The following is a 124,945-nucleotide window of genomic DNA, read 5'->3' as shown; positions in this document are numbered from 1 at the left end:
CACACACACACACACACACACACACACACACACACACACACACACACACATAGCAGAGCTATAAAGTGATTCGATAGGTCAGTAATTGCTCTTCTGCGCTTGATGGCGAATGCCAGACAAGCGTGGTGAATATTTCTCCAACAGTGGCTGACATTGTCATTGTGATTAGCCGACGCGTTTTGCAGTGCACCTGTGCAGCATGCCCTGCACACACATGCACTCGCTGAGGGACACACACACACACACACACACACACACACACACAGACACACACACACACACACAAACTTGCAAGGTAAACACATCCAGGATCAAGCAGTGATTGGCCAATAAAAATCCTGTTGCTTTGGGCTACCATTTTAATTTCCCAGTGGTGTCACTCTAAGCCCATCTGTGTGTGTGTGTGTGTGTGTGTGTGTGTGTGTGTACACGTGTGTGTCCTGTATCCACGGCAACATCAGGTCCACAGCACTCACGGGCTTGGCCACGCCTCTCATTGTAATGATGGTGAGCTCATGTCTGTTGGGGCTGCTTCCAGTCCTTAGGACAACAAGAGCTTGACTATCGCTAGCACATTCCACCTGCAGCGCCACACGGGCATATAATTACACCGCTTGTTTGTTGAACAGGAGGTCTCCACAGGTCACATGGTGCGTCCCTGTGTGTGTGTGTGTGTGTGTGTGTGTGTGTGTGTCCTACAGTCGGTACAGTATGACATTGCCTCTTATTTACGCAGCCCTAAAATAGCCACTTCCTTGTCAGCAGCATTTACTCTATAAGCCAGAGCCCTCCCTTTGTCATCCTTGTATTTGTTTTCCCTCAACTGTAACCTGTATTTTCAGAGATGGGGTAGCCTATGACTCACCCATATTCCCTTCCCCTCCCTCTCTCCCTTCCCCCCCCCCCCCCCCCCCCCCCCCATCCCCTTCCCTACTTTCTCTGGCAGCCACAGCTAAACACTTTAACCTCACTGCAGCTAAAAATTTAAGTAAAACCCTGCACAGCATTAGCTTTATAAAAAAATAAAAAATCCTCTGCTCGTTGTACTCTGTTTGAGAAGCCTGTGTTTGACTAACTAAAAGCCTTTCACCAAATACAGAGTGTTTGCACGGTGAAATTACATCAATTTTGGGCCCCGCTCACAGAAAGGATGAGTTTGTTGTTGTTTTTTACGATGATGGGGCGCATCAGTGAAACACAACCGCTCCATTATCTTTTGCATTTATTTCCCCGTTGCACCAACGCTCGACCCGAGCAAGGTAGCTACCAACGGGCCCTGACCTAATTCCTCCGGAGCACGCTGGGAGGATGTGAAGGCGCTCATCGTTTGGATTGCAGGTGAACAGTGGGAAATAGGAAATGTTAGAAGGAGCGGTTTGCTTGCGACATGTTCATCAGATTCAAGCGTCCGCTCTGCGCTTCTCGGTGGAAATAAAACGTAAAAACAACCCGCGCTATAAATACTTTGGTGAAATGAATGATTACAGTGAATCTTTGTGTTGGTAAACGCTGATCTTTGTCTTATTGATTTAAACTGTGGCACAGAAAACTCGTCCAGTCACGACTCGGTTCGTACCAAAGTCCACGTACGTTTCTGTCGGCTGACACCGCCGCACGATGTTTGACATCGGATCAACGGTGTGAAAAGCTTCCTGAAGCCACGGAAATCACAAACAGTAAAGTGACGTCAGCGCCGTTGTTGTTTTTTGCAGGACGAAAAGGTCAAAACTACAAAGTCAAACATGATTCTCGACCTTGGAAACGGTTGAGAAGATAACAGGAAGGTCCAGAGAAGCGTCACAAAGCAGCGACTGAACGAGGAGGACTCGTTTCCCCGCCGTCTGCTGTTTTATCAGCCATTTGGGTCACACGGCAGCTGGAAACAGTTTTGCATTTGTTTTACCCTCGTTTGTATCTTGCGAAAGGACACTAAACTGGGTCGACAGTCTGTCACGGTGTTTGTCTGATGCATGAGCTGAATCATCGAATGGGGTAAAAAAAAAAAATACTTATTAAATTGAAAAAACAACAAAAAGTATAAAAAAAAAAAGAAAGGAAAAAAAAGATTAGAGAAGAAGTGAATTTGTCTTCAGCACTGTCACCTCTCCACTTTCCCTTTTCTAAAGCAACTTAAGTCGGTATAAATTGGGAAGTTCTTAGCAGATTTTTGTCGAGGGGATTATGCAGGATGAACACCAGTTACCCGAGTTTAGCGCAAAGATAGAAAACGGGGGGGGGGGGGGGGGTTTGATTTAAATCTGCTCTAAAGTAAAAAGTAAAAAAAACAAATTGAAGTGTAAGCAGGATAAGTTGGTTTTGTCGGAGGTTGTCTGCAGGACTCTGTTCCCTCAATTTCCAGTCTTCATGCCAAGTTAAGCTAACTGTTTTATGCGTCTACCTTTAATAAATATGCATATTTTCTCTTCGTCAGCATAAATATTGTCAGCAGAGGGGAATAAGTCATTCTGGCTCCATTTCGTAGCCGTTATCAATCTCTATGCAAAAAAAAACCCATCAATAAGCCTATTACACAAAATTTAGCTCGTTTTGTTTTTGAACTTTTGGCCACTCTCATTCCTCTATTTTAAAGTTTCATTCCTCCCAAGAGCTTTGCTGTAAAAAGAAAAATGGAAAAGAAAAACAAAACAAAAGGAAGAAGCAGCCGAGTGAAAACAGCATCTACGCGGCACCACCGGCCGTATCTCTGAAAAGGTCTGGGAGGACTTCTGCTTTGCATCTGATGTGTCACTGTTGTCATGTTTTTGTTCCAGGATGTTAGACGTCATCCCGTCAACTGCAGCCGCGGCGCAAAAAACATCTCCGGTGGAGTTTAAATTATATTCTGAGAATATTTCTTTACAGAAAAGCCCAAACACAAAAAAAAATAACCCGCTCAAGACCTTCACACACATGAATAAAAGTGTGTGTGTGTGTGTGTGTGCGTGTGTGTGTGTGTGTGTGTGTGTGTGTGTGTGTGTGCGTGTGTGTGTGTGCGTGTGTGTGTGTGTGTGTGTGTGTGTGTGTGTAAGGTTGTTAGTCCTATTTCACAGTGAGAGGATGATCTAAGTTTGTGCACATGTAAACACTGAACCGGTTTTTCAGTCGTGTCATCCTCAGGGGAGTAATTTGTTTATCAAGTGACACAAAACCGTCCCGTCTGCACCACTGACAGTAATACAGTCACTCAATTTCATATCTTTTAGCAGATTAATGGAGTAAAGTTTCTTTGTTGCAATAAAAAGAACATATTGCACATATTTAACTGTTATTTTAATAGTTTATTTTTTTGTCTTTTGATGCATGATTTATTTTTTTTATTTTTTTAAATTGCATTAGATTACAACATAATAACTTTGGGGTTTCTCTAACAATCCTGAGATGAAATTATTCTCCAACTCTTAACATTTAGGTCAAACTCACTCCAGGAAGTTTCAGCATCTCTTCACTTTTCTTTCTTCTCTGGACTGATGCCAGTTTTTTTTTTTTTTTTTTTTTGGTGGAGTGCCAGTGTTAAAGGGGTTATTTCACCCTAATCACATCCCAGTCATATGATCAACCATGGTAACCGTGAGGAGGGAGGCCAGGTTAAGCTGTGTCAAGCTGCACACAGGTGAGGAGGTCAAGACAGGAAGTCACGAATATTAAAGCCTCTTAAGGTCTGGCACGGACTCAAAGATATTCAAATGATAAATATCAGCGGGAGCGGAGACTAGATATGAATTAAAAATGAATCAGCAGAAACCAAAATGTATTCATAATCTCTTAATTTTAAACTGTATCATGTTTATGAGTGATTAGCAGGCCTTTTTGTTTAAATAAAATATTCCCTCTTCTCAGTTTATGGTGTACAAGTATAAATATTATGAGTATGATTTTTATTCTTCTCGTAGCAGATTTCCAGATGTCTGAATGAAATAAAGGTATTCAGCGTTTCAACAGGTAAAAGTAACAAAAAAAAGTCAGTCGGTACGCCTACATTTAAAAAAGAAGACAAAGAAAGTGGAAAAGAAATTAGTTGGCATATCGGAAATATGTTTGTTTTTTACCCTTCATCTAGGAAACTCATTTTAATAAGATTTAATTCATGTATATTCAGATTTATGTCAACCATGAGGTTCTTGACATTTTTTCTACAAAATAAAGACAGTTTTACACTATAAATGTATAATAGGATTATAAGATTGTTATAATTATTTGCATTTCTGTATTTTAACATCTTTAATATATAAACCTTGAGTTATGCTTTTTGCAAAGAACTTTGAATTTTGGAGTTTTGTTTGGGGGGAAAAAATGAAATTTAAAGACATCACGATGTGTTCTGGGAATTTATGGCAAAAACAAGCTTAAAGAATAATAATAAAAAAAAATATATATGATATATATTTGAGACTAAAACGTTGCTGCTATGCGATAACTTTTAGTTTTATTGTGAAAGTTGGAACCGGAAGCAGCTGCGGTGTGCAGCTCCTCGTGCTCCAGCAGCGTGCCTGACTAACTGGCGACCCATCAGCAGACCGCTGTTCACACAGGAGACATGGGACTGTGGAGTCACCGAGGGGGGGGGACTCTTCTCAGCGACTCGCCACAACAACTCCTGCCGAAGGAAGTCGCTTCAAACCGAACATGTTGACCGGAACCGCGACCTTTTTCACCCGAAGTTCTCATTTTTACTCACTTCAATAAAAACGCACCGGATGTGGAACAAGTGTAAATGACATTCGTGCATTTTTGATACCTGGGGGCAAAGTGCCACACCTTCGCTCAGCACGACAGGTAGGTTCAAACACTACTTTATCATGATTGAATCTTTAATGCTGATCTCTGCGTGTGGCTCACAAGAAAGAAGAAGAAGAAGAAAAAAAAAAAAAAAGCATCTCTAAATCAAACATTATAATTTATTTTATTTTATTTTTTTAAAGTGTAATTAAACGTGTTCACGCAGCTTTTGGCGGTTGTTGTGAGCAGCAGGTGGGTCAGCCATATGTCCGCCTCAAAGCAAAGCAAAAGTACAAAAACAAAGTTCAGGTCGGCTAAAGTATATTAAAGACTATGAATAAATAATAAAGGTAATATTTTGAGGAATTGGAGGCAGTTGAAGTGTGTACACCTGTTGTGCACATACGGCAAAGGTTGTTAAAACATTTCTAAAATATTATATGTTTATATATGAATGACTTATTTCTTTCTTTTTTTTTAAACTTCCCTTTAATGTGCTTCACCTCAGAGCTATAAACACCAACACATATAAAATTCAAAACGGGAAGCAAAGAATCTTCTTTATATATTATTATTATTATCGTCATTATTGTAGTTATATTTGTTTGGTTGACATCCGGTGAGTATAAAAACATCAATAAAAACATCCTTTAATACACCTGGAAACTGAACATTTTTCATTTAAAATGCTAAAATTCTCATAGTTGGGACTAAAAACATTTCAGGCTTGGCTTCGGATATTTAAAAAAAGAAAAGAAGATCAAACAGCTGATCGATTAGTTCAGAAAAAAAACAAAAACAATGCAATCAATAGAGAAAATGACGAGTCAAGCTAAAACTTTCCGTCACATCCTTGAGCGCAAGTTAATGAGTGAATGCAGAGCTGTTATTGGGGGAGGGGGGGTGTTTGTTCTTTGTTGGGGTGGAGGTGGAGGTGAAGGAGTGGTCATGATTGAGTTAACTAGGAGTCACGTACACGCCGGCCTTGGGCTGTGTTTGCACATCGAACCTCGGTGACCCGGCCGTCTGGTCCCAAACCGGTCGTTCGTCATCCGCGACCGCTCGCCGCTGATATCGGTGCGCGAGCAGCTGTTGGACACCAGCTCGTCTCTCCTACCTGCTGCGTAGCTGCAGGCAGGTGAGGGTTTTTTTGTTTTGGTTTTTTTGCCACATCATGACAGGTGATTTACACATAACGCTCAGATAAATAGCTAACCCCATTTAAATGATTTTGTTTTGCCTCACGTGGTAGGCCCCGCCCACCGGCAGCTTATTAAGACAAACCGAGGCATTAAAAGTGGATGCAAATACCGTTTGCCAAACGTCTGGTTCGCTTCGTGCCCGTCGCTGCACCTGCAGGACTCCACCTCAAACGGGATAGAAACACGGGAGCAGAGCTCTTGTTTACGCTGGAAAAGAGACGCGCAGGTAGCGTCGGTCAAGTTGGAATAACAGGAAAACCGGTTTCCTTTTAAAACCCGGCGAGCGTAACTGAAATAAAGAGCTTTTTACTGACACATTTATGGAAGTTAATGTCAGGAGGGAAGACGTCATCTATTTTTCCACCCTTGATTACATTTGCTGAGGCCCCGAATTTCTTATTTGTGATCATTTAACCATTTCATAAGGAAAAGAACTCAAGTTTTTTTTTTTACAAAGTTTATAAATATTGAAAAATGATATCGTAGTTTTTCGGCTGTAGGTCAGATGAACGAATTCATTTGAAGTCATTATTTTGGTCAATTAATCGACTGTACGGTCGATTCGATAACAAAACGCTGATTCAGCCAAACGGAAAAACCGCAACAGCTTTTTCAATCAGTAAAATCATGTTTGTTATTGAGCTAAAAAAACCAACAACTTAAATTAGAGGATTTGCTGCTTTTAATCACTTATGAAACAAATACTAGAGATGTTTTTCAAACTTTTCTGACGGGAATTCAGCGCAGACACGAAAGATGGAGAAATAATGGGTCAATTAATTCAACATTCAATCAACAGGAACTATTTTGTTTAATTTGTCTCATGAAGGGTTGCTGTGGTTAAATCAAGAAAACATGACAAATATTCTCCGACTCAAGCCGAAGTTTTTTGCTTTTTTTTTTTTTTAAAACATTTCTAGTAGTAAATAGATGAATTTAAGGTCAGTAGCAGTCCCAGTTTGGCCATTCATGACTTCAAACTCATAATATGCGAGGAGATCATCTTTAGAAATGCGTTTGAAAGCGTACCCTTCTTTTTTCTTTTTCTTTTTTTCCCCCTCTGCATCATTTATGGCTGCACTCTTCTCGGGCTCTTCGCAGGCTTGTTTACCTGCTAAAGTAGAATTCAGGGCTCCTGGGTCAGGAGGATCCACGGGAGGGAAAACAGCAGCACGTCTGTTTGCAGTGGGAGAGACGGGGGGAGGGAGGGGGAGGGAGGGGGAGGGATTATTGATAAGTGTGGGCTGCCGGGTAAGAGAGAGGAGACAGGACTTGTTTTCATCAAACTGCTGCCCAAGGCCGTCTGGGAAAGGGTGTTTGGACGCAGCGCATCGTGTTAAAGGCACAGAAACAGACTCTGAGCTTCATGTGACATGGAAATCTAAATGTTTCTCGATGAGACTTGAACGACTGATGACATGATAATTATACCGACTGTACACCGGCTCGGTTTAAACAGCGGCTGCGGGTGCATTCGCAAAATCAAATCGCCCGTTAACGAGGGCTGATGTTATACCATTTGGTTGCCGTGACAACTCGCCACGGACACACTCGCCTAATCTCACCTGGCTCATTCAAATCAGCTCCCTCGGCGTCCGCCTGTTAAAACGCTCAAACCGGAAGTTGTAGAGTTCTCTTAGTTTGGAGGAACGACTTCTTTCATCCAAGTCGATCAGTTTCTCGGGACTCTTCGGGACACACGTTAACTGCTCTACCCACAATATATGATATCATGATATATTATGGTACAATTGGCAGCTACCAGAATGAAACTTCCTCAGCGTGATTATTTTAAAATATCAAAGCTTGAAAGTTAAGGTGGTAAAATGGCCCTTTGTTCTCTCACTTTCTCACCCACATGGTGAAACTGCCAAACAGCGGATGACACCGCTGTCATAGTCGTCACTTCTTCTGCCGGCGAGGCAACATCACACTCATCCCGTCTCGATCTGGATCTCATGCAAAAAAAAAAAAAAAGAAAAGAAAATGCCTGCTCATGTTTTGGTTGTGAGTCAGTCTGTATCAGGACACGGGACACGTTCAGGCTCAGGACGCTGTGTAGGAAGCTCGCAATTTGGCAGCACTCTCTACACAAACACTTGTAAAACCTCATTTTGAAAAAAAAAAAAAAATACCGCAATTATAAAGGGAGTCCTTTTGGTCGAGGCGAGTCAGTGAAGTCTGTAAATGCAGCTGATTCAAATCTGTGTTGTTTTATCAGACAGTTGGAAAAAAAAAAATGCATTTCCTCCCAGAGGAGACGTAGAAAACTGTGATGCATCCATTAAATATGAATTAGGAACAAGACAGTTTCTAGTTTAGAAGATAGGCAGTGATGGTGAATTGGTCCACAGCTGCAGCTGATGGTTCAGAAATGGTTAAAAAAAAAAAAAAAATTTAAAATGTTAATATTTCCCAGAAACCAAAGTGACATCTTCAAAGGGTTTGTTTTGCCCAACTAATAATGCAAATTCATTTTACATCCATACCACAAAAAAAAAAAAAAAAAAAAAAAAAAGAGAAAAGCTGCAAATTCCCAAATTTTTTTGTCCGTTAAATTTAATAGAATTAAACTGAATGTCTCGTCAGGTTTAGACCGACTCTTTAAAAGCAGTTCCACTTCCTCTACTCTACGAATTAAAAAAACAAAAACAACTGTAATTAACTAAGATCCAGATCAAACATTGAAATTCAGTGCAGACGGAGAAAGAAAAAGGAAGAAGGATGAAGAACAAGAAACTGACGGATGTCAGACCTGTTAGCCCACTTCACCACCGCACCTTCCCCATGTCTACACATGAACATGATCTCCCTTCTCACTGTGTACACACACACACACACACAGCTGACCGACCCAGAGTAGGTGTCGAGATTGAAATTTAGACTTTCTAAATGTGACCCACAGCTTACATAAGCTGAGCTTCCCAGATGTCTGTCAGGTGACCGATCAGCGGCGTTGTTACGTCTGTGAGAGACTCTGCTTCTTTGTTGGAAAGTTCACCGGAGATCCTCCTTAGAAATGTTCCTCTCGGCGCCTCGGGCGACGGCTCCGGTACCGTCGGCAGACTGAGCCTTCGGCGAGCAGATGATGTTATTCAAGCTCTCCGTTTTTGTCTGGGAACCCTTCGTCCGCCTGTATTTGGTTTTATGTGGAATATTTGCACCCACGGTTGGACAGAGACGGTCGAGGATGGATTTCATCTTCCAGGAGCGCAACAAAAAAACAAACGGTATCAGATATGCAAGACTGAGGGAAGGTTATCTGAAGGAGGTTGTTGTTTGTTTGGAGGCCGTGTTCAAGGCTGCAGATCAAATCACTGCAGTGAATATCTCCGTTTCAAATGGCTGTTTTTGTTTTTTGTATATTTGCAGTTGAAGCTTAAATCTCTACAAATATGAAACACATTGGTGTTTATGTGGAAGTATTCAGAGTTATGGTTCACCAGATCTATTGGATCGTACCTTTTATTATACAGGTAAGAACCTTTATGATAAGACAGGACAAACATAAACTATCTGACAACAATTTAACTGGAAACAACCAGTTGTTCAAACTTGAAAATAATCCACCCAGTAGCACCTCACATCTTGTTAATTTAACAAATAATAAATAAGTAAATGATAAAAGTCCTCCGACCTGAACGACCACCTGGACAGTTAGCTCGGACAGCCTTCGCCTCCGTTCGGTTACTGTTCGACAGAAAGATCAGGGCTTCGCTTCAAATTAGAGCAGCCGTGTTGTCGACGTTTCCAGTAACTAGACGAGGTTGGCTCGTGCTCAGCGGTGATGCCGTCAGTGTAAAGCCAACAGCAGCGTTCGTCTGAGAGTCATGTTTTGTTGACCCGTCCGTCCACCCAGACCTCCTCCCCAAGAAGCAACGGCAACAAAACCAACCGAGCGGCGACCGTTCTGTCCAGAAGTCTTCGCTCTCGCGTCGAGAACAATCCCCCGGCCACGCGTATCGTTTTTAAACATTTAATTATCAATTTACTAATTCTACAGAGTTGCCATCGTTTCTTTTTGATAAAGTAGCTTGAGGAAAATAAATCGTATCTCATGTTGAGGTTGCCATCTGAAGGATGTGAACATTAGTCGTGGCTGAAAACTGCTGAACTGTTTCTTCCTTCTCAGAGCGTCTTCCGCTCGGGGACAAATATTTAATGACCGAAGCGAATGTTTAAAAAGTCATATAGCGACAACATTAAGACGAGACATCCTCCACCAACAACTTACAGGATCTTCATCGGTTATTTATAACTTCCTTTTCTAAATGTTTAAATTGAATAAGGATTTGTTTTGAGGGTTGGAAAGGATTCAGATTAGATTAGTTGCCATCAAACCATAATACCTGAAATAAATTGTATAGACGTTTAATTAAACCATCATTCAGTTTGGCTAAAGATAGAAGTGAAACCGTCTTTAATAATGTATTAATCACATTCCCACGAGTAGTTCAGGTTCCCAGATTCCTCTAAAATATGGCCTCATGCATATTTATTCTCAATTTAATGAGAAGGAGTCACTTTTTCAATTCTGGTAATAAAAACCCTTCATTCAGTATTATGATGAAAATAACCCTTCCACTCACACACACACACACACACACAATAACTCCTGTTTCCAAACAAAGCTCTTAGCAGGTGAAAATCACCTCCAACTGGACTCCCTCCAGAGGGCAAATTATTTTAAGCCTTATCCTTCCGGAAGACATTTTCCGCCTGCAGCAATCGCTCACGAACGTCCCCGACCGGCAGATCTGCGGGTATCCCCCAGATTTCAATCCATTCCACATTTAGGGGACATTTACTCTACAGCGACCTGACTTTTATTGCACCTGTTTCTCCGAAATGAAATGTTTCAATTTCCTCCGAAGAAAACTCAGAAAGCGAAAAAGAACGGGAACCCGGCCAAGCTGCCAGCACTGAAATATCTCTCCCCTTCAGTAATCGTCCCGCCATCTTCTCCATCATAAAAAAACAGGGGCAATATATAATATATTGAATGGCACAGGGAGCAGATAAAGCACGATTATTGCCAGCCAACAATGGCCAATTTCTGAATGAATGATAGTCATTTGATGCACAGATTGAATCCTTGATCTCATTACGAGTTTGGAAAGTCTCCAGGCGAACGACGTGATTGGTCATTTGGATGCTCCGATGTGAATCTCAGTCGGCTGCCGTCGGCTACGGTGAAGTCTGCGGGAGGTTTTGGAGGCGGACGGAAAAGCCTGACGACTGACGGGTCTGCAGCTCGGCTCAGACGCCGTCATGAATCCTCCGATCTACGTTGATCCGAGTTATGATGTGACGTTCTGGGTTGCAGTCACAGAAAATTCAATTACAAGAACTAAAGAAGACATTTTATTCGTCGTTATCTTCCCGTCTTGCGCTGCTCAACTTCTTTGATTTAACGTTAAAATACATCAAAATGAGGAATAGGAATAAGAAAAAGGACATCACAGTATTAAAAGTGTTACATGGAATAGTTCCTTTTATAGAAAATGTATTCTATAATTCATATTATTAAATAGTTACTAATGTATTCATTTGGAAACAGGATTATAATGTTGGAACCAATTAAGATGTCGCTAATTATAACCGATAACTTTTGTATTTAAATTTTTAACACCACGTGTTTTGTACTTACTACTCATCACGTGTTTTGGAATCAAAAATGTAATCTGAAAATGCGCCTTGAATTTGTAGATTAACAGGTACAATAATTATTTCGTAAATATCGATAAAAATCCATTTATAAAATAGAAGTAATTAAACCCGCAGTAAACAACGTGGACATATTACTTGTTACGGCAAAACAGTTTTTCTGGAGGAGCAGCTGAACATTTTTGCACCTTTTAGCTTTTTTTTTTGCTTCGATGCTTTTATGGTGGCACAATTTAATACCAAAAAATTGGTACCAAATGTTGATACCTCGGCTAACTGGCATCTACCGATAGCATGCGAGGCATTTGGGGAACATCTGTAAATTTGAGTGCCTGCTGATGGCGTCTATTTTTTGGCGTTAAGGTAATGTTGGCGTTGGATTGTAGCATGATTGTACCATCATGTAATGAATAATTGAAATTGGAATAAAAAATAAAAGAAGCATCGATCAGGAACTGGTGTCAAAGTCAAGTCTCGCTTGCAGAACTCGTAACTCCACGAAGAGGTGTTTCAGTTTCAGATTAATCCTAAAACACACAGTGGACGAGGGGACTTCACTGCACTCGTAGTCAACTCCCTTGTTGTTCCACTTCTTCACGCGCGTCTTTTGTTATTTACTCTGCAAACACAGCGAGGCAAGTAGACACACCGGAGGCAGAGCATCCATCAGGCTGCCGTGTCAGCGAGGGTTCGTCTTGTCATTTCCTTCAAGCGGCGTCGTCTTTGACTTTTAACGCTGGTAACGCTGACCAGCAGCAGAGTGGTGAGCCCGAGGCAGGTAACGCTGCCATCACATCGGCAGCGCTCACGCAAACCCCACAACCGGGTTGTTGTTGTTGGTTTTTTGCCTTGCAAATCTGCAGCCTAATTCCATCCCGATGCAAACCAGCTTTTTCCGACCCAGTCAGCCAGCCATTAGTCAGCCTGTGTGACGGAGTGTCCTCGCTGCATTAGATGTCCAGCGTACGCCCGACTATAAATTATACATTTCTGCTCGCAAGACAGAAATAGTTTTTGTGAAGCTTTTGATTAAACCAGTTTTTAAATTTCTTTACCAGCTATTTCACCAGAGATTATTTATTTGAAACTTTAAACTTCGCATCACTGACACTTAAAGTTTAGTGTGGCCTGTTATAAAACTCAAACATAAACAGTCAAGAACCCAGTAAACATTCAGCGGTGAAGAAAAAGCTACAAAATTAAGATTTTCAAAATAAAATGCATGTAATTTTCCGTTCTCTGAAGTTTCCCCGATTCATATCTGGAACAGCGAGTGAACCGAAGTCCTCCACATGTGAAAATGTTTGCTATTCATTCCAGTGCCGCCATAGATTAACCGCTCGTGTTCAGTTTTATTGAACACAACTTTGTTTTGCAGCTTTTCCAGAGGTTCGTGAATTCTCAGGATTTCACACACGAGTGGAAATCACGAGATTGACTTCAGGGGCCAAATCTTCTCCAAAAGGTCATCTTGTGCCGTCTTTTCGACGGCGCACTTTCATTTGATCTCTTTGTAGCCATCTTAACATTGTGACTAATGGATTTTTTTTTTTTTTGCTTTAATCAGCAGGTTGAGCAAAAATAGTTCTGAAGCAAAAAAAAAACAAAAAAACATAAGCTTGATGAACATTTGAGGAAATACATAATGCTCATTTTAATGTGCTAAACTGTATAGGAGACTTTCTCTCCCTGTAGTGTTTGTTCTCAGTTTATCTTTATATGCAGCAAAGAGTAATTATTCATTATTTGTGCATTAGGAAAAATACCTTCTCTATTAAAATTACTTTAGGGAACTGAGACTTCAGCTGAACTGATCAGTCAGTTAAATTGATCAACATGATGAATCTGCAACTTTTAATTACTTAAGGAAAGAAAAATGCCTACAAATCACCAGTTGCAGCTCCTCATATGTGATTAATTTATTAGTTATCTGTGATAATAAATTTAATACATTTAGGCTTTGGCAAAACAAGCATTTCTAAGCTGAGTGCAATGGAAAAATATTCTCTTTTGATATTTTATAAATCAAATCGTCCAGAAAAATGAAGAACCAGAAAAACAATTGGCAGATTCATTGATATGGAAAGTCTTACGACTAAAGTTGTAAAAGTCATCAAATCTTTTTTATTTAGTTGCACTAATGCAAGAAGTTTATACTAATTTCTAAAAAACCACCGACAGCACTCGCAACACAATAGATAACAGACAATCTGTCAGTGTTTGTAATCTGGAGGGAAAACATGGTGCCAGGAAGGAGCTGAACTTATTCATGCTCATATTTAATTCATAACAATTCAGTCAGAGACAGTTATGTCAAAGGTTTTAGGATCGTTTATTGTAACAAATAGATGGGATTGGGCAGAGCAGGCTCGGAGTTTGAGGATGGCTGAAACACTCTTGAGGCAAAGCACATTAAAACAGCCCCAAGGGTGTACAGAGCAGAAAGCAGCAGACACGTATCACGGAGATACGGAATATACATAATGCACGAGGAAAGAAATGCCACTGCACAACAAGAAAACAGGAGGAGGAGGAGGAAGCCGGTGGCGGTGGGTTTAGGGTGGGTGGGTGGGTGGGGAGAGAAATCTGCATATCCAGCAGCCTGAGCAATCAGAGGATTGAGAGTTGGAGCTCGTCAGGCGATTATTGACCCGCTCGAATGTGACTGGTGATTGTAAAAAAAAAAAAAAAAGGAAAAGTTGGCCGATAGTGAACTTCAGCGCTCTGCGAGGCTCCATTAATGTGATAGCTTCCCGAAGCCCGCTGGGAAATTACCTCCTCCCTTACACCCCTCCTGGAAGATAAGGGACACTTCAGCCGCCCGCCGGAGAAACAGTGTGTGAAGCAGAGTCATCTATTTAAAGATGTCGAACTGTCGAACCACCTCTTTAAATGGCGCTCGGCGTGGTGCACCCCGTTGGCTTTTTTTTTCCACAAGCAGCTGCGATTTCCAGTGAAAAATGTCCACGGATGTGTCGGGGGAGGAGCGGGGGGGGGGGGGGGGTGGAGATTCACTCCAGCCAGGTTGCAGTCGAGCCCACCTCAAACCTCGAGAGGCTGTTTCTATGAATTGAATACAGAGGGCTCTCGGAGACGAGAGGATGCTGCTCGGCAACGACACCCACCTCCGGCTCTGGACTCTTTTTACGTCTCTGCACACAGCAGCAGACCTGTAGGACGATAATTAGACGTCTTGGGAGAGCCAAGTCAGGCTTTGTTGCTTTTCCACAAATAATACAACAACAAAAATACAAAATAAAAAGTGACCTGGTCACAACATTCAGCGTTTGAGCCGTGAGCCTTGTTTGTAAGACATCTTGTGCTGCTCTATAAAATCAGCAGACCCTTCAGGTTTTATTTGCTTTTAAATCGATGTCAACACGAGGAGCTGGTCTCGTGCATTTGTCAAACACATCAATCACCCAAGCTGAGCCCACCTGGACCTTTTTAGCTTGTCCCTCCCGAGGCCTTCGCAGGAAGACGTACGATGTCCCCCAGCGACTAAGACCTCTTACATCATAACAACCAGCTCGAAAAAATAAAAACATACAGTAAGAACAGATACAAATGGTCGCCAGGGCTGTGGCACTTTCTATAAATCATAGTGGTTTTAATAAATGAGGCTGTGTTTTCCTAATGGTCAACAAATCTCATGGCACGACCCAACAAGAACAGTAAATTGATCCTTCTGCACCTTAAGAGCTCCTCTGAATACAGGAGGCCCGTGAAGTCACGTCATTAGAGCGACGACTCTCCGCTGGTTTTCTTCCATACGTCTGCCGTTCCCGCTAAAATAATTCGATCCCCCAACTCGCGGTTGCTGCTCATACTCTCTCTTTTTGACCATCTGCGACATCTGTTCATATCCGCCCTCATATACTGTCTGTCATACTAGAGTATTCCACCAGGGGGCAGCGCACCGGAGAATTAAAGGATATAGTGAACTTGTACATTTCCATGACGTAAACAATAAGAATGGCGACTTTACTGTATTATTTGGTGGGAAATTGTTCTTGGTGGAACAGGGATTGATATTATTGCTCAACTTGCTCCATCGGCACCGTGTCCATTTGTTTCCACATCTGCTCTGATCTCACGCTGTCGTCACGGCGGCGGCGGCGTCCTACAGATGCCGATAATTCAGAGATGCCGTGATGCCCGCTGACCCCGTCACATCCCTGTACTGCTGCTTCACCGCCCCCTGCCGTGCTTTTGCGTGCTGTGTTTTTTGAGGACGTGCTCCACCAATGCTCCAAACAGATGTAAAGACTTCAAAGTGAAAGATGCGAGAGGGAGAACAAATAGGGAGCTTTTACTCACCGGCTGAAGGCTTCCATACAAAAAAAAACAGGAAGACGGGCAAGAAAAAGCTCCGGAGTCAAATCCAACTGGGAAGGTCCGACCAAGAAAACAAACCAGCTCACAAACTGACGACTAAATATTATGCTTACGAGTGACTTGATCAAACAATATGGCATCATACTAAGTGAAAGAGTAGGAGTATATATACAGTGATTGCAGAGTGGCAGCAGCTGGGGCGGACCGGGGGGGAGGGGGGGCAGGAGAGAGACTGAGGACCTCTAGTGGTTTGGAGGGAGCGATACAGGGAACCCATGCAAGAACAGAAAAAGGCTCCACAGCGACGACACTCACCAAGTTTGAAGCAGATAAATATACGTACGGACAGAAAGACAGAAAGACAAAGACAGAAAGACAGAAAGACAAAGACGGCGAGCGTTAATTGTTTTCCGCCGTCTGACGTGTTTTGTTGAGATTTATTGAGAAAAATATAGAATAAGAGGATTTGTAATGAGGAGACGCTGCATCCAAAGCAACATGGTGATGAGTCTGTTTACAACGTGGATCTGCTTCACTCATATCTTCTGTCACCTCTCAGACTCGTCTTATTCCACTCTGATTCAACTTTAGGTAAAAACAATAAAGTCCTTCATGGTCGGAGAGTTAAGGTTCAGATGAGAAACTGTTTTGTCTGATGGACACACGTCCTTCCTGTCGTCCCACAAAGAGACGCCGTGTCCTCCAGCTCTGTCGATCTCTCTCTCTCTCTCTCTCTCTCTCTCCTTCGCTTTCACACAAACCCCATTCAAGACTCGGTGATTAATTATTTACCCGGGCAATGAAATGCCAAAGCCTCGAGAAACACACCACCAGGAGAGAAAAAGGTCACACCCGTCCCGCACGTAGATACGCGACTCTTCGACGCGCACAACGGTGATGGATGGCAATAACATCTTTATCGGCGCTTCAGGCGGACGGGAGTTTTCATCCTCGCGTCCAAACACCGACGAGAACCAAGGGCGAGGCAAAAAAATAAAATAAAAACTTTGACTGATGAGGTGAAATCTCACAGGAAAAAAAACAAAAAAAACAACCCTCATTTAGAAAGCGCTCGCATGTCAGAGGTGGTGAACCGTGATCGATCGCTGCCGTCCAGCTCGCTGTAACCTTTCCTTGATGAGGGAAAATGTCGCACACTGAAAAGGATGCTTTTGGGAGATTTTGTCTGCGTCGTTTAGTCCAAGTTTGTTTTGTTTCCCCCCCCGTGTGTGTGTGTGATTGAAGTTTAATTGCTTTGTTCGTGTCCCTCCTCAGCTCCACGACACCGACGGCCAAATGGGGTGCCAATGCTGCCGGATGATAAAATGGTGAGAAGTGTTCCCGTCACAACGCCGACACTTATCTCTCCCGATCAAGTCAAAGTCACTTCTCCAGGTTGTTCTGCAACACGCCGCGGCATCGACAGCAATCCAAATAAACCGAGAACACGGAGAAAGAACAGATATACACGCACATATCGATATACAGGCTGATATATTGGTGTCTGAAGAACAACAATAGAGACTCTGGAGATAAACTAAATTATACAAATTTGAAGAATATGACGTAGGAAGACGTCAAGCTGCTTTCAATCACTAGTTTCCGTTCATTTAAAGCCTCCATTCACTGAAATTAGTATTTTTTTATCTTTTATTTGGAGGAATTTTTTGCTGTTTCCAGCTTTATGTTTCAAGGCTCTGTTATTCAGGATGTAAACGTTACGCAGCAGCTCCACTTTTCACTGAGACCTCGTTGTCAACAGTTTTCATTGATTTCTGTGGATTATAATAATAATAATAATAATAATAATAATAATAATCTGGCCTCGTTTCATGCAGGTGGTGAGAGCTCCATTTGTAAAACGTCGGCACCGCGAGCCTCACGTGGGCTCCGAGCACAAACCGGGAGTCAATATGTCGACAGCCATCACCCTTGGTTACTGTGTTTCTTGGGAGTACTGTCTGTTCATTAAAAGCCTTCGAGGCGTCGTTGTCGGGGGCTCGACGCCGCTGAGGAGACAGAACACGGCCGGGAAACGGGATTTTGATTGCGGATTAATGAAAGGGCGCGCTGTGATTCGCATACCGGAGTCGTAATCCCCCCCCCCACCTCCCTCCACGCTGCTTTTCCTTTTCTTTTTTTACTTCCCCATGTCAAAGGCACACGCGTGAACGTTTGCGACACGCACACATACCTCCCTAATTGTCTGGAGTGTCACATTTCTGGGATTAAGCTCGTGGCTCGAGGGCTCGGCCGGCCGTGCCCGCAGGTTACCGGGTCAACGGTACCGCCGGGCCGACACCCGCGCAGAACAACTGGTCGCGCCAGGTGGAGCTTATTCGTTCGCCGCTAATCCTTCAAGAGGTTCACGTTTTATTGCCCACCGTTAACAGATCAGAGCAGCTGATTTCACTGCATGTTTAATATCCACCATTTCCTTCTTTTGGACCGCGCGTCGCAGCTGTTACGTTCCTCCCGAGAAAAAAACCCGACTTCGGAGGACAAAGCGCCCTTCGCACGGAAAACAAACATTAGGATGTTCATCGCAGGTCTGACGGCGTCGGCGGCAGAAAATCCATCCGCGACTATTGCGTTTCATAACAGATGCAATCGGCTTAAATCTCTGCAGAACAGGAGGCGAGTTGGTATTGCGGTCACATCGGGGAGGTTTTTAAACGATCGGAGGAGTCTCCTTTATCTCAATTATCACCTGACTGGACCCGAGCGCTGTTTGGAAGTACAAAGAGACCAAAATCATGTTTTGCATAATCGTGAGAGTTGTTGCCCTTCGATTAGGGACGGGACGCCCCTCCTGAAAGACGTCGGATCCTGTGTGAAACCGAAAGGTCTTCCATTTAAAAAGTTGTTCGTCTCCCCTGCGCTGTTACTTCGATCCCTCGTTCTCTCTGGCTCCGCCGTCGCGGACTATCAATATAGCGTACTATCGCATTGTGTTATTTGAATCGTGTATTAAAATCCCGACAGCCCTTATGCAAAGGAGCGACTTTCAGGTGGAAGAAACTGAATAAGCACAGAAGGGGAAATCCTCCCGAAGGGCCGAAAGCAGGAACTCCCGACAAGTCAACCGCAGCAGCTTGTATGCAAAACTCGTCCAAGTTGCTGCTTCTCGTCTTCCATCAGCTGTTTGGTTTAGACCTGATAACCAGACAAACACCCAAACACAACACAATCCCCTCCTGACGTACGCCTGAAGCGCGGCTGCTCGTCCACTTCAGGAAGAAACCAAAGCAGAAAAAAAAAAATTGGGCCTTTACAGAACAGCAGCCTCCTGAAAATACAGTTTCATTTCCCCACCAAGCTTTCCGTGAAACACCTTTTATTTTCCTTCATAAAACACCTCGCGTGTCTCTCACTCTCGTGAAAGCGCCTCAGGTTTCACCGCCCGGCGCTGCCGGGGAACCTGCGAGATGGGAAACATTCATTTTCTCAGCTGAGAGAGGAGACCGAAGGAAAAGGAAGCGGGGTGAGAGGTCATCCCGCCGGACGAGGAGGCTGCGTGGGAGACTTTTGCGTGTCTGCTTGGCAGAAGAGGAAAGTCGTTATTGAATCAATCGATTCGTGTGAAAGTTATCGTCTTAATGCTCAGGACTCGCTATGAGTTCACGGATAGTGAAGAGAGGGAGGTGAAGCCACTCGAGGAAGAAGATAGAAAGGCGGAAAAAAAACAAGCTCAAAGGGAGGAGACGCTCAAATCAAAGAGAAGTCAAGTGCAAAGTCAGAGTAGAAGGAGACGGGAGGAGGACGGTGCTGTGGACGTGTGAGATGGAGGACAAAACAGGCGAAATAAAAAATAAAAAGATAGGCGTGAGGAACATGAGGCGCTCGCAGCAGGCGATGTCTGACAGCCTGTTACTCCGTCTCCAAAATAAAGCCCCCCCCCGCCCCGCTAACACCTGCAACACCCGCTGAGGTGTGTGATGTCGCGTCCTTGAAGGGAAACCTTTCAGAGCGGAGGTGTCGGACAGTCGTCACAGCCTGCGAGGGGCGGGGCTTAAATTAATCACAATTAGTCTCAGACCTTCATGTCGACCTCGAGCGTCCCGCCAGGAGTCGGGACGACATCAACAAATCTCTGGCGGCGCGCGCGCGGCGGCCTGGGATTTTCACAATAAAAGACTCAGAGAAACACCGAAAATAGTTATTTGACGATTTAACAAAAGGTGAATTTATTGTTATGTATTTATATTCCTTTAAACACCTTCGCGTGCCGGCTAACGCTCGGAAAGAAAAAAACAATCACTTACTTTCTTAGCGTTCGGTTTGGTTGGTAAAGACAACGGAGATTCCTGAAAGAGTTGACCCGACTCCAAACATCAGCGTTCGTTTCACTCACCGTCTTTGTTACCCGCATGACTTGTTCTTGTTCCTCCTCTAAAAAGGAGCAACAAAAAAAAAGACCCACTGGAAGTAAAAGTCGATATTTAGAAGCAGAGAGAAGAGTGCAGTCGGGCCCCGAGTACCTTTCTCTTCCTCCGACACTCTGAATAATATATCTGACATTCACATGAGCAAACATCAGCAGCGCCGCAGCTCGATGCGGTTTGTGTAAACATCAAGTCCGCTCGCCGAGGAGCATCGAGGTGCACGACGAAACACCCTCGTAGCTGTCGGCAGTGATCCAGGAAAAAGAGTGGAGATCTTCTGGGAGTCAGAAAGATGTTGTAGATTTGATCAGTACTACTTGTTACGCGGCTTTTATCCGTTCACGCGGAACCACAACTTGACAAGTACTCGGAGTTTGATTCGTGGTCTTTGAGTCGAGCAGTAACGTGTCCGTCTGATCTCCCGCAGCTACATCTACGACCCCTCTGTGGCGGTGGACGGGAGGAAGGCCGACGGCGCGGTCACCTCGCTCTACCAGCCCCACCCCCGCCCGGGCGGCGTCCCCGCCCGCGACCCGCTCGGCGGCCACGGCAAGCAGAAGCAGGGCTTCCACAACCTGGGCTACAGCAAGTCCAGCGACAGCACGCTCAGGCTGGAGGTTGACAACAACCACGTCAACCACAAGCTGCACGCCGCGCCGCCGCCCGGCAGGGAGCTGCACCGGCAGGGCGGCGCGCCGTACATCATCCAGCCGGAAGCCGTCGGGCCGCGGTGGGCGATGCGCGACATCGGTCCGAGTCAGGTGCCCGTTTACCCGGACATACGGGAGTACGAGAACCGGCAGGCGACGGGGAACGGGTGGGACGGCCGCGTCGCCGAGCGCGAGGTCGACGGCAAAAGCCCGCCGGCAGACGAGACCGACGAGGGCGTCGGCGGGACGCCGGAGTACCCGTGCGACACGGGGGACGAGGGCAGCGTCCTGTCGGCGGACGTCCACACCAGCACCACCAGCTTGTCCTCGGCCGACACCAAGGACGAGCTCGCGCTGCCAAAGACGCCGGACGTTTCCACGGAGGGGAGCGGGATCTCTGTGACGCTGAAGAGCGAGGAGGAGGAGGAGCGGGAGGAGGTGCACAGCGTCACGGACTCGATGGTCGCCGAGGCTCTCGCCGCTCTGGAAGCCGCCACCGCCGGGGAGGACTACGAGTGACGGACCGTCGCGCTCTGCAGACTCGAAACTTCACCACGTTCTGAACAATAACGCTTTTCATCAAAAGGAGATGGAATCAGTGAAGGAACGCTCTGTTGTTTACACACACACACACACAAATAACATTTATTTTGGAACTCTTGGATATTATTTTGAATGTGGTTCCGCCGACAGAAGACGATTATCCGCCTCGTGAAGGAGGCTACATTTCTCACGCCGCGAGCATCGAGCCGCGACTGAAGAGACATCAGCGCACAGACCGAGTGTCACGTAGTCTATTCGACATGCCACCTTAAACCTGCATGTTGCTCGCTCGCTGCTTCGCCACGTCCGTACGGCCCTCGTATACGTCCGTACGGCCCTCGTATACGTCCGTACGGCCCTCGTATACGTCCGTACGGCCCTCGTATACGTCCGTACGGCCCTCGTATACGTCCGTACGGCCCTCGTATACGTCCGTGCGGCCCTCGTATACGTCCGTGCGCCTCATGTTGCTTTTATCACATTGGGAGCACAGTGTTGCTCACGGTCGTCGCCATAAGCTTCCTATGGAGGAAAAGGTCATCGCATTACCTTTTTTTTTTTTTTTTTTTATACACTACTCGTGTTTTTGCTCCTATTTTGCGTTGTCTTGTTATTTATAAAATCTTAACAGATTTTTTGTTTTTGATTTATTGCGAGGAATTAAAACTGGACGTCGCTAACGAAGCGAAGCGGTTGATATTCGTCACTTATATCCGCTTGTGTGTCATCACTGATTTTTAGATCTGAATGAGTATTTCGATCTGCCTGGAAATTTGAAAAACGCCGTGTACACTCAAATATTATATTTTGAAGCAATGATTTTTGTTTTTCGGTTACAGGTCATTTCTGTACACATCGTTACTCCGTGAAAACCTTTTCAAGAAAATTTGGAAGCGCAAAGAAGCCTCTAATCTTCTGTGATATGCAAATCTGCAACCGCTGCAAAACTACTGTATATGTCTGGATATGTTTCTAAAACCGAAGTGATGTCCAAATAATTCTGGAGGTACAACATGCGTCCCGGAGGATTCCTGGTTTTGTGATGCCGAGTCGTCGTTTTTCCAGAACGGCCTGTGTTTTGTCAAACTTTCGGTAGTTTTGTCCAAAACCCTGCTGACACAAAAAGAACCTGCCGAGAAAACAAAGGTAATAATAACTATGATATAAATATAACAGACACAGCTGGACACCACCTAAGTTCCTGAACGTCTCTGGTCTGAGGTCAAATCACTGCTGACTAAATTCAACCGATTCACCCTCTTATCTCTGTTTGTTTCTCCGTCATTGGTCAGGCTTCCTGTTTCCAGTCCAGCCAGTGACTTTAGTTCTGCTCATGTGCCTGATAGTGAACTAACTGAGGCTTGACTATGCAAATGAAGAATAACAAATAAGTCTTCTTTTTTTTGGACGAGTATAAAGAGTTACTGTGAAATAAGCTGTTTGTTCAATGAAATTCTAATTTGTTTCACAGAAACTTCCCTTTTCAGTCGTCGTTTCCCTGCCAAATCATTTCTACTTATATTTGTATTGTAAAATAAAGAAAAAGTGCTTTAAATTGTGGCGTCGATACCTGCTTTGTCGTGGATTTTATAGTAAATAGGAAAAACAGACTTTGGCTAGTTGGCTAACATTTAGCCCTTAAGGAAGACGAACGGAAGTCGTGAGCTCGTGGTTACAACATTAATTTTAATATGTCACCCTTTTTTAAATAGTTTTTGGTGGGATCGTTGGTGTTGAGTGAAAATGTGGATGAAAGTTGTGGATGATTACGTTTTCTATTTTGTATTCTGACACGATGATACCGGAGTAAATGTAAGCGAGTCAGTGGATCCGGCGGGACACGAAGAGCTCGTTTCTAAGTGCTGCCTCTCTTCAGAAATAAGTACAATCCCACCGGGGGTTTAGGCGTTTTAAACGCAGCAGTTGGAGCCTCCGCCGGTGACGTCAGGGGCCCCCGGTGACGTCAGGGGCCCCCGGGGTCGCGGCTAATGAACACCTCTGGGTTTGTGAGTCTTGGAAACACCCACAACGGAAAAAACAACAACAACAACAAAAAAACATCCTGCTCAACTGACGGACTGACTGAGACTCGTCCTGGCTGTTTAATGTGCGTTTGCTGGCGTCTCTCTCGGCTCGGGAGGTGGAACCGAGCCCACGGAACCAGAATAGCTCTTTCTTTAGACATTTATCTCTTCATCTCACCCACCACCTTCCATCCTCTTCGCTCCTAATTGCTCTCGATTGCAGTGTGCTCTTTTCAAGCCTGAAACTCGCCTGTCTTTTTTTTTTTTTCAAAATCTATTTGTAAAAGATTTGCGTGTGTTTTGAACACTCTTTGGTCGAATAGCTTATAATTGCATGTTGTTGTTGTTGTTGTCGTTTTTTTACTTGTTTACCAGAATCTCTCGTGTCTTTTATATCTTTTCCACCTTCGACGTTTCACACGCACGAGTTGAGTTTCAAACATCACCGCGAAAACCGCATGAGGCCGGAGACGGTTACATGTCACACGCAGCAGGCCGTCACGCAGCGGGGGGGGGGGGGGGGGGGGGGGGGGCATCCAATGTGCACCGAGGCCCGAACGCATCCGCAGTTCAGTCACAGCTCTGATCCAAAAACATCTCGGAGGGAGGGAACAAGGACGGATGTGTCTCTCTCAAGGGGGCCGTTGTGTTTTTATTTTTACTTTCCACCCCCATGATGGACAACACAACTTGTGGATACAGTGGGTGGCTGTTCGGTCTGGAGCTCGCGGGGAAATCACAAGCTGAGGCACAAACAAACACACGGCCAAACCACAAAGGAAGCAAACCACTTCAACAACCTTCTTTCATGCATCTCGTCTCGACGATGTCGTTTTAAGTCAATAATTAGCTCTTTTATTAGAATTAGCTCTTTTCCTGATGGAGTTCTGAATGTACGTCCTCGTCTTTGCAGCATTAAGTCACACCTGCACGGGACACCGTCACCGGGATTGTCTCGTCCAAATGAGAGGAGAATATTTTCATATATTTACGAACAGAATCTCCTTCATCAAACCTGTGACTCATCTTTTCATCAATGCATCATTTCACGACGAGCTCGCCTCGTGCGTCACCAGATTACTTTGATCCTTTCAATCAGCTGGAGGAGACACGGAAACAAAGATTATGTGTACAGGCACATAAATAACAGCTGGGATACAAGCTTTTTCTTTTTTCTTTTTAGCGCAAACAATGAAATGTTGAGAAAAGCTTTTCATGCAACAAAGAGTTGAGGTCCGTGTCGGGGTGCAGCTTTTATGAATAAGCTCATTAATAATTTGTCAGTTTTCGATCAGCACCACTCGCATCTCAAAATTCACACAAAAACCTGCAGATGTTGACGTTGTCTTGCAGGTTTTATAAAAAAAAAAAATATATATATATATATATATATATATATATCAAACTTTCAGTCTTCGTACCTTCAGCGTAGCAAATGCTTAACAAAAGGAAGATCTCAGGAGTCCATGATGACGTCAGATGGAGCACACCTGTGGGTTCACCTGCAAGCACACGTCAGAGGGGTAAATAAAAACATACAATAAGTAAGCCTCTGTGTTTCTGTGGAGCTTCTCGTGCATTTGACCCACGGCAGCGACGACTGCGCACCACACCTCCTCGTGTGCCTTCGTGGAGAGGCACGTTCGTCCTCCGTTCGATGCCGTGAGCCGAGAGCTGCGGCTTTCCAAACAGTTTGAACAGGAAGTGACAGAAAACACGACTGTAAGAGCTCAATCTGAAATCCGTCATCAGAACAGAACGCATCAGTTTTAACAACACTTTCTCTGCGCGGCGGGAATAAAGCGCCGTACAAAGGAGCACGGTGATATTTGGGCTTGAAATGGTTCAATAACCACATTTCCCCACCGGTCAAACATTTACCCCCTCGAAGGTCTCGTCTCCTTTCCAGCTGGAAGGTCTTAATGATTATTACTGTTTCAATGATTTTAGAAGGATGCAAAAAACAAAATGTCATGTCGTGGAGAGAACGACCTCTGACACGGAGTTTAGCTTTCGATAGACTCTACAGCACGCAGGCAAATCGGTGGGACGTCCTGCCGCGTGTTGAAGGCGTACCAACGTGTTGAAGGCGTACCAACGTGTTGAAGGCGTACCAACGTGTTGAAGGCGTACAAACGTGTTTCAGATTCCTTCACGTTGCTTGTTTTTTTTATTAGGGCCATTAGGCAGCTGTAAAGAGTCCCTGAGGGTGTGTGTGTGTGTGTGTGTGTGTGTGTGTGTGTGTGTGTGTGTGTGTGTGTGTGTGTGTGTGTGTGTGTGTGTGTGTGTTTGTTTTTCTCCGGGCTTTGTTGGAGTTAATGATGTCACCCTTAATTGTGGGACACAAACACACTTCCGCGTCTCGGAGGAAAAAGGCCCGGCCGAGTGTTTCCAGAGAAAACATCCACCTGGAGCGACTTCTCATGTTTTAATTGTTAAATTAACGTGAGCCAAGAGTCACAGGTGACTTTTCTTTTTTTTTTCCTTTTTTTTTTTAAACTGAAAATTAAATAACAAAAAACAGGACCATTACGTTTAAGTTAATTTGTTTATTTATTTATTTTTTTAAATCGAATGAATTCCAAATGAAGCATTTCTGATCAAACATCTGTAATTTAGCTGCAACGTCCCGCCAAAAAGTAATTTGTCCCACGGTTTGATGTTTTCCGCCACGTCTTTCCAGGCTCGTACGGACACGAGTTGAAATGAGATTGTCATTCGACGCGGCTCCTGAAGTGTAAACACGACGTTATCAGAAAGTCTCTGGAGCCACGCCGACGCTACAAACAGGGCTTGGCTTGTTTTTTTCCTGAATGTATTTCCTGGTCCGTCATTGTTGGACTTCAAGGTCGAAAACGTTCTGGTGTTTGTTGATCTTACGTCTCCGCTGTCCTTAAAACCCCTTTAAACAAACTAAAACCCAACAAATGAAGTGTCCACGTATAAACGTAATCTTTCACCTTCTAAACGTCTGAAATAAAGCTCCTTTTGTTGGAGTTCACCCGACCGTCCCTGGAAATCTGCTAATGTTTCACTTTGGTTAAATATTAAATGTTTTACAAGGAAACTAAATCATGATGTTTCCTTGAAGTGATCCCACGCAGTGATGAGTTTAGTGGTGATACTGCTGACCAGGAACCGATAACAGTTATTAAATCAGCAAGCTAATTAAACAACACAGACATTTTATGTTACATATCTAACATAAGCTTTAATACCAGAACAAATAAGGCTGTAAAGGAAAAACCAAGTGTGATTGTGTGTTTGATTTCTTATCTTAATATTTCTGAAAGACCGAATGCCCCGTTTCTACCGTCAGAAGTTGGTGTTGCTTTAAATGTGATTCAAACTAAAGCCCGACATACCTGATTTTTGTGTCCGATACCGATATCGATATTCAGACGTACAAAAAAAAAAAAATAAATAAAATCCAATACTGACATTTCTATGAAGACGTGGTTATTAAACAGCCCAAAGCCGCTGCTTTAATATCTGGGTCGGCCGTCGGGTTGACGTCGAAACTATCGGAGCAACCTCCAACCAACCCCGTCCCCCCCGTCCCCCCGTCCTCCCACCCCTGGGCCCCGTCCTCTCGGCTGATAGCCACGAGACAAAAATAAGATGTGGGGCTCTTCAGCCGGGCATCGGCATGGGGAGCCCGTCGCCTGGAGGCCTGAATAATTCAGTGGCCGAGATAAATTTACTGCAGATCGGAGCCGTGTTATTATCTATTCTCTTTTCACGGGCAAATTTGTTTTATTGTGGCGTGAGAAGTCTTGCACACAGTTGGTGCCGCCCTTCTTTTTGTTGGCACAGTAGGAGGTAAAGTAAACACACACACACACACACACGAGTCAATATTTGCACCCGGCTCTTCTACGTCCCGCAACGCCGACCACCATCGTTCTGACAGGTTTATCACCCTGAAGCCATCGTCCTGTGTGTGTGTGTGTGTGTGTGTGTGTGTGTGTGTGTGTGTGTGTGTGTGTGTAAAAGGCGGGGTTTGCTTTGAGCCTACAGTCGTGGTTGGCGGTGGCGTTGCCTTGTGTGCCGTCAGGCTTTCTTTCCCACTGCATGTAAATGTCCCCTCGTCCCCGTCAACACCTTGAAAGTCAATTCTCCCTCCGTCGCCGTCAAGCGTCACGAATTAACCCATTTCTATTTTTAGTTTTTTTTCCTCTGGTGTCTTTTAAGGTCACCAGCGTGTGGCGTCCTCTCCATCTCCATCTCATCTCCATAATCTGGAAATAATAAGATGGAGAGCCGGAGGTCGTCCGACTACGAATAAGACAAATCATCTTTTCATGACGGCACACACACAAAAAAACAAAAAGACAGAAGCAGCGATGGGAGACGGAAACGAGCGAGAATAGAATCCGAAGACGGACGGTTGAGTTGGCGGACGCCGTCGTCAAAGACGAAGCAGCTGCGACAACAAAAGGGAACCGTTTGATACGTTGTTAGTAATTTTTATTTCTTTCATCGTACAACAATAAAAACGCAGCAAACTCTTCCATCTTTTTTTTTTTTTTTTTCAAAATGAGGCACCATGAAATAACATTCACAAATACAAACGCGTCAGAAATGAAACATCTTGTGACTCACCTCTCCGATCGGTTCGTGTCACTCTTCCATTAAAGCAGAAAAAAAAAATCCCAACTTTAAGTTTCTAACTGGCTCTTACGTTTCCTGATGACGTCACTGTGACATCATCGGGGTTAATTCACGACAAGTAAACTGATTTATTCTTTTGTTTTTTTTCTCAGTGGGTCAAAACTGGCGGCGTTCCCCTTTAAGGTGCGTAATGTTGAATTGATGTCGTTGTTGATGTTTGGGGTTACGAGAGGTAGACGCACGGCACAAATTCTGGATTCTGTGCACGTTTTTTGGTTGTTTTTTTTTCACTTGGTAGCTGTAGAAACATTTGGTCATAAAGCTTCAACCTATTTATTTTGGTTTTTTTTTACTGCATTGAAACGGGCCGATGTACTTTGAAGCGTGATCGAAACACATCCTGAAGTAATGAACTTACCGGTAGAGAATATGATCCATCGTGGATTAAACCATTTGTACAGTATCTGCTCATGATGATGAATATACCGGCAGCTCGGGCTAAAATATGAGAAATCCAGGCTAATTTTAAAACGAGGAGCTTCATGCGGCTTCGACAGATCGTTCGACGCACCGCAGAACGACGACGAGCCTCAAATAAAAACAGCTAAAAGCAGTTTGTGCATCAGAAGTTTCCCTTTCAACTTCCTAAATAATATTATTTTCTTTGCTAAAAACTTTGCTGTTTCTTCTGAGCTGTACGGCACATTTTAGCACCTTTCAGCTCATTGTTTTGGCTCTATGTTTTGCAACTTTAATGTTTTCATTTTGGTTTCCCATTGGAGTGTCATCTGACTGCTAGCAGCTTATTTTCTTTAATAAAGTTTATATAAAAAAATAAAACAGACTAGCTGGTGAACATAGTCGACTATCTAGCAGCTAAAGAACCTGAATTCCCATCAGGAGCTGGTGGAGACCAAAGCGGAGCTAAAACGGCCTCCCACAAAAACAAAAGAACAACCAACCAAAATGATGAATGCAGCTTTTGGGTTTTTCTTTTTATGTCACGACAACAGAAAAGATGCCGCGTCTGAACATCAGAGCTGATTTGTTGTTCGACCTCCAACACGGTTCGGTTCTCGTTTAGAGGTCAAACTGAAGGAACACAAAAAAAAAAAAAGAGATTATCGGATATGAGAAAAACAAAAAACAGACGCATCCACGGTGAAGATGACTGATCATCCTGACTGGGAGGCACTCTGACATCATGTTCACGCTACACGTTACGTTTATCGCATCAGGCTGCTCCTCCTTCCAGTTTGAAAACAGCAACCTCCGGCTGCACCCGTTTCTGGGTTGTAGTTCTAGAAATGATACGATATGAAAAACTCTCCCTCCACATATAAACACGTACATGACGGGTCACGTCGGTATGTAGATTAATAAGGCCTTTGGGAAGGAGCTGGTATAAACTCCCTTTATGGCAGCAAGCAGCTGCCCTGCTGTAGTGCAGCCGAGCAAGGCACTGCTGCACATCTACTCCAGCAGGGAACTGGAGTTTATTTCAAACACACTCCCTCCTGCTTGGACAAGACGCACCGTCGTCAGGAGCAGCAGCTCGTTTCACAACGACTCCTCAGATCTATTGATTCCTCCTGCGCTGATGTTTTAATGCTCTCATTTGGGTTTTACAAATTGTCCACATGCTGCTCCTCATCGCTCCTCGGAAAGCTGTAAAAAAAAATTGAGGACCGAACGTTAGACTTGGAAAAAGAAAAGGATCGAGAAACGCGCATTTGATAAAAACATGACACGTTACCTGGATTTCTATAGTTTGTCTTTGTCCGGCTCGTCTGTCCGCTCCTGGTGGGAAGAGAAATATTATTTGTATTAATAATCATACGTCAACATCGTCAATAGAAAGTCTTCATTCAGATTATGAGCGATCCCACGCTGCACTTTGTTTGTGGATCAGAGCCGTTTTTCCTTCAGTCAGTACGAGGAAGCTGAAAGTCAACATTCGAGCGAACGAATGACGAACGTCAACCTGCTTCTGAAGCCGGAAACGGATTCTCTGAAACGCGAGTGCGACGTCTCTCCACCCTAAAACAAATTTGGTTTGGATGAAGTCTGGCCAAAGACTTTAATCTCTCGTTTCACCCGCCGCGAACTACAAAAAACTCAAAGTGTCCCAGAAACCAGAAACCAGAAGGACTGCAGGAGAAACCTTTTAGAGACGAGTGGATGAGAAGTTTTAACCTTAAATGAATTCTGGTTACGTGATTAAATGTGGCTGGTGTTATTGTTTGATTACTAATTTTAGCCCTGCAGGACAACATGCTGTGAGCACGTCAATGTCACCCATACAAAAAAAATAAATTATGAAAAGCAGCTGGACCTTCGCTTTGCATTTTCCATCCACAAACAAATATTTGTAAGTGACTGGTCTTTGTTGATACTTTGAAAGGTGGCAGCTGGATCTCTGCTGTTTAGCACGAGATAGTTCAACAGTGTGATAACTTTATTGAGTTTTAGAAACCGCTGTTGAGTGTTTAGGCATCTGATGAGTCTTCAGACTCGAGGTTCTGTTACTTATTTCATGTCTCACACAAGCAGCCCCCCCCCCCCCCCCAAAAAAAAGGAACCCAAAAAAAACTGCAGTTCCTCAAGTGACCACAAGAAGTCAACCTCCATAAAACTTTACAGCAGAAATAAACATATTTTGGTCTTTATAGCTGAATTTTTTTTATGAAACTCACCCGTTTTAATTGTATTAAGGCTTTAAAGTTATGCATAAAGGACGAGGCTACTTTGAGTGACAGGTGGAGGATGTGACAGTTGCGTCCGGGCTTTGTTTGGCCGTCCTCAGCTTCAACCGCAAACCACCTCTTTGTCTGTTTTTGGATCAGCCGGGAGAAAAGCTGAGTCAGACAAGATGGTGACAGCGGGAGACCTGGGCGTCTACGGTTCCACCCGGACTCACCCGGCGTCACCCGGACTCACCCGGCGTCACCATTTCTGAACGTAGGAACATGTGACTCTGCCCTCGTTGTCTCGACTGTTTGCTCAGAGGCACACTTGACAAATATGACTTTCAAATTCATGCGTGTTCAGACCGTCAACAAATCCCATGAAAAGACCAAAACTAAGAAAATGCTCTACATCGTCTCTCATCCTTTACTGAAGATGTTATAAAAGCAAAAAAAAAGTCAAGAATTTATTCTTTTGTTTTTAGGAAAGGATTAAAATAAACTGCTACGAGCTGCATTATGTTTAGCTGACACTACTATTCAGCTGTGGATTTGTTGCACAATAAATGAGCAGTCTTTTTTTTTTTACAACAATGGAGGACTGTGGCACTTATGAAATGAGCAATAACACTTCAAATATTCAATATCAGCCGACTCCTCCTTTAAAACTGCATCATACTTCTGAACCGAGATGCAAAGAGAACACGAACTTTGACTGCAGGCATGAACGTCGAATGCGATTATCGTCATCAAAGCAGCGTTGACGGCCTCCTCTGGATTTTTTTTTATTTTCTATAAAAGGTGACGCTTTTTCTTTTTTTGTTAAAGAGGAATCCGAAAAGAAAAATAACGAAGGAGATTTCGGCGCCTGCGAACGGTAAATGAGGAGCGCCGAGTGGTTTCTGCTCGTGATCAACTGCAGCGCCGCGGTTTCAGAAAACCACAGATCCTGTGATGTAAACAGACGACGGAGCTGCAGGCTGCAGCTGGATTCTTCTGATGCGCTCCAGAAATCCTCCAATTTCACTTCCATCACATCAACCTGACTTTGACAAACACAACAAAGAGCTCCGGTGACATGTTGCTAAAAAAAAACAAAAAAAAAAACATAGTGTGCTGTTGTTTTCTTCACCGTTCAAATCTCCTCAGTGAAAATAGCGGCTTTCTTTCATTGCTTTCTATTTTCCCAGAGTTCAGTGTTTTCTCGGTAAACGCGACCGACCTGCGTTTTCTCAACGGGTGTGTGTGTGACGCACTTTCGGACCGTCGCCACGGTAACAGGTCGTCTACCGACATATTTCTTAACCGACTTTACAGTACAATGTGGGGATTTGATGTTTTCTCTTTCTTTTGTGACAGTTAATTCATCTCGTATTTTGAACTGTTGTTTGGGCAAAAAACAAACATCTGAAGGAAACTTTAAAGGGTTATTTACACCGAATAATTAAATACTTTAGACAAATAATCAACGTGAAAAACTATTTTCTAGTTTTTTTTTTGGAGGTATCCGATTCATAAAACAGTTTGCTGGCCGAAGCGGAAACATTCAAAACATCCAGAAGGGTTTCCGACGTGAACACGGACGTCGTTAAAACACCAACTGAGCAAAAAGGACGAAGACAGAACGAGACGAAGGTTCCAGCTCACGGACCTGTTGGGACTCGGACGTTGTTCGGCTCTTAGGCTCGGCCTCCGTGGGCGACGTGGGGACGCTCCCGTTGGAGTCCGATATGAGCAGAGTCCGCCGCTCTCGGCCTGGTTTGTCGCACTTCGTCACGCGGAACCTGAGAAAAATAAAGAAATGAAGAAATAAATACAAACGCACGACACACATGAGCATCGAAGTCTCTCACACAATGAGGTAAGACGGATTAAAACAAACTCCGCCTCAGACACACACACACACACCAGGTCTCTGCGTCCACCGCCATTCATCTGGGTGAGCAAATGAAGCGCCACCTCTCTGCATCTTAATCGTTTCTCAGCGGGACATTAAGGACGAGGAGTTCGCACACTCGACCGGCGGACCGCAAAACGGCCTCTTTACTTGTGAAGTCCACGTCGGAGACACCGGGACTCGTTTTATAATGATGTGTACAGTGATAGCTCACCGTCAGGTATTAATTCCTCATGCGCTGCTCAAGACACGAGCTGGAGGGTCTTTTCACACAAGAAACAACAACGCTCTCTTCAGCTGGGAGAGACCTCATGATTACTCACACCGACGGAGAAGTAAAACATGTTTGTAGAAGCACAGAAAGTTCTGTTGATCTTTGAAATTGAATGCTTTGGTCCGCGGGCCTTCATCTGACACGGCGTGATATTTAGTTAATTTAAAACAAAGAATTCTGTGTGGTTTTTTTCCCACAGTTGTCAGTTGTACAATTTGGTAAATAAATCCGGCTGTTTTACGCCTCCGGGCCGTGTGACATGGACGACATCAAATATCACAACTTGTCCAGAAAGTAAACACCAACCTAACAGCCATGAAATCATCCCGAAACTCTGAGTGATGTCCCTTTAATATTTCTATCTTATTATCAAAACATGACCAAACAGCTGCTGTTATCTGTCCTCTCAATGCTTTATAGGTAAATTCTTAAGCGTTTGTAACATTTCATTACTTTATATTCTTATATATAAACACTTTTCTTCATTTATTCATGCATTTGTTACAAATTCCACATATAGATGTTTAGATTACAGTCTTTAACCGCATGTTTTCCTTCTGTTGTTTACATATGTATTCGTTGATATTAAACGCTAACGGCTGCGTACAAATGGCGGGTGATGATGATGATGATGATGGTACACAACCCGCGTTTCTCCTCTCCGTGTTGTGGGAACCTCTCCTGCTTGGTGAGCCTTTAACCACTGAAGCGTCTGTTTTCTCAGGCTTCACCCTGACCTTTGACCTCTGTATTCTCCAGGTCACCGGTCTGGTGTCAAAGTGAAGTGAATGGAGGGTTAATGTTTGATTGTTGGATATGTCTCGAGTCTCGTGATGTGGTCGGATTCTGTGACACATTAAAAGAAGAAAAATCCTCTTAAAGCGCAGACACACACAGAGACACACACACACAGACACACACACACAGAGACACACACACAGAGACACAGAGACACACAGACACACACACAGACAGACAGACCTGCCCACCTGCCCACAGCCAGGACCGTGACCTCTCCGAGCTGACTGCGCCGCTGCTCCGTCTTGCGGGCCGACGGCCTCCTCATCAGCGGCCACTTCTTCTGGCTGCAGCGGTTGCAGATGTTCTTGTGGCCCTCGGGGCCCCCGATGGTGTGCAGGTGGTTGCAGGTGTGCTTCGGGGCTCCGGGCGGCGCGTCGGGCGACACCGGAGTCATCGGAGGGGTCGGAGAGCCCGGGGAGGTGGGAGTGAGCGGAGGACTGCAAACAGAAAAATTAGTGAAGGATCGTAATTTATGTGGATATTTTTAAAAACCCTCTCGGCTCCAGTGATGACACGATGAGGCTGAATTAACTTTACATTGTACACACGAGTATATAGCTGCTGCTGAATAACTGAGGCCTGCTACGACCAGCAGAGCACCGGGAACACAATGGAAATCAGCCGCTGAACAATAATTACGCAACAAAGAGAGAAATGAGCACAGACATTTTTTGTAGGTCAGCAACTGTTCGAGCAGCCGGCGACATCCAAACATGAAATAAAAGGAACACACTGTCACAAGAGCTGATTTCACAAACTGATTCACATTCAGTCTATTTTAGAGGAACAGAAACAACTAAAAATATCAAGCTCATTGAATCCTGCGGGGCTTCGTTTATAAACAGACATGTTCATATTTCATACCTCCGAACAATTACTGACAAGCTCTCAGAGAGCAATCAGCCTGATTGATTATCTTTAAAGTACAAAGAAGAAAAAAAAAAAAAAATGGAAGTCATTTTCAGTGCAGCTTTTCGGGCCGCTGATCGATAGAGAATTACACGAGACGACTTCTCTCCACTTTCACACAGTATTCATGTCAGCGGTGTGTTCAGAGTCACTAACTGAGGCCTGATTATTAGGTTTTTTTCTATCTTTTTGAGAGGAAGCGTGTGCGTGCATATTTTATGACCCTGGAGAGCAGCGCGTCACGTTGTTTACACACAACGGTAGAATAGACACGCCGACATAAACACGCCACGTACAGTAAATATACAAGTGTGTCAGGGGACATGCGGCATTATAATGAGTAAATCTTTCTTTGGCAGGCGTCACAGGAATAAAAAAAAAAAAACACAACAGAGTCCTCAGAGTGAGGAAGACGTCCGCGGGTGGATTAATGAGGTCAGGGAGAGCTAAAACTAGTCAATTTCTAAAAATGTATCTTTTCTAAAGGGCCTATTTTTTTTTTGTTTTTTTTTTTTATTCTAGCACACATTTTTTTTATTTTTTTATTTCCCATATACTTAATCGATTTTAGAATTACTGTTGTTGTCGTATATGTTTATAGGGATTTGGTTATCCCATTTTATTTGTATTATTTGCTTCCATCTTGAAATGTTTTAAACCTGATTATTCCATGTAAAGAGCTGCATAAATTAAGTTTATTCATTTTATTGATCTTATTGACAACTGGATATCTCCTTTTTCTGGGCTGTCAGTTTAAGACCTTCGAAACTAGAGCGAGCATGAAATTTCCATGATTTTCTGACATTTCACTGACTTGTAAAACACATATACTACTATATTATGTTTTAAGAAAACACTGATCAATCACTGAAAAAAAATAAACATTAGTTAGATGCAGCTCTAATTGCGTTGCAGCATTAAAGCCCTCTTTGTACTGCAAGAGGCTGAGAGTCCCTGACGATCTGCATCAAGTCAATCTGTCAGCCCCAGTTTTGAAGAATATCCGTGCTGTCGGACATCCGTCATTTCAAACAAATGCGCTGAGACGAAACCGTTAAAAAAAATAAACTAGTGGATCGATACACAGACACATGCAACTAGTGAGGAAAGGCTTTGTTGTAAGAAACGAGTAAAGTAAATGGTTAAAAAAAAAAAAAGTATATTCTTTCATTTATAAATCAACAATCTGTATTGCACATGTGCAGCCGAGATCCCTGATGAGCAGCGGTATGAAACTCAGGAGGAGAAGACATGATGTAAAGAGGATAACCTGGTGAGAGTCTGTGGTGGAGAGATGAAGGGGGGGGGGGGGGGGGGGGCACCGAGGAGAGGGGAAGGGAAGCACCCAATCTGGAGAGGCCGATAGCGAGGCCTGGCCACACTACACTCACTCTCCTCCTTCCTCCTTCCTTCCTTCCTTCCTTCCTTCTTTCCTGCCCGTCCGTCTCCTAAGTATCCCATAAATTACCCCCAACCGATAACCCCCCCCCCCCCTCCTCCCCTTATGCCACCATCTCTAAGTGATCCACTGGCGGGCTGCCCGTCCTGGCCGAGAGAGAAGCAAAGACATGGCAAGAGAAAGACAGAGTGCTACAATCTGAGCAAAAGTGAAAGAAAATAAAAGGGTGGAAATACGAGGAGGACGAGATTTGGAGGGAGAGCTGAAGAAAGCGAGACGCATGAATGTGACGCCGGGGAGACGTGAAGCGTGATTTCATTCGTTCATTTCTACAGATTTGTTTTTCTTCAATACCTTAATTCTTGGCGGAGGCAACCCTCCCAACATTTATCCAGCACACTGTTTCCTCCCAACAACAAAAAAGAGAACATCGTCCCCTTTTCTTCATCTCCTCTTTTCTTCCAGGAACAATAAGATGGAGCCCGAGAAGAAAGATGACAGCAGAGAGAGAAAACATACTCGGCTAACTCGATTTACCGAGACTCCCCTACTGTCACGAGCATCTCCTCCTCCAATCTGTCCATCGTGCCCGACTCCTCTCTCTCGTCTTATCTCGGAGGCAGAGCAGCATTACACTCCTTCGCTCTGGCCTGAGCAGGCGAACGCTGGGATGACGAGTGGAGACGTCTGATCTGAGTCAGCTTGTCTTTTTTTTAAATGACGAGCCGGCAGCTTTTGTCATTAAAGTTTCAAATCAACGGCCCGCTGAAGTCCAGTCCAGGACCTCTTCATTTTACACTCTTACAGGATCCAGGTCGTCAGATGCAAGCTAAAGCTTCAGCGAACAAATGACTGCCCGCCTTAGTTACTGTCGCTAAGCTGGTCAAGATTTCCGTTCTCGTGCGTTTCATATGCAGTTTATAATCTCAACAGTAGCAGGTTTACTATCACAGTTCTCTTCTCTGGTCTGTGGCGTCACTCGTTTGATTTGTGAGCTGTCGTTTTGAAGCTGCCAACTTAGCATTTTGGCCGTCGCCATCTTGGCTTTTTTTGGAGCCAAAAATGAAACTATTTGGACGACCTGGTGCGGAGCGAGGGGCGGATCTGACTCGATGCCCGCCCACCTACTACGCAAATCTAAATGCATCCCAGGCCTGTCAATCAAACTGGATACACCGGATTATTTTCAGAAGGACCTGCAGGACACTGATCAGGAGCGATGAGTTTATCTAATGACGTCATCATGACTTGGGGAAAGAAATTCATTCACTTTCATGCAAGAAGTTGGTGCTTTTTTTTTCTTTTTTTTTTTTACCAGCCCCTAGTGGCTCTAAGTGGTATTACACTTTAAGGCACTTTACTTTTCAGACCTCGAAGCTACAACCACAGCAGGACAGAGTTTTACTGTCAGCCTGAAATCAAGTCGTTATTCAGGACCGTTTTTGGACATAATTTGTAACCCCACATTGAACGCTCCTTGGACTTGGAGGTACATCTCAGTTACTGCTATAGCTCGCTCGCCGACATGGTAATGACTGCAGTTAACAGATTTTCCGCCCTAAAATGTTTCTTTAAAGTCTAAAAACGACACCCCCCCTCTTTAAATGATGAGTGTCGCTCTTACAAAAGCTTCAAGCGAAAGTCAAAGCTCTGCAGATCTGCTGTTCCACTATAACTGGAGATACAATGTTCAAGGCCATTTTTATTTCCACTTAACCGGCCGATTAATGTGCTTTGATTCATAAATTGTCCATTTATCATACAAATTAACAGAGAAATAGTAAAAACAAAAAAAAACACTTATCTGAGCAGGAGTCTAATATCTTCAAAGAGCACAGAAAAGCAGCAAATCTTCTCATGCGAGAAGCCAATATTTGGTATTTTTGAGGGATGAAAGACTTATAACGATTGATCGATAATAAAAGTAGTCCCAGAATATCTTCTGACGATTAACTAATTGGTTATTTAACTAATAATTTAAGCCTACTGTAGTTGTAAAGACTCTAAATTATTAATATTTTTTGAGTCTCACACTGTGGATTCTGGCCAAAGAAAATCCAATAAGCAAAACATGTGCTCAACATGCTTTAATAATCCCACAATACGGTGATATGTGACAGCAGTGTTTTGGGAATTGTCCCCAGTCGCTTGTCCTCAATCAACCTTTGCCAATCTGGAAAAGCATCAGAGGAGAAATGTGGCCGGATTGCCTCGACTGCCCTGTTCAGACTGATCTCAGTTCAGTGACTCGGACGATGTTTTAAGGAGACTTATGGCGCCATCTGGTGGACAATAAAGTTATCACAGGTTGACTCTGCTCTATTAATTAAACATTAACCACACAAAAGGGGAAAAAAAAAAAAAATAATAGATGGATTTGTTGTTCAGAGCAACACGAGAGGACACTTACCCGTCCGAATCGATGCTGTTTTCATGAATCATGGCTTTCAGGGCGTCTGAGTTGGCTGAAGGGGGAAAGAGAGATGGAGAGAAAGTTATACCCTTGTGGAGAAAGAAGAAAGGAGGAGAGGGAGGGAGATAAAGTAGTGCTGGGAATTAGTGCAGGGAACGCTCCAGTGACTTCAAAAGCACAGCGCTTATTGAAAGATGGCTACAACAGATTAACTGTTTAACACAATTAAATGGGAAATCACATTCAATCACTGAATTCATAATCACTCGGGGAGGAGAGGGGGGGGGGGGGGTATCTGCAAGTTCACAAAAACTGTGGCAGTAAACCGGTGCCCAGAATTCAGCCGCGTGAGATGAAGTTTTGAATTCATCACACAGAAAGAAAAAAAAAATATGAACAAAAATCTGCAAAGTAGCTTCAACACAAAGGCAACGGCTCAGATGTAGATTTCCATAATGTGCTCCCAGAGACACATTTTCCTGAGGCCAGGCCACGAGGACACCGTGTGCACAGATAAAGAAATCTGTGCACAGTCAGGGGGGGAAATGTGGAGATGCACTGAGACACACAGAGAGAGAGAGATGACTCATGCACAGACAACAGACGCAAACCACTGTCCTCATCACCTCGTATCACCGTCACATCCTGAAGGAACCACAGGGGGCTTTTTCAGCCACATCTTTTTTTTTTTTTGCTTTGATCATTTTGTTTGCACCCTTGACTGAATGAATTTGCTCTACACAAGAGACATGTCTAATTTTCTGCTTAAGTTAACACAGTTTAGATTATTTCACAGGATACATTTTTTGGTGTTTGTGTTTTTCTCACCGATCTGAAACGGGGAAGTTGTTTGGAAACAGATTAAATCACATGCTGCTGTGCATCAATCAGGATTTAGCAGCATTTGAATCCAAAACGAATGACAGTTGTTTGGTTGTTGGCTCACTTGATGCTTTGTCCTGAAGCTGAAACAAAAGTTTTTTAGTGTTAAAATCTTAGTAAATAAAACCTTTAAATTAATTTACTGTTGCTTATTTAAGCATACATTTTTCTTCTGGAGAAAATGTTGATCTAATCTGTTTTTAGGAGTTTTAAAAGCAGCTTTTAATGTTCGATTCATTTTGTTTTTACTGTTATCAGCAGATCTTAATGTGATTTATACTTTTATTGTGTTGTCTTGATCATTTTAACCTGTAAAGTGTCTTTGAGTATCTTGAAAAGCACGATAAAAATTAAAATGTATTATCATTATTATTATAAATATGTTGTAAAAGCTGCTGCCCCTCATGTCCAAATGAAGATAGTGTGACATCCACATTGTCAGATTTTTCTAATGCAGCTAAATTAAGTGCAGGAAAGTTTAAACAATGTGCATCAGAACTTTTTTTGGTTTTTTTAACCATTGTTCAAAAGCAGAAAAACAGAGGATAGTGTGTTTTTAACATTTGAAGATCTTGGTGAACCTCATTCTCACGAGGTTAAAAAAAAAAAAAAAAGAGAGACATTTATGCTGAAATACACTGAATATTTTCATGCCAGAAGTCCTGATGGCTGCAAACCTGTCAGCAGACTGACATCGTGACGGTGAGTCACAACAGACTCCAACTCCTCCAAACGTTATTGTTACTTCGAAAGGAGTCGCGATGAGTCAGCTCGGAGTTACGTTGACGGCCAGCCACCGAGACAGGACGGTTCTGCCTCGGTGTGTCATATACAAGTCATCTGGAAGGTTTAAAGTGCAGCTTCAGGGATCAATACTGACAATGAGCTCAGGTAAATTCAACAAAAATAACTGCTGGAGCTTTTGTGCTTAGAAATACTTTCTGGGTAACAATACCACGTCTATACAAATCATTTCTTCAAGAAAATAGATCCTGATTAACCACTTTTCAAGTAAGTTAAGCATTAAGATGAAACGGTAAACCGTTATTTGTATTGAAAGCTGTTCATGTGTTTTTTGGAGATTTGCCCCCATCCATCAGATATAAGATCATTTTGAAGTATTTCCCGCATTATAATAACACTAACCTCGATATAAAAGTGTCATAACCCATTTGTTACATCTTTACTGCTTATAAGTGTCATTTTTATAAATAGATTTGCAAGTCATGACTGTTGATGGAAACTTTGAGCAACGCCGTCAGAAAAGACCTCCACACTACACTTGTCTGGAGTTGAACATTGAAAAGTAGAAAACCAGAGCTACATTTTTGGGTTTGTTTTCACCACAGACGGTCTCTTAAACAGCAGGCGCAGCATGCAGTAAAAACAAAATAATAAAAAAAAATCACAGTATAATCTTCAGTATTACAGTCTTCTTTCTTTTTCCTCCTTGTGTCTCTTTTTTCTGCCCGTTTCCCATCTCAGTACGAATCTGTGCTGAACTCTTCATGGATAAATACAATATCCAACCAGCAGGATTCCCCTGATTTCCACTGATTAAAAAGTTGTATTCTCAGACATTGTGCTGATCAGACAAAATCCAGACAAATTATTCCATTCCCAGCGATTTGCAAACTTTATATACTAGTTCACAGCCATTTTCAAAGTTGTTTTTTTTGACGGCTTAAACAATAAACAGAAATATTTCTTCATAAATGAGGACAAAATGAATGAACTGGGCTGCAGCAGAGCAGTGATGGAGGCAGCATGCTCCCTCCTGTCCTTCTCCCATATTTTAATAGATCAACAGTCGTTTTACAAACTTTACATCTTTCTGTCTTCTACTCTTAACCTAAAACCTTTGAAGTCACTGTTTCTGTTTTGAAGCCACATCTCTTGAAATTTACATTTAAACGTGCTACAAACAAAATTCCAGATGACTTAAAAAAAAATTTTTTTTTTTTAAAAAATCAAATCTGCCGACTTTCCAACAGGAAACAGGAAGAGGCTTTTTTATTATTTCATGATATTCAAGGAAATTCCATGGAGTAGTGGGAATCCTGAAGCAGCCTCTCTAAGTCCGGACCAAAGTCACAGACAGCTGTTAGCCTCATTTCATTGTCGCTCCGCAGCTACGGGAGGTTTATTGGTACCAAGGAAAAATAATCTACACGACAGAAAAGACATCCGGCTCATTCAATAGAATGAAGGTGACACGGTGGCAGCATTTGATCATTATCTCTCCTGTTGCCACACAACTGAACAACAGAAAAAGCAATTACATTGTACAAAGAGAGTGATTCAACATGAATTTTTACTTCTTGTTCCAGGATGGCGAAATGATTCCAAATAACAGCTGAGACACCTCACTGCGCGCTTTTAGTGGGAAACAGTTCATTTCACCAGCGTCAAAACAAACCGCCTCCTTAAACTCCCCTGCAGTTGTCCTGACGGTGAACTTCCTGAAAGCCTCATTCCTGAGCCAACAATAATGAATGACATCAGGGGAGGAGGGTAAACAGGGGGTCAATAAGAGCCATCCCCCACGACGTCACATGACCAGAAACACCTCCAGTATTAAATAGGAATAATTCAGAAATGTTGCTGAAAAAAAATATGCTAAATAAATACTTGTTTGTGCAGTAAACAGATTTATAAAAAAATAAATTAAAAAAAAAAAAAAAAGGGGGACAAAACAAGCCGATTGGGTGTGTTGGACACGTACCTTCATTTTTCATGATGTAATGGACGATCTGTCCGACTGTGTCGTTGTTTTCGCTGAGGGTGTCGTTCAGCTCTGGAAACAAACACAAATAGAAACACGCGTGTTAATAAGTATCTGATGTCCTTGAGGAGCTTTGAAGGGAAGGCCAAGAAGAAAAAATACGATAAGATAAGATAAGATACACATTTGATGAGAGTCCTTATGATTCAGGCTTTAATTTTAACACACTTCAGTGCCAGGCGTTTATTAAAAATGAAATGCTGCTGCCTAAATGTGTTTGGAGCTTTAAACATTTCTCGTGCACGGCCTGCAGGCAAAACAATCAAGACTCCACATAAATCATCATTAAAGAGGGCTTGTTAATAATACAACTTAATCACATTTCTCCCTCAGGTTTTACTATTTAACTCGAGCAGGAGTGAACAAAAGGAGTTTGAATGTAAACATGGGACATTTGTCATTTTATTGATACCACCTTGTTATGAAGAGTAATTATTGCCTCGGATGCTGGTTGTCCAATTTTTTTTTTACTCTATTATTATGGAAAAAAAAAAAAGACATAGCATATGTTGCATTAATTATATTTTTCTTGCCACTTGGGGGCAGCACAACAAGCTGCAAACACCGCAGTAATAACACTGATGTAGCAACAAGTGGGCAAACCTATTTACACATCCTGCACACAGTAGCAACATTATCATGTATTTCTTGCTTTATTTGTGGCCTCCTGGTGAACATCAGTGCAATATTAATATGCTTAATATCACTGCTTACTATGCTTAGTTCTGGTTTATCTCTGCCAAACTCCTGAGGGGAATATCTGGCTCTTCGGCTGCTCCGTGCTTCCCGACAGTCACCAGCTGGCTGTTTTTATAGGTCGACCTGCTGTTTAATTCTGGACAGACAGCACACACAGTGAGTCTATCAGACAGCTTCAGCTAAACACATAAATATTGTCAATTATTAACTTTAGTCTTTTAACACTATGGATCTAAAAGCTTGCAGTCAGCTAACACCCCAGCGAGGCACTTCCTGGAGCTTCCTGTTGATGGCTTCCTCTGGTTGATTTTGTTTCCCTTACTTCTGATAAACACATTAATCCCATTAATGGGAATCTTCTCGTACACTAAGGATTCCTACGGACAGCGAGCTGCCTGGTGTGAAGGCGGCTGCTGCTTCTGCGTGGAGGGTACAACACACTCAGGCAGAAACTGAAAGATGAAACCTGATCATTGTGAAATGAGATAAGACCGGCTGGACCGAACGGGAACACAAAAGCCACGTTCCGCTTTTGTTCGGACGTATGACAAATACAAAAAAAAAAAAAAAAAGGGGGAAGGAAACGCACACAAACGGCTTCATTCAGGGCTTCAGTCAACGTGCCAAACTGAGGAGATGCGATATGCTTCTGCTGAACGATACCAGATTACGTTAGAAGAAACAAGACAGCGGCGTAGTGTAAACACTTCATTCCTGCCATAACATTTCTCATGCCCGTGACATAACACGAGGTTTCCACGTCTGCGTCTTCATCACGTACGCGATCGCACCGATTTAAACATCATCTGCAGCGATTAATAGGAGCCGATTAAAACTATTAAAACTAAACTCGCGCAGAGCTTGCTTCTCGTTTCACCTCCCCGAACGCACCCCTTGTTGAGTCACATTGGATGTGAATGCTTCCTGGTTTCTATGGGCCTCCACACCTTAAAAAGACAGAGGCCTGTTCTCAACAGAGGATTGCGAGACAAAGACGGATCAGGAAAATGATTTTTCTTTAAAAATAAAATAAAAAATAAAAAAGCACCATCAGTATCATCACGTGACTTAAATTCACTGTCAAGTCACAATTTTTGAGCTTATGTTTGTGATGTTTCAGGGTTTTTAAATGAAGATTCCTTCATCGGTGCAAAACATTCTTTAATTAAGCTCTGAACAATGTGAGCTTATAGTTATGCCCGTCATGATTACGTAATCGCAATTGTTTGAGCTGACTGCATTCATTTTGCATAACTCCTTTCAATTCATCTGTATAAAAACAAATGGATGAAACCAACAGACGTCTCATATTTTCCATCACTATTACCATGCGTTTTTTTTCCTGCTGCTGTTTAATGCCACACGAGTGATTTACAATCACATTGTTTAATTGAATTATTGGTAGCTTTTGTTAGCAGTATTTTTCCTTAGTGTATTTCAGTAATATGCTTTGTAAATTTCTCTGCAATTTATGTTAACAAAGTCTAAAAGCTAAACAAAGAAATTTAGTTTTTATTCATATGTTCCAGTGTTTAATGACTTCTCTTCTTTATGAGGTCTATTTGTGTTGTTAAACTATGTTTAGCCTCATACTATAAAATTAACAGCAATTGTATTTATTTATATGACAATTAATCATCAACTGAAGCAGCCTTACTTGCAGTACGTTTTAAATCTTGTTCATGGCATACAGAAAAGCATCATTAACATCACCCCTGTCTATTCTTATTATGGTCTGGATGAAATGAAGCTGTCGCACATAAACCTTATTAGATTCAGGAATGTGGTGCCAGCCCGCGAGTACTGGAGGGAAGGTGAGAGCATCGGGTGACTTTACTGCATCACGCCTGACCTCCATTCTCACCACATGACGGGAAAATAGAAAAACCTCACGCAGAGGGATGACCAATGCAAAAGAAAAAAGGCACTTCTTCATTGACTGAAATGCAGCAGCCTGACAGGAGAACTTGGCCTTAAACTGAATGTCAGTTAATGTTTAACCCGACTGGAATTCTTCGATTCATGTGCAACGAGGGAGACGGAGAGGAACGCTTTATGATCTCAAACCACATTTATGATACCATTTAGTGGTTTTGTGCAATGGCCTTTCATGTATATTTACATAACAAACCAGTCTGGATTCAAACGGCCTCAACAAGGAGGATGATGCATGCACATAATTCAGTATGTTTTACATTTGAACTCGTTGGTATCAGCCTCATTGTTTACACTTCCCTCCTCTAACACGGTATCAGAAGTTACTGCTACTGAAAACTCAACTTGTCCAACTACGTGCTGTCGCCTCTACACAAGTTCATTGACAAAACATGGAGGTGCTTTTATTGTGAAGGAGCCACAGGAATTGTGAATTACCCCAGGCCCCGATCATTTATCAAATTAACAAGGGGATATTTTTTTTGTTAAATAAATCAGGAATTAATGGAACAAGAAGGAGCAACCGCCTGTGTCGCCACGACATTTAACAACATTTAAGCTTGCTTAAAAACATGTTTTAATCTAAACCGGAGTTTGAAGACACATAATCACATTATGTGCTATTAAAAAAAAATCACATCTGTAGAGCTTGTTTTATTTAACTGGTCACATCTTTTTGGAGTCATTTTCTTCTTTTAACTATTATGCTGACATATGGTACCTTTAAAATTTGAATATTACAAAATTAAAGCTTCCTGTCAAACAGCTTTCTTTACGCTTTCTTGGATTGACCTGAGCCTGCCTGAGCAATAATCTCGGGTGTGTACTGTATGTAGACCGTGACAGATGCAATAAGCATATAAATCTAATGACGCTGGTGTCTGACCCTCTAAGCCAGATGATGACAAATTTCTGCGAGTCTACACTACCGCTCGTTCTGACCTTTAAGTTATCTCAACCGCATCCCTTCGTATTCATTTTGGGATCTTCTTACCTCCGCCCAGCTCAGGATCCTTGTTTTCTTCCTCGCACTCCTCGTCATCCTGGCTGGTGGTGAACCGGTAGCCCTTACGCTTCAACACGTGGCAGATCACGACCCCCAGCAGGCCCACGAGAAAGAAAACCGGCACCAGTAGGAAGGTGGTGTAGTCCGGCCTGATCACGTCTATTCCGTTTTCCCCCGCTCCGCTCGTTGTAGTCTGACTTGCTGGAGGAGCAGAAACAGAGACACAAAACAGTAATTCATTTAAAATACTCTTGAAACAGGACGCAGAAAAACTAAACAGATTGTCATTACTCCGCCCTTGATGGCAACCGGATATCAGCTGCAACCTGGCGGTCATGCATGTTCCTTTTCTTGGATCAATCGAGCGTGCTGCTCTTTCTGGCCTTTCACTGCTCAACATGATGCAAGATTTTTTTTTTAACAGCTTTGAGGATCTATTTAGTGGAAGAGACTGACAGAAAGCAAAACAATAAATGTAAGGAAAAAAAATAAATAACTCAAAAACAGTGAGACACAAACTGTGTGAGCCATCGTGTAAAACTGTGAAGTTCTTTATTTTGTCGGTCTTCAGCTCCTAAATCTACTCTACGTGCAGCAGGGTTGGTTTTATCTTGGTTTTTTTAAATGGTAATTTATCTAAAGTGATATTTTCTGCTACGTTTAACAAAAGTCTGTCCACAAAATTTGTATAAAACATCTCTGTGACACGAGAACAAAAGCAACAACAAACACTAACATGCATGCTGGACCAGAAGCTAGGTGGCGATTAAGTCAACATCAAAAGTCGACATCAGAATTACCAGAGGGAAATTATTTTGGGGGAAAAATTCCCATTGTGATATATTGGCTGATATTCTTTGTATAAATAAACACACCTCAACAATGTAATTAATATTAATCACCGATATTAAAAATGACAGAAAATCAGCAAATCCTCAAAAACAAATTTGTCATTTTCTCTTGAATAAAAGCAGAAACCATTAATTTAATTTGAATCAGCTGAGGGAAATGTAATATCAACTCCAGTCACACAACCGAACATCTTGGACCCGGTGTCTCGATCGGGTCGGCGCTCGGAGGGTCGACGGTGACCCGCGGTCGGTCGCGGCGAACGCTCCCGTGACTCCTGCTGTCGATGCACCACGTGAGGCATTCCAGCACAAACGCACAAGAGGGCCTTTGTCTTTTCTCCCCGTTCGCATCGGTTTGTGTGCGGACGCAGTGAAAGCCGGCGAGAGTTCGAAAGACAAGACAAAAAGACCTCGAGAGCGACGCAGCTCGGGCAGAATCAAATCTTCATTCTTACTTTTGGGAAGGAACAAAAGAAAAAAAAAAAGGTGGCGCGGCGCTGCGTGTACAGGCGTGCGTCTGAATACCGAGCCGTGTGCCCCCGGACGCACACAGGCATGCGTGCTCTGCCATTGTGCATCAGACTGAACACACTGATCGTTGTCTGCTCGCTGACCGCCCTGTGACCAAACGTTCATGTGTTGATATGAAGAGGTGATGATGGCCACGGCCACACGAGTCAGCCCGTCCTGGCGCCGTCCCAACGACGAGCAATCGCGGACCAATTAGAGGACTAAAATTAAAGCATGAAGAAAAGATTAGAGACAAAGAGGCAAATGGGTTGAAGCGAGTCCTTGAAGAGGATTTAGAGCCGAGCCAGAAACCTCTTAGAAACCACAGCTGGTGCCGTGATGGAAGTCCAATGAGAGCGAGCCAAACGCTGAAGTCATCCGAGACCGGTGCACATGACATGTGTGGGTTCAACAGTAACGCTGCTTTAGAGGGGAGGACGACAGCAGGACGGAAGTTGGGACCTTTTTTTTTTTTTTATCCTTTCATCAATCATGCAGTTGTTATATTAAAACTTAAAAAGGTTTGGCTTCTTTTGTTAAATGAACAAACTTTAATTTTTGAGAAAAGTCCTGAACATTTTCAAACAATAATCAGCCCTAGATGTAAAGGCCCACTAAAACAAAATGAACTGGAGAAGAAGAGCAACTGTGTCTCTTGAATTTAATATGAGAATATGAGAAGCGATTCTGGGCATGAAGACGTTTTTCATAACATCACCCAGTCTGCAGATTTGGATTTGATATTTGAGGGGTATTCAAACAAATACTCTGAGCATCAGCTGTACTGAGGGTTGTAGTGGGTACGTAAGCAATTCAGCTGAGCTCTTGAATAATTTCCAAACGCAGTAGGACCTCCAAATAATGAGAAGTTCCTTCTTGACGTCTCCGAGCCAGCCAATAACCTTTCCTCTGATGAGAAGTAATCTCTTCTCCGATTCCAGATGGGAAAAATACTTTTTTTTCTGTCAACAGCGTCAAATCCTTTAATCGAAACATTCTTTGGAGTTGAGTGCCGGCATTACAGTTCGGCTGGTTCAATTTCCTGCAGTTTCACGAGGATTTAGCCGGTGAGGAGTTCTGTCAACCTAAAGGTTATTCCAGCCTTATTTTAACAGCCTCTTTCACAAAATGATGTAAAATCAATACCTGCAAAAACACACGAGGGGAAGACGGGTGGTTTGTGTTTGGGCAGACTTTACAAAAAAAACAAACAAACAAAAAAAACTTCTTCAAGCTCTTCCAGTTTTCTTTCAGGAACATATCGTCTACTAATGCAGCACAGATCAGCACGTGGACATCGTCTGTCGGCAGCCGGACTCCAACGCTGACAACCACCAAGTGAGCCCAAAGGGCATCTCGGAAAAGAGGATGTTCATGTTCCCCCGTGCCGATGTCAGCAGAAAAACTCATGACACCGTGTCTCGGCAGCAGGTTGCGTGTTTACAAGTTGTACGTTTTCAAATCATTCACAACATTGTCAGTCATTTCTTGGCAAACTGAGCATAAACTCATACGACCGTAAGTAAATATAGTCTGGCTGAAAGTCTTGAAACTCTCAGCTGCTTTCAGTCAGAAATCTGATCCTTTACTAGAACTCCATTACTTTCCTTCAAGGACGGAAATGGAAGCCGATTGAGGTCTCCTCTTTAACCACTGTTTAGCAAGCGATTATCCTCTCCGTCCCGACAACAATGTCCATGTCCACACTAGAGTTTAGACACAACACCCTCTCCAGGTTCAAGACTCATATTTAATGTGAGAAAAATCATCTTAATTACCAAGAAGATACAGCAGCAGGGGATCTTCTAACTTTAGATGCTTTAAAAAAAAATTTTAAAAAAGGCTCATATGCAAATATGTTATAAGAAAAAAAAAAGAGATCCAGGTAGCAAACACAAATTCCAACATGTACTGATGGCATTGAACGACTCATTATTGATGCATGAATGTTAAACACACTGCTTTCGTGTTGGAGGTGATAGAGAATGATAATAATCTAGATTTACCGTCAGCCCTGACAAGTTAACGGCCTCTGCCTGCTTTAAGTCCTGCTTGTCGGCCAATCCGAACCGGTGGGTAACCACATTTTTGGTTTATGACATCTAAAATTGAAGCAATATGCGCTTCTGTTCAAGAGGGGGTAAAAGAGTTCAAAATGTTACAAGAATAAGAGCAAAAAAAAAAATTGGAGGATGTTTTAATGCCCCAAGTTGGGAACCACTTACCCGAGTATCCAGCATAAATGATCTCAAGTCATACTGTGTAACACACACACAGGACACGAGTGTCTTCCTATTCCCAAACCAAACGTACTGGATTGGCTGTAATTGAATGAGCATTGGCCTTCTGCAAGCCACAGACTCCTGTGGACTCATGGAAAATGGAAACGGGGCCAAGTATTTTTAAAAAGGTTAGAAGGAGCACCGGCCAGAACCAAAAAAGACAACGCCGGGTCGAGTACGTCTTGACGCAGAATCACCGGCAACGCTCGACGGGTTCCCAACAGGCTGCTTTTGGACATTTAAAAAGACATAAATCCGGATAAAAACAGACGGATCACAATCATGTTTTTAAAAAAAAAGGTAGACTTCATTTTAACAAACAAATTATCTCAGCTTCAAACCAGTTAATTCAGTCCGGATGTCAAATAAAATTCATCATGGCACTTTTTTTAAGTTAGGTTATAGATGTATAAAACTGAAAAAGGAACAGTTTTTGTTTTTAATTAAGGAAAAGTACATGTGATGGTAAAATTAAAAATATATACAAGAGGTTGGCTCAATAACAAGAAGTGATGTTTACTGTAAAACACTAAATTAACTTTGGTCATGAAATACAGTAATACTGCAGTGAATATTTACAAGACAGACACTATTTTAAACTCGCTTTTCGTCAAACCTCCTAATTAGTGAGGAAAGATGTTTGTGATATTCATCGTTTTAAACAGTTGTCAGTTGCTGTGTGTGTTTTCCTCCTCAAACATTTTCCGAGACGCCAGTTTCCTAAGTTCATTTTCAACATCCTCCGTTTGAACGACGGGGGGAAACTTTTCTGAAGAGATTGACGTTAGAAAAAAAAAAAAAGAGAGAGATTGAAAACGAAGGAGTGTAACGGTGCAAACACAGCGAGAAAAATAAATAAAAATAAAACAAATCTCGAACTTACGCGGAGCGATGGTTGAATCGGCCATTGATGGAGAAGGACCGCAGCTGGTAACGCGGCAGCGGGCTGGTGGCGGTGTTTACGAGCCGTTGGACGTCTTGGCACCGCCAGCACTGGTCAAACTAAACTTCCAGGGGAGTTCTTCCAGACATGACGGTGTTTCCTGCTTTACCAAACACCGGATACGCCCTGTGTTTAAAGCGGTACACTGCCTCCGACGGAGAGCAGTACCTCCGCGCAAGCCGCCGGGTGTGTTTTCCTCCACGCAAATTTCTGAACGCCCGCCCTACTCTGCCTCTGATTGGTCGGGACTCGTTGGCTTCGGTTTTAAATTGGTGGATCTTCAAGTACGTCAACGTCGGAGCCAATCAGGGGCGGAGTAGAGGCGGGGGTTGGCAAATAACACGGTAGAGTAAAGAGGACTCCCTCATTACTACTTCCGTCTTCGTAAACGTTGACTTAAAATAAACCGCGGGTTTCAGCATTTCCAAGATTATTCATGAAATTGCTGTAGTTTGTGTGATTGACAGCTCTTAAATCAAACAGCGCTTTCAGACTCATTTAATCCTCTTCTGTCAGAAATATTATATATTTATTTACCAGATAGTTTTGACTTAGTTGTTTTTTTTATTATTCATAAAATAGCTAAAGATAGCAACCAATAACTTATATTAATGCCTGCTTAAGCCAGATGAAGACCCAAGCATGATTGAGACATATTTAGGTCAACTTCTACTTAAGTAAGTATGTTTAGTAAATTATTTATGAGGGAAATTATAAATATGTGGTTTTTGACTTGAGTCAAAATGAGCCTTGTTTTCACAGGGATGCAACCCGGAAGAGATTTTGGCGCGGACACGTGGAGTCAACAATTCACATGTGCTGAGTAAATGCAAACTAAATTCTCAGTTCGCTTGATTTTATAAACCTAGTCAGTTGTTATGCAGCTTGCTGAAGAGCCACTAAACGTTTTGGTTGAAATTATTTATTTTTTTGGCGCCAGCTAGCAGTGCCTATAATATTTTATAAGTCTCACTTAAGCATGACATTTTAAAGTATGTACACAGCATTCAGATAATACACTTATTTAAATTATATTTTGTGGGTCATTGACTTATGAGCATCTGAATAGATCCTCCACTTAAGTTTATTCAAATGTTCCTCAGACGTGTTTAAGGAACAAAACTTGGAGAAGAAAAAACACAGATTCGGGGGATTTTTGCAGTAATCTGCATTATGTTGTGATATTCTTTCCATCTGTTCAAATCATAACATTTATAACTATAATCCTGAATAATGATCGGTGTTCACTTTGGGCTTTTGTATTGTAAACACACAAATGAAAATGTCAGGGTTGCTCCACTCCTAAAATTCACCAAAAATATAACTCATATCTCAGACACAAAGCATGAAACTGTCATTTTTACCCGTTCACTTTTCAGGACTTACTAACAAATTGGAAAATGCAATGTGGGTTGGAAAAATCGCTGTGCTTGCAATTAACGAATTTGAGTTAAAATTTATAATAAAAAAAAAAAAATTATATCTATGGTTTCAACATACATCTTTCATATTAATTTGGTCAGATATTATCCAAAAACTGAATATTGTATGTTGTTTATTTGCGAGTTGTTGTTGTTGTTTTTTTTAAAACATTACATCATCAGTTCCGGCATTCTTTTTTTTTTTTTTAATTCCGGCATTCTAATTTATTAGTTTGATGCTCTGTGATGTCACAGTGACATTTGCGAGCAGAACTTTGAGATCTTAACAGGATTGAGAAGAGCTTTCTTACATTTTTCACATTCGATTGATTATTTTGCTAACTCCTAACCCCTTTCAAAGATGTTTTGCTTTCCTTCTAGAAGACGAAAGGTAATTACCAGATTTTCATTTGTCTAAACTGTGAATTTGACTCCATAAGACTTGTTCTGAAGTTTTACAATCTTTGTGTTTTTTGGGGGTTTTTTTTCTTCCGTAAAGCATTTAATTATGCGTTTGTCATGTTTAATCACACGTTGTTTTACATCTTTTCAACAGAAAAGGTTCGGCGATGATGTGGAAGTTAAAGTCCAGGAGCTTTTCAACCCACCGAAGAGGTAAAATAATGTTTTTCTAATGGCACAAAAAATGAAAACAACGCTGTTGTTTGATTAATGTGGTTTTTTTTTTCCTCACTTCAATGGCTGATTGTGTCACTAATTCATGTTTATGGTTGAATTTACTCTTTTATTTGGATGCAATATTGTTTGACAGCGGGAAATGCATTAAGTAAATCTTTAATATTTTATGTGATCGATATTTTCCCATATTTTTAAGTGATCGAAGGTTTAATGTTTTGCAGTGTATATTTTTTTTTACCTCTTTATTGTATTTTGTGTGTTACCGTCTGTTCCCATTTTTGTTTTTTTTAAATACATTATGCCCCTCGTTTGGTTTAGCGACCCTATTTGCTCCGTACAATCGAATCACATCTGTATTGATTTATTTTTCCACCAGTGTCGGCACCAGCGTTGAGTTTAAGGAGGAAGAAGCAGGTGTCAAGGTGGAGAAGACTAAGGAAAAAAAGACGTCGTGGTGGCAGTGGCTGTTCGGCTTTAAAGTACGTCCTATCGAGTTCAGTGTTAAGACTTTTAGCATTCGACACCTGCTGCTGTATCCTGTGAAGTTTGTTTTTGGCTGTATCTAACTGATGTATTGTTTCTATTCTTAAAGAAAAAGGTGGCTTCTCCTGTCGAGGTGAATGAAGAATCAACTGCCCTCGACTCAGAAAGCCAACCCAATGGTGACGACACGGAAGTGGATGGTGGCAGCCACTTCACCACCAGTGCTGCCTGGCACACAGTCAGCACAGACAGTGCTGAGGACAGCGACCTACTGGTCTCCTGTACAGACAGTGTGGGAGAGAGCAGCTTCGTCTCCTGTACAGACAGTGTGGTAGAGAGCAGCTTCGTCTCCTGTACAGACAGTGTGGTAGAGAGCAGCTTAGTCTCCGGTACAGACAGTGTGGTAGAGAGCAGCTTAGTCTCCGGTACAGACAGTGTGGTAGAGAGCAGCTTAGTCTCCGGTACAGACAGTGTGGTAGAGAGCAGCTTAGTCTCCGGTACAGACAGTGTGGTAGAGAGCAGCTTAGTCTCCGGTACAGACAGTGTGGTAGAGAGCAGCTTAGTCTCTGGTACAGACAGTGTGGTAGAGAGCCGAGTCTCCAACACAGACAGTGTGGTACACAGCGGCCTAGTCCCCGGTACAGACAGTGCTGAGGACAGCGACCTAGTCTCCAGCGGCCTAGTCTCCGGTACAGACAGTGTAGTAGACAGAGGTCTGGTCTCCAACACAGACAGTGCTGAGGACAGTGGCCTAGTCCCCGGTACAGACAGTGTGGTAGACAGCGGCCTAGTCTCCGGTACAGACAGTGCTGAGGACAGCGACGTAGTCTCCAGCACAGACAGTGTAGTAGACAGAGGCCTGGTCTCCAACACAGACAGTGCTGAAGACAGCAGCTTAGTCCCCGGTACAGACAGTGTGGTGGACAACGGCTTAGTCCCCGGTACAGACAGTGCTGAGGACAGCGACCTAGTCTCCAACACAGACAGTGCTGAGGACAGCGACCTGGTCTCCAACACAGACAGTGCTGAGGACAGCGACCTAGTCTCCAGCACAGACAGTGCTGAGGACAGCGGCCTAGCCTCCGGTACAGACAATGTAGTAGACAGCGGTCTGGTCTCCAACACAGACAGTGCTGAGGACAGCGACCTAGTCTCCGGTACAGACAGTGCTGAGGACAGCGACCTAGTCTCCGGCACAGACAGTGCTGAGGACAGCGGCCTAGTCTCCGGCACAGACAGTGCTGAGGACAGCGACCTAGTCTCCGGCACAGACAGTGCTGAGGACAGCGACCTAGTCTCCGGCACAGACAGTGCTGAGGACAGCGACCTAGTCTCCGGCACAGACAGTGCTGAGGACAGCGACCTAGTCTCCCACATAGACAGTGTGGTAGACAGCGGCCGAGTCTCCCACATAGACAGTGTGGTAGACAGCGGCCTAGTCTCCGGCACAGACAGTGCTGAGGACAGCGACCTAGTCTCCGGCACAGATAGTGCTGAGGACAGCGACCTAGTCTCCGGCACAGACAGTGTGGTAGACAGCGACACGGACTGCGACGTTGCCATTGAGAAGGATGCGACTTCCAGGAAGCCTCTCCCTGCGGGTCGCGGTGGGAGCAGGCAGTTGAACTTCAGCAACACCAGCCTGTCGACCACCATCCAGAGTTATTACCCTTCAAGACGTCTTCCCATCGGCCCTAAAACCCCCCCCAAAGGGGAGCTCGTCTGCCTCGGGTAAGCACCAGAAAAGACAGTGACACACACACAGACTGCATATTTACATCCATTTAAGTGTACAGTTCTACACCAGGTTGAAGTCTAAACTGTCATCTACGAAATGAACCTGAAACGTGTGTAATATGAAGAAAATGAACCCTCATCTGACCTTTGTCTTCGGTCTGGTTTTGTTTAAGGTTACCCAACCTGGCGCAGACGTGCTACATGAACTCCACCCTGCAAAGCCTCCTGACACTGAGTCATTTCATTCAGGATGTGTACATGCAGCACGAGGTGTGGGGTCATCACCCCAAGTCCCAGATCCTCAGGTAAGGCACTGCACACACACACACACACTTTAACACTAGTGGATTCTCCACTAACTTTGCAGATCATGAAGGAACCAGAACTAAAAACTAAACATCCTCTCCTCTTTCCTTTTCAGGGGGTTCGTGAATGTTGGAGTCTGCCGCCTGCTGAATAATCCGATGGAGAAAATAGACGCTCTGACCTCCTTTAAAAATATCGTCGCTAACTTCAACGACGAGTTCGACGACAACCAACAGAAAGTAAGCACTTTTTTTTTCCTTTTACTAAAGTGCAGGTTTGTTTGTAACATTTTCACCTTCTGAAACTCATTTTCTTCGGTGTGTTTCTGTGCAGGACGCCCACGAGTTCCTCAGCTGCGTGCTGAACGTGTTGAGGTCCTCGTCCTCGGACATGCGGCCGGCGGTCGGTGACGGGGGCGTGAAGTACTCCTGCCCCATTGACACGCACGTCGTCTTCAATATAGTCAGCACCCGGACCTGCAAAGGGTAAGAACACACTGCCACATGCATGTTTTTGTGTTTTACTTGGCCTGTAAAGATCTGCCATTTCTGACCGTGCGAATTGTCCCTTTATTCTACAGATGTGGTTTTAAGTCTCTCACCACTCAGGAACATCTTTACCTCTCCCTGGACCTGGTGCCCGGAGGCTCAGTGGGTCGGTGCCTGAAGGATTACATGAAAGTAAGTGTTGGTATAGAGTTGGACTTCATTCTCCATTAAAAGTTTTGGAGAATATGTGCGTGTCGAAGGGAATTCGATGTAACACGTGAAAGATTTAAACTGAAACACGTTTCTTCCTCTTGTTCCCTGCTGCAGGAGAGCCAGCTGGAGTATAATTGCAGTTGTGGAGCCACGGAGTCAACAGAGCAGGTGGCTTTCTCGACCCTCCCAAAGTAAGTATCACCACGTCAATCACTTAATGGTCGACAACCACCGCGGTGCAGTTTCTGTTTAATTCCCTCATTCTGTCTTCCTCCGTCAATGTGAAATCTGACTCCTCTTCTCTGTCGACAGTGTGTTGATCATCCAGCTGAAACGCTTCGCCTTCTGCCAAGCCGATGACGTGAAGAAGCTGAACTTCCCCATTAACTTGACAAAGGAGTTGATGGTCGTTCAAAGAACCGTCACTAAAAACGTAAGCACGTAGTTTAGTTTGAAACAGGCACATACGTACAAATAGACCCCACCAATGTCACTTTTTATTGTTTTCTTGATGTAAAGTCACTGAAAATGATACAAGAACCCTTCAAATGTACCTGCAGTCAAATTACATGTTAGCGTGTGTGCTTCTTTCTAGGCAAGGACTCTTTATACCCTCACCAGTGTCATCAACCATCTGGGCTCCACCGCCAACAGTGGTACGTGTTTGGTGGTGTTTTTCAGCCAGATTTTCAAGGTTTAAGAATCCACCTCGTTCTCAGACTCTTAACAATTCTGTCCATCTCCCCTCAGGCCACTACATCTGTGACGGAGCTCAACCGAATCAGGTCCCGGGTGACGCGAGAGACCTTTGGCTCACGTACAACGATGAGCACGTCACTCCGACGACGGGTGCAGCTGTCTGTCAGCGGCGGCAGGAGACGGCTTACCTTCTGTTCTATGAGAAGCAGGTAAGAGAGCAGCTCTACACACATCCTGAAAACTGAATTTCCTCTGCAGCTTCACACGCAGAACACTTATGTTATTAGCAAGTTGTTGTTGTTTTTTTAGAGTTGGAAAAAATATGTTTTTGCAACTAAGGAATTTAACATGATTTCAAAACACTAACACTGACATATTTTGTGTTTTCTTTTTCAGCCTTAGTGGTGATGCAGTGTTTGGAGGCAGACCTGCAGGAGGACAGAGACAACAGTTTTGGCATTGATTGAATATTTACATTGTTTGATTGAATGCGCAGATTCGATAGATTACATATGTAGTTAGGAAGGTAGGTCGGTACTATGAATATGAAGGATCCACAGTGATGCAGTGGTAAGCATTGTCACCTCACAGCGAAACGGTTCCGGGTTCAAATCCGGGCCGACGTGGGTTCTCTCCGGGTGCTCCGGCTTCCTCCCACTTTCCAAAAAGAAGCACCTCAGGTTGATTGGTGATTCTACAAATTGCCCTGAGGCATTGATTGAATATTTACATTGTTTGATTGAATGCGCAGATTCGATAGATTACATATGTAGTTACGAAGGTAGGTCGGTACTATGAATATGAAGGGTCCACAGTGATGCAGTGGTAAGCATTGTCACCTCACAGCGAAACGGTTCCGGGTTCAAATCTGGGCCGACGTGGGTTCTCTCCGGGTGCTCCGGCTTCCTCCCACTTTCCAAAAAGAAGCACCTCAGGTTGATTGGTGATTCTACAAATTGCCCTGAGGTGTGAATGAGAGTGTGAACAGTCTTTGTCCTTCTGTCTCCATGTTGGCCCTGTGATGGTTTGACGACCTGTCCAGGGTCATATATATATAGAGAGAGATATAGATATAGATATATATAGAGATATCTATATATATAGATACAGATGGGTTGTTTGATTGAATGCGTAGGTAGATATGAAGGTATGAATGCAGGTAAGTATGAATTTCATACCTACCTACCTTCCGGCTATTCTGGCTTTGATTTAATATTTATATAGTTTGATTGAATGCATAAATATGTAGATTAGATTAGGTAGGTAGGTATGAATGTAGGCAAGTATGAACTTCATACCTTCCTACCATGAAGGTAGGTAGGTAAGTGAATAAATACAAATAAATGAGCAGTGTTTAGGTAAATAGGTAAATAAAAAATAGAAAAAAATAAATGTTAGATAGGTGACATCGGCCACTGTTGTACTCTATTGTGAAATCTGACGCCTGTCTTTAGCCGTGTATTCTTCTCTACTTCTTTTTTTTTTTCCCCCTTTAGGTTACTCTTAATTTTTTTCATTGTTTTGCACCACAACACCAAAATACATTTCGTTTGATCAGACACTGCAATAACCTCCTTTTTTATGTTTAGGTGGATTGGCACTTTTTTTGTGTGTGTTTGTTTCCTCTTCAGATGTGGAAAACCCAGTCAGATGCTGCCAACGCCTCCAGTTTTATGTGGAATGCGCTCATCGCTGGATTGGGAAACCTTGGATTTATCAAGATGTTGACCGCCCTTCTGTGACTGTTTGATGGGTTTAGTTAAACCAGATGATGGACCCATCTGAGGTATGTTAAACCTGCTTCGTAGTTACAGGCTTCTGCAGGACCGAATGAATATTTTAAATACTAACACTTGTTTTGTGTTTGTTTCCTTTTCAGCCAACAAAAGTCTGAACAGCGAGGAGGTGAACCAGCCGGAGTCGGGACCTATCAACTCCACAGTTGTGCTGCTGTCACATTTTATTGATATTTTCAATGGTAAAGTTGTAAAGTTGTAAATAAAGTAAATATTAACTTACTGTTGTGTCACCACCTCATAAATGGTAGTAGATGCTTGGTAATGCAGGGATTTTGAAGAAAGCGGACATCTTATCAGATATTCCAGGAAATTCAACTCGTCACTCAAACTGAACTTTCACTTGTGAATACACGTTTGTTGACAGTGATGTTTGTGATTTCCCTCTCATGGCATTAATCTTAAGCAACGCTGCCTCCTATTGGACACATTTATGCTGCTTTCATTTGAATATTTACAATGGATCATATGTCTTGTACCACAAAGAGTACTGTTGGTTTGATTCCCTGTCAACACTTAGAGATGTTTCTTTATTGACCAAATGATCGACAAATCAAAATGTTTTGGTTTCTGTCATAAAATAACCCTCTTTATTTGTGTGTAATATATTTTAAAAAAAGGAATGCAATATCCAGTAAAGGGCTCACTGAATATTTATATTTATATTCATGTCATCTTTTATTCCAAATATCAAGAACAGTTACAAACAGATGGGGTTTTCCAGGAATATGAATTACACATAATATTGCATGTCAAATAACCTCAGTCCGTTAACAGAAAGACACTTTTTTGAATTCTTAAATGTTGAAGATGAAATGACAGTAAACTGGACTGACTGCAACATGAAGTCGACAAAAGCACCTGTTAGCATCTGGGGTCAATCATCAGATATGATGTTAAAACTCTATCCAATGAATCTGTTTTCATTTTGCACCCGACTTCTCTTGAGAGTATTTTGATTCCATTGTAATATTGAAAACAATATAATCATGCATATAATTTACTAGGTTTATATGTCATCATTTTTAAACAACACACAATCCTGCAGCTTGATGCAGCTGCACAAATGTGCCTTGATTAAGATTCTTTGCTCCACTGCCATTGGAGTTTAGACCAGTCATGTGTCAGCTTCTATTCATCAAAAGGGCATTGAGGTCAAGTAAACAATTGACTGGTGAGGAAAGTAGAGCTTTAAGACATGCAGGGATGTGTCAATAACAATTTTAATATGGTACCGAAGTGGTGGCATGAAAGCCAATTACATATTTATTTGTGCATATGCATATGCAGGCTACATGTATATGGACTTAGAATATTTTTTTTCCACTAAAATGTAATGGTAAATGCACTTTACACAATGTTTATTATATTATAGGACCAAATATGGACCAATAATTTCAACTATAGCAATAAAAGAAAATGCTGATATGTTTAATATTATATTTATATTTAAATTATATTCATTTGTTTGATTGTTGTTGTTGTTTTCCGTGTGTGTTTGGTTAGAATTCATCTTAACGTATTAAAAAAAAAAAAAAAAAAAATCACTGCTTTATGGTAGTAATGGTTATTTACACCCTGGCATGTGCCCTACATCTGCTCTGTTTACAGCCACTCAACAACCACCCCGTGGCCGCGTGCCTTCGGAGAAGGCAAAGCAGACCAGGTGACGTCACCTTGGAGAGAGCACGTTGAAATGTGCATGCCAGTGTTCTGCCGCAGCCGTAATAACGTCGCAAACGCGCAAGCGCAAACAGCACTGCGCGGTCCTGCACACAAATAATACACCTCTTGTATTTGAAAATGAACGCAACTTTATTGTGTTTCTATTTTCTTAGTGATTAGATGATTAAAATGATAAAACTATCATTTTTAATACAGTCTAAATCTGCGCAACAACGATATAAATTAAAAACAATACAAAACAATTTTATAAGTATTATACTTCCGTTTATGATTTTGGTGCAGACAGAGTAACACCCACTAACTCTGTAAAACAAACCGCGTTAACTCCCAGCACTGAATCCCAGTGCGCCATTATTACAGACACTACGGGTAACACTGCATCAAATGTGGGCGCGGGCTCCGCCCACTAATGTCCTAGTCTGTTTGGGACTGAACTCAGGACCAGACACACTACAACGTGATTCCTGGGCCCCGTGCGGCCGGCCCCGCCCCTCCCGCCCAATCAGAACGCAGCGGGGCGTGTTCTGGGCGGGGACTCGGACTCGCGCCGGCCAATCACGGCGGCTAATCCAATAATACTTGCCAGCCCATGCACGGGCACGTGTGTCCCTGCGTGTAAACGACCGTTGGGGGGGCGAGCGAAAAGACTTCTGGGGAACTCAACACAGACCGCTTTGCGAACACAAGACGTTGCAACCGGGATTTTACGCTGTTGCTCTCTCGACTTTTTGAGTACCTCATCGTGGACTATCAACACCGGTTGGTATTATTTTTTTTTTGAAGCATATCTAAAAAAGGTAAGACACGGTTGTTGTTGTTGTTGTTGTTGTTGTTATTAGTCGTTTGTAAGCGTTGTTTCGTAGCCAGCGTGCTAGCTGTCACTTCGGGCTCTTTAAGTGTCCCAAACCGGAGACATCCCTTTATTTAACCGCCACTAACATTTCGATTAATATCAACTACAACCTGCTTATATCTGTAAAAGTGTGAGCAGTCTTAACTTGTGTTTTCTTTTTTTAAAGCCACGCGAACCGATGCTTTTACTACACGTTTATAAAGTATTTACGACAGAAGAACTCACAAAAACACTCATTTATGACACGTGTCAAGGTTTCAAAACCTCTTTTTATTTATGTTATTATTGAACCTGTCTTGTTTTATTTTCTGTATGCCCCCTCCTACCCCTCCCTCCCCCCCTCTCGTGATAGGTCCATGTTTTGATCGTTATGTTTTTATAGATCATTTTGTGACTGATCATAAAATTATACAGACATTCATTTATTGCAGCACAAACTGTACTCTCCTTTTGTTATCTGCAACGTATTATGTGTAAAAGAGGATGTCGAGTTACTTTACTTGTGCGTTAATTACACAGATTGTAGTCCTGTGACTATTCAAATGGCGCCCTGTTTGCGTTGTATTTGCTGCCATCAACTGCACAGGCTGCATCCCATAATTTTTTTTTTTGTTTCACCATGCTCTCACTTCATAAATCTCTAGAAAAAAAAAAAAAAAACCTTCATAAAACATGCAGCCATAGATTTGCTAGAACAGATCAAGACGCCTTTTTTTTTTTTTTTTAATTTATTTAATTTTTATTTAATTTTTTTTTTTTTAATGTTTTCAGTCACTCAATCTGAATTCATGTATTTTCACACCTCGCAAGTGCTGAATATGGAGCGACGAGCTGGCGTCCCATACCATCATCACCTGTGACATTCGTGAGCATCCACACGGTCTTCTTCTTCCAGCCAAACCCTCCTGAGTGCTGTGTCATCGTTTTTTCAGTTTTACAGTAAATGGTTCATCAGTAACAGACCGTTGAAGCTTGAGAGATGCACGTGAATCTGCACAGATGCAACCCTGCAGATTCGTGCAAAGCAGCTGCACCTTAATCTCCATTAATGTCCATCAAAGCTTACAGATGAAGCTGTAAAAAAAAAAAAAAAAAAAAAAAATTTTTTAAATAAAAATAAGGTGTGACCTTCCTGTCATTAGGCATCATTAGGACTGTGGCTGGGTTAAGGTTAGGGACTGCTCTTTTAGTTGAGTTAAACTGCCATAAACGGGTGAAAAAGGCAAAGACAGACAGATAATGGAAGAGATCTGAGGAGAGTACTTGGCAGAAGAAGTGCGTATGTCCTCCATATTCTCAGAAAATGAAACGACAAAGGCTGCTGAACTTTAGTATAGGCTGGCAGAAAATGGCTCACTGATGTCTCTTAAGATGCCTGAGGTGGTAGGGTTTCATTATTTAGGGCTGTGTTTTGATTTAAATGAATTAATTTCAGCCATAGCCTCATCTGCTGCTGACTGTTTACTTTCTATTCCACATTTTTTTTTTTTTTTAGGCAACATTTACAGCCGTTGTGCCAGATGTTGTAGAAGTGATGCCAACATAGGATTGGAAATAAGCCGAAGAAAAACCATTAAATTAGTGGGGTGGTGATCTGTAACTATTCTTGAACCAGTTGTTGAATTTACTGATGCTGACCAGACTTTAAGATTTGTAATCTTCCAACTGGGTCACTGTAACATACTGTAGGTTTCCACAACTTGGTTTAATAAAAGCCGTCTCATAAACTCTACAACTTGGATGTGCGCTTCAGCCGGCACCAAAAGTAAGACTTGAACCCTCAACCACTGCAGAAAACTTTATCCTAACTTATTTGAAAGCACAATATTCTAAAGAAATAGGTACGTGCAGTGTTTTATGTATACTTGTAAACATTTAGTTGATTATGATCTAATTGCTACTACTGTAAGAAGTCATGTGGTTTCGGTGCGGAGAGGTGGAGTTTTTCTTTCCCACCCCAACTCCTTCGAAGCGCGTGTCTCTTTGTCCCACAGACATGCATCATGTACAGTACAGCCTCTCCTCAAAACCACTGACCGTGAATCAGCTGGCTGTGTCGCATAGTAATGAGTCAGCCCTCTGAGGCAGCTCTGAGATCAGCTTCTGTCCGGCCTGTGCAGGGCGGGCGCTCTCATTGGTCCAGGGAGCCGGCCAATCGGTGGCCGAGAAGGCTTGCGGAAAGCACGGCCGAGGACACGTGCGGTATTGTACACAGGAAAAGCAAAGCTGGGCAGGGCTGCCGTGCAGAGACGGTTTCCTATTGGACGACCAGGTCCAGCAGTGTGCTCTCATGCCGCGGAGGCGCAGACCTGCTGAGGAATCAAATGCAGCTACTGGGTTTTTTTTTTTTTTTTTTTCAATGTGCTTGAATATTATAAACGTGTCGTGACGGAGCGATTTGCGGAGATGTTCCTGCACGGAGCCGCGCCACACCTTCCTGCAGACTCCATCTGCACATTGCAGTGGTGAAGTGTGCCTGTTACACTGACTTTCCTTCAGGTGATTCGTGTGGTGCAAGCAGTGCCTTATCAGTATATAGTGTGTATAGCTCGTTCATTGTAGTGCATGTTATATGGATTGAATAGTAATTGTTATGAGTCGAGTTAGAGCGGCTCTGATATTGAACAGAAAAAAAAAAACCATTGTGTGTATTTATTATCTGTAGACAGGGTGTGTGTTTGTGGGCTGGCTTATAATACTGTCATAATACAATAGGCATAAAACTGACTGCATTTTGTATTTTCCGGAAAAGTTTCCTCTGAACATTTGATCAGTTTAGCAGTAAATGTTCGAGACCCCAGCACGCAGGTCTTGAGGAACATGATTCACTTTGCCCTTTTTTCTAAATTCGTAACGGATGGGACAGTTATTTGCGGTGCAAATGGGCTCCAGAGGTTGACATCAGATCTGTAATGGCCGGCTCAGGCCAGAAGGCCGCAGCATGTTCTCCTCGTGTCTGTGGCGGTTCTGGCAGCCCGAGCACAGACCATCTTCGCCATCGCTCGTGAAAGTATGCACGGGTGCCAGCCTGCCTCGACGCCCACTCACGCCCTGCTTGCATATTTCCAGACCATAATTGCCCCCACCCGGTGCGGCAATAGCACACCCATTTTGTCATGTGCAAGTGTGCATCACCCATCTGCTCAAACATAATGCCGGTTCGCGTTTCACGGGTCACAACGCGGAAGCTGTATCTCCGTGATATTTCTCAAACTGAAATACCTGCAGTTGATTGACAACCTGTTTTCAAGTCGTGAGTGATGAGTTCGATTCATGATACCCGTCCACTCCCGTTGTCCTCTTGTCAGATCTAAATGAGCGGCTGGCGGCTCAGCCATATTCGTTGTTGTGCGTCAGGACAGGACGCTGACGATGCGTCTTAGCTCCCAGTGCAGGGAGATCTTTAAACCCGCCCCCAACCAATTCTGCACCGGTGCATTACTGCACAACCTGTCGGAGGCAGGTCAACGGGGTTGTGGGCCAGCCGGGTGAACAAAATTTGAGAGGATTGAAGACTAAGTAGGCGGCCTACGTCATCTACCGGTTGCGTTCGCTGGTTTTAAAAGGATTAAGGGGTGTCTCACTCGCTCAAGGAATTAATAGCACCTCTTGCGTAGGTTGTGAGCATGTATGTGCACTTGGGGATACTATTAACATGCGAACCTTAATTGATCAGAGCTCAGTCCTCTGCGTAAACGGGGACGTAGCGAAGTCATTTTGGCAGCAGCGCATGTTCACCTGTGCTATATCCAGAAGCATGCATGCGCACTTGCAGCACACAAATAGGAGAAGGAGATTATTGTAATTTCTGCACCCGAGATGAGGCGTTTGTTTTCATTCTAGATAATCTGGGTGAAAGGGGAACAGCTGGTCCCCGAGCAAGCACACAAACACCCTGACCAATATTTCTTGGCCACGTTTGAATCTTCCCGACGGCCGACATGATAAACTTTGTCTTTTCAAAGATGCAGTCCTTGAGAAATACTGTTGAGAGACCCTTTAAAAAAAAAAAAAAAAAACCCAAGTGCTTTGTAATCCTAATATTTTTGTTTCTCCTTCTCTGTTTCTCTTCAGGTGGCCCTTAGCACCTCGAGCCACATCTCTCACATCTCTGAAGAGGCGGGAAGACTAGATACAGAGTGAAAGGAATTTTATTTTGCTCTCACCAAGAGCTGTTTTTCTCACTCTGCGTCTCGATCTCTCATCCCATCTGTCGGAGCACTTACGCCAAGGCTGTTTCATAACCAGAAATTCATCTCTCGTTGTGCAGCACTTTGAGTGACACTTTTTCTCAAGATTATTAAAGATAAGGTTCTGTCGTTTTGGAACGGCAGCCTTCTGCTTTTTGGAGATTCGTAAGATTTTCATAGTTGGCACTTAACAAAAATCCTCAGAGGGGTTTACAGCACTGAACGTTTAAAAAAAAAAAAAAAAAAACGCTTTTGTTTTGGAAGAGAAACAATGAATTTCTCTCCTTAGTTTTTTTTCAACAAACACCCAACAACAATGATTCACTTGTTTGTACACAGTAGTCCCACTTAAATTAAAGTCGCCCCATTTTTTTGCCTTGGCTGACCCCTGAATTCAGCGGTATCAGCCTCATCCCACATTAGTATGAGTTATGACAACTCATCAATGCCCAGCAGCAGCACTCGGGGGCGAGTGTCAGGGGCCGACGAGAAAGACCAGGACGCAGAGTCACAGGGCTTGAACGGGCAGGAGACCGGCAGCGGTCTGCCCGGTGCCAATGTTATAACGCGGCAGCAGTCTGCAGATGGAAGTGGGCCCAACTCCGACGACATGGACGGACTGTCCAGCGGTAACGACTCCGGGGAGCGGGAGAGCGAGGGCGGCATGGAGAGGGTGAACCGGTCCCGTGGACACCAGTCCGCACGCAGCTCTCACAGTCACAGCTCGTCAAACGGAAAGGACTCGGGCATGATGCTGGAAACCACAGACAGCCACAAGAGGTAAGAAAAGACAGAAAGTCCGCAATACGGTCGGCTGAATTCTGGTGCACATGAAGTGGTCATCCATCGTAGCATTTCTAACTTGTCCCTCTTCTCCAGCTCCAACTCTCAGAGTCTGTCACCTCCCAGCAGCTCGCTGGCCTACAGCCTGCTGTCGGCCAGCTCGGAGCACGACCCTCCCTCCACCTCGGGATGCAGCAGCGACCAGTCGGCGAGGGTCCAGACGCAGAAGGAGCTGATGAAGGCCATCAAGGAGCTGAAGCTCCGCCTCCCAGCTGAGCGCAAAGCCAAGGGCCACTCCAGCACTCTGAACGCACTCAAGTACGCTCTGCAGTGTGTCAGACAAGTCCGAGGTAAGACGCCGTTTTATTTATCTTTTATTTTTGAGTTTCGGGTTTCATGTTTGTTATTTCTGTTTGAATAATTCACACGTTGATATGTAATGACACCTTTTCCCATATCCAAACCCTACAGCTAACAAGGAGTACTATCACCAGTGGAGCGTGGAGGAATGTCACGGCTGCAGTCTGGACTTGTCTACCTTCACAATCGAGGAGCTCGACAACATCACCTCCGAATACACCCTCAAAAACACTGTAAGTTCACACACTTATTATATGGGTAATTTAGACTGAGATTTAAGGACTCAATGCGCCTGAAGTGCCAGTTCTTTAAATATTATTTATTTAATGCAAAGGATAAATGCACAGATAATGATTTGTTTTTAAAACTCTTATTTTGACATGGAGCTTTTGCTTCGCTTTTATTCTAAAACATCCCTCTTCACACAAAGAGAAACACAGACTACGAAGCCACTACTTTCTCACTGACGTCAACTTCCTCTTCTGTTTTCTCCAGGACACATTCACCATGGCCGTGTCCTTCCTGTCGGGGAAGGTGGTGTACGTTTCCCCCCAGGGCTCGTCCGTGCTGCGCTGCAAGCCCGAGTTTCTCCAGGGGACGCTCTTTTCCGAGCTTTTGGCGCCGCAGGACGTCAGCACCTTCTACAGCAGCACGGCGCCCTGCCGCCTGCCGCCCTGGGCCTCCTGCATCGGAACTGGTGAGCCGATGCCGACCGAGAGCAAGGAGAGGAAGTTCAGGGGTCTAGCTTTGGTCTCGAGCATTGTCTAACTGACTCCGTCTCCCCTCCCAGCTTCTCCTTCAGTCGACTGCACTCAGGAGAAGCCCATGTTCTGTCGGATCAGCGCTGATCGGACGCAGGGCCGCGAGATGCGTTACTACCCATTTCGCCTCACGCCCTACCAACTGACCATCAGGGACTCCGACGCTGCTGAGCCACAGCCCTGCTGCCTGCTCATCGCCGAGAGGGTCCACTCCGGATACGAAGGTATTTGATACGATACTAGTCCCCAGTAATAAAAAAAAAAAATCCAATACTCTACATTACATTTTGATGCTGGAGGAGTTCAGGCAACATCACACTACTAACAAACCAAAATAAAAGTAAACAACTGATTAGGGAGTTTAAATAAGAGGCGTCATTAATTCTACGTCAGTTAGCTCAGAGTTTTTGTAACGTTACACTTGATAAATGTCAGAATCACCAACACTATTTGAGAGAGAGGCCTTAAGCAGTCGCTATTGAGGTGTCGTTACTCAGCAGTACACAGTGTGGACAAAAAAAGACCTCATTTGAGCATCAGTGTCGCTGGCTTCATCCTTGAGTTTCAGTTTTGGATGTTTTTGGCCTCGTTTATTCTATTTGAGTATTAAGATAAGAACAGAGTTCTCCCTGAGAGCCCTCCAACAAAGCTGATAACAGATGTGTAAAAATAACTCGAGGGAGAGCTGAGAACTCTCAACCACTTAGCTCGTACTCTTTCCTTTCACAGGTTACGAGCATTGTTTCGAAGTGTGCGTTTGTTTTGCGAGAGAACATGGGTGGGTGGTGCGTTGGCACTGACATGTGGAGGCAATTCTCCAGTGGAGAACTAATAAAAAAAATCCTTCTTGGGAGTTTTCAAAGGAAAGTGAGGATGGGAGAATAGTTTTAGCTCTAACAGGTGCACACTCCCCATAAACTCAGAGAACATTCAGATTCAGAAACAGATTGCATCTCACTGATTCGATCTGCAGCACCATGTTCCTCTGAATATGAATAATATAAATGATGGCCGGATGCCTTTCAGAATTGCTAATGAGCCTCAGTCAGCCGCACCCTCACAAGCTGCTTTTCATGAGTTGTATCTGTGTCCTCTGTGCCCGGCAGCTCCTCGCATCCCTCCAGACAAGAGGATCTTCACCACCAGTCACACTCCCAGCTGCCTCTTCCAGGAAGTCGATGAGAGGTCAGTGATCATGATATGGACTTATATTATAAGAGCAGATACAGTAGGATTACAGCCACAATTTATTCTGCGGTTTCAGTAAAAAAAAAAAAAAATTTAAAAAATGCGATGTAATTTGTGGAATTGATCCATTTTGTGGATTTGCAAGTTGAGGAAAAATAATTGTTATACTTTTCAAAAGTTTACGTTTACTTTGAGTTATGTGCAAGTTAAACATGAAACCGGCATTGTTCCCGTCTAACGGGGAGGAAATGTGGTGTGTTTGCAGGGCGGTGCCTCTGTTGGGCTACCTGCCTCAGGACCTGGTGGGAACCCCCATCCTGCTCTACATCCACCCGGAGGACCGGCCCATGATGGTGGCGATACATAAGAAGAGTGAGTCGACGTCAGCTGTTGAACGTTCTGCAACTGTTGTTCACTCATGTCTACTTGAAGTTTATAACATACGTGTGATGATTTTACATTTGTGGCTGAATTCAGCGCTACACGTCATCAGAAATCTTTATTCCACCTCGACATGCTCCTACAATCTCTGCTCTGTTGTCTCTCCCCAGTCTTTCAGTTTGCAGGGCAGCCGATCGAATACACGCCCTTGCGCATGTGCGCCCGCAACGGGGAATATCTGACCATCGACACCAGCTGGTCCTCCTTCGTCAACCCGTGGAGCAGAAAGGTGGCGTTCATCGTCGGGCGTCACAAAGTCAGAACGTAAGTTTCTTCATTTTCTAACTCCCCCCAAAAAAATAAACCTCATGTTTCTCTTGAATCTGCAAGAACGGCAGCCACACTGCGCATATAATGGCAGACGAGGAGTCTCTTTCTAGTATATAACATCCTTTGATTATTATAATTGAAGCCTTTCTCAAAAGTTGATCCTTAAGCTCTCCACGCCTCAGCACAACTTCAGATTTCACGTGTGCTAAACGTGTCTTATGGTTCTATCCAGGAGTCCTCTGAATGAAGACGTGTTCACCACGCCGCAGGGCTTCGAGAGCCGGGTCACCACACCCGACATCGTCCAGCAGAGCGAGCGGATCCACCGGCTCCTGGTGCAGCCTGTGCACAGCGGCAGCTCGCAGGGCTACAGCTCGCTGGGCTCCAGCGGCTCGCGGGGGTCCCGCCGGTCCCACCACCAGCACCTCAGTGCCTCGTCCAGCGACAGCAACGGCGCCGCCATGGACGAAGCCGCCGCCGTCGTCGTTCTGCACAAACCTGTGAGTCTGAGCAGGAAGTGCTTTTGAAACTAAATGCAAAAAGACAAGATATCACTATTATTTTTGTCCAAATGGGATATTTTAGCAGAGCAGCGTCATTCTTGGTGTTTAAATGTGGTGTTGTGATTTTTTTTTTCTTCCAGATGACATTCCAGCAGATCTGCAAAGACGTCCACATGGTCAAGACGAACGGGCAGCAAGTTTTCATCGAGTCTCGCAACCGTCTGCCGCCCCGGAAAAACACCAGCACAGGTATGATAAATAGGAGTCATATTTTTTTATCTTTATATATCATAAGTTAAAGATGGAACATGCAAAAGACTGCCTGTCACAGAGGAATAAACTATGAAATGGGACTTGTAAACACAAACAGAAATGTTGGGCTTTCAACTATGAGGTCGAAAAGTCCAAAGGAGGAAGATGAGAACTCGTTTGGCTTACATTTCACTTCCTCTCTATTCTTCATCCAGGCACAACAAGCATCAGACCCATCAACAGTGACCCAATCAGAGGTCTGATAGCGGACATAACGAAACCTCGCAAAGCTCTGCTCCCTGCGCCTCTCGTACAGAAGGAGCCCCCTACCGGCTACTCCTACCAGCAGATCAACTGTCTGGACAGCATCATAAGGTTGGTGCGCTGGTCTCAAGCCATTCACGTCTCCTCGTGTTCTTTTCATCAGTGCACTCATCTGATCATTTTACTCCACAGGTACCTGGAAAGCTGCAACATTCCTAATACAGTCAAAAGGAAGCGTGGCTCCTACAATTCCTCCTCAACCTCTGATGATGACAAACAGCAGGAGTCCAGCGGCAACAACAAAGGTACCAGCTGACTTTCTTCTAGCATCTTTGACTTGTCTCATGAGCCTGCAGAGTTTTTCTAGATTGGAACAAACATGATTGTTCATGTGTCCAAGCAGCCGGATTTTGACGGTGTTTTCTCCGCAGGTGCTGCAGTTAACCTCGTCGGGGAACCGTCTTCTCTGCCTCCTCTGACACTGGCCACCAAGGCGGAGAGCGTCCTCTCGGTTACGTCTCAGTGCAGCTTCAGCAGCACCATAGTCCACGTGGGAGACAAGAAACCTCCCGAGTCAGGTGAGCATCGTCAACACTCTCTGCAGGTTGTTTTTTGGAAATGTCAAAATATGAATTCTGCTTTTTGAGGCCTAATATCTCAATAATTCGAGGACTATTTTTAAATAAACCACCACAAAAATAATGAGTGAAAATAAGCGAACGACACCTTATTGACTCGTAGATTTTTTTTTTTTGATTGACTCGGTATTTCATGAGAAAAGATAAATGGGAGTTTATTAGAGCCAGGCAGCCCCTAGTGGCCATTGGTGGTATTGCAGCGTAAGTCACTTCAGCATTGGCCTCATTTTCCAGACCTGGAAGCTACGAACACTTTTATATACAGTGTGTGCTGTTGTGTTACTTTAACACTCTTCTACCTCTTTCTCACAGACATCGTCATGGAGGAAGCTCCTGCAACTCCCATGCTGGCTCCTCCCACAAATACAGCTATCATCGCTCCACCTCGTTCCCCTCTTCCGCCCCCTCCCCCTCAAGCCAGTCAGCTGGAGCGGGACTCCTGGAGAAGTGGAAGTGTAGGAGGATGCGTCAGCGCAGCGGGAGGAGGTGGCCGGCTCGGTCTGACCAAGGAGGTGCTGTCCGCCCACACCCAGCAGGAGGAGCAGGCGTTCCTCGACCGCTTCAAGGACCTCAGCAAGCTGCGTGTTTTCGATCAGCCGGCGTCGTCGACCGTGCGCTGCCCCACCGCGGCCGCCAACCCTCTGTCACGAGGTAAGGGCAGGCTGCGTGCGCACACACACACACACACACACACACACACACACACACACACACTGTAAATTCCACCAAGCTTTACTTAAAAACTTTAAGTACTTCAAAAACATGTTATTTATACAGCTTGAGGGCTTTGAAATATAATACATTTACAGCTTAGCTGATCCACAGAAAATTAATAGTCAGCAGCTTTGATAATCAAATGATAATAAATCATTTGAAATAGAGTATCTCTGGACATTTGACAGTAGTTTCACTACATTTGCTTTTAGTCATGTTGTAGATCAAGAGATTAGTTCAATTGAAATGATAATAAATCAAACAAAAGAACTATTAGTTGCGGCCCCACTTGGTCTGCAGCTTAAAAAGCAACTAAAGTAGAAAATAACTCGTTCCAGAGTGAAGTCAACAGCAAAGTTACATAATAAGTAAAAGCTTATTCTTTGCTCACAAGAGAAATTTCATTTTGCTGCAAGGCATCATAAAAATATGAACCAAATAAAACCGGTTAGTCAGTGAGACTTCTGAAGAAAGAAAGCAGTACATCCTGTACTTGCAGCAAAATAAGTTCAATAGTAGGAGTTTAATAGTAGGAATTTTAAAAATTAAAATGAAATAAGAGTGGTAAGTTGTGCGGACTACCCAGAGGCAGTTTATTGATTTTCGATTGCTTTACTGCACATTTGGATCGACGAAAATAAGTAAGAGGAGTGTCAGATGCCTTCCTCCTGAAGTGCAGGAAGTTGGTGAATCTCTGGATATAAAAGAAGCCAGATTGCTGATGTTAAGTGTTTCTTTCTGTTTCCCAGGAGTGCATTGCTCTCGCGACTACCCGTCAGCAGGGGGCAGCACCAGTCACCGACAAGGCCGTGGCGGCAAGAGATTCAAGCACCAGGAGCCATCTGACCAGCACAGCTCTCTGGGCCTGAATGGGAACCATGGAGACCCCAGAACCACAGCAGTTCACGTGCCCTTCCACATGCCCCTGGGAGCCCCGACTACCTCCTCTTCCTGGCCTTCTGTATGCTCCCAGGCTAGCGCTCCCTTCGCCCCCGGCGTGCTTCCGATCTACCCCGTCTACCCGCCACTCCCACAGCCATTACTCCCACAACCACTGCTCCAGCAGCCGTTGCTCCAGCAGCCGCTGCTCCCGCAAACGTTGCTGCCACAGCCGTTGCCCGTCCCAGATCCGACACGTTTCCCGCCATCCCAGATAGTTCCTCCCATGATGGCCCTCGTTCTGCCCAACTACATGTTCCCTCAGATGGGAGCGCCCATCGCTCAGCCCGCTGCCACCCCAGGACACTTCTACAATCCCAACTTCACTTACCCCGGTGCCCCAGTAGCCACAGTCCCCAATGTGGTCTCCCACCCGGGACCCATCCCGGGCACCTGCGCCCCGTCTCGTAGCAGCACCCCGCAGTCCTACAGCCAGACGCCCATTGATCGAGAAGGTGCCCAGTCCCCCCTCTTCCAGTCCCGATGCTCCTCCCCTCTCAACCTGCTGCAGCTGGAGGAGTCGCCAAGCAACCGGTTAGAGGTCGCCACGACACTTGCCGCATCACAGCAAGCCACGCCTTCTGTGCAAGGCGGCGCAGCGGGGGGACAGAGTGCAGCCAATCAGAGCTCTGATGATACTTCCAAGGAGAATGAGAACGTAAGAACAGGACGCCATACTTTGAAAAGTTTAAGTCTTTATTTGATGGAATATTTTGAAAATTTACAGTCTTCTTTTTTGTATTTTTTGTCCCTTCAGGTTGAAGCTAATGAGTCCAACCAGGACGCCATGTCGACCTCCAGCGACCTGCTGGACCTGTTGCTGCAGGAAGACTCCCGCTCAGGCACCGGCTCAGCTGCCTCCGGTTCAGGGTCCTCGGGTACGAGATCCTCGGGCTCCGGCTCCGGCTCCAACGGCTGCAGCTCCTCTGGCACCAGCGGCACCAGTAAGTAGATTGATTTTAACCGTGAAAAGATTCAGTCACATCACATAAAGTTGTAAAAGTTGTCTGGGACACATCTATATAACTCTTGTATTCAAGTCTGTTTAAAATTTGAACACAGACTGAAAACTCTGAAACTGACTCGCTAATCTATCACGTGACGTGCCTACCCACAATTCTAAATGTCAACTTCCTCGTCCATTCAGGCAGCAGCCAGGGCAGCCACACCAGCAAGTACTTCGGCAGCATCGACTCCTCGGAGAACGACCACTCCCGCAAACAGCCAGCAGGGGGCAGCAGCAGCACCAGTGGCGAGGAGCAGTTCATCAAGTGTGTCCTGCAGGACCCGATCTGGCTGCTGATGGCCAACACAGACGACAAGGTCATGATGACCTATCAGCTGCCCGTCAGGTACGACACCGGGAAGAATGTGGGCCAGTTTGATCCGCCAGTTACTTTCTACATGCTGCATAAAAAGACATTATATCTCGAGAGCATGTGAGCCAGCAGCTGAAATCTGACCTACGTTCCCCGTTTCTGAATTGCAGGGACATGGAGACGGTGCTGCGAGAGGATCGTGAGGCCTTGAGGAGCATGCAGAAGCACCAGCCGCGCTTCACAGAGGACCAGAAGCGGGAGCTGAGCCAGGTTCATCCCTGGATCCGCACGGGACGCCTGCCACGAGCCGTCAACATCTCTGTAAGTACTGCAGGGCAAACCTGCGCTACGCCGCGGTTCGTGGTCTGAATCATTGGACCCCAAGTCAGCGTAAATGCAACAGCACTCATGAATGAAATGTTTCTGTGGTTTCAGGGATGCGCTGGCTGCAAGTCTCCGCCCTCCGTGCTCCCCGCCGCTCCGTTCGACGTGGAGATCCACGAGATGGAGCTGTGCGGCGTGCTGAAGGCTCAGGGGGGGGGCGCCGGCAAAGCCCGGACAAATCTGGACGAGACCGCCATGGACGAAGCTCACCCGGAGGAAGAGGAAGACGAGGAGGACGAGGAAGAGAAGGCAACCAAGGCACAAGACATGGCAGCAGTGGAGCGGAGGGCGACGTCACAGGCCGCGCAAGAAAAAGCAAACGCTTAACTGCCTGAAAGCGACGTGACGCGCTGAGGGCGTGGCCAAAGACGACGAACGCTGACGTTTCTGCGCAGAAAATATGCACCTTCCAGGACCTCACTGTGCTCAGATCACACCTCGGTGTAAAGACAAACGGGCTCTACTGGGACACTGAGGTGCATACCGGAGCCAGATAACTGCCATTTTACTGTTGGACGGGTCAGGCGGGACACCTCGACCACGATAACTCTTCACGGAGTCTGATCACAGCACACCGGGCACGTTGTACGACGGCATACCAAATGCCTCGGAAAGCAACCGGACACGCGCACACAGTTTTAGGAAGTGAATTAGTACTTTTCCTTTCCTCCTTCAACTGTTCTCATAGTTCCTGGTATATTTATTTAAGTTGTAAAATAATCAGAGCGGACTAAGGTGAATGTGTTAATAATAGAAAAGGAAGGAACAAAAAAAAAAACACAAAAAAAAAGCCACCTTTACATAAAGATGGATGTTCTTCACCACAGTGTCCTCCCCGTCATCTCGCCCGTTCAGGGTTCAGCTCATGATGAAAGAAGGGAGTTTCTTTTCTTTTTATTGAATGTTTCTGGGACCTCTCAATGACTTTGTTTTGTTTTTGCAGTCGTTTTTTTTGGTATAAATTTTGCCCACAAATATATATAATAAAAAAAAAAAAAAAAAAAAAAAAAAAAAAGCTACTTTCTCCCAACAGAGGAAACTGTACAGCGAGAGTCAGCTTATTTTGTACACATTGTGTATATTTTTATACTTTGATCCACTGCAGAAAGAGACCGTGTTTAAAGGAGTGTGTGTACTATAAAATGTGCAGAAATCCAGATTGGACATTTTATGTTCTGAATTTGTGACAGAAAAGGAAAAAAAAAACAACAACAATCAGATCAGAGTCTCCAGAACGGAGTCAGAGTTTGTGAAGCAGCTGCTTTACTTGATGTACAGCGAATTGATCGCAGGGCAATCAGCAGGAGACCGACCGGGACTTTTAAAAGCTCTTCTCTTTGGCCTGGGCATTACTGAGCAGTGACGATGCGCTTGATTCTCTCACAATCACACGGTATTTCCCGAACGGAGCTGGAAGGCCTTCAGCGCCGAGAGAGCTTTTGTGCCACCAGTGCATTGCTTGTAAGTGGAAATTGTGAAAGGAGGTAGGACGTCACTCTTTTAAAAAAAAAAAAAAAAAAAAGGTCCAGAGAGTGTTTACTATCTTTTCCTCTTTCGGTCTCTCTTGTATCTTCCTCACTGTGGCACTGTTCTGGTCATGTGATATCCTCTGCTTCATGTGGTGTCTGCGACAATTTCTTAATATTTTTGTGACATTCTTTGTATAAAAAAAGACAATAAAATGACTTGAAAATCCTTGAATTTGTGAAGTCAGATTTTTTTTCTTTTTTTTTTTTTTTCCTGCACAGTTCGTTTTCTGATTACATCTCTTTGCAGTCTATTTTTGTTGGTGGCTGTTTTGCAGCAGTTGGCCTGGATACCCAGAAGAGTCCAGAATGAACTGGAAGCAGGCAGCGGATCAGAGCTCTCCAACCCGACCGCAGTCTCCTTCTATTCAACTGTGGTTTCTACCCAAAGTGGTCACCGCAGCTTAAAAAAGACAAAAGGCATGTCCTCGTTTAGACAAACAAAGCAGATCATAATTGCAGCGCATGTGGGGTCATATCGAGAGACAGATGGTGCTAATTAACCTAAAAACAAAAATCTAATTTAAAGTCATGTTGATCATATTTTTATTTTTACAATAATGGTGAGTCTTTGTGTGCCCGAAGAATGTTTTGCTGTACAAGTCAGCATATTTCCAGTATTCCAAAATTACATTTAAGAGTCAGATCTCTATTTTGGTTACTGTAGTTTTCATTCTTTCCTGCATTTAAAAACAGAATAATTTCAGCATCTAGTTTTCACCGTTGTGAATTCTGCGTGAAGGAATTTAATCTTCTTAACTAACTGAAATTGTGCTTGTGAGCTCAGGTCGCTTGGTTTCGGGTCTGGTAAGTATCAAAAACAAAAAGTCTTCAGCTGCAGCTGTGTGAGGTTGGACTCGGGCACAGCAGCGCTGAGCTAAATGCCAACGTGACAATCCTGACGAGTAGCAGTGAAATTGCATTTTAAACGTTTTTGTAAAAGATTTTTTTTTTTTTTTTAAATCTAAAAGCAGCTCAAAATATCTGCATTTATAGTTGAATGCATAGAGAGCATGTGCAACATCATAACTCCAACGACAATAAATATCTTGAGTCGTTAACGCCGTCTTAAGGTCATCAAGAGCAGCCAGTTCAAGTCGCGTTACAGCAAACACCTCTCGAATGTTCACCTCATGGTGGCGCTGGAGGGAAAGTCAGAGGATTACCAAAGTCAAGATGCTCAGACAGAAAGCGAGGGGAATTTTGTCAAGTTATTCACACAGTAAGGTCACTGCCAAGGGCACTATGCAAATGAGCCACATCTAAAATTTGACTTTGCGTTCCCACCACACCCCCAAACATCCTGACCCCGCCCCCAAAACACACGCAGATATTTCACAAGATAAATTAAAAGATTAAGGGAATCTCCAAAGTCAGTCGGATTAAAATGGAGACTGAAGGAGAGTCATCTCGGCTCTCTGGGCACCACGAATTGTAAATCTCATGTAAATCCAGTATTTCTTGAGATATGTAATTTTTGGACCAAACAGGGGGCGGGGCAGTCGCCTTACTGCTAACAAAAGCTCGGCTTGTACAGTCGCTGGCTGTAGCCTGAAGGTAAACACACAGGCGCTGTATCCGTCAGCACACACACCTGCAGCGATACGTTTTCCACATATTCCTTTACTCTCCGTGTTAATCAACGACAGAGCTGGAACACAAGCGTTCTGTCTACACTCGCTGTACAGACTTTACGTTTGGCCTCAAGTCTGTGTAATTAATGTCGTTTTCCCTCCAAACCTGTCAAACAACCCTCAGTCCTTCATTTAGTCCACCTTTTCCTTTCTTCTTCTTCCCTCCTCTTCCTCCTCCCATTTCAAAGCTCGCATCTCTCCTCCCTCCTCCTCCTCCTCTTCTCCTCTCCCGTTTTTCCTCATCTGGGAGGACATCAGGATGGAGGGCAGGATGTGGACTGTGTGCCTTCTTGTCATTTTGACTTTTGGATGGATCGATGCTCAGACCAACAACACAAACTCAAGGTAAGACGTGTTTAAAAGAGCGTTATTCTGCATATACAGGCTGTCAGTGTCCCTCCCTGTGAATCCATTTTCTTGTCCAACATCCTGCATGTGCACATGTGGCAAGCCAATTTTCAAGCCCACATCTGTCTGGATTAACGACTATGTGTGGCTGCAGTATTATGATTACTGAAAGCGCGGTAGAAAAAGGAGGTGGCAGTGTTGGGAAGCTGTGGTTGGCATCCTGTAAACACACAGACAGGCAGGCGGACACCAGAAGACGGCATGCTGCGATCGATGCAGAAATTAAAGTGGGAAAGTGTACGGCCACTTATAAAAATATATTTTCAGATTGTTTTGCACATTTTCGACAGCTCAGATGTTCATTTTCAGAGATGCCTACTGAAACTGTGCACACACACACACTGTAAATTGAACATGAGAAAAACAAATGCCTGTGGGCTCTTCAGCTCCAGAGGGTCAGAAGGGAGGGACTCCACCACTGGGATATTTTGGCCAAATGTGGCCATACAGTACCGCAACAGACACGACACATGCCTGAAGAACCTGACGGGAAAGAAAATCAGCTTTAATGAGTCTATAATAATGTCAGATGATTACATTTTGCCCCACTGACTGCCTCAGGAGTCGAGTTTAGTCATAAAATCAAGTAACGTCAGAGCAGCCAACGTCCAAATTATCCAGTCTGGTCCCTGTGAGATTAAAAGTTGAAGCTGGCTCTTCTGTTTGATGTGTGTTTATCTGAGTGTGAAGGCGTGGGTGTGTGTCACCAAACTCCATGTGTGTGAGCCGCGGTTGATAAGTGCCTGTCTGCTCCAGTAAAATGTTTTCTACGGACAACTTCCAGAGCGCAGAGAGCTCTCACAGCATAGATACTGTACTGAAAGTCTCCCTGGCTCGGTTTGACCCCAGCTTTATGAAAAAAAAAAAAAAAAAAAAAGTAACACACCACGAGGGTTGACTGGGAACCTCCCCGGCCTCGGAGAACAGAGACAGACTGTGCCGCTGTGGGTTTCAGCGTGGACGTAAACGTGTGCAGGGTTTTGCCTCAATACTGTTCAGTATGGCTGCAGTTTCTGAACGCAGCACGTCAAGTGAACTGCAGTTTCCTCCACCCACCCTCTCCCTGTCTCTCTCTGTCTCTTTCAGGCCAGTCTTCCCCTGCGGAGGACACCTGGTCACGGACTCCAGCATCGTGGCCAGCGAAGGTTTCCCCAGTCCCTACAAAGTCAACAGTAAATGCACTTGGTACATCACTGTGAGTCCCGTCACTCACTTCGGATGTTTTGGGAGCTCCTTTCTTTTTGATTTTGCATCAGAAACCAACTTAAATTTCATACACAAGACACACGGTGCATTTGAATAAGGGCCAGCTCACATGTGTTACGAGGAAACCTACACGGGTCAATTTACTTATGTTGCCTTTGACCTTTTTAAGACTGTGTAGGCACAGGGAGAAAAAAAAATAGTGCTAGACGGATGTCTTCCTCTTCCCTGTTTAGCGTTGAATTTGTTCCAGCCTTTATTTGTACTGTATGTGTATATTTGTACCGTCTTTCTTTGTCACACAAGAGACTACCAAGGTGCCCTTTAGTGAGGAATCAGTTGAGTTAGGTTCAGGAAAAGGTCATGATTTGGCTTAAAGTAAGTACGTTGCATACGTCATGTTAGACATCGGTCCTCTGGGTTAAAGTCCTGAGATTGATCCATCCAAAAGTCAAATAATCAATCTGCTCATCAGCCGAAATTAAAAACACCTGTGCTGGTATTTCAGATGGGAAGTGTGCATGTTTTTTTCAATCTCAATTATTGACTATTTTCCATTTGTACAAAAAAAATCTTTTGTAAAAGACCCATTTTTTCCCTCCCTCACAAGTTACACCATGTTGCTTTGAAGGTCAACTTTCTCCCGCTCATGTCCACGGTGATAAGAGGCTTCTGTTTTTAATTCTGAGGGCTTTTTATTTATTTTTAACATCCAGAAATACAAGGCATTGACTGGCCAAGGTTTATTGGTGTTGAGGTCTATTTTCCTTAAAACCTTTCCACATGAAGTTTCCCCACCTGCAGTAGCTTTTAAGATGGGAAGAATAATTTCATTCCCAACTGTTTTGACGGTATCAGATGTGCATTTTGGTGTCAGCTTGTTCCAACACATTGTGACTGCAGCGCAATAACTTTACGTGGCACTGAAAAGATTTAAAGGGGGACGTAGGGGATTTAGAATAGATTTATACCAGCAGAACTTCTGATATAGAAGCACAGCTAACCCAGGGAAATAGAAATAAAAAAATTAAAAAACAGCCCCAACTGAAAAACTGAAAAAATCCCAGCAACAACCCATGCAGCCTCCCAACAAGCCGCCACCAGAGTGGCTGAAAACCAGCCTTTTTATCTTCTCAGCCCAAATTGGAACGTACCATCTCATCAGGTGACCACATGGCAGGCCAGACTATTACACAGCTTTCAAACAACAGACTACGAACAACAACCAAAATGTTCATTTCCACTTCTTCTGTTAATGCTGACGATTACAACTTATCGATGGCTGCACATGAATTCACCAACTTTAATTACTTTAATTAAGTTTTGCCTTTCCATCCCCAGTTCGGGAGGTCCAGGTCACAGCTGCTGCCAGGATCTAATCACACACCTGTTTTCACTCGTTAATTAGGCAGGTGGCCTGCAGCGTGACAATCAGATATAATACTGAAAATAAAATTAAACTACTCACTATACTACTTACTATAAGCTCTGTTATTTGTGTAACTGGGCAGAGAAATCAACAGAGACAGAAATATTAGGCTAAAATGTAAAACACAGACACTTGCACACGAAGACACACAAAGATAGATGAAATGTTAATTTAAGCCTTTTTTATACACATTTTTCATGTGTCACCGAAGAAAAATCTCAAGTTTAAATAATAAAATTACTGATTGCTGAATTCCACGGTCACATAAAACACCACATGTGCTACAGTAAAAAGTTTAAATGTTTGCTATTAAAAATGATAACACGAGGGAAACTTTCAATTTAGATTTTTACGTGTTGTGACGTATTTCCTGACGTTTACGGAAATGGCAGAGACCATGAGGTTCGTTTCTTTGTTGTATGTTAAACTAGTAAATTGTAATTTTCGTCACGTAGAGTTCATCTTCATGACTTAGATAATCGCCTCCGTCTGAGGAAAATGTTGACGCTCCCAACAGCCTGATCTTTTCTCTCTGTGCCTTTGCATTTCCTGCATTACATTTCCCACCTGTTCGCCTCTGTGGCTTCTAGTCACCGTCCACGTTGCCGTTGCTTAGCAACAGCGTTTTTACAACTTAACCAGACGCCAAGAATAGGGCTCACGGGTTCCTTTGCATCGCAACGCAACACCACATTTACTCCTCTAGCTTCTTTTTCAAGTTGCTCGTTCTTCAACACCTCACCTGTTGTCCCCTCCAGGTCCCCGAGGGTCACGTGGTCATGCTGTCTTTCCGCCTCTTCGACATGGAGGCCGACCCCACCTGTCGCTACGACTACCTGGACGTCTACAATGGTCACACGCGCTTGGTGCAGAAGCTGGGCCGTTTCTGCGGGACGTTCAGGCCCGGCGCCGTCATCTCCACGTCCAACACCATAATGTTGGACATGGTGTCGGACGACAGCACCGGAGGAAGAGGCTTTCTGGCTTCCTTCAATGCAGGGAAGCCACATATGGAAGGTGTGGAAAATAACCCTGTGTGGTTGAATGTCGTGTTTTTACGTATTTTCATTTATTATCTGGTGCAACTAATTCACATTTTGGTGGATTGTTTTTGCTCAGTAAGGGCGATACGGTCCTCCGTGGGATAAACAAATTACGGCAACTCAAATTTGTCCAAAAGTTGATTATCAAGCTAAAACCCTGTCATATTTTTTTTTACATAGTCTGAGCACAGCATACTGTGTAGATTTTCTTCTGGCAGTATCCTCTTCTGACCATGTCCCCCTTTTGTGAAATTCCCACAGAGAACCAGTTCTGTGGAGGACGGCTGACCAAATCGCAGGGCTCGGTCAAGACGCCCAACTGGCCCAACTCTAATTACCCAGCAGGTATCAGCTGCTCCTGGCACATCTCCGTAGAGACGAGCAACGTAAGCTGATTATACTGAACCTTAAATTAGTCTTGAACCTAAAACAGCAATAATTAAGTAATTCAGCAATTGTTGAAATAACATAACGAACAGTAACATTCAGTTAGGAATCGCTTGCTTCCATTTTCCAAGTGAATAAACTTAACGGCGTTGCAGCTCCAACGAATTTGGAGGGACAGACATATTAAATTGCTACTGAGCTAGCCTCGTCAGATCCAGCTTACAGTTTTACTTTTCAACTATTAAAGGCGGCTTTAGACGTTTGTGATTGTGGGCAAATATTCTACTTGAGGTTTCTTGGGCCTTCTCAAATGTTTCTAAATGATTGGCTGCTATATTGTTGAATTCTAGTTTTCGATTAGCTTTCAAAGTAAGAGGGGCGGAGGGGATGTTTGCATGTTGGGAGGCAAGTCCGTGCAAAAATACATTATGCAGTAGGTGGAAAAATATACACAGCAGCCTCCGTATTACAGTTTTTATTTACTTGCACAAGAGGTTAGAAAAAAAAATCGAATTTCAATTTGAGTTTTGTGCAGCTGGCTGTGTTAAATACCACGTGTTGGTTCTTGAGGAGGTGGAATGAAAATAGTAGTGAAGGGGCCCATCATGAGGAAATGCTCTACCTCAGGTCCCTAATGTTGTGTATGTGTGAGTGTGACGGCGGCCTTGTGAGGAAGTTCAAATGAAAGACTTCATTGAGTGCCTGCAGGCGTGTTCATGTGTGCCAAGAGATTGAACTTAAGGAAAGAGGGAAGGAAGCAAGGGGCAAGAGAGGGAGTAAATGCCCCTCTGTGTTTCAGAACTCCACCACCACCACCCCATGTCTGTACTGTACTCGGTTCATGAACATTAGTCAGGAATGAACATGTACCACCTTAATTCCTGTCATGAATTTCATAGTTTGTGTTGCTACCTCTTTCCCCAGGTGATTGAGGTGAAGTTTGAGAAGCTGGACTTGGAGTCGGATACATACTGTCGCTATGACTACGTGGCGTTATTTAACGGTGGAGAAACCGACGACTCGAGGAGGATTGGGAAGTTCTGCGGCGATAGACGGCCAGGGTGAGATTACTGTTAAGAAAGATGCTTTTCTTTGACTCACAGCAGAGTTTGCAGAAGTTCCTTGACTTTGCAATTATCCACCTGTCTTTAACTTTCCAAATCTTTACGTAGAACTGTAGTGACCAACGGGAACGAGCTCCTGGTCCAGTTTGTGTCCGACCTCAGTGTGACCTCTGATGGATTTATGGCCCACTACTCCAGTGTGCCCCGTGGGTCCCGGACACCTACTGCCGGAGGCGACTTCATCTACAATCCTCAGACCACCTCCATGCCTCGAAAAACAACTGTGAGGCCAACCAAACCCCCCAAACCAACCCCTAAACCAAAACCCAGACCGGGCCTCCTGCCTAAACCCACCCCCAAACCAGCCAAAAAGCCATTTGGTAGGCCGCCACTGGTAAAGAAACCCATACTACGTAAACCTACTCCCAAGCCAGCAGTCAAGCCCACACCTAAACCCAAACCAGCGAAACCCACGCCTAAGCCAGCTGTAAAAAAGCCCACACCGAAACCTGGAGCTAAACCTACACCCAAACCTAAGGTCATTAAACCTACACCCAAACCTAAGGTCATTAAACCAACGCTCAAACCAGCCGTCAAGGCAAAACCCACACGTAAACCTGCAGTGAACACCAAGCCCGCCACAAAACCTGCTGTCAAACCAGTGAAGCCGACCCCTAAGAGTGGAGTTAAACCAACAGCCAAACCTAAAATGAAGCCTAAGCCGTCGCCTAAACCAGGACCAGGCAAGACGGTGACAAAGAAGCCTGCCGTGAGCAAGAAACGTGAGCGGAATTAAACGATTTTAAAAAGTACAATCTCCTCCTGCCTTCACGTACGCGTTGCTAAACACCTGTATCAGGAAGCAAGTTATCATTTCCTTGTGTGTTTGTTGCTGTGTGTGTTTCCTACAGCTTTACCGCTGAACCCACTGTGTACACAACCCTGTAAGAGGACAGGAACTCTCCAATCCAGCTACTGCCCTCATGACTTCGGTGAGCCACCAATGGGAGCTGCCCTCTCGTCTTCACGAAGCTCCTATAATGATCTACGTTCACATCTTTACCTCTCAAAAATGTCACTTGTGACGTGCTTTTCTTGTGACTGGATGTCATTTTTTCCAACCAATGAATTTTAATTTGATACACGGATATCGATAGATTAGTGAAATTTAAAAACAATCCTTTCAGAATTTCTTTTAAGTAAAGTGCGTAATCATCTATTTTTATTTCAGCTATTTCCTCTCACTTTTCGGTCTCTTTTTCAGTGATCACGGGTAAGGTTACCTCTCTGACCGCTGGTCCAAGGGGCTCAGCAACAGTCGAGGTGTCCCTGATCAAGGCCTACAAGACGGGACGCCTCAACATCACCAAATCGGGACCCATTATGTCGGTCACTCTGACCTCCACCTGCAAGAGATGCCCTGGGCTAACCAAAGGTACAACACAGTATTTCAAACCTCTTCACTGTCTGAGTACAAACTGGAATTTTCAGGAGAATTCATCGTATTTCCTGATCAAATTCAGGGAATTATCAATCTTACTTTTATTCTATTGATGATTATAAACTCGTATCAGTCAGCTCTCATTTCAATTCCAATTCTAGGTGATAATATCAGAAAGACATTAGATTAAGGTATTTGGGGCATCTCAAAAACAATCAATGGCAAACTCTCAGTATATGCAGATGATGTGATTCTTTATCGAACAAATATATCCTAATTATTGAAGGCATTAATGTACATATTTAAACAATATGGCGAGGTGTCTGATTACAAATGGATTGATTTAAAATATAGGATGAAATTGGGAACTTGTTTGGTTCCTTTTGGAATTAATCATTGGAAATAAATACCCTTAACAAAACGTTCGATTCAAGTTTTTGGTGTTTGTAGTCTATTATTAAATTTGTATTATGCATTTGCAAACCATATTTGGCCCTTTATATTACCCTATGGATGAGAATGACCCGGTATTTGACATATTCTGACATCTTTTTCCTGATCTCTCTCTTGTCCAGGCCTCAACTATGTGTTGATGGGAAAAGTCGACGAACAGGGTAACGGCCATGTCAGCCCTTCCAGTTTTACTCTTCTCTTCAAGCCTGTTCACAACAAAGCACTGGCTGTTCTTTCTCGCAAATCGTGTTGACATCACAGCCTAAAACACCAATCAGATTGACAACCCTGAAAAATAAGTTTAACTTCATATAACAGTGAAAATATGATAAGCAATATCCAGCGAGATTTTTTTTTTACATAATAGAATATGGTTGTGAAAAGCAGTTCCGTTTTTAACATACATATGAGTATTACATTTTGTATTTTGTATGTAAATTATATGATATATTTTACATTTCTGTGTTAAGAGATGAATATTAAACACGGTTGTTGGGGTAACATTAGTGTCTCCTGTCCATTATTTTCTAAGGTAAAACACGAGATAAACAAGGGAAGAATCTTTTGCGCTCATTTTGAATATCTCACGCCTAAAAATCTTGTGTTATCACATTCATTTCTGAAAGTCTTATGGAGCCCAAAACTCTTGTGTTTAGGTATTTGGGGCATCTCAAAAAATGAAATGGCAAACTCTCAGTATATGCAGATGATGTGATTCGTTATTTAATAAATATATCCCAAAAGGTTCAAACTCAGAGCAGCTGGAGTTTACTTGAGCGATTTTTCAATGCAGCGCTCGACAAGAGGAAGTCCTTCTGCAAAAAGGCACAAAAAACACCAAAAAACACAGATCAGCAGATCAGGCGGACAAACAGAAAAAAAAGAAGGTAGCAGTCGTGCTATGAAACAGCAGGAGTTCCATTTCTTACTTTCTATCTTAGTGTGACTGCAGTCCCTAACATGAGGTGAAGCATGCATTGTGGTCAAACAGTAGCATCCCATATTCTCCACTCATTATTTTCTCTTTTAATTTCGTTTTCTTCAATAGATTGCAAAATACATCATGTTTCATTTCCAGTCTCAAGATTCATAGTAAATCATATTTTACAGCGTTGACTATCTGATACAGTTCACTGTTGTGATTGAATGCTACAAAGCAGAAACAAAAAAAGCATCAATTATAAGTGAATACATTACATTTAATTACAATATATATATATATATACATATAATTTTTTTATTATTATTATTATTATTTTTTTTTTTTTATTTCATGCTATAAACTTTGAGCCCGATTCGTGGCTTGACAAGTAAACATTAGATCTCTTTTGGAAAGGCAGTTAGAGGAAAGTCCTACACACACAATGCAGCGCAGCTTCTGCAGAGGTAGAAAATGCGCCGCAGTTATGCTCAGAAGTTATTTATTGGTGTTAAAAATCGACATGATAGCTCGAGTTCAGTGTGCGCAACTCCTTCTGCTGTTCATCCCAAAAGCTTTCTAGATGCCGTCGTCCGGGTCGGCGCGGCCACACAGGCAGAAACAGAAGAGGACGCAGCATCCGCCGGCCAGAAACAAACCCAGCAGGATATAGATCAACGTCGTGATCCAGAAGGCGAACAGGTAGAGCGTCTTGTCGCAGTAAGGCTCCACGCTTGTTGTGTTCTTGTTGTAGTTGGGCTCATAAATGGAGTAAATCCACACGTTACCTAGAAAAGGAAGGAAAAATACAAACATAAAATAAAGTAAACCCGAGACTATCCTTAATAAACGATTTTAAAAGACGGGCTGTTAATTTACAAAAAGACATAGCTGGACATCTAGTGGCTTGTACAGGTTACTACAGTGTGTTGATCCTCGGGCAGGTACAACTTAAAGTTTACATTTAGTCGCGGTGGTCTGAACCTCCACAGGGAACCTTTAATGGTATTCGTTCGGCTAATTGCAGCCTCTAAATGGGGCGAGTACTACGTCAGAGTTAATGTCTGCTATCATGAATATAATGGACGAGGTGGTGGGAGAGTCGCGTTCCCTCCTCCCAGTCGGTTACTTCTTCTCATCAGGATACCTTGTCGTGCATTAGCTTTAAGTTTTTCAACTTCGATAAACTTCAACGGAGAGATTTTAAAAATACATGGCCCGATGTACAACTCTTGTTGCTGTGGTTACCTGCAGTTTAATACACTGAGTTGTCAATGTGTTCATCACCGAGCTCAAACTAATGCGATCTACCACATCAGTCTGCATCGCTCTCTGAGAGAAAGCACTGATTCACCTGCAGCATCATTTTGGAGGCTGAACTTTGTGGTGCTGTTGCGCAATATAGAGTTAATATCTAACCTCACTGGTGTAAATTCAGAGCGGTGGTTTCTCTGTTGACCACAAATGTGTTTGCACAGTTTTAACAGTGGCTAGACGACCAGAAACAAGTCGTCCACCTTTGGCTTCGGTCTCAAGTAAACCAGGCCTGATTCTGTTTCCAGTCGCGGGTCCTTTCTGTCGTCCGACAGCCCGCCGCCCGTCAAACTCACCGGTGACGAACCAGCAGAAGAGGAAGAAGGAGGTCAGCAAGTTCCAGGCCGTGCAGATTCGGGTCAGCGGGTTGGTGGTGCCGTCTTCGTGCTCGCGGGTGCACGGCAGGCAGGCGAGCACCGTCAGGAACATGCTAAACACTCCCGCCACGATCAGGTAGATGGGGATGTAGGGCTGCCGCGGACAGTCGTCCAGGTACACTGCCCCTGGTGGACACAACGATGTTAAACGGCTCCATCTTTTCACAAAGTTTAGGTTTTATCCACAAGTGCGAAGAAATGTTGCTTTTCTGTCATTTGAAATGAACAATGAACTGAAACCACTGATTCTATGAAGAACCTGAATGAATCATCTGAAAACATCAAAGTAAATCTGTAACTCACCAACTGCAATCTGAGCAATCGGTATGATGCAAGCAAACAACTTTGAACATCCTGCAATGAGAAGAAATAAGACACTTATTGTCCCTTTTCTTTTCTTTTTAACTTAACCTGCAGAATTAAACCACGAATCAAGAGCGCAGGAGTCCCACGTCACCACACGTCACCTAGTATCGGTGCGGGGACTTGAGGAGGGCGACGGATGTGTTGAATGAGTCCACGGTCCGACATGTTCAGAGATGAGAACTCCAACCTGCAGGAGAACATGAAGAAGTGTGACAGAGGCTCAAGTTTACAAAATAAAAAGTGAGCAGCTGTGCAAACAGAAAGTGGTCACAATCAGTAAGAGGAGAAGAAAGAGCGGGGGGAAAAAAAGGTTTTTAAATGTCAACATACGATTTGTTAAAATTTTCCCTTATTATTTCTGCAGAAGCACCTTTTTGGACTTTGAATAACTTTAATATATCTTGAATTTTAGTCACCAAAAGTACAAGTACCAAAAAAAACACTAGATTCTACATTTCCCATGATGCAATTGGACAGTGACAGCTACCTGAATCCACATATCTTTCGAACACCACACAGACAGTTCGTAAAGCATTTTTTTCTTCTCTTGAGAAATTAGATATCCATCTCGAAAGGAGATGACACCAATGACACTGCTATATCATCTGGGTTTTTTGTGTTAAAGAAACCCCCCTTAAGACACACAGTTTCACAACTGTTTAGTCAGGCAAAGTAAACTTAATTTCAGCCAGCTGAGTTTCATTTTCAGTAATTAGGGAACTACAAATAGAAGAGATAAAGCTTTTATTAGTTCTTATGTTAAACACAAAACAGTGAGTTTTGTTTCTGATGCAAAAATGTTCAGTAAGCTCCTTTAATTATGTGTCATGTCAGGTAATTCTGCCACAATTCACCTCAGCCAAAATAAATAAAATTTGCTTTTCATGCAACACCCAACTGTGACTGTTAGCAGAGACAAGAAACCGGATTAAACGGGATGTAGTGACCATGGACAGCTGAGTCAGTCTGTGTGCTGAAACAGATTTCTCTGAATTGAATGAAGAAGTGTGACTACATTCCTCACAAAGCCAGTTGGACCACTATTACTGGAACAGAAACAACAAGCCTCAAATCATACCAGGGACAGAAGAACCAGAGGAAATAGGCGATTACAACGGGTGAAAACAAATCAAACAGTACCACCAGCGAAAGTAAACGAACTGTACCACCTTCAAAAACGAAAGCAGACTTTATAAGCCGAGTCACATGCAGTTAAACCAGACCAGACAACGTTAAACTGCTGACTCGACTTCAGTTTCAAGTTTGAAGGTGCACCGCCCCCCCTCTCCGGTAACACACCGACAGACCGTACCAAGCTGTCCGATAATGGGCTTCGTCTCCAAATACAACACAAAGTCCCGGTAAGAGTGAGCTGAAGGGATTTCCTGAACTACCTCCTTCTTCTCTGAACCTCCGACACTCACCTCTGCCTGAGTCTCCTTACAGCTGCGTCTCCTGACAGCCAACCACGCCTTGCTGGATCCCTCCACCTCTCCGAGGCGCGCAGGCACAGGAAGGAGCGCGTTCACGCGGTCAGCTGATCGTAAGAAGCAGGCTCCGACACAACAAGCCACATATGTAGTCCATAAATCAGACTTATAATCAAATAAAATTGAACAAGATAAAGAAACCACACGTAAACCAGCATTATTTATTCACATTTATAAAATTATTGTATTTTAGAAAGTGATTGGGACAGAATTTAAAATATTCACTCCAATTTTTGGGTTATTATATTAAGGAGGTGACCTAAATTCTGCTTCTAAACTCAAACCTTCACTCTGCAGTACAGTTAAAGTTTTGCAAATTTTTCTGGCCACAGAGTCTTTTTGTTTCTGTAGTTTTGGCTCGCCTCTTCACGTCTAATCCCTGAAGACAGGAGGTCATCTGTAGTCAGCAGACATTAATAAGAAGTCACATGCAGGAATGCAAACCTGTTGCACTGCAACAAACCTCTCCAGGTCCAGTAATAACGTTAAAGAGCACCTTAAACAAGGTTCTAAGTGCACAGACCTCTGAAAAGTATGATTCTTTGAGTGATTTAAACATTTAAAATAATCAGACTAAATGTTCAATAGATGGGGAGATTTAGGGATGAAGAAATAAAAGATGATCACACATTCATTATTTCATCATAAGAAAATGCAAATTGGATTTTTATTATTTACATTCAAATATATTATCAAATTATGGCTTAAATAACTGAGACTATTTTAGGACAGAAACAAAACAGCCAAAAGAAGCATTGACAATAAAACAAATATGAAACTTAGTAAAATAACACACACAAAAAATACCTAATGTTCGCAGCACTTTCACTTTTGTTGAAGAACTGCTGAGTCATGATGGATGCCTGTCTGTATATCTGACCAGCAGATCACCACAGAGCATCTTTTAAATAATAGAAACTGGGTTTACTCTCAACTATCGAAGTTTGAAATTTAAACATCTACAGCACCTTTGTCGCATTTATTTCGCCAGTTCATTAAAACCGCTGTTTGTCCAGCCTCTACCTGAGAGGACAGTGGTTACCGGGGCAACCAGACGGACGCCGTCACAAGTCTGTGAGGCAGTCGCTGGAGGAAGTCTCCACGTAGACTCTGAAGCCTGATCGGGACCGCCCGCCCGGCAGATCAACGGCGTGGCTCCGGCTCCTCTCGAACTCGGCCGTCTGGAGCCGAGCCTCACCGAGCAGCGAGTCCCACAGCGGGCCTCTGGTCCACATCTGCACACAAGAGTCAGGTCAAGATTTTACAGGCGAGTTATTATCTGTCTGCGTGGGACTGCGAAGGTGTCAGACCTCGACAGAGATGTGCGTGTCGGGGTATCTCCTGTAGAAGATGGTCCTGAGGTTGAATTCGGGGTTCGCCTCCGCCTCGAACACCCGCGTCCTGATTGCGTCGTCCTCACATCGCACCACAGCGTACACATCTGGAGCTGTGCGTCACCGCACAGAATCCAACACGGTGCAGAGAAAGAAACAACAGATGTAAAAAAAAAACCCGGGTCAGAATATGCGATGTGCAGTTTCACGTGTGCGATGTCGTGGCGACGGCGGTTGTTCTGACGCACCTGTCTGCTTGGGAGTGCCGAGTCCCGACGCCCGGCGGAGATGGACGGTGGTCACGACCGTGGGCTGAGGGAGGAAACACTGGACCACAGAGGGAGACGGCGAGTCCTCCCTCAACTCCCTTCATGGAGACAAAAAACAAAGAACCGAGCTGAGGAGCAGAGGGGCGGACGTGTCGAGGTTAAATCTGAAAGCAATGTTTGCAAGAATGCAGGGAACTTATGAAACGCGGATGTTTCACACGCGTCGTCAGACATGAGGTTACGGTGACCTTTGACCCCCCCAAAAAATCAAAACCAGTTCATCTTTGCAACCATGTGAAGATTTGCACTAAAGTTCTTGAGATATTCGTTTCACCTCATCTCCTCCAGAGATTCGAAGCTTAATTCATGAGCAGAAGAAAGGTTTTTTTTTTTCTTTCATCATTGACCTGCACACAAACAACCTTTCACCCACCACAGTCTGACATGACAATGGGAGAAGAGGCGGAGCAGGAAGCGACCGATGGCGCCCGGCAGGAAGGTGGTGGGCAGCACGACGTAGCGGCCCGGAGCCAGAGTTCCCCTCAGGGTGACGCTGCGGGAGTCCATGTAGACGGAGCTGGCCGCCTGCTCCACCACACACTGCACCCGGCTGCAGCGGTTCACCTCCACCTGGGGACGACGAGGCAGCGGGAGGAAGTGACCGCCGAACTTTTTGCGTGGGACTAAAAAAGTCACGTGTTTCGCGTCCCGCCTCTCCCTCTTACCTTCAGCACCTCAAAGCCGATTGGCAGGTTTTCTCCGCCTCCGTTTTTCCTCCGTATCCTCCTGTCCTCCTGCTGCAAACAGATCAGCACCTCCTCCTCTTTGTCTCGCACCTCAAACATGAACTGAAAAAACAAAAATAAAGTCATTTTCCAGGATTCTTGCGCTCATTTAAAGTCCAGTTCCCGCTCGGAGGTTTACCTGTGGATTGTGCAGGAAAGTGTCTCTGTGGTTGATGCACCCCCCACATCGACTCCTCTTATCCATCTGTGCCTCCCAAGCTCCATCCTCCTCATCGCCTTCCCGCGTCGCCTTTTTCCCGGTTTTATCGGGATCACGCCTTCCTCGTTTCCCTCCCTGCTGCCGGCTCTCGCCGAGTCGGGCCTCCTTCCGGTTCCCCCGCTGCTTGATGTTGTTCCTCCCCAGGGCCAGGGTGTAGTTACTCTGCAGCGCGGTGGGTGGAGGGGCTCCGGGGCCGGTGGGAGCCGGGGCCCACTCCCCGTAGCAGCGCACCTCTCTCCAGTGAGAGCCCGGCCACAGCAGAGTCTTCTCCACCAGCCGGCACACCACCACGTCCGTGAAGTAGCGACAGAAGTCCTCGAAATCCATCCTGAGCGAGAAGAAATCACCACAGAAATATACATTATATGCACATGAATGAAACCAGAGACCAGTCGCCTATTTTCTTTAGACTCAATTCGTGAAAATAAGATGTACCAGAACTCCCCAACATCCCGAACAATGAGCCCCATCTTCTCCCTCTCTGCACGACTCAACTGTTGCCACTGCTCCGACCTGCAGGGGGCGTGCGAAGACAGAAAGCAGAGCTGTAAGCTTTGGAAACGAAACACAGGAAGTGCTTGAATTTCTGGAAGCCTTTATGGGTCCATTTTGACCGTTTCCAGAGTTTCTCCGGCTTTCATAATGTAAACGGCAGATGTCCCGTTGTTAAACAGCTCCGACGCCGTTAGAAAATGGCTTTGTTCCCAGAGCTCCTGCAAAATGGAGCCAGTGCGCCGGGTTCAGTGTGCCCTCACCCTTGACTCCAGGCGCCCGTCCAATCCGTGGTCCCCCACGGGTTCCTCATTCGCACCATGAAGAGTCGGGACGTCCCGCCTGTCTTCAGCAGCCTCACCTTCCTCACCGCTGTGATTCCGTAGGCGTGACCTCGCACGAGCCCGCAGTCCAACACCGACTCCACCGTCTCCCCCTCCGCTGGCTGAGAAATACATCAAAACCACTGTAACTTACACTTTTTAAAGTGTTGAAGACTCTCGGAGGTTCGTGATGAAGAAGCCGTACCCGTATGGAGCAGGTGATGAGGGATTTCCGTTCGTGGACCTGAGCTAATGTCTGGAAGAAGGCCCTCCTCTGGTCGCCGCGCAGGCTGAGCGCCTCACGATCCAGACCGAGAGGCTCCGAAACCCCACCGGTGAAGTCGATCAGGGCCTCGGCAGTGTTTCCGCCCTCCAACGCCTCGTAGCAGCCGTTTAGTCTGAATGGGAAGGAGTGGGACACATCCGTGGTCATCATACATGTTGCTTTGGGAAAATATTATGGTGAAGAAAAAGTCCTGATCGGATATGTAAGGAGACAAAAACTTTTTGTTGAGGCAATAAGATTGTGGTAAATAATAACTGCAGGTTTGTGAGTTCTCCAGACTGTTGCTTCATTCCCGTCTGATAGTGGATGGAAATTCTCAGATGTAGATTCATCTAAGACGAGAGAATGTTTTACAAAGACGTACTTTGTGTTACAAAAGGGGGACGACAAGTAAACTTGATCCTGAGGACGGGAGAAGTTTACGAGATCCTGGAGCCCGTAACCGAGGCCAGTAGGGGTGAAGGAGAGGCTAAAATAAAAAAAGCTTTTGGAAAAGGCTGTGGTGTCCTGGAACAAAAAAGAGGGATGGAGGTAGTTGGTAGTTTTGGTAGTGCTTCAGCGTGAAATTCACATCTCAAATTTCCTTTCCAAGTTGCTCTGAGGTTTCAGGATAGAAACTCTCTACCAGCCACGAAGTCGAGTGTTTTTTTTCCCACCGCCACTCACTTGGCGTAGGCCTTCTCCAGCAGCGCACTCCAGAACTCTCGGGGCGTTGCCGAGCGACAGAAGAGCAGCACTCCATCCCCGCTGACCGGCAGACGGTCGTCCACGACAACGTCTAACCAGCGGCCGAGGCGCCAGAACCGGAAGTGGAAGATCCCTGCGTACAGGTCGAGACGCTTTGGGTTCCACTCCTGATCCACGTGGTCAGGAATGACCTGAGGAAGAGGAGGGAGGAGGAAGGAGGAGAGGGGATGATGAGGCCACGACAGGATGGAGGGAGGACAGGAAGGACGAAAACGGCAAACGTGGGGAAGAAAAGCGAGGCAGACGCACAACCTTCTTCCACAGCGACGGCTCGGACGCCAGGCAGGAAATGGCCGCCACCATCCAGCAGTTACCCAGACTGCCTTGGTGCAAGTCACGAGTGCTGATGCCGTCCACAAACAGACGAGGGTCCTTACAAATCTCCTGCAGTGGTATAAGAGGAAAGACAAATCAAAGACACATTAGACCTTGAATTCATTGGTTTTTTTTGGGGGGGTTGAAACAAGGACATCATCACATTTATGATCATTGTTATTATTGATGATATTACGCCGTTGGAGGGATTCTCAGGAGATGGTTCATGTTAGGATCTTAAGAAACAGCACATGTTCGGAGCTACTTCATGAGTGCAATATGAAGAATGGTGGCGTGCTTGATTGACAGGTCTGTATTGCAGTCAGGTTTCCGCTGTCGGTGGGCGGGGCGTAATGTCCTCGGGGTCCCGATCAGGCCACGCCCCCTCACTGTCGGTCCAATTTACTTCAAATCAGCTCAATGTGCTCTAAAAAGCCTCTTGGACCATAAATTCCACCGCAATGGATTTTTTTTTTCTTTGCTATTTGAAACCTGGATTTTCTTTCCTAAATTGTCTGTTTTTTCAATGACTGGAACAAAATCCTTCTTCTTTTTATGATCCGATCGTTGTGAGCTGGTAAAAACTTAGAAATGACGTACTACCAAATCCCATCACAACCGGCCTGATGGTGGCGCTATAATTAACAGTCTAAAAGGAGAATCCTTGACATTAAGTTGGAAGAAAACTAACTAAATCTGTCTGCACACTAGGTTTACCAGACTGCTCTACTCTCTACAAACAACCCGATGTACTGTTTAGTATATTGGGTTTGAATAAACTCTGTCATTGATGGCTGCTGCCGTTCAGATCATTAGAGTTTGATTCAGTCAGAGTGTCAGAGCTCTGCTGAAGAGACAGATCCTGTCAGTGTGGACCTGTTGGTCTCCGTTTGGACACGGGCAGGTAACTGTAGAAGTGCTGCTGGAAAAACACACACACACACACACACACACACACACACACACACACACACCTCTCTCTGGTCATAACCTCTCCGGCTGTAACTCTAGCAGAGACGTCAACCTTCTCTAAGATGATATTATGTTCATGACAAGTGCAGATGAGGCCACAAAGATTGTGAAGTGGACAGTTATGATGCCTAATGTGAAATTAAAGAGTGAGTTTTATGTGTGTGTGTGTGTGTGTGTGTGTGTGTGTGTGTGTGTCAGCAGAGCGAGTCGACAGATGTCACCATATCGTCCGGCTCGCTGTTGATTCCCGCTTAAAATGCCTGAGCTAAGGCATTAGCAACACAATACCATGAACTCTTTCTCTTCTGCAGCTTTGAATCTGCAAATGAATCAGCAGCAGGGTTTCACATGAAGAGCGCTGAAGGTTTTGGACACACACGCTGAACTCCGACTGGAATTCCCCCGAAGATTTATGATCCTTTCATTAGTCTGAATGTGTTTGTCGAAATGGGCCAACTTGGATTCAGTGCAGGCATCTTTTAGTTTTTTGTTTACGAAGATTTAAGCTTTTGGGTCTCCTAAAAAAGACCAAAAGATTCAAACACAAACTGCGACGAAAACACAACTTTTATTCTTGACTGTAAAATGATAGCTCATATCTGAAATTAATTATTGCACCATCAAATTGAATTTAACCTTCAATTTAACCTTTAATTCCAGTGCGTTGCACCACCATTAAAGGCCACTTGTCTTTGTGGAGCCACAACAAACACCCATCACAACAGGGAGCTAAAAACACTCCAGCTATTCACATTGGCTGATGCTTTCTCTAAACTCAACTGTACACGCACCCACACAATCCCACTAATATAGCGGTCCATCAGCATCGTGCTGTCGGAGGTTTAAGGTTTCACTGCCTGACGTCTGTCCTATAATAGAAAGTGCTTTAATTAACCCAATCTGTTGAGATGTGGCACGTCGAGGCAGCTGCTCCATTTCGATGTGGGAGGAGATGTATTTATAAAATAACTATTCGCAGTGGTTTTAACTGGTTTGAAGTCGAAAAACCCCCCACAGACTTGACGGCAGTAAGGTGAGGATACTTCCCTCCATCCTTTGTCTTCCTTGTCCTCCTCTCGAGGAGCTGTTTACTCTCCGTTAAACTCACCCTCGGCCTCTTCCAGGTCAGACCCGGCGGGGGCTCCCTCTTGTAAAACAGGGACTGGTTGGTGGCGGGGAACAAGGGATCCTTGAAGAGGGCGCCTCGACGCAGGCAGGCCCGCCTCAGCTTGTGAAAGCTCTGGCCCTGGAAGCCGTTCACTCGCTCCGGCATCGTGTTCGGGGGCCCGAGAGGCCTGAAATAAGGCGGAAAGAAGAAGGGAAACAAAAAAAAAAAAAGGGAGCAGATAAATGACTCAGAGTCAAAGAGAGGGCTATAAGTAGTGCAGGTTTGCACTCGCGGCACATTCGGTGGACTTCCAAGTTTCATATCGAAGCAAATATTGCTGAGTGTTAGTCAGTGAACTAACTGCTGACTCAGCAACACAAAACACAGATAGATTGTGAAGATGCTCGCGTTTATATAATAAGGGGATTAATGGTACTATTCTTTTTCCCCTTCAAGCACCCGTGTTGACCAATCAGACCCTTGTCACGAACCCTACCTGTCGTCGAGCAGCTGCTAAGTTTAGAGACAGGCGTACAAAGGTAAACAACGCAGCAATGCGAAATTTAATTTATTTGATGATACAACCTCGACGTCACGCCCGATTCAAGTGTCAAAATAAAACTCTAAACATCTTTGTTGACATTGTTTACCAGGACACGTAGAGTATATCGTTTAACTGCCAGGATAAATAAGTGTGTCACAATCTATCTTTTCTAGATTCATGTTCTTGACTTTAAGGGGCGGCGCGTCACAAACTTCATCTTCATTTTTAAGACACCTTTGCTCATATTAACACTGAATTGCATTCATCTAAAGGGTTAAAGCCCCTGGTGGAGGTAGCCGGGGATCCTGTGTGTGTGTGTGTGTGTGTGTGTGTGTGTGTGTGTGTGTGTGTGTGTGTGTGTGTGTGTGTGTGTGTGTGTTGGGTAGCAGTAAGGTAACGGTACTGTTTCAGTCATCAGTGATATGAACTGCTGCGGTCGCTGACTCAGAAGCGTGTGTGTGTGTGTGTGTGTGTGTGTGTGTGTGTGTGTGTGTGTGTGTGTGTGTGTGAGGGTCATCTCGGGGACTCGCTGCTCAGATGGGAAACTCAGATGAAACCTCGCAGGTGTTGGCAGATACCGAACAGGCCAAGTGTTATCGATTATCACTGAGGTTTTTGTTTTTGTCTCGTATCAGATTCACGCAGAGAGACGCACAAACAGACGAAGTAAACGGTCGCGTAGTTGCAGAACGTCTTTAGTTTGATGCTGAAATCGTTGATTTAGTTGCTGGTGTTTCCGTCGGTACGTAGACTTTGCCAACCGGGACCATTCGCAATAAAACTAAACAAAAACCTTCACGACGTATTCATTAAAAAAAAAAAAAATCACTTATTTGCACATCTTACATGTTAAATTTGTTTTTGTCTTTTACTTTACAAACTGGATGTTGGATGAGAGCCTGTTTCGTGTCTGTCAAAGTGACCTTGTGGGAAAATAAAGGCTGAACTCCGACATTGTCTTGTTGTTTTGTATATTTAAGGTGGTTTGATATGAGTCAGCTTCTTTGTTCACTGAAAACTTTCAGGTAAGTTTAAAAGTTTAAAAGTTTAATTTAGAAAAAAAAACCAATAGTTTTTTGCAAGAAAAGAAAAATATTCAGTGGCTCAAACACACTGGTTTAGATTTTTTGTGAAACTAAAGATGAATGTTGAAAGTGTTGAAGAGCTACTTTTGACTTCATAAGTTTTTTTCATATTATTTCATAGTATAATCAAATTAAAAATGTTGTCATACATGAAAAATAAGCTTTGTTTGACTAAAAATATACTTTATAATAGTTGAGTAAGTGTTTTCCTTCTGCTCATCTAATACGAGACGCTCAGCTGCTCTAATTGTGTGGTGTTACTCCGTGTATAAAAGTTTGAATCATTAATAACATTATTAATTAATGATCGTGAACGACGACAGGACTTTATAAAAAATGAATCAGCTCATGACCGATCGTTGATGAGAGTTTATCTCTCGTCCTTAATATGAGATTATCTATCGGGGATTATCTATCATGAGCTGCAAAGTGAGATTACTTTACCTTTCGGTCGCGTTAGAAATTGATCCACTTGAAAGTAAACGTAAATGGATTCAGGATCGTGTCCTCTGTTTGTCATTTAGGAAATCCTCTTCTGGAGACCTCCATTCATGCCCTGTCACGAGAAATAGGCAGCATACTTCTTCTTCTTCTTCTTCTTCCTCTTCTTCAGCTCTTCAAAGATGACAGTCTGCGTCCCGAGCAGCTCTTTCTTCTTCTTCTTTCCTCTGAATCGATCTGACAGATCTCCTCTTAACTCATCGCAGATATTTGTTCCTCTGAACCTGGATGGAAAAAAAAAAAAGTTGATGCGAGCGTCTCTTATGAGTGTGTAAACGCAACCAGCTCAGCTGATGCATGTGTGTGTGTGTGTGTGTGTGTGTGTGTAACTTTATCTCCCCTTCCTGCACAGACAATAGACAGACAGTCACCACACAAAGTCACATAACACACACTTGTAACACACACTTGTAGCACGCAAACACTCAAATCTACAGGTGCTGCAGTTACTCTCCAGTTTCAGTCACTTCAGATGAACACTGTTTCCTCTGACGCCTGCCTGCAAACTGCTCTGCTGCTGGAGAACAAAAACAAACATGTTTTCTAGGCGTGTGTGTGTGTGTGTGTGTGTGTGTGTGTGTGTGTGTGTGTGTGTGTGTGTGCATATCACTTACTGCTGCTCCTCTGATTGGTGCACACTCCGTCTTCTTCTCCCTCTTTCCCTGTCCGAGTCTCATCTCTCCTCCTTTCTGTCCTCATGTCAACATGTCAACATGGCCTCTGACTCCTTCTGTTCTCCTGTCTTATCTCCTCAAGTCTCTTCTCCTCTCTTTCTCCTCCCTCACAGACTCCCTGGAGTATCTGTTGCTGCAGGGTGTGCAGCTCCTGACACCTGAGAAACCAAGAGGCGCCCGCCTGCTATTTTAACTGCTTCACTGCCAAATATCAAGCCGAGTATCCCCATTAATGCTTGTCAAGTGTCAACTCAGTGCTGATGATTTTTTTTTTTAATTAATTAATTTTTTTACATTTAAGCTTTGGGTTTTTAAGAAATACATCGAGGAACACTGAAAACCTGTTAAAATAGACTCAGTATTTCAGTTCCTGAAAGTAATATAAAATGATTATTTCAAGGAATAAACCTTAGCAGCCTAATTTGTGTTTTCTTTTGTCAACTTTCTTCCCTGGCACCGAAACATCAGGCATCGACTAGTCGCGTCTGTGAGGGATAACACTACGCATGCGCAGTTTAGAGCCGACAACAAATATGCCGATGTGGCTGATGTGATAGTAAACTTTTTACTTTTTTTTTTTTTTAACTTTTTTTTTTTTTTAGTTCGTTTTGTAGGTTTTAAAAGCGAACAGTTTGCAATGAAGGTTTTTCTTTTGACTTTGTTTTGGCTCCGCGGGTTTGTTGCAGCAGAAGAAGACGAGAGACTTCCGAATAAATGCGAAGGTGGGACGGAAAAGTGACTCCAAACCTGGCTGTAGTGTTTAAACGTTTAGCTTCATCCACATGGAAATGAGAGTTTCAGGGGGGGTTATTATTTTTTTTATTATTTTAATGGAAAGTAAAAAAAAAAAAAAGCAGTTGTTATTTGTTATAAACGCAGCATAAGGTTAAATGAGGGAGAAATAGGGAGGAGTCATGTTTTAAAGTTGCTTGTCATTTAAATATTTATTTCCTCTTCCTATAAAACAGGTCAAAGTTCTGATCTGATACACAAATTTCATTTTTTTAGACTTTTTCTCTAATAATCCCCCCCCCCCCCCAAAAAAAATCATTATTCGGTGGAGGTCAGATACCATGTTTTGATACAAATATATATATAAATATATATATGTATATGTATGTTCATGATTTTGAATACTTTTCTCTCGTTCGTCAGTGTGCAAGTTTCTAACCGTTGAGCTGCAGGGAGCTCTGGAGAAAAGCGGTCGCTCCAAAGAGGTCCTGGAGGTCGGGGAAGTGTTGGACTCGGGCAAGAGGAGGAGAAAGATCAAGTACAACACCTCGTGAGTGAACAGGCTGAGTCAGGAGTGTAAAAATGTCTCTTGGCTGATGTGCATGTGTGAGGTCACCATCTTAACCTGCGTGTTTTGGATTTCAGGGAAACTCGTCTGACTGAGGCGGTCGACAACATCTGTGAGCGCATCCTGCAGTATAATGTTCACGCCGAGAGGCCCGGCAGCCTCCGGTACGCCAAGGTGATCTTAAAATGCTCTCACTTTATTGTGCACCCGTATTTTTGTTTGGGCTTTGTTTTTTGTTTTTTTAAATCACACCGTTTACTCTCTCTTGTTCCAGGTGGCATTTATTTTAAACAAAACAAGCAAAGCATGAGTTGAAAACTCAAGAAGGTGATTCATTAAAAAAAAAAAAAGCCTTTAATCAGTCGTGGCTGTTCAATCACGGTAAAAACTTCATGCCAACGCGTTTCAGCCTCTACGGCCTTCATCGGGGCATCTACAAATAATATAGGTGTTGGGTCAGTGGTCACATGACCGGTATGGACCAATGGACTGTCACCCGGTACATGGAGAGCAGGTAAAAGACACGATAGGAAAAATGCAGATATTAATCAAAAAAATATCTTAATAGTTTAACATACATTTAAACATTCAGTAACATTTCAACTGACCCAGTTCTCCAAACAGAGAAAAAAAAAAACACAATACACAAAGGCACAGTTACAAAAATGGAGACAAATCCAGTTCTCCATTCAAACCGGGTTGTTGCGTAGCTTTTAATATGCAGATCTAAAACGATTCTCTTTCTACGAGCCTTTCTAACCCGTCGCCGCCCCTCGCTAACGTTTCCGTACGCTCGATTCCAGATATCCTCCATGAATTACAGTTTCCGTGGTTCGGCCTCTTTGTGACGTGAAGCCACACAGTACGTTCACGAGTGAAAAGACGAAGCCACCCGTGAACGTTTGCTCTGATATGTTAACGTGTGTTGAACACTGACAGCCGGCCGGTTTGCTGTGACTGCAGGGCTCCAGTCAGACCATGACCACGCTGAAGAATCTGGTCCAAAAAGGGGTGAAAGTGGACCTGGGCATGCCGTTCGAGCTGTGGGACGAACCGTCCGTCGAGGTGTCGACCATGAAAAAACAGGTCGGAGGATGATTGTTGAAACAAAGTCAAACTTTCTCCGTGTTTTGGATTTAAAACGAGTATCTTCACGTGCGTCGGCTTCGTAGCGAGACGTGAAAGTTATTTCACAACCCTGAGTGTGCAGTCGGCTTTATGAATGAATCAAATGTTGTTAAGACTGTATACCTTCTTTTGACCGCCTGAAAATGTGTGTGTGTGTGTGTGTGTGTGTGTGTGTGTGCTGTTCAGTGTGAGACGATGCTGGAGCTGTACGAGGAGGTGGTGGAGGACTGGTACTTCCATCATCAGGACCAGCGGCTGGAGAACTTCCTCTGTGAGAAGCACGTCCTCCGGACATCAGAGCGAGGTGGGACAGTTTTATCGAACTGCTTCAGGGTTATTAAGAAATCATATATAATCTCTCATCCTCCATCGGTCGGAGCGAGAGTTCGATACCGAGGCACTAAGTAAACATCCACAGCCTCGACTCGGGCGGCCGGTCCACAGACACGATTAAACTGAGCTGAATCTTACACTGATAGAAGAATAAACTCTTTTCAAAGTTTATTTTTGGCAACACGCCCGTATAAATCAGGTGTGTGTGCTTCACTGACTCGAGTGATATGGCAATTATGGTACGATTACTCAAGATTGTGATTTGATGCAGCGCCCGGCCTCATTTATCACTGATTTCGTAATAAATTCCGATTATTATGTCCGATGAGACACGTTTTTCTTAAAGTGCAACTTTCCCAAACAGAGATTACGCCATAGAAGAACTGAGACTAAACTCAAACAGGAGAGTGCAAAAAAAAAAAAAAAAAAATACATTTTACAGTCTGTTTATTATCCAAAAAGTGTCACTTGTGCAGTTTTAACCACCGGCAGTGTGAAAATACTTATTCTTATAAATACTCCACACTGAAATCTAATAACATTTGAAGTGAGCTGAGCCCACTTCCCTCGGCAGAGAAGACACTCTGCAGCTCATTTGGTTTTTCTCTCCGTCGCTCAGAATGTCTGAAGGAGGTGTGGAAAGTAGACAACAAAGGAGGCGCCGAGGAGGCGACGAGCTCCGAGGAGAAGGAGGAAGGAAAGACGCACGACGCCGGGGAACTTTGAGAAAAAACATTTCCAAAAACAGGAAAAACACTAAACCTCACTTTTGGATTTTTAAACTGCAAATCGGCACACAGAAAGTAAAATGATGTCCTGAGACGTGTTCTCGGAGATTAAATCCTGTCGCACATAAAGTTACAATGAGATTTCTTCAGATTTTGGACGGAGGATACGATTTAACATTAAACTCATTCATTTTTATAAGTTTGATATCAGCAACAGTCCGATTAAGGTTTTAAAACCTTTTACATTCGAGAGCTTGTCATTGTTACAGCGTGTGTGACCCTCTGTTACATCTCTTATTATGCCAATATAACACGGTACATATCAGTGTTTTTTTTTTAATCCAGACTGCAGCTCTGACGTGCAGCATGTACAGATTTTTCATGTTGAATAAAATACTTTTTTACAACAACTGTTGGCTGTTTTTGTTTTACAAAAGTTTCTCAAAATAATACAAAAGCAAATTTGTTACGTCAGTAAACGAGTGTGAGTGTGATTGGAAGTTATCAGAGAAGCAGCTGTAAATGCACCAAGCAATCGCATTTCTGCCTCTTTTTTTTCCCATAATTTTATCAATATATTCTTCCTAAATAAGTGAATCTAAGTGTTATCTAAAGGCAAGCGGACCTTTGAGTATCTTGAAGATGCTTCACCTCTCATCCGGCGGTGAGTTTTGGTTCTGGCTCTAGTAACTCACAGGACCCACCAACAGAGCTCCACGCCTGAGTGGGAACTAAGTGGTGGTTGGTGAGCCTCTTAAATAAAAGTAAATGTAAGTATACATAAGTGTAACCATGCTGCCACCTAGTGGTTTTATTTGGTAAGGCTGTTTAACTGCGTGTCTTTCACTTTTAGTTTACAGAAAGTGCTGCTGGATCATCAACACCTGCTGACACCTTTGGAGCGGATGAAGCAACGTGAATTTAAAAAGGTGACTTTATGATCTCAAAAACACAAAAGTACAAAGTGCTTTACGGGCAGATAAACAGAAAAGGAAGTGAAAAAAAAGAACCAAGATGGAGAAGAGAAATATCGGTGCAACCCACAAAGTACTAAAATCAAGAAAAAGACAAATGAAACCAGTTGGTTGGTTTCAGTCTGAGTGTGCGTTCCTGTGTGTATAAATTACTTTTGGTGGATTTGAAAGAAAATTCATATAAAATTGAAATCGTGCAATATATTTAAGGGCTCCACTTTCTTTACTTAAATACATAAATCTTTGTAGAATAGCCCTCAAACTTGACTAAACCACCAAAACATCTTTTATCAATTAAAGCCAAACCTCAGTACTTTTAAAACTCCGAGGTAGAAACCTGCCAGAAAATATTCATTTCACAGAATAGATTAGGTTAAAAAGGATGAATAATAAAACTGAATATATGCACAAATATTAAAAGATAGATTTTATTTGTTCAAAAATGTAAAGAAACTATTTCTGCATCTTGTCTAGACAACTGGAGTAGTGAGGGGCCTCAATTTCCTCCTCAACATCGAGGCCTTTGTAGGTCATCATCATCATCATCATCCTCTTGGTCAGATATCCCGTCACAGACTCCCAGCTGAGAGGCTGCAGCTCTGGTTTCCTGCTCTGAGTCCAGAACAAACTCTCCCAGAACCTCTTCTAACACCAACACACTGTGAGCACCAGACATCTAGAAACATCTTCATCACATGTTACCTGGAAGATGTGTCCTTTCAAAGAAGGAGCCGGAGGCCTGTTTGTTTTTTATGTGGACGGTCGGTGTTTGTTTATTCAAGCTGAACTAGATTATTGTTATTTTCTTTTATTGTTTGCTGTAGCATTCCCCCCCCCCCCAAAAAAAAACAAAAAAACAACACGTGATGTAAACACATGATAATGTTTTTTCGTTCTGTCAGGTGGAGGTCAGTGGATGGTGATGATCATCTGCAGAGACGTATTTCCAAGTCGAGCCACAGGAGGGCGCTGAAGAGCAAAACCCAGCTCAGGCAGAAAGGTGAGGAATCAAGTCGGTAAGTTTAGTAATAATAAAAAGAAAGGGCAGACAGACTGATCTCATTTAAATGTTTATTTTTATAAACACTGGACCTGATGAAGACTCTGCTGCTGGACTTTTGACCTTTCACGGTTTATCTGCAGACTAAACCTGCAGATGTATTTGAAATATCAAGTGTTTTGTTTTGCATTTTGATTCATTTGATCCGGCATGTGTGATGTAACATCTTTGGATATCAAACAGTTGCAATAGTTTATGGATAAATAGTTTCAAGACGCAATGATAGAAGATGAAACGTCTGCTTTTAACGGATACCACTTTGTTACTGTGCAGCCTGTTCTGACAGATTATTGTGTCACTATTTACTATTATAGTCTGTCAACTATAGGCGTGTCAGGTGATGAAAGAAATCTAATTGGCCAGAATAATACAGGATAATGGCTTTTCAAAATAAAGCTGATGAGATCACTCATGAAAAGCTGTCGAACACATTTCAAGCAAAATATCCACAGATGTCAGTGTTACTCTTTTTAAATCTGTCACAATATAAAACTCCTGATCGACACCACTACAAGAGCACACACTATATATTTTTTATCTTTTACTGGACGAAGTCATGAAATGTACAGAATGTTACAAATGGAGGCAAGTAGGACCTTTAACACACAACACAAAGGGAGGTTCAAAAGGTGAAAAGGTTTGTTGAAAACTAAACAGGAAAAACAACAAAAGGGGAGCCAAGCTGGCGGTATCCGAAAAAACGAACTTCCAAAAGTAAACCAAACAAACAAACAAACGCGAGGAAAACAAATGAATTGGCAGAAAAATAGAGCAACTGATGAAAGAGTCGTAAACAATAAGGCTGCTGAAGTTGACGGGCAGGATGTGGGATCTGACATGAAAAGGAAACACGACGGACTGACACCGAAACAAAGAGGCAGAACTAAATCCACTCAGCGATGATGAGGTCATAAGACACAGGTGAGTGCAAAAAAAAAAAAAAAAAACAGGCGGGAAAAATCACAAAGGCGGGAAGAAAGACAGGACAGGCACGAGAGGCGAGGGATTTTCAAAATAAAATAGGAAACACAAAACTGAAATAACGACTACAGAGCAGAAACCCGAGTCCAAACCACGACGCAGAAGATTCAACTTAAAGCATCGCCTCAGTTTTAAGTATCTTGTCGGGCACTTTGTCTGCAGGAGATAGAGGACGACCGAAATGTGACAGGAAACCACGGATCCTTCGGTTTTGCAGGTTGACTTGAGGTTCATTGTTGAGTTTTCCTTCCTTGCAGAACAACAGTCTGCTCCTCATCAGTCTTCCAGCACCTGTCAACACTCCTGCCAAACACGAACCGAGAGGAACTCTGGGCAAACCAAAATATCACATTCGGATGTCCGACCAGAATCATTTTCCACTCTGCTCTTTGTGCCAACCGATGTTTTCCAGCCAAAAAACATCGTTCTCTTGTTGCATCTAAAATTACCTGCAAGGAAACAGTTTGTAGATATTTGAGGAAAACTGTTTTCTGAATGCAGCATTTTTGCCAATTACTGTCATTTTGTGGCTGAAAATCCTGTTAAAGTTCACGTAAAAAGTTTGTTCATTATTTCAGAGTCAGAGAGGAGGGAACATGATCTCGCTGTAGACCTGCTCGGGTGAAGGAGGAGGCGTGGAGGGGAGGGGGGGGATCAGAGGATCTTCTTACAGCCTCTGAACCTTGATATCGCCACGTAAAACGCAGTGAATTATACTGATGTAATGTCTCGACTCGTTAAAGATGCTGCTGGGATGAAACATCATCTCTGCAGACCAAAGACGAACATCCTCGGTACATTTATTTCTTTACCTCACGCTTCAACCATGTTTTTTTCTTCTCCTGAACCATAATTGGTCCCTTAGAGTCTTTTTTTTATTTGACAAAAGAAAGCCCAAATCCTATAAAACCAGAAACAAATTCAGATTCGATAAAAAAAAAATTCTCAAAGCTCGGAAGTCCAGCTATGATGATGCTAAAATTACTTTTTATCCATAATTTTTTTTACCAGCAGTCCAGTAGTTTAATGGGTGTTTTTTTTGGGGTCATTTACAGGGTTTCGATTTCTAATCTGTCGACAATTTTCCAAGTTGTGTCTGATTGTTTTCCTCATTTTTACTAACTTGCAAATTTTAAATTGCAGAGAATGTTTGTCGTTTCAGTAAAAAAAAAATATACGTTCATTGTGCAACAGTCAGCTAAGTATGTGTCATTCCTTCTTTAGCAGTTGTCGGTGTTCCAGCTTTTTGCACACGCGTATACAACAACGTCCTCGGCATACGTTTGCATTTTCACCCTGTGAGTTTGTAGTAAATCTTCACCCTCACTTTGTTAATTCTACTCGTACATGTGTTACAATCATTTCCCCGGATAAGGCGACATCCCATCTGTGGTACCAAAAAGTCCCCGAGAGCTCAACATGTGTTTCTTTGCTCTAATAATTGAAACATCCATTGAGACAGTTGTGGGAAAACACAACTTCTCTCTGCTAAAACTTCAATATTATTATTATTATTATCAAACCGAGCTCCAGATTGTCACATTGTTGTACATTAAATATGTGAGCACATCTAATCCATCAGACAAACACAGCAAAATGTGCTCCTATTCTGTCAAGGTGGGTCAGTGTTGACTTTAATAATTACAGCTCCGTGTTTATTGTGATTTGAGTCTGTGAGCACACTCGTAGCTGCAGGGTGCAGTGAGCTTGGCAGCACAAAGCACCTGTCAAGGACCTCCGTCAGACTTTCATCAAGCAGTAACACCTCAATTTGTGTTTTTGTTTTATTATTCACCAATAGGTACCAATTTACCTCCACATCTGCCCGCTGAAATCTCTCGTGCTGTTGTGTTTATGTTGCCAAGGTGCAATATTGACACATAAACGTGCCATTTCATCCCTCAATTTCCTTTATTGCACTTGTCCTGTGTCCAAGGATAGCATTTCCTAAGTGCACTGCAACTACACACACACACACACACACCTGGGGAAACATTCCTCGAGGGAAGTCATCAATCAGTTTTATGTCTTTCTCTGGGAAAGTTCCCCCCCCCCCCCTCCAATCAAGCCTCTCCCTGCCCTCCCTCCCTCTCCCCCTCCCTCGCTCTGAGCTGCCCGCCGCCTCGGTTCTCTTTCTAATATTTCCATCTGCATCAGTTTTGCTTCACATCTGAGAACGATCCACTGCAGCCAATTAACTTCGACCATTTTTTCCTAATCCACCGAGGGATAATAAGAGCAAACTGGGGAGTGAGATCTTCGCCTGGACGAACGAGATAAGAACACAGTAACTGAGTTTCCTCTGCGTCCTCAGTTTTCCCGCCCAAAGTAATAAACATGAAGTTGGAGGATCTGCACGGTATAAAAAAAATTAAAAAAAAAAATGTGAATAACAAACTATAAAATACTGAATTGAATAGTAAAAATTCTGGTTTTTCATGTAAAGATGGAAAAGATGCCACTTCTTGTTTTAGACTCTGAGAAGCAGACAGATGAAGACAAACTAAACATTGAAAAACACAATTCAAAAAACGATTAAAGACCCTAAATTTAAAAAACTACAAATATATTAATCAGCTAAATGTGCTGTATTAGTATACATTATGGTGATTGGGTATTTTCATACTGTACATTATCATTATTATGAAACCATGCTGCATTTCAATGGTGAAGTAACTACACTGTAGTTGGTCTCATTGGAGCCCATTTTAACTCCATTCTGTCCTGTTTTCTGGTTTAATCTGAAATAGTGCATCATCTATAAATTGATCGCATGTTTTGTAGTCTGCAATATATGTCAGATACAAATAGGCTAGTAGAGCAAAAAGTCCAATAAATGTAAAATAAAATATCCTCAAGTAAAAGTGCACGTAACTTAAAATTAAAACTACAGTGCAAATACTTTTTGTTACGTACAAGTTCCCCTGAAGTGCACAGAAATACCGCTGCAAAATAACTTTACAGATAAAATCTACCACAAAAGAAACAAAAAATTACAAATGCACTACATCAATAAATAAACAGAAAACGTATTTTATGAAGGATATTTCAACTAAAAATCTTATCCTATTTTGAGAAATAAAACATGCCTGATTGGACTTACTTTTAGAATGTTTTATAGATTAATTTGTGCACAAACGTCTTTTTTGGTTAAATTCTGCTTCACATTTTTTATAAATACTGTCCATAACTACAAGTTTCTAAATACAGTAAAAAAATTTAAAAAAAAAAAATAAAAAAAATCTCATGATCTGATTCAATAATAGCCTATTTATCACTAGAATTATTGAAAACATACTTGTAGAGGAAACGTTTTATATTATTTACCACTCATAAACCGCAGATCAGCTGGACACCATCAATATCACCCTCTCCAAAACGTGATTCAAATGTTTTCAATAAAATTCTGAACTGCAAAGTGTTATAAGTCCGTTCGACTGGATAAAAAGTGTTGGCTTCGAGTTTTATGGATCCATGTCGCCATGTGGGCCAGTTTGGCAGCGGTGCGTCGTGCGTCAGGCAGGATGTGACTCCTCTCTGAGGTGGGACCTTTGGCTCAGTTCCGTTACTATTAGGAGAGACACCTCCCAGCTGATCCCGTTAATTTGCACCCCCCCACTTCCCTCCCTCCTCCCCCTCCTCCTCATCTTCCTCCTCCTTCAGTACCCGGTGTGTTGCCCCCTCTCGGTCGGTTTCTCTTCTGCTCGGCTCCCCTGCAGACGAGCTGGATGTGCGGACACTTGCTGCGCTGCTCTTCATGATCGGGAGGGACCGCAGAGGAAGAAGGAAGGAGAAGGAGAGTCACTGGGACGCACATGGTGAGCTCTTCAGATGCATTTTATCATCCTTCAACGCGTCATTTAGAGGTTGCGTGGTGCTCGAGGGGAAGTTTTATATCTGTCGAAGGCGCGCTGAGGAGAAGCAGCGAATGAACGGCAAGTTCAAACTAGTTGTTGGTTGGTTTTTTTTAGCACTGCAGCCTCATAGGAGGCAAAAATGAGGCAGAAATTTAAAGATAATTAGTTGCAAAATGTCCTTTGTAAATTGCATTTGAGGGACATTTAGAGTTATGCAGCGGTTTTTTTCTTTGTATCTAAAGGAGGCTTTAATAATTTACATAACGGACTGTGTAGATGTTCAACTTATCCTCGGAAATTCACCTGATTGGCTCGTTTCATTTTTATGTATTTTTATTTTATTTTTTTTAAGTTAACGCACTTCTAGTGAACAACCCACATACAAAACTACAGGAAATTAGTGCGTTTAATGTAGTCTTTTTATTATCATTATCTAGGTACCCTTATGTTTTATAAATTGTTTTACCTACAAACTGAAATCTAAACTTGATATTTTTACTTTGAAAAACTTGGACTGAATTACATCCTAATAACTTTTTATTTCACTGTATCATTGTGAAGCTTAGGTAGCTTTATTATTAATATTTCTGTTATTTTTTGAGCATGTAATATTGTTTGTCAATATGTCCTTCAGTTGAGTAGCAAATGTAAAATAACACCAGAATATAAACACAATTTTCCACTTCAGCTGAACTTGACTTGTTACTGTAAACGCCAAACACATGCAGGACCAATTATCAAGATTTCACAAAATCCGAATTAAGTTGTTTGATCAAATCGTGATAGTCTCACAGCGTAAATATTATTCTTCCTCTTTGTCTGATAAAGTTAATTGACTGCAGACAATTTCTGCTAAACAAGTGCAATTAGCTCTGCGTAATAGAGGCAATTAGTCTGCGGGCTGCGCTCTTCAGCTGCTGCCAGAGTAATCACACCAAATATGATAAACATTTATGTTTAATGAACCGGGGCAAGCGACTCATTAGTCTCAGGTTAAATGCAACCTGCGTGTGTCTGCAGGCTGTTTAGCCTTTTAGGGTCCGTTTGCAGGAGTTCAGTATAGTTTATTTAAAGTCCCTCTGCAGCACGGGAGAGAAAATACAACAGATTTGTTTTAACAGTCGTAAAAGCAGATTATTATTATTAAAAAATTTTTTTTTTAAAGAATACAGGAAAGTAAATTTTACAGTTGAGGATTTTAATGTTTATGCCTGAGGGAGTTTATTAAGAAAAATACACAACTTGTTTTAATGATCTTTTTTGGAACCATTTTTGATAATAAATTAGCCGACACAAATATTGAGTGCTTTTCATTAGTTTCAGTGTTCATAAATGACTCAGCCTGCGTTGTTGTTGGTTTGTTTTACACCTGATTCTCATTATTAACCCGCTGTATGACACTGTGTAGATTTAATTGACACACAGCTACAACCGAGGCCCTCCTCTTTCCCCTCCCATCATGCCCGGAGTTGTCTTTGGCCTGACTGCAACATGGAATCACACTGATTTCATTTCCATCTGTTTTTCGATCTCGTCATGTGAAGCTGCGGGGAAAGAACGTGTCCTGCCAACTTAGTATGAGGCTGGAAAGGGGGAGATTTCACAAGAAACTCACGTTTAAATATCAAGTGGGTAACATGTGTTTTTTTAATTCACAAAGTGAAGTAAGGGAAGCCCCCGGGTCGATGCGGAGGCCCGGGTCGATGCGGAGGCCCTGGCCGAGAGCCTGCATTGGCTCCTGGGGGCCCCGGTGTGTATGCGGTGGATTGGCAGTTTGGATAGAGGCCTTCAGCTAAAGATACAAGCAGCGATAATCCATTTTGTGCTGTCTGTCTCTTCCACCTCCCTGGCCGCCCCACTAAAATTAGATTATTACACCTAAAACAGAACTCGTGGAATCCGCTCCGTGTAGAATAACACACACATGGGCTTCGACTGTGCAGGCAGGAATGCAGTTTGGGAATACAGACCGCATTCATAGCCTTTCTCTTCTCACCCAGAGTCCAGTGTTGTATTTCTGACGGCTGAGGACAATTGCAAATTAACAAAGGTGTCAGTTTGGTAACATGCACCAACAGGTGCTTCGGTTCAGCTTCAAACGTGTCGGCTATAAGGGCGAGCTTATATAATTGATCATATTTATTTAAAGGCTCCGCGGCTCGTAGCTGAGCTGCAATGTAGAACCTCGGGAAGTCTTCCCAGCGACTACCAGCCTGATATAAATCTGTCTTATTAAACCGTCCCGTTTATTTACACAAAGCACAATTTAGTCTTTTCAAAGTCAACGCAAAGTTGCAGAGCAATTTGAATTTAACACGTTCGCCTTCGTGTGGTTGGCCGGAGCTGCTGGCCATGACGAGGAATGTTAAAACGTGTGAGACAGGCCAAATCCAGTTCATCTGCTCCACAGAGCAGCTCCAGACCCAGACGGGCCCACAGCTCTAAAGTGTGAACAGGTCAGAGTCAGTTAACAGGTAGTGAAGCGAGAATACCACACACCAGTTTTGTGTTTGATGACAAGCAGCCCTCATTTCCTGCTAAATCCACAAAAACACGTTTGTTTCAAGAGAAAAAACGATTTATAAATGGCAATTCACCGTCAAAACACTGATGAATACTCATATCACAACTTCTTATGAAGCAATCTTTTACTCTTTCAACCTTCTGATGCTCATTCCGTATTAGATTCTTAAAACTGGCATTAATAACACAACTTAAAACGTGCAGTACAACAATATCTGAATTAAAGAAACTGACATAACCTGCCGAAAAGGAACAATTATCAAAAATAAAACAGACTTAAAGTTAAAAGACTGCAGAGAAACACAGAAACAAGCACATAGAAACCCCAGAAGCTCACATTTCCTTCCAATACTGACTTGGACGTTGTGAATACTTATTCAAATACGTTATTTTCTATTTTAAATTTGCAATTAATTTAAGTTGACTTTGTTAAAACATGATTTCCCATTGATACATTTGTTTATCAATATATAAAAGGCTGCATTACGTCTTAAATTCAGTGTAAAATGTGCCCGTGTGTGCAGAAATTCTTCAGCCTCTACCGAACAACAACGCTGTTGTTTGCGCTGCTGCCCATCACGGCTTGTTCAAGTTCAGACGCATTTCAGCATAATGAAGAGTCAGAGAACCGCATTGGGAAATAAATGTGGGACAATGTGGGAGCGCGAACACGAATGCCGCTCTCCACTCGCTCTCCTCCACTATGCTGTAAACATGCCCCCAGGTTGTCAGCAAGTATTTTTCCAGCCTCTTGCCAGCCAAGCATAGCTGCTTCTAAAGATCACCCGTCGGAGATGTTGTTGATCTCATCATACCACTATTTGGCTGGATAAGCTTCTTTTTTTTTTTTTTTTAAACACATCTTTCTGCCAAGTTATTAACAAACTTCCTGGGTTACACACTCTTGAATGCATATTTGTACTATAGATGGATATTGTTTGCATTTAAGACTGACTGTGGGAAGAATAAAAAAGAGGATTACACTCAACAGAGTCCTCTTTTTGTAGCCGATATTGCGCGGGATCAAAACGGCTGCACATTATTCTCATCAAAAGACACGTTAAAAGGGAATTTCGCTCATCTTCAACAGGTTCTTCCGACATGCTGGTCGTGTGAATTTATGGAAAGAGGCAGAGAAAGAGCGTTGAAACCATATCCGGTGGGGTTACGCCGAAGGTGCCAGACAGATCATTTGGTTTCGGAGTCTGGATTTGGCCAAGAGGAGCGCATTAAAAACCTCTGGGGCCTCTCGCATGCGCGTCCATTTATCAAAGTGCTTGTAATGGGCCAATGTTTAATTAGTCATGTAATGTGACAAAGACAAGAGCAAGTGCATGTCATGGGAATGTTAAACAACCCCCCCCCCCCTTTCTCTTCGGGCCTTTCAGCCCTGAACCCCCACCCGCCTACACTCGCTCGTAATTCCCCGTCCAGGATAAATTCTTTAGTGCAATTTCACAACTTCCCTGAATCCTCCAATAACCTTTAACCTGCTCATAACCCTTTTGATTCGGCCTTCCCTTCGAAGACAACCCGGATATTGACACCCCATGAAACCAGAGAACTAATTAATCACCTGATCAACTCCTGCGTCCTGCTTTTTATCGGTGCGTTCAGGTTCCCCTGGGGCATGTCACGACACGTCAGGAATGGCTAACCGAGGCATTCTGGATGCCAGGAATGCGCCTCTGCGGGACCGGGGTCACAGTCGGACCACTCATCACCGCGCTCGTTCCTTGTGGCGTTTCTTGTAGCAACACCACAAAACAGACCCCCCCCCCCCTCCCTCCACAACCGGGTCTGGCCGGTCCGCGTCCGAGCAGGTCTTTGCTTTTCGGAGGTCGGCCGTTTGTCCGAGGAGTTCGAGGGAATGCCCCGTCTGAGCTGTGTGGTCCCGGGGGGGAAGCCTCATGTTTCGGCCGTTGGCTAATTGAGCGGGATGACGAGGCCGAAGAGGCTCTCCGCCCCGTCCTCTCCTACGGGTTTGGTTTATGCAGCCCTGCTGACTTTGCTGTCAGTGTCAAACGCTTGTTAGGGCATCATCAATCTCGCAGCAGTTAAGAATATTCCCAGAACAGAATGAAGGGGGCAGGTGATGGACGGGCAGGGAGACGCAAGAGCAGAGGGGGAAGCTGTTTGAGAGCCCGCGAGGAAGGTCGTGTTGATGAGGAAATCGTTTTCTGAAGGACAGAAATACAAATCTACCAAAAAGTGAAACTGCAACTTTCTTTGCAGGGAACAAGCGAAAGAAACGCGTGTTGGGAAATGTGCTTCTGGGCTTCGTGGGCGCAGTTAACGACGATAAATCACAGGTTCCAGAGAAAGTAGACGCATTGTTCGTTTTGTCCACATGCCAAACTGAACGCTCTCCAGTATCAAATCTTGACAGACGTATAAATTAGGCTCATCACCAGTTCTAGCAGACGGGAAGGGATTTGTTCGAATCCGCGGACCAACACAAGTCTGTGTTTGTCTTTACCGCGGAAGTACCGAAGCAGGGGCTCAAGTCGAACACACATTTCGATCTGTAAATCATTTCCTACCATCCTAAGCACTAATCTCCAACTCCTCTCTCCCCCCCCCCCCCCCACCTCCCCCTCTCTCTCCGCTCGGTCTATTTTCTCATACCCTCTCTTCTGCACGACGACACTACACACTGCTCACGCTCAGGCGCCTCGCTCGCCTGCAGCACGGACCGGCGGTAAAATGATTTGAAAAGAAAGCAATAAATGTGATGGATGTGGTCCAGCTGTCGGGCATGTTTTTTGTCATTTCAGACAGAGCTGCTGGGTGCGCGCCCTTCTTCACCCGCACTCATCCACTCTTCTCGGGGTCAAGGGGAGTTTTAAGATGGATACCTTCTTAAAGGTCGTCGAGGTCACGGGTTCAAACCGGTGGCTGACACTACCGCGAAGATCGGAGATTACATTTTTACGGGATGAGGTCTTCCACCAAAAGCCAATAAGTTGCAGTTGAATTGATGCGGTTAGCTGGTATCATGTGTTTTCAATAAAGGCACAGGTGGTCTATCTTAGATTTCTCTCTTCGGCTTCAAATGCGCATCATATAAATCAATCAGTTTAGTTGTTTTTTTTCCTCTTTTATGATCTAGCTCCCATGGTTTTCTCTTAAAAAAATGATCTCTTTTTTTTCCTCCACAGGCTCGATGACATGATGTTCCTACCCTTTTCCCCTCCCCCCTCCACCTCTCTCTTTCCCGTTTTCCTTCGACTCCTCCTTATCCTCCCTCCGTCCCTCGTCTCCTCTTCCCTTACCGACACCCCGTTGAGCTGGACTTCACCTCACGACCCCTGCTACCACCCAAATGGCCGTCCGCGACACTGCCTGTCGGAGTTCATCAACGCTGCCTATGGAGTCCCGGTCAATGCCAGCCACTCCCTACAAGGGCCGGATCATGTCGGCAACATCTCCACCCTGACGGACCTCCACAACCCGCACAACCTCACCTGCTGGATGGCTCCAGCAGGTCCCGACTCCGGGGACTGGGTCCTGACTCTGCCGCTGGGCCGGCGCTTCGAGATCACCTACATAAGTTTGCAGTTTTGCCACCAAGGGGAGCCGTCGGACCCCATCTCCATCTCCGTCCTCAAGTCGATGGACTACGGGCGAACCTGGAGGCCAATGCAGCACTATTCCAGCGACTGCCTCGGGATCTTCAAGCTACCCTCCCAGACCATCGCCCAAACTAGACACCAAGAGACGGAGCCCCTCTGCTCAGACCCTCGCCCCCTACAGAAGCAGCGGGGCGGCATGGTGCTGGCCTTCTCCACCCTGGACGGACGGCCGTCTTCTCCTGATTTTGACTACAGCCCCACCCTCCAGGACTGGGTGACCGCCACGGACATCCGAGTGGTCTTCCACCAGGTGTCCAAAGACGTCAGGGTGTCCAACATGGATAAGACAGAAGAAGAACGATGGCTTGATGGTGCACATGATGCCAGAGGGACTGGGGTACCGAGGTGGAGATCGGGCTTCAACGGGCGCAATGGAGATCAGGTGGACAAGTTAAACACCGATAATACACTGGCATTGTTCGACAGGGAAACAAAAGACTCAGAAATAAGGGGGAGGAACCGAGGGGAGAAGGTAGACAAGCATGGTAGGAAGGGTCATTATAAAGGTTCAGGTCAGGACGAAGATGGGCACAATGTGACCAGCAAGGAAGGAGGGGATAGTTTCAGCACGGACACGCTCGCTTCTCCAAAGAAAGGCGGGAAAGGCAGAGGGCGTGGTCGCAAAAAGGAAAACAATCAATGGTTGCCTTGCCCCAACGGAGGCTGCCATTGGACAGTTGAGGGGCGGAGGCGGAGCAACAAGGGGCAGGAACTGAGGAAGAGGAGGAACAATAATAATAACCCAAGACCAAGTGTCAGGAACCTGCAGGTGGCCCCTCTTACCGCTCCTGTCCGAGCTCCTCTGGCCCTCTCCGACCTGCAGGTCGGAGGCAGGTGCAAATGTAATGGACACGCTTCCAGGTGTCGCCGTGACGACGCAGGCCGCGCCGTGTGCGTGTGCGAGCATCACACGGCGGGGCCGGACTGTGACGTGTGCGAGGATTTCTTCTTCGACAGACCGTGGCATCGAGCGACGCCCACTCACCCGAACCCCTGCGTCGGTGAGGCCCGCTGGCTCAAACCATGTTTTAAGATTTCTTCACGTTACACAAGTAAAACAATAACAACAAAAAAACATGTTATTTAAAAAATATATGGTACAATCCAACACTGCAAAAAAACCAAAGGTGTCGGCCTGATGCCACAAGCAAGATTTCACAAAAATAGTACAAGCCAGACATCTGCTTTCAGCCTTCACGCGAGTATTTTCCGATATCAAATACTTGACTCTCACTGGTACTGGATTTTTGAGGCCGATCCAGACGTCAGAATTTAAGTTATAAGTCTCCATCAGCCAGAATTCACGTTCTTTTTTCCATAAAACAATTTGATAAAGATCCTTTGACTTTGATTGTCATAATGTTGTCTTTTTTTTTTTTTTATCAGCGCACTGCTTTATATATAAAAAAAAACTAAAATACTGATGATTTTTCAACCTTTCATTCATATGGTTTTAAGTTTAAGCAAAACACAAATATCACATTTCGATTTGGGACTGGCCATTAAAAAAGAGAAATCAACATTTGTAACAACTGCAGATATTTCAGATGTGAGGACTCACAATTATCATTTACTATTCATTGTTTTCGTTGTTGTTGTTGTTTTTCCCTCCGTTCAGCCTGCGAGTGTAACGGCCATTCAAACAAATGCCGCTTCAGCATGGAGGTGTTTCAGCAGTCGGGCCGGCGCGGTGGAGGCGTGTGCCAGAAGTGTCGGCACCACACGGCCGGACGCCACTGCCAGTACTGCCAGAACGGGTACACCCGCGACCACGGCAAGCCACTCAACCACCGCAAGGCCTGCCAACGTCAGTCACTAGATGTGTGTGTTTACTGTGGGGACAGGAGGGGGGTGGGGGGGGGTTCGAGGTCGTACCTCTCGACTAACTGTGACGTTCCCGGAAGATGAAAAGCAAAATCGGAGCGCGTGTTGGTGTTTATGTCCGACAGCCTGAATGTGTGTTCACGTGTTCGCTCCGTCCGAGCGTACAGAAGTGTTTATGGGGTGGTTACATTGTGAGAGCGGGCAGCTATTCCTGTTAGAAAAAAAAAAAAAAAACTCCAAGGAAACCCCGCTGAGCTGCCACCCGTATCCCCAATCGTTACCACCGGTTGGCATGTGCCGTGACCCCTGACCTTTGACTTGTCACATGTCCTGAGTGACAGGGACACTCCGGCATGTGGAAGCTTGACCACTGGCCTAATATATCCAGAGTTAGTGGGGCTCTCTGGGCTTGAGGATGCAAACATGATTAAACATCCTAAATCACTTTTTAATGCTTGAAATAATTTTAACCTACAAATCCATAAAGTCCACCGGGCAGTGATACGTCTCACTTTTAATTTACTGATGCTATATTTCACTGAGGAACCATTCGGAGGCCAGCGGGGATGTCGTTTCTCGTTTTCTCCGGTCAGGTTGTTTAGACTTGCCGTAAGGATTTGTGTAAATAATATTTGAGTGTGAACAGATCTGCTGCTGAAGTGTGGCTTCCTCTCTCTGTCTGTCTTCTCTCATTGGGTTTCATCCAGTTAAAGCGGGGGTAAATAAAAAAAATAAAAAAAGAAGCTTTACAATGTAAAACCGTGGCAAATCCAGGCAGTAATCACAACACGGCACCGCAGTCAATACTGAAGGAAAGAAACGAGAAAATAAAGGAGTTAAGACGCAGGATTGTTCTCCTCTAAAAGCTCCACAAACAATAATGAGTCCCTGCCATGATGTGATATTTTGTTAATACGCTTGTGGAGGAATTTGTCTTTGTTTACCCATCAAGACTGCCTCAAAGTCGACTCTGGTATTAGAAAAGGTCTTTTGTCTCAAGGACACTCCTGGAGGACAGATGCCTGCTGTCATTCAGGATTAAACTGATTTCCTGTCAATGATAGACGCTCTTCTTAATCCCATCTGTCTTCTGTCACAGTTTATTCAAGTTTAAAATATTTCTTTAACTTGTTTCCACCGTAAGAAATGATAAGAGTTCTCCTCAAATTCTGCAGAACATTTTAACCTCTCTCAGCTCATTGTTTTGGTTTTACAGCCATTTTTTTGGGGTTCAGTCTCCTCGCTGCTTTTATTGGCCCCAGCAGACACGCAAAATTACAGAAACTAGCTATGGACATATTGGAACATTTAGCAGAGACAGCTCGTTTGTTTTTTTTCCTGATAGGAGGAAGTGGAGAACAAAACTGAGGCAAAAAAAAAAAAAAAAAAGAGCAAATCTCGGACATACATGTCAAATGAAGGACTTTGAAATGAAATGGTTCATGTCTAGTGGATGTGCAACTGTTTGCTAATATGTGAACACAATGTATAATATGTTAGTGGTGGGTTTTAAAGCTCGTCTGGCTGCTTTTAAAGTCACCAAAAAAAATAAAAATAATTGCCATGCATTTATGCCATTTCTGTAGTTAGGCTCCAAATAAAACAATTGTGTGTTTTTTCTTTCCCAGCCTGTCAGTGCCATCCGCTGGGAGCCGTCGGCCGCTGGTGCAACCAGACGTTGGGTCAGTGTCTGTGTCGGGACGGCGTGATCGGCCTCAGGTGCAACCGCTGTGCTCCGGGATACAAACAGGGCAGGTCCCCTCTGAGACCCTGCATACGTAAGTTTACGTTCAAAACGTTTACAAAATGTGTTGGTTTCTCTTAGTCCCAACTCTCATTCAATTAGTTTACTTTGCTTAAGCTTCAACCCCGTGGAGGGAAGGTTGGAAAATGGTCGTCAATAGTTTTTATTTTTGATTGACAGGCAATGTTGTGCTGCCAAAAGAGGCACCAGATCACAAAGCACAGCCTTCCAGTTATGACAGCCCTTTTTTTTTTTTTTTTGTTTACTTTGGAAGACTTGACTGGATACCAATAATGAATCCGAATTTAATTAAAAATGTTCTCCCCGCATTTGATACGTGTCACCCCTGGCTTTTAATAGCTCGTCGTCACTCGTGACAAAGAGAGCTCCTTAATTTCTCCTTCAACATCATTTACTCGGGGCCTAAATGGATTAAACCATTTTATTAAGCTCTTAAAAGCCTTTATCGAATAGTAGTTCAATATAAAAGGGGCCGCTTCTCTCCAGACTAATTTGGTCCAATCGCCCGAGCGCGTCTCCTTTTCATCATCCCTAGAGACGGTTTCCACAGCAGCGTTAACATGAGCCGACTGCTGCGGGGAAACCTCATCTCCCGCTGATCTGGGATCAGCGTCAGATCAAGAGGATTGTTGCCACTCGCGTCTCCGCGCCGGGCCCGCACCAAACATCAGCCGCGAGCGTTAATCCACGCGCGCTCTCCGGGCTAATCGCACGAGTGCCGACAACTACACGGGCGCTGACGCTTCGTACAGCGAGTCCCAATCAGGTGACATCGGGAGCAAAGCGTCAGGGAGCTTCACACCTGTTGTACGACTCAAAAAAAAAATAAAAAACGCCCCCGTCGCACGGTCCAGACTCATAACTCTCCCAGTGAAAGGAGTGAGTGAAAGAAAACCTTGTTTGTTTTTACTGCCAGACCATCTCAGGCTATGTTTAGCGTCTCTCTAACCCCACCGCCACCTCCAACGCCTCGCCTCCTCTTCTCCCGTCAGACCGACCAAAAGGCAGTCAGGCGTCCCACCACTAAACCGTTTCATCCGCACCTTGAACGCACCACGAGGTTCACAGAACTGACGTCTGCTGTCCTCGCCGACAACGTCACGTCAAACATGTATTGACGGGGAAAAACAACCGTCGATGGCCAAAAGCGCCGGAAAACCTCAAAATACCGTCTTCAGCAGGAATTTAAGAGTTTCTGATACCGAGAAATATATTTCTTAAAAATTAATAGTTCGGGCAGCTAGTTTGTCAAATTCAGCCAACTGGACGGCAAGAGAGTTACATCGAGTGAGATAGCCGCAACTGGCCTTTGCTAAAGCAAAAACTACAATAAATGTTCTCGCCATTTACTTTAACCTTTTATATGCAAAAGGAAAACAAATATTATTGGACATCCTGAGAAATAATTGTTTTTTTTTCCCAGTGGATGTCACGAAATTTAAGTCGCCTTTAAATCCAAATATTTTAGACTATGCATCACATTAGTTTGAATAAGTGCAGAAGAAAAGAGGAAACAGAAAATGTTTGTTATATTCGATTCCATGAACACGAAATGTCAACGTAACGGGCAAGAAAGCTAAATTAACACATTTTGTCGGTAGATATTTCATTATCTCCTTTGCAGTCGGTGTCATCTTTCCTTATTCTTTGATTAGATATTTCTTGGTTTAATCATCATTTTTTTTCCCATCTTATATTGTTGTTACGTTTCCAGAAACACAAAACCTGGTAGACAAGAGACGCTCGTTGGGAAACTAACAAGAAGCACCGCATGTGACGCGATGCAGAAATAGTGTGCGATTGTGAACGCAGGGGTTGGACTCAAATAAAATGCAAGCTGGGAGTCACTGGGGACAGAGGAGGAATTTTGGGGCAAACTACCACACCATTAAAAGAAAATAAAGAAAATAAAGGGGAAAAATAAAACAACCCCCCACTTTAAACACACAGCAAAACGGACAGTCAACTGAAGGTGTTGAGTGTCTGGAGACGCGCAGCACCAAACCAGCCTCTATATATAGACCTCCCCGCCCGGCCGGGCTGATTGACACCAGGTGAGGGAGAACATCACAGGTGCAACAAATCGCTCCTAATTAGCGGGAAGGAGGGAGCCTGAAACCGACCAGATCCCTCCGATCATATCACTGACTTGTTGGTATCGTGTTTCTGCATAAATGTTTGCTATTTGAAAGTTGGACTCTTTTGTCAAATAAACGCCCTTAAAGTAACAGAAGGTATAACGAAGGCAGTAGGTATTGTAGCCCCCCCTCCTCGCTCGCACAGGTAGCCTCGACCGCCTCCTTATGACCCCTCACATATACTGTAAGTACACCCAGACAGGCACGCACCACCTCCCTGACTTTTAAACGTGGGGGACGGACTGTCAGCTGGGCGGGGGTGTAGGGTGTCACTGGCCCAGTTGTGTCAGAGAAGACACGGACGGCGGGGGATGGAGAGTGAGCTTATATGGCGACGCTGTCACACACACTTTTACAAGAGACCTGGGTAATGCATGTGCAGCTAACCAATTCACTGAGACACACACACACACACACACACACTTTACTGGACTCTGTTTAATGTTGGAGACAGAAACCGTACAACAAGTGAGTGTTTAACCTTATTAAAAGCACCAAAAGTAAAGTTTGTGTCTGTGTGAGTGTTGGAGCGAGCGTCACGCCGCGTGTTTCTGGACCGTGAAAGGACCACACACACTCGGTGGTTTTGACGTTTGCTTATCACACACACACACACACACACACACACACACACACACACACACACACACAGTAACACGCACTCAAACTGAAGTTCCTCTATGTCCGTTCATGTCTGCAGGGATTCAGGAGGTCGCTCCGACCCCGATGTTCCAACCTCAGTACAGCATCGGTGAGTGAAGTCACAGGTGCTACTTTACATTTAATATTCATTATCTGATATGAAGTTCGCTTTTGTCGCGCTGGTCACCTGCAAGTTTAAAATTCCTCTTCTCATGTCGGACGACACAACACGACCAAACATATGTCAGATATCTCGAATTTGATTTCCCCTTCGTGGATAATGTCCATCTATAAGCTACATATTCTTTTGCAATAAGTGATAAAGTTCCTTGATTTTCTTTTTCAAGCAGGCAACTACAGAAAAATAAAATTCCTGGTTGTTTTTTTGTAAGTGTGCATTTCCAGAAGCTGTATAATGTTACAGTAACCAACTACATATACTTTGATTGACAGTTTTATTACCTTTCTTATGTTGCAGTACTTTTTCAGGCTGTCTGTTTTTTCCAGGCCAACGTTTGGGTTCATCAACTCTTTCCACCCACTATTCTTTTTATATATATTTAATTATTTCTCTCAATCTTTTGGGGCGGTTTTTGTTATTAAAAGGAAGGAATGAGGAATGTGTAAAAATTTTAAACTAAAACTTTCACTGCAAGGAAATCATGTTTTTGTTGTGTTACGATATGATGTGGTGAGCAGCAGCACGAGGAAAGTGCCATGTTTTAAAATTGCGTAAAATATTTCTATTAGTAATTCTGCAGATCGGCATGCTGTAAATCTAAATGTCACAACTGCTGAGACTCTTCTATTAAATTACCAAGTATTTGTCTTCTGATGTGACATCACTCTTTAAAACTTATCCTTTCCCTCCTGTTGTTGTCACCTCGTGTGCAACATTCAGATTTATGGCACTTGTATGGGAATCACATATCAAATCTCCTCCGAAGGCGTGACATGGTTCACATTTTTTTTTTAACACATCGGCCACCTCGAATTGAAACTGCTCCGGGAGCCGCGGCCTCGTGAAGCGGTTAACCACTCCCTCCTAGCGGCGGCTCGAGGAATGTCCCACCTGCTGCAGCCGGGATCATCTGTTAGTCAGAGGATACTGTGATGACAAATAGAAGCGGCCATATTGTAATTAGGGGGAAAGACATGTGCTGATATGCGTGCTATGAAATGATACGCTCTCATCTGATGCCCCCCTCACCTCCATCTCTGCCTCTCATGTAGCGGAGGAGTGTGTTTCATACTGCCAGCCCTCTCAGGTTAAAGTCAGGATGAACTTGGAGACCTATTGTCTCAAGGACTACGGTTAGTGACACCTTTTTAAAAAAAATTATTATTATCATTGGTTATCTTGTCAAGAAAGAATAATAATGTTCTCAAACCTTTCTGATTCTATCACAGACCTAAATCCAAAATTAAAAGCAGCTTTCCTATTTAAACAGTTCATTTTTCCACATTATATTAATGCATCATCGGAAATATAAATCAAATTCATGTACGCAGAAAAATCTTCTGTATTATAAATCTGTTGAATTAAACCTAATTTGGGTCATGTAAAACTACATATTTATAGTAAAGAATCTAAATAATTTAACTTTTGAAGTTTTAAAAATGTGTAAATATGTGGTGTGTGTGTTTGTCAGTGCTGAAGGTGCAGGTGAGAGGGATGGAGCGATCCGGTCCCTGGTGGCAGTTCTCCATCTCTGTGCAGACCGTCTTCCGCACAGGTTCGACCTCCCGCGCTCGCAGGGGCCCGCAGTCCCTCTGGGTCCCCGACCGGGACCTCGGCTGCGGCTGCCCCGCCCTCCACGTGGGCCGGACCTTCCTCCTGATTGGAGCGGACGAGGGCGAGCGGGGCTGGGGCCCGGAGGAGAGCCGCCTGGTGGCGGACCGCTCCACTCTGGCCCTCCAGTGGCGGGAACACTGGAGCCCCAAACTCAGGGGCTTCCGGGGGCAGGACAAGAGGGGACGTTGTCCCCCGAAGTCCCCCAGTAACCAAAAGCACCAGAGGGAGCACGCAAAGTCCAGATACGTCCCCCCTCACCTGCTGACTGAGACGGACGCCGAGACGCACACTGTGAACACGCTCAACGTGGACGAAGCTCAAACCTCAGCGGCGCCACACACACTCTCTCACACAGAAGTTCAACCCTCCGAGGAGACGCCGTCCTCCTCGACACCTGCTCTGGTGTGTTCGACTCCAAATTCTCTTTAAAAAAAATAAAATAAAAAAATAAAAATATATATATATATATATAGCCGCAAGAAGACAGAAAAGATTTGAAGGCTGAGACTTTTATCCTGAATCAATCAGTAACGAAGAGTGGAAAATTCTCTTTTCAGACTTTTTCTTTTTTACTTTGAAGGTTTCAATAGAAACAAGAATATATTTGTCTCCTCTGAGATCAACACACGCAGCACACACCTGCTTTCTCTTGTAACTGTTGGTGTGTGTGTGTGTGTGTGTGTGTGTGTGTGTGTGTGTGTGTGTGTGTTTTTCAGGCAACATAAAGTGAAACGTATTCCACCAACAGAAAATAAAATGGCACTGCGTGAAATATTAGAATTTAAATATTTTCTACGAGAATTAAAGTCTGACTGAACTCTGAAATATCATTCAGTATTTTTGTCTGAAAGACTTTTTTTTTTTTTTAATTTTTTAATGTTGCTTCGGTAGTATTTATTTATTTATTGAATTGTTCTATAAAAAGGGGAAAATCTGACAATGAAATAATATGACAAACAACAAGTTCTTCAAATTAGGTGCACAAAAATGTGATTGATTTTTGTTTCATTTATTGGAGAAGGTTTTTGCTTTAAAGGAGTTCAAGGCAGTATATTTTTTATTCTCAGCTCACACTGAATTTTTGAAAGTAACAATAAAATGAAATTTCTTAAATTGATTTTACTAAATTATAATAGTTAACGACACAAAACAGAGTTATTTGGCTCAAAAATATAGCTGCAGTGTAATTTCAACTCAGCATGTTGATTGGAAAAAAAAAACAGTAATTTATAAACTTATACGAGAGTAAAATGCCTCGTGTCATTTTATTGGGGACACTTTTTCAAGTATTTCTTTATTAATGCTCTTAAAATCGGGTGTTTTATGTCCACGACTCTTTTGTCTGCCTTCTGCCCCTTCCCACGTGTATTTTCAAAGATACGCTTCACTCTCATCTTGCATTGACTCGGTCCAACGTTTGGGGGGGAATGTGACTTTATCTCTGATCTGTTCCCTCGCTGGACAGCTGACGCGGAGACCAAACTAACCTCGGCCTCGTTTTCTAACCGCACAGGAATCCTCCGATACGGATCTAAAAAGTACCCGAGCTGTCGTCACGACTTCTGTTTCCATTTGGGAGATATGGCGTCATAGCCCAGGGGAGATGGTGGAGGTGTGTGTGTGTGTGTGGTGGGGGGTGGGGGGGTGGATTAAGACAGGTGGAAGAGCTCCCATTTGTTGAGCAGCCATGTTGTTTTGGTAGCTCCCGTGTCGGTGATTGGCTGTGCTGCTGTGTTGACGGCTTGATTGAAAATAAAAGGAGAAAAATAGACTCGCTGACAGACGAGCTCGCAGCAGGACTGAACATACAGCTC

The 124,945-nt window shown here is 43.8% G+C and overlaps 8 protein-coding genes across 13 annotated transcripts; 5 read left to right on the top strand and 3 right to left on the bottom strand.

Annotated features, from left to right (window-relative positions):
* The first annotated feature begins 4,540 nt into the window (after positions 1 to 4,540).
* On the top strand, positions 4,541 to 23,045 carry LOC138210671 (uncharacterized). The gene is made up of 3 exons (XM_069169950.1): positions 4,541 to 4,773; positions 17,199 to 17,251; positions 20,736 to 23,045. The coding sequence occupies exons 2-3, from the start codon at positions 17,220 to 17,222 to the stop codon at positions 21,475 to 21,477; spliced, it is 774 nt and encodes a 257-aa protein (XP_069026051.1). The 5' UTR covers positions 4,541 to 4,773; positions 17,199 to 17,219; the 3' UTR covers positions 21,478 to 23,045.
* Positions 23,046 to 27,186: 4,141 nt separating this feature from the next.
* On the bottom strand, positions 27,187 to 50,685 carry rell1 (RELT like 1). Of its 2 annotated transcripts, XM_069169899.1 has the most exons (8): positions 50,353 to 50,681; positions 45,815 to 46,027; positions 42,127 to 42,198; positions 38,517 to 38,571; positions 33,987 to 34,235; positions 32,478 to 32,610; positions 29,896 to 29,939; positions 27,187 to 29,807 (listed from the first exon to the last, which is right to left on the bottom strand). In XM_069169899.1, exons 1-7 carry the CDS (start codon positions 50,375 to 50,377, stop codon positions 29,904 to 29,906), a joined length of 783 nt encoding a protein of 260 aa, XP_069026000.1. In that variant the 5' UTR covers positions 50,378 to 50,681; the 3' UTR covers positions 27,187 to 29,807; positions 29,896 to 29,903. The 2 variants fall into 2 exon arrangements, with proteins under 2 accessions (XP_069026000.1, XP_069026001.1); XM_069169900.1 differs by lacking the exons at positions 27,187 to 29,807; positions 29,896 to 29,939 and having other exon boundaries at positions 32,517 to 32,610; positions 33,979 to 34,235; positions 50,353 to 50,685.
* Positions 50,686 to 60,521: 9,836 nt separating this feature from the next.
* per1b (period circadian clock 1b) lies at positions 60,522 to 75,434 on the top strand. 2 transcript variants are annotated; one of them, XM_069169972.1, is made up of 20 exons: positions 60,522 to 60,677; positions 64,808 to 65,703; positions 65,803 to 66,056; positions 66,178 to 66,299; positions 66,562 to 66,763; positions 66,857 to 67,051; positions 67,934 to 68,012; positions 68,281 to 68,387; positions 68,567 to 68,720; positions 68,959 to 69,226; positions 69,370 to 69,478; positions 69,697 to 69,856; positions 69,938 to 70,050; positions 70,177 to 70,323; positions 70,696 to 71,034; positions 71,847 to 72,694; positions 72,794 to 72,980; positions 73,184 to 73,388; positions 73,526 to 73,676; positions 73,791 to 75,434. In XM_069169972.1, exons 2-20 carry the CDS (start codon positions 65,348 to 65,350, stop codon positions 74,064 to 74,066), a joined length of 4,272 nt encoding a protein of 1,423 aa, XP_069026073.1. In that variant the 5' UTR covers positions 60,522 to 60,677; positions 64,808 to 65,347; the 3' UTR covers positions 74,067 to 75,434. The 2 variants fall into 2 exon arrangements, with proteins under 2 accessions (XP_069026073.1, XP_069026074.1); XM_069169973.1 differs by lacking the exon at positions 60,522 to 60,677 and adding an exon at positions 63,084 to 63,232.
* A 2,696-nt stretch (positions 75,435 to 78,130) lies between these two features.
* pcolceb (procollagen C-endopeptidase enhancer b) lies at positions 78,131 to 84,871 on the top strand. The gene is made up of 8 exons (XM_069169857.1): positions 78,131 to 78,502; positions 80,698 to 80,956; positions 81,244 to 81,368; positions 82,294 to 82,430; positions 82,542 to 83,215; positions 83,345 to 83,425; positions 83,698 to 83,868; positions 84,450 to 84,871. Exons 1-8 carry the CDS (start codon positions 78,308 to 78,310, stop codon positions 84,578 to 84,580), a joined length of 1,773 nt encoding a protein of 590 aa, XP_069025958.1. The 5' UTR covers positions 78,131 to 78,307; the 3' UTR covers positions 84,581 to 84,871.
* A 459-nt stretch (positions 84,872 to 85,330) lies between these two features.
* LOC138210584 (transmembrane protein 272) lies at positions 85,331 to 88,802 on the bottom strand. 2 transcript variants are annotated; one of them, XM_069169820.1, is made up of 5 exons: positions 88,728 to 88,802; positions 87,405 to 87,490; positions 87,241 to 87,291; positions 86,857 to 87,063; positions 85,331 to 86,034 (listed from the first exon to the last, which is right to left on the bottom strand). In XM_069169820.1, exons 2-5 carry the CDS (start codon positions 87,466 to 87,468, stop codon positions 85,826 to 85,828), a joined length of 531 nt encoding a protein of 176 aa, XP_069025921.1. In that variant the 5' UTR covers positions 87,469 to 87,490; positions 88,728 to 88,802; the 3' UTR covers positions 85,331 to 85,825. The 2 variants fall into 2 exon arrangements, with proteins under 2 accessions (XP_069025921.1, XP_069025922.1); XM_069169821.1 differs by lacking the exon at positions 88,728 to 88,802 and adding an exon at positions 88,616 to 88,715.
* Positions 88,803 to 89,427: 625 nt separating this feature from the next.
* On the bottom strand, positions 89,428 to 98,586 carry LOC138210644 (calpain-5). 3 transcript variants are annotated; one of them, XM_069169914.1, is made up of 14 exons: positions 98,389 to 98,586; positions 97,718 to 97,998; positions 95,645 to 95,831; positions 93,499 to 93,633; positions 93,169 to 93,380; positions 92,422 to 92,614; positions 92,157 to 92,338; positions 91,837 to 91,914; positions 91,321 to 91,729; positions 91,122 to 91,244; positions 90,830 to 91,026; positions 90,376 to 90,494; positions 90,104 to 90,240; positions 89,428 to 90,028 (listed from the first exon to the last, which is right to left on the bottom strand). In XM_069169914.1, the coding sequence occupies exons 3-14, from the start codon at positions 95,807 to 95,809 to the stop codon at positions 89,858 to 89,860; spliced, it is 2,121 nt and encodes a 706-aa protein (XP_069026015.1). In that variant the 5' UTR covers positions 95,810 to 95,831; positions 97,718 to 97,998; positions 98,389 to 98,586; the 3' UTR covers positions 89,428 to 89,857. The 3 variants fall into 3 exon arrangements, with proteins under 3 accessions (XP_069026015.1, XP_069026017.1, XP_069026016.1); XM_069169916.1 differs by having other exon boundaries at positions 93,502 to 93,633; XM_069169915.1 differs by lacking the exon at positions 98,389 to 98,586 and adding an exon at positions 98,170 to 98,191.
* A 389-nt stretch (positions 98,587 to 98,975) lies between these two features.
* cnpy4 (canopy FGF signaling regulator 4) lies at positions 98,976 to 102,336 on the top strand. Its single transcript, XM_069169917.1, has 6 exons — positions 98,976 to 99,170; positions 99,604 to 99,730; positions 99,826 to 99,922; positions 100,712 to 100,834; positions 101,063 to 101,180; positions 101,829 to 102,336. The coding sequence occupies exons 1-6, from the start codon at positions 99,086 to 99,088 to the stop codon at positions 101,933 to 101,935; spliced, it is 657 nt and encodes a 218-aa protein (XP_069026018.1). The 5' UTR covers positions 98,976 to 99,085; the 3' UTR covers positions 101,936 to 102,336.
* A 6,352-nt stretch (positions 102,337 to 108,688) lies between these two features.
* ntn5 (netrin 5) lies at positions 108,689 to 124,692 on the top strand. Its single transcript, XM_069169938.1, has 7 exons — positions 108,689 to 108,770; positions 114,494 to 115,968; positions 116,586 to 116,774; positions 118,420 to 118,569; positions 121,395 to 121,445; positions 122,570 to 122,650; positions 122,989 to 124,692. Exons 2-7 carry the CDS (start codon positions 114,504 to 114,506, stop codon positions 123,558 to 123,560), a joined length of 2,508 nt encoding a protein of 835 aa, XP_069026039.1. The 5' UTR covers positions 108,689 to 108,770; positions 114,494 to 114,503; the 3' UTR covers positions 123,561 to 124,692.
* The last annotated feature ends 253 nt before the right edge of the window (positions 124,693 to 124,945 follow it).

This window comes from Embiotoca jacksoni, unplaced genomic scaffold (assembly GCF_022577435.1).
Source record: "Embiotoca jacksoni isolate LCO1_2020_lvr unplaced genomic scaffold, fEmbJac1.0.p SCAF_47, whole genome shotgun sequence".
Lineage (NCBI taxonomy): Eukaryota > Metazoa > Chordata > Actinopteri > Embiotocidae > Embiotoca > Embiotoca jacksoni.
This window is presented reverse-complemented; position numbering and strand designations above follow the sequence as displayed.

What these genes read in the sequence shown, in the direction of transcription:
- ntn5 (XM_069169938.1), top strand. Translation starts at nt 114,504, where the DNA reads ATGATGTTCCTACCCTTTTCCCCTCCCCCCTCCACCTCTCTCTTTCCC. An exon ending in CCAACCTCAGTACAGCATCG is followed by an intron (nt 121,446 to 122,569) that starts GTGAGTGAAGTC and finishes CCTCTCATGTAG; the next exon opens with CGGAGGAGTGTGTTTCATAC. An exon ending in CTATTGTCTCAAGGACTACG is followed by an intron (nt 122,651 to 122,988) that starts GTTAGTGACACC and finishes TGTGTTTGTCAG; the next exon opens with TGCTGAAGGTGCAGGTGAGA.
- cnpy4 (XM_069169917.1), top strand. Translation starts at nt 99,086, where the DNA reads ATGAAGGTTTTTCTTTTGACTTTGTTTTGGCTCCGCGGGTTTGTTGCA. An exon ending in ACTTCCGAATAAATGCGAAG is followed by an intron (nt 99,171 to 99,603) that starts GTGGGACGGAAA and finishes CTCGTTCGTCAG; the next exon opens with TGTGCAAGTTTCTAACCGTT. An exon ending in TGTCGACCATGAAAAAACAG is followed by an intron (nt 100,835 to 101,062) that starts GTCGGAGGATGA and finishes TGTGCTGTTCAG; the next exon opens with TGTGAGACGATGCTGGAGCT.
- LOC138210671 (XM_069169950.1), top strand. Translation starts at nt 17,220, where the DNA reads ATGGGGTGCCAATGCTGCCGGATGATAAAATG. An exon ending in TGCTGCCGGATGATAAAATG is followed by an intron (nt 17,252 to 20,735) that starts GTGAGAAGTGTT and finishes GATCTCCCGCAG; the next exon opens with CTACATCTACGACCCCTCTG.
- pcolceb (XM_069169857.1), top strand. Translation starts at nt 78,308, where the DNA reads ATGGCTGCAGTTTCTGAACGCAGCACGTCAAGTGAACTGCAGTTTCCT. An exon ending in AGGGAAGCCACATATGGAAG is followed by an intron (nt 80,957 to 81,243) that starts GTGTGGAAAATA and finishes AAATTCCCACAG; the next exon opens with AGAACCAGTTCTGTGGAGGA. An exon ending in TGCGGCGATAGACGGCCAGG is followed by an intron (nt 82,431 to 82,541) that starts GTGAGATTACTG and finishes ATCTTTACGTAG; the next exon opens with AACTGTAGTGACCAACGGGA.
- LOC138210584 (XM_069169820.1), bottom strand. Translation starts at nt 87,468, where the DNA reads ATGTCGGACCGTGGACTCATTCAACACATCCGTCGCCCTCCTCAAGTC. An exon ending in GATTGCTCAGATTGCAGTTG is followed by an intron (nt 87,064 to 87,240) that starts GTGAGTTACAGA and finishes TGTGTCCACCAG; the next exon opens with GGGCAGTGTACCTGGACGAC. An exon ending in CTTCTGCTGGTTCGTCACCG is followed by an intron (nt 86,035 to 86,856) that starts GTGAGTTTGACG and finishes TTCCTTTTCTAG; the next exon opens with GTAACGTGTGGATTTACTCC.
- LOC138210644 (XM_069169914.1), bottom strand. Translation starts at nt 95,809, where the DNA reads ATGCCGGAGCGAGTGAACGGCTTCCAGGGCCAGAGCTTTCACAAGCTG. An exon ending in CGGGATGTTGGGGAGTTCTG is followed by an intron (nt 91,730 to 91,836) that starts GTACATCTTATT and finishes CTTCTCGCTCAG; the next exon opens with GATGGATTTCGAGGACTTCT. An exon ending in TCGGCTTTGAGGTGCTGAAG is followed by an intron (nt 91,027 to 91,121) that starts GTAAGAGGGAGA and finishes CGTCGTCCCCAG; the next exon opens with GTGGAGGTGAACCGCTGCAG.
- per1b (XM_069169972.1), top strand. Translation starts at nt 65,348, where the DNA reads ATGAGTTATGACAACTCATCAATGCCCAGCAGCAGCACTCGGGGGCGA. An exon ending in GGCCTCCTGCATCGGAACTG is followed by an intron (nt 66,764 to 66,856) that starts GTGAGCCGATGC and finishes CTCCCCTCCCAG; the next exon opens with CTTCTCCTTCAGTCGACTGC. An exon ending in TGTCTGGACAGCATCATAAG is followed by an intron (nt 69,857 to 69,937) that starts GTTGGTGCGCTG and finishes TTTACTCCACAG; the next exon opens with GTACCTGGAAAGCTGCAACA.
- rell1 (XM_069169899.1), bottom strand. Translation starts at nt 50,377, where the DNA reads ATGGCCGATTCAACCATCGCTCCGC. An exon ending in GGATCCTGAGCTGGGCGGAG is followed by an intron (nt 42,199 to 45,814) that starts GTAAGAAGATCC and finishes GTTTGTTTCCAG; the next exon opens with AGCTGAACGACACCCTCAGC. An exon ending in AACAGCATCGATTCGGACGG is followed by an intron (nt 34,236 to 38,516) that starts GTAAGTGTCCTC and finishes TTCTGTTTGCAG; the next exon opens with TCCTCCGCTCACTCCCACCT.